At 40.5% G+C, this 144,179-nt stretch overlaps 4 protein-coding genes and 2 long non-coding RNA genes across 13 annotated transcripts in view; 5 read left to right on the top strand and 1 right to left on the bottom strand.

Moving 5' to 3' along the window:
- Window positions 1-37,435: 37,435 nt before the first annotated feature.
- On the bottom strand, window positions 37,436-40,209 carry LOC121759649 (rust resistance kinase Lr10-like). The gene is made up of 3 exons (XM_042155308.1): window positions 39,323-40,209; window positions 38,823-38,846; window positions 37,436-38,737 (listed from the first exon to the last, which is right to left on the bottom strand). Exons 1-3 carry the CDS (start codon window positions 40,026-40,028, stop codon window positions 37,605-37,607), a joined length of 1,863 nt encoding a protein of 620 aa, XP_042011242.1. The 5' UTR covers window positions 40,029-40,209; the 3' UTR covers window positions 37,436-37,604.
- A 21,504-nt stretch (window positions 40,210-61,713) lies between these two features.
- Window positions 61,714-71,947, top strand: LOC121759114. Of its 2 annotated transcripts, XR_006041598.1 has the most exons (6): window positions 61,714-62,303; window positions 62,511-62,571; window positions 69,962-70,001; window positions 70,357-70,452; window positions 70,554-70,638; window positions 71,358-71,947. It is a non-coding gene; the product is annotated as an uncharacterized LOC121759114 (long non-coding RNA). The 2 variants fall into 2 exon arrangements; XR_006041597.1 differs by having other exon boundaries at window positions 70,554-71,947.
- Window positions 71,948-94,050: 22,103 nt separating this feature from the next.
- On the top strand, window positions 94,051-97,290 carry LOC121759364 (probable aminotransferase ACS10). Its single transcript, XM_042154920.1, has 4 exons — window positions 94,051-94,620; window positions 95,406-95,531; window positions 95,807-95,967; window positions 96,055-97,290. Exons 1-4 carry the CDS (start codon window positions 94,213-94,215, stop codon window positions 96,905-96,907), a joined length of 1,548 nt encoding a protein of 515 aa, XP_042010854.1. The 5' UTR covers window positions 94,051-94,212; the 3' UTR covers window positions 96,908-97,290.
- A 1,018-nt stretch (window positions 97,291-98,308) lies between these two features.
- LOC121759697 (transmembrane protein 64-like) lies at window positions 98,309-101,252 on the top strand. Its single transcript, XM_042155369.1, has 4 exons — window positions 98,309-99,066; window positions 99,720-99,956; window positions 100,061-100,278; window positions 100,709-101,252. Exons 1-4 carry the CDS (start codon window positions 98,830-98,832, stop codon window positions 100,935-100,937), a joined length of 921 nt encoding a protein of 306 aa, XP_042011303.1. The 5' UTR covers window positions 98,309-98,829; the 3' UTR covers window positions 100,938-101,252.
- Window positions 101,253-114,983: 13,731 nt separating this feature from the next.
- LOC121759477 (ycf49-like protein) lies at window positions 114,984-128,295 on the top strand. Of its 7 annotated transcripts, none has more exons than XM_042155068.1 (4): window positions 114,984-115,424; window positions 115,530-115,634; window positions 115,885-115,953; window positions 127,887-127,955. In XM_042155068.1, exons 1-4 carry the CDS (start codon window positions 115,174-115,176, stop codon window positions 127,912-127,914), a joined length of 453 nt encoding a protein of 150 aa, XP_042011002.1. In that variant the 5' UTR covers window positions 114,984-115,173; the 3' UTR covers window positions 127,915-127,955. The 7 variants fall into 7 exon arrangements, with proteins under 7 accessions (XP_042011002.1, XP_042011001.1, XP_042011007.1 ...); XM_042155067.1 differs by lacking the exon at window positions 127,887-127,955 and adding an exon at window positions 118,826-118,888; XM_042155073.1 differs by lacking the exon at window positions 127,887-127,955 and adding an exon at window positions 116,856-116,874 and having other exon boundaries at window positions 114,986-115,424.
- Window positions 128,296-144,090: 15,795 nt separating this feature from the next.
- The window catches only part of LOC121758438, a 2,429-nt gene continuing 2,340 nt past the window's right edge, over window positions 144,091-144,179 (top strand). Inside the window, exon 1 of the long non-coding RNA XR_006041458.1 lies at window positions 144,091-144,179. This exon is cut by the window's right edge and continues 1 nt beyond it. This is a non-coding gene — a long non-coding RNA (uncharacterized LOC121758438).

Here is a 144,179-nt window from a genome sequence, read left to right as displayed (position 1 = left end):
CGAACTCCCATCCCTTCAACGTGGCACTCGAACGGTTTTACCGCCAAAGCCTTTGTAAAAGGATCTGCCAGGTTGTTCTCTGACGCAATCTCGACCACTTTTATGTCTCCTCTCTGCACTATATCAATAATGATACGATACTTCCGCTCTATGAGTTTGCTCGCTTTGTGAGCTCTTGGTTCTTTCGAGTTTGCCACAACACCAGAATTGTCACAATAAATGGTGATGCTCTTGGGCAGATTCGAAACCACACCTAAATCCATAAGGAAGTTCTTGAACCACACAGCCTCTTTTGCAGCCTCCGAAGTGGCCACATACTCGGCTTCCATGGTCGAGTCCGCGATGCATTTCTGCTTCACACTCTTCCAAATTACGGCTCCACCTCCTAAGGTGAACACATATCCTAAAGTAGATTTTCTCGAGTCCTGATCAGCTTGAAAGTCTGAGTCAGTATATCCCAAAGGACAGAGCTCGGCTGCATTGTAAACTAGAGCATAGTCCTTAGTCCGTTTAAGGTACTTGAGTATGTTCTTTACGGCAGTCCAATGTCCTTGGCCCGGATTCGACTCATATCTTGCCACCAGCCAACAGCAAAGCAAATATCTGGTCTAGTACAAAGCATAGCATACATGAGACTTCCAACTGCCGAAGCATATGGAATCCTTTTCATTGCTTGTATCTCAGACGGCGTTTTAGGGCACATCTCTTGAGATAAATGGATGCCATGTCTAAAAGGTAAGAAACCTTTCTTGGCGTCCTGCATGCTAAAACGACTAAGTATTGTTTCGATGTAAGATTCTTGAGATAAGCACAACATCTTCTTCTCTTGATTCCGAAGAACCTTGATCCCGAGGATGTGTCCCGCGTCTCCTATATCCTTCATCTCGAACTGGTTTGATAACCATGTTCGAACTGATGACAACATCTTTTTATTGTTTCCAATTAGAAGAATGTCATCTACATATAAAACTAAGAACACCACATTCCCCTTATCAACTTTCTTATACACGCAGCTTTCACTTGGGCACTTTTCGAATCCAAACTTGCAAACAGTTTGATCGAAACATTGGTTCCACGATCTGGATGCTTTTATTGTTTCCAATTAGAAGAATGTCATCTACATATAAAACTAAGAACACCACATTCCCCTTATCAACTTTCTTATAAACGCAGCTTTCACTTGGGCACTTTTCGAATCCAAACTTGCAAACAGTTTGATCGAAACATTGGTTCCACGATCTGGATGCTTGCGTGAGGCCATAAATGGCCTTCTTAAGCTTCCAAACCATGTGTTCTTTCCCCTTTATGGCATATCCTTCGGGTTGTTCCATGTAGATGGTCTCCTCAAGACTGCCGTTTAGAAACGCAGTCTTAACGTCCATCTGCCATACATCCCAATCCATATAAGCTACAATAGACAACAGTATCCGGATCGATTTGAGCATGGCCACTGGGGAGAAGGTCTCATCATAATCGATGCATTCCTTTTGGGTATACCCCTTGGCCACTAGTCTTGCTTTGAAGACTTTAACTCGTCCATCGGGTCCACGTTTACGTTTATATATCCACTTGCTCCCAATGGCAGTACAACCTTCGGGTAGGACGGACAAATCGTAGACGTCTTTGTCAATCATAGATTGTAGTTCCGAATCCATTGCTTTTACCCATTCGCAATGATCGACATCTGTCTGTGCCTCCGCAAAGTTCCAGGGATCTAATACATTGCTGTCCGAGGAGTGATCCATAGATTCTCCCAAACCAATGTATCTGTCGGGCTCATGTGAGACCCTCCCACTGCGGCGCGGCACTACAATATTTTGAGTAGAAGTTGAAGATTCGGGAATTGTTTGTACACTTGGTACTTGTTCTTGGTTAATGGAACTTGTGACAGAAGTTAGCTCATCAAGAGCCACTTCACTGCTGGGTTTATGATTCATTACATAGTCTTCCTCTAAGAATGTCGCGTGAGTGCTCACAATGACTTTTTTATCTCGGAGACTAAAGAATTCATAACCTTTCGTTCCTTTGGGGTATCCTATAAACAAACATACCTCCGTCCTAGATCCTAGCTTAGTTGGATCCTTTTCCAATACATGAGCCGGGCAACCCCAAACCTTGAGATGTGCTAGATTGGGCTTACGCCCAGTCCACAACTCATATGGAGTTTTAGGTACGGATTTTGATGGTAAATTGTCTAAAATGTGACTTGCGGAAAGCAAGGCATGTCCCCAAAATGAAATAGGCAGACGTGCATAACTCATCATTGATCGAACCATGTTTAATAAGGTCATGTTCCTTCTTTCAGCCACGCCGTTCTGCTGGGGCGTGCCCGGCGCAGTCAGTTGGGATTGAATTCCCACTTCCGATAAGTAGTCCAAAAATTCGGCACTGAGGTATTCGCCTCCACGATCAGATCGTAGGCATTTGATATTCTTCCCATGATACTTTTCCACAAGAGTCTTAAAGTCTTTAAACTTGTCAAAAGACTCTGACTTGTGACGCATCAAATAGACATATCTAATTTTCGAGAAGTCATCACTAAATATGATGAAGTATCGAAAACCACCTCTTGCGTCCGTAGACATTGGTCCACGTACATCAGAATGAACGAGCTCAAGTACTTCCTTGGCCCTATTGCCCTTAGCCTTAAAAGGCCTCTTGGTCATCTTGCCTTCTAAGCATAACTCACACTTATGAAAAGGTTCCTCCTCTAGACCTTTAATAAGATCTTGTTGAACAAGAGAATGGATCCTCCTTTCATTTGCATGACCAAGTCTAAGGTGCCATAAGTACGTTTTGTTCATTAAACTTGAAGGTTCCTTTCGTTTCTTTGAAATTTTCGATGTTGTATTGAGTTCTGATTTGCGATTATTAAATTGTGTAGAAGTGATTGTGTACAGATTGTTTTCCATGATACCACGACAGATATAAGAACTATCTTTCTTAATAACGCTGTTGTCATTAAAAGAAATCGAATATCCATCAAAAACCAATTTAGAAACTGAAATTAAATTTCTTCTAAAAGAAGGTATCAACAAAACATTCTTCAAAATCTAAAATCTATCACTACTAAAATGCAAATAAATGTCTCCCACTGCAATGGCTGCCACTTTGGTGGCTCCGCCCAGCTGCACTTCGATCTCACGATCATGTAGCCGTCTTGTCACCTGCATTAAATCAGGATCAAAACAAATATGATCAGTGGCTCCTGTATCAATAACCCAAGTGCAAATTGATGTCGAAGTCAAACAAGACTCGACAACTAGAGCCTGGTGCATGCCTGTAGCCTTGCCCCATTTAGGACAGTCTGGCTTCCAATGCCCCTTCTCTCCACACTTGAAACACTTCCCCGTGGGCTTCTTGTTATCCCTCTTCTTCTTCTTTCCCGTAGCTATCTTGGCCGGTCCTGAGTTCGGTGCCTGCCTTTTTCCTTTGCTAGGCTTTAAGCCAGAGGAACGAGGCGTCGAAATCATCATGGCCGTCTTAGCCTGGACCATAAGGTCCTCTGCCGACTGAAGTTCAGTCAACAGCTCTGCCAAGGTGTAATTCCTTTTGTTCATCTCGAAGTTGAGCTTGAACTGTTGGAAGCTAGGGGGAAGACTTTGAAGGATGATAGTGACCTGGGACTCGGGATCGATCGTCCCTCCCAAGACCTCAATTTGGTTGAGGTGGCCCATCATCTCGAGGACGTGGTCCCTCACAGACAAGCCTTCCTTCATTGTCTTCGACATGATACTCCGAAAGGCTTGAGACTTAGCCGTTCGATTCTGAGTACCAAAAAGATTCTTGAGATTCTGCATAATCTCGGCGGCAGTTTCCATAGCAGAATGCTGATGCTTGAGTACTGATGACATAGATGCCAACATGTAGCACTTAGCCATCTCATTCGTTTTATGCAACCGTCTATGTGCATCTCTGACTCCTGCCGCAGCGTTAGCCGCCGGTACTGGAGGTCGCGGGGTGGTGAGCACAAAGATGTACTCATCTGTTGTGAGAACGATGTCCAAATTTTGTTTCCATTCTATGTAATTTTGGCCCTCGAGTTTATTTTCTTTGAGAATTGCAGAAAGAGGATTGAACGACATATTGACGATATTGATTGCACTGCAAAACAGAGTATTTTACTATTGTCATAAACTTATGTAAGAAGTTTGATTAGATTAACCATAAAACTTTTCAAATTCTTACAACTGTAAAATTAAAATTTTGTACCCTCCAGAGGAAGTCAATACGCATTAAAATCTTACAGTTTTACTGGTCACAACACCGACGAATAGTCCAGAGACCACAGAGTGGCATGGCCGCCAAATGTTGCCTAAGCAAGACCATCTCTTAAGCATTACAGAGTCTTGTTTCTACAACACACTCCCATAACAATGCTTATGTGCTGCTAACAAGATCAAGCTATCTCATAAATTCTGTGTGAACTTCTGAATCTCGTAGTTTCTTAGGATTATTGTCCCCACAGAGCAGGTGGCGATAATATTGGAAACTACATTCAAGTTCATACTATTTATATTTGAGAAGTCCGCCCTCATGAACTTGCTATTTACTTAGGATTATTGTCCCCACAGAGCAGGTGGCGATAATATTAGAAAAAGGCTTCATAAATTGCAGACCAATTGATGGAGACTATATACAAACGTTGAGTTCGTAATTATAGCTTAGATATTTCAGTTATGGTTTTTGTTTAAGTATCCTTAGTCTTAGGGCAGAGAAAGACTTGGTTAAATTCTGTTGGTATTTAATCTACTGGATAATTAAATCTTTTATTAATTGGTATCTTCCTTTAGGGAATAATTATTCTAGAATATAATTCTTGTTCATGTCTACTATAAGATTTGACTAAAATAAATGAATTATTTAATTCGTAATAAGACATGAAAAATTAAATTCAAATTAATTCCATGTTCAAGATTAGGAAGAGATATTTCATTATTTAATGTATTCATACATATCTATCATTTTTAGGATCTTAGATATATAAATATTAGGAAACTATTAAATTATTCCTATCCATATCATCTAGGAATCAAAATATTATTATTTATTTCCATAGATATAGAAAATAATAAAAATATTCCTTAAATCTATATAAATATTAGGAAACTATTAAATTATTCTCATCTATATCATCTAGGAATAAAATAATATTATTTATTTCCATAGATATAGATAATAATAAAAATATTCCTAAAATCTAGGTAAATCTTCCAAAAGATTTTATTTCCATTAAATAATAATATTTTAATGATATCTTTTAATAAAATAATTAAATAATCATTAAAATAATCTTTCATCGTTATCTCATCGTACGAGGTTTGCACGAACGATGAACGACGAAAATCCAACGAGTTCTTCGTCGGACCACGACGCACGAAGCGTCTCGGCCACCAGCGCGCCAGCGTCTCGGCCAGCGGCTCGTCGGGTGTCGCCAGCGTCTCGGCCAAGAGCGTGCGCGGGTGCCGACGCTTCTCGGCCAGGCGCGCACGCGGCGGCGTGCGCCTCTCGGCCAGCGTCTCGGCGCCCGTCTCGGACATCCGAGCCGTCGGGTGGCGCGAGCTCTCGGCCTGCGGCGCGCACAGTGGCGCGCCCGCTCTCGGCCAGCTCCAACCTTCCGCCTAGGGTTCGGCCTGGCGTCTCGGCACCTCGGCACGTTCTCGGTTGAACTGCCAGGCCACTCCATCAGCCGCGTCGACCACGACCCGGGTTCCGTCTGGTGCGTGTGGTCTAGACCGGCGGCGCGAACGAGCCCTACTCGTCTCCGCGTTGCCCCGTGATCACGGCTCCCTGCTCCCACTGTCTCGACATCCCTACCTCGATCGCACGTGGTGCGTTCGAGCAATTCAAGTTCTTTGATTCGATAGTTCTTGAGTTCATCATGCATAAAATTAAACAAAAACACCAAGAACATGCTTCGCAATCAAATAACACATGCATACATGAATTTCGCGAAATTTAAATCCAAATAATCTGAGCCAAAGACTGGCTTTGATACCAACTGAAGGGGCTGGCAGCGGAAGCGTGCGTTCAAAACGGATCACATGAATTTGATCTATTTAGCAGATTATTTAGACAAAATCTATTCGCGTAATTATCACATGTATCATGCTCATAACTTGAATTAAAACATGCTTTAGCACATAAAATCCCTAAAACATGCTTACTACGGAATTAGCCAATTTACCTTGTTGATTCAATCAAGAATCGATGATGGTTTGCTCCGTCTCCACGTGAAGATCTTCAATACAAGACCTCGGATCTTCTGACTGGTGTCCCGGACTATACGCTGATATTTGTGTGGGCAAATCTCACCAACGTACTAGGACTCGAATAATGGAAGACAGAACTCAGCTCACGGAGGAGGCACAAATTTCGAGCTCTCTCTTTAGAGGGGGACGAAAATATAAATAATAAATTGTTATGTTTTCTGTCTCCTTTATTCTCCTATTTATATAAGTCACATATTGGGCCCAATCAGGGATCTAAGGAAGAATTTGGAACAGGCCTCACCCAATTAGCTTTTTACTAATTAAATTGAACCCACAATTTAATATAAGCTTATATTGGAATATTACGAGCAGCCACTACAGAAGTAATATTGCACTGCCTTCCAAATCCGAAATTACAAGTATTTCGGGTTTCCTTTAATTGCATTTGATTCATTTCCCGCGCTTAAGATGGAAACATCCATTAATTAATTAATGTCTGCTATAGACTTAATTAATTAACATATTTCAAATTCCAAGAGTGTACTTAGCAAGAAACTCTTATTTATTATTCATAGAGTAATCAAACTCCAACTAGCTAGGTTCCGAATAATAAAACTTCGTTTTGAGCTCCTCTTGTGGATGTTATCAAACGAGACTCTCCTCGTGCACGTTTCAACATAATAGCAGTCCTAGCACCTCTAGATAATGATCACCACTACCCAATATACCTGGATCGTTGGGTTACGAAAAACCCGCACCTTTGGTAAGTCAAAGTAGTGGATCCTCAATATCGTATGCTCAATGCTAATGTACATTGATTAAGAAATTAATTTTCAAGACCTCGTCTTTCAGTAGATAGCATAAAGACTCGTCTTGCTGTTAGATCCATTCAGTGCTATACCACACCAACGTCATCTTATTTCAATAAGGTTTAGAAATAATCGGACTGACATTGCAACCTTTCGCGATAGGTAGTCTAGGCCTATCTAGGTTGTGTAATTCTTATTTTTCTTTGTTTAGAACTGACCGTGTTACCTTAAATTGGACGACGCCTACAACCGGTCTACTAAAATAAAGACTTAGACTTTGTTACGTTTGCTCATACATTTAAATATGTAATAAACAACCATTAAATGTAAAACATAACAACATTATGACAAAAATAATCTGTTGCATTTATTGAAAAATAACCATTAGAGTTTTACAGTATCCAATCACTCGAAAGGTGATTTCTAGTATACAAAACCCTAACATCTTATGACGTGGTTATGTGTTATACCTTGAGGTATACTATGGTGTGTTTCCTTATGTTGGTGAACGTTTGGGATGGGTAATTTAAGAAAACGATGAAAGGAACGATAGGACATGCATGATAAATTGTATTGATGGAAGGCTGATTGTGTTGTGGTTTTGACAAGGGTTGTTGTGCATACGTGAGCACAAGGAACGAGGGGTGCTTTTGAGTTGTGTATTGTGTTGTCTAAGCAAGCGAGGTGGACTTTCTTTAACTAAACTCTTTTATTTTTCCAAAGTATGATTGCGGAGCTATAAGGGTGGTTTAATGTGTTATGTCATGCCATGGATTGTTTTGATTGAGATTGTGTGCATGATGCCTAGTTCGTCTGAGTTTACTCCATTAGGCTATATGGCTATGTGTGAAACGAATTCGGGTCTGAGTAGGGCCGCAAACCCTATCAGGCTGTGTACACTGGTGGGATCGGGTGTCGTCCTTGCTAGTCGGCCGGTCTCGTGGGAGAATAGTGTGGCCACACTTTCGTCGCACCGTGGAAAGATGATATGATTGTTGGATTGTTGAGAAAGTGGGGAGATTGATTGTCTGGCCAGACTATGAAAATGTTTTTGTGTTCTCGATGATATTTCTTAACTACATGTAAAACTCGAGTTCACTAGTATGGATGACATAACTGTTATAAAATGTTTTTGGCATGAGCCCATTGAGTACAATAAGTACTCAGCCCTGCATATGTTTTCCCTATGTGCAGGTTGAGCGGGATATTGCAGCGGATGTTGAGTGAGCTTTAGGAATTTCCGGATGCGTCGTGTCTTCATACATGGGCGTCGTCCTATGACTCTCTTTTGATACTTGTTTTTCCGCTGCCGTGTTTGAAATTATTTCCTAGAAGTCTTCTGCACTATTTAATACTGTTTTATGACATTGAGTATCTTGAGACTAAAATCCATTGCTTAACTTTTTAATAAGCTAAAATATTTCTTTTGAAGTTAATTGGGTTTTCATATTAAATGTCGTCCTTTATTGTTGTCTGTCATTGCGCCCCCTTTCTTCCGCACTTCTTAGTCCCTCCCCTCGTCACGTTTTCCCCGTCTTCACTATCCTTAGATGAGATCCTTGAGACTAGGCAACAAGATCATCAACATTGTTTTTTCAGCATCAGTGTACTCCACCTTTGATGCGGACGGTGGTTGAAATTTCGAGCAGCCAAATGGCTGGGAAGGTGGTTGACTTTCGAAGTCGTCAAAGGGGTGGTACGGTGGTTGAGTTTCAGAGTCGTCAAAGGGCTGGGACGGTGCCTGAGTTTCAGAGTCTTCAAAGTCCTCGCACGTGGAACACATTCAGATCCGTCAAAGCCCTCGGACGGTGGTTGAATGATAGGGCTCGTTTCAAGCATGGTTTAATGGTGATTATTATACTAATCGGGGCATTAATGTTAGAAAAAAAGTGGATGTTTAAGTGTGCAGGAACTGAAAAGCAATGAAGTGTAGTGTGCAGTGATCGAGTGGCACAAGAAGCAAAATTGGTCAAGAATTGAGGCTAATGGATCAAGAGATCAAGATGACCATATCGAGTAGCTGTATAAACTGATCAAGAGAGCGATTGGACCATGCCGGGTAGCGGTACAAACTGATCAAGAGAGTCCGATACACAATGGAAGTTGCGAAAGGATGAGTCAGATGAGAGAGAAAGGAGGAGTGCCCTTTTCAGCAACGGAATTAATGCCAAATCATGAGGGTCTTGCCCTAGGAATTTGTGCTCCAAGCTGTCCTATAAATAGAGGAAGAAAATGGGAAGAAGGGATCTCACCTACACATTTACACACACACCACAGAGTTAACATGGAGCAAGGAGGTCAGACAGCAACTGGAGTCGGAGTTCTACCACAACAACACTCTTTTCTTCCTCATCTTGGGAGGAGAGAGCCTAGTTTAGAAAGAAACTTTTGTTCATTCATGTTTTCCTAAGTCCCGAGGGGTTGATACAATTGATTGCTTTGTTTTCGTTTGTTTTATGATGCTCTTTTGAATCTGCTATCACTTTTTAAGTTTTTCTCGGTTTAATCGTAGTTTTCAAGTTTATTGACGTCCGATCTTTGAATCTGAAGTTTTCGATTGTTATTTTGAGTTGGAATTGTTGGAGATTTGTTCATGAAATGAAGTTTATGATGGAAGTTTGTTTGGATCTGGAGTTTTCGGAGTTGGCGTTTGTCCTGTTTATGATTGGTCATGTTTGATTGTCGTTGATTGCTTAGATCTAGAGTCGTAATGTTCTGGTCGTTGTTTGCAGTTTTAGGTTCTGTTCTTTCTAATTAGATTTACGTCGATCTAAGTTTTACATATGTCAACTTGCATGAGATTAGAATAGGTATTGTTGATCTGTTTTCTTTCGTTTGAATTGCATGGATCTAGTTCTGATTTTGTGGATTTCTTGTTTTACGTTATATGCTCTGTTCAGACCTGTCGGATTTTCTTAGCTAGTCTATTTTGGTTGTTTTGGAGAAGAAGAAGATCGAAGTTCGTTAGTGTAGCAGTCTCTGTCAACTTTTTACCTGTTTCAGCTTTATTTTGCAGCACTTTTCCTAAGTCAGTGGTCTCGTTTTACTTTACACAGTGTACCTTCCGACATTGAGTTAATTGATCAGTTGGAAATAGGAATGGATTAGTCAGCTAAGCGCAGTCTAGTTTAGTTGATCAGTTAGATAGATGTCCATCTTAGTCGTTCAGTACAGTAGAGTAAACTTAACCAACTTTCAAAGTGTGACACCTTAATCTATGTGGGATTTGACCCTTACTTCCCTTTACTAATTAATAGTATTGTAGATTAAGGTCTTGAAAGCAGCTTAAGTTCTGGGTAGCGCACCCAACGACGAGTAGGCTGTCTAGGAGTTGTCTTGATCAATTGGTCAGTGTCTTCTTGATCAATTTGTGTAATTTTCTATTATGAATTGAGTAAACATAGTAGCGACAAAGAGCCAGCTTTCATTGAGTTTCAGATCCGTCGAAGCCATCGGACAGTGGAAGAGTTTCAGACCCCTCAACGCCCCCATATAGTCGTGGATTTTCCGATCCGTTAAACCAATCGGCTGCTCATTCGATTTCCCAGCTGTCAATGACCTCCGGTGGTGTCCATAGATTACAACGAATCAAAATTCGACGTTGCATCCCATGAAAAGCATGATTCGTCGTCCATGAGAATCGAACGATGATGGATGTAGGCGGAGATAGAGATGTGAGAATAGGCGGCGCTGATTACGGTTTTGATTCAAAAGTGAGGAGGCGAGAGTGAGGAGAGATGGGAGGAGGCAAGAGTGAGAAGTCAGATCATTTGACAAATGAGGGGTGGGCGTTGGGGGGTATGTTAGGTTTAGTTTTTTTGTTTTGTTTTATATTTATGAAAATAATGGCATTTGAGTGTAAATTTCATCAACAATGAGGTTAAATTTTATGTCCATATATGGTAAATTCCAAATATAACTCTTAAGTTGGGACGGACGGAAATGGTAAAACAGGACTCTTAAATTGGGACGGAGGAAGTATGAAAGAAAGTGGTGGAAAAAGTTACGTTAATTTAGTTATCACTTTTATATATTATTTTTATAATACTCCATCAATCTAGCATTTATAAAGTCATTTTGACTCGGCACGAGTTTTAAGAAATAGCTTGACTTTGTGAAAAAAAGTAAAGGGAGAAAGTAAGTGGAATTTCGGACTCATTTTTAATATTAGTTTTATAATAGATTGTAACTTGTAAGTGTATCACGTTAGTTGAATGTGGGGTCCGTATACCAAAAGTGTAAAAAAGTATGAAACGGTTATTTAAATCGTGTATAACCCAAAATGACGAAATGATTCTTTAAATGGTGGACAGAGGGAGTGGTAGTGAGTGTAAGAATTTTGTGGAGTGTGGGGTCCACTACCTAATTTTGAAAAAAACTAAGTGGGACTTAAATTGTGGATGGCACAAAATAGCAAATTAAGACACTATTTCGTTGACGAATATAGTATTGGTTTTATAATTAAAATTGAGTGGGAATGAATTAATGGAATGTGAGATCCACTACCATAAATAATAAAAATGAAATATTATAAACTTTGTGGGGCATACAAAATGAAAATAAGTGACAAACTTTCTAGGACGAAGGTAGTAAAAAATATGTTTCGGTTACATATAAAAAATACATAGTACGTATTTCTATGTTTCTAGGAAAATATTTCTATATAATATGTATCACCGAAACATAAGTGATTGAAATCACTCAAAGAGAGGTTAAAATTGATGGAAAACTTTTACAATTTGATCAAAGTCTGCTTAAATCATAGATAGGTTTCGATCCTAGGACCTGCGGGTTATGGGCTGACCAGGCTTACGTTGTGCCACTCTGATTTGGTATATGCAAAATGTGTTATCAATAATAGGAACCATTCATTTTTTAAATTGAATGCAAAAAAAATAATAAAAATATTAAATTTGAGTTGAGAAAATAGAATACTAAATATTTTTATTAAATAAAAAATTTTGTCAAAAAATTATTGATAGTTAATTAAACTCAAAATTTCCTTGACTTGGAGAAATATATCTTCAAAAAATTAAACCCAAGATTTCCAACATTTGGAGAAATAAACTGCTTCACAAATAAAAAATTATTAAATCTATTATTAAAAGCTCTCCATCAGAGATAGGTTTCGATCCTGGGACCTTGGGTTATGGGCCCACCAGGCTTACGCTGCGCCATTTTGATTTGGTATATGCAAAATGTGTTATCAATAATAGGAACCATTCATTTTTAAAATTGAATGCAAAAAAATTAATAAAAATATTAAATTTGAGCTGAGAAAATAGAATACTAAATATTTTTATTAAATAAAAAATTGTGTCAAAAAATTATAGATATGGAAGCAACTCTATTAGAGCCAGGTTTCAATCCTGGGACCTATGGGTTATGAGCCCACCATGCTTCCGCTGCGCCACTCTGATTTGATATTTATAGAATGTGTTATCAATAATGGGAACTATTACTCCCTCAGTCCAATAGAAATAAGTTGAATTTCCTCTTTTGTTTGTCCCATAAAAATAGTTCATATCTATTTATGGAAACATTATTTCCTTTTATTTTACATCATCATATGTGGGCCCCACCATCCACTACATTATTTCAACTGTTTTTTTTCTAACTCTTTTACTTTAAAATGCATATTAAAAATCGTATCATCCCAAATTAGTGTAATTCTATAGGACGGAGGAAGTATATTCTTTTAATTGAATATAAAAAAGATGAAACTTTTAAATTTGTGTTGAGAAAATGGAAAACAAAAATATATTTTAAAACAAAATTAGTGTTATGAAAGCTACTTTATCAAAGCCAGGTTATGATCCTAGGACCTTTGGATTATGGGTCCACCACACTTCCACTGCACACAGGGACGGAACCAGAACTTGAAATGTGTCGGTACTGAAATTTAACGACAAATACGGTAGGATGCACTATGCTCCTACAATCTTCTGTAGCGGCTTGCCATCTCTAGTGGTCAACGACGCCAAAAACTTGACTCAACTTATTTTCACACAAGTAATACCAACAAGTGTACGGAGCTAGTACAACAATTAGTAAGCAAGAGTATCGTATCCCACATAGACAAATTTGTACCAACTTAACTACAACGAATAAAAATTAACTACTATCTAGACAATCGGAAAAGGTTTTGGTTGTTCTTACACTAATAAAAGCATATAATAAACAAGTATACAAAAGAAAACAAGTAAACAATATGTGAAAAGATGATATGGAGAAAATGTAGAACTCAAGGATCCGATGCACAATTCCAAGCTCTTATCCAATCTATTTTTCTTACCCTGTAGTGTCCCAAGAGTTATTAAGTGGATCACAATTATAGATTAAACCCCCCTCCCAAGGTGAGAAACTTGTAGATTAGGTTCTAGGATTGAAGTCCCCTTCTAACCCTTAACGCCCAACTCCCAAAAGCACGATAAGATCAAAGACCTCACTCAACACCTCAACTCTCCAGAGTTCTATTGTAATAAAGGATTAATTATTCTTATTTCCAGATTAACTATTTCATCTCCCGATTAATCTAATTAATCCTACACAACCAAGTGTAGATAAAGCAATTGAAAGGAATAAACTCAAGAATAATCAAACAACTATAAGAGCAAGGTAAGAACGAAATTGATTAAATAAAAACTATGAAATTAGTGCATCATCACCAAGAATTCTGCAAAAAAGGTTTAGATACTCATGTTCATGGAGAAAACCAAGTTAAACACAAAAAATTCCAACAAAAACATGAGAGATAGATACTAAGAACTCCTATGGAACGAATCTATGGAGTAAAGCTTCAATCTTCTAACATAGAGTCTTCAATCTTCAATAATTTCTCTCAAAGGTGTTCTTGGGGGTGTTTGTGAGTGTAGAAGGCGGCTGGTCTCGAATGTAGAAACCTAGATCTCCCTCTTCTTATTTTTCTGTTTTCACGAAATTAGCGTCAACACGTGTGTTTTCACCCGACCGGGCGAAATAGGCCATAAAACGCCCGGTCGGGCGAAATGCCTCTATAACTTCTCTTCACAAAGTTCAGCGCCCGGTCGGGTGGCATAAGACCAAATTCACCCGCCCGGGTGCAATTTTCTGGACAGCGCAGTGTTCGTATAACGATCATAACTTCTTCTACCGAACTCCGATTGAGGCATACAAGATACCCACGTGAAGCTCTTTCAAAAATGAAGAGAATGATATGAACTAGGGGCTGATTAAACTTCAAAATCACCAGCAGAATTACCACGAACTAAGGTTGTTGCACATCCACATATTTTGTACTTTTTTCTAATTTTTTTTTATCATATTTCAACAAACATGACATAATACCAAAATATAGAAATGTAGCCATAATCATGTAAAAAATAAAAAATATAATTAAAATCATCCAAGATGATTCTCTAAAACCATGCAAAATCCAAGTATGTCATTGGTGCATCTAGGATTTTCGATTTGCGAATTCAAAGAAAATATTACTCCATACAAGTATACTAAAATCTTGATACTCATATCCTAAGAGTTCACAAATTGAGTTGTTAAAAATATTAATTTGACATAAATATGGTACTCCAACCATCCGCGATTACTTGCCCTACTTTCACTCAGATTCAAATATTGCCAATGTAAATATTAATGGGTAAAAAGAGTTAGTAGAATGTAAATATTAATTTTATACTCCCTCCGTCCCAGAAAAATTGACATATTCCATTTTATGCACTTGTTTTGGAAAATTGATAATAAATAGTTAAAGTTGAGAGAAAGAAAAGTATGAGAGAGAATAATATAGACAAGAGACTTCTCTACATTATTCTCTCTCGCTCCACTTTAACTATTTATTATTTTACTAAGAGTTCACAAAATTGAGTTGTTAAAAATATTAATTTGAGCCTTCAAGGATTTTCTTTGGAAAGTAAATAACGAGAGTAGGATATCCACATACTCTTGGCATAAAATAACAAATATTGTAAAAAAATTGGAGATATAACGTGTTGAAAAGAGCAAAAGAAAAAAAAGTAATTACTATAAGAAAATGAAAAATACATAGAAAAGAGTTGAAATTGTGAAATTAGAAATGCACTAAAGACATGAAAAAGAATGTACTAAAGAGAAAAAAAGAAAAATAGACGGGTTATAAATACCCCATTCGTGACCAAAGTCGAACATCAGATATCAAATATCATAGATCAAAGTCAAGGAAATTCAGGGAACGAAGAAGAAGACTGAATATTTCAAGACTGAATCGATTGGTTTTGTCTATTACTCCCTACGTCCCACCGAAGATAATCCACTTTCCTTTTTAGTTTGTCTAAACTAAGATGACTCATTACTAAAAATGAAACACTTTTTATCACTATTATATTTTCTCTCTTACATTACTCTCTCCTAGGGCTGGGTAAAAATACCGAAATACCGCACTTACCGTATCGAAAAAATACCGAAAATACCGGATTTTCGGTATACCGCAATTTTCGGTAAGGTATCATACCTTGCCGATTTATTTCGGTACGGTAACGGTATGAATTTTCATATACCGAGGTATACCAGGGTATACCGAAAATACGGTATATACCGTAATTTTAGGTATATACCGAAAATACGGTATATACCATAATTTTCGGTATATACCAATATCAATATATGCCAAATTATATCAAGTAAATTCATACTTTTACCAAACAAATAAATATTTACATGTAGAAATCAAAGCTTGCCTCATTATAGTTGTCGGGTAATCATGTAAATATAAAATCAAATAAACTCAATTAGGAAAACTTGATATCGTTGAATCAATTAGTTTCAAACAAATATAAGATTTTAGTTAAATTAGTTCCAAACAAATATCGTTGAACGTTATGTGATTGCGAGGAGTTTAATTGTTGTAGTTTTTTTATTGAATATGTTTGAGTTTGATTAATTTTCATGTTTTCTAAGTATTTTTGAAATTTTATTTTCATTTGTGTTTGTATTTAGAATTATTTACAAAATAATGATATTTTGGTATGTCGTATTGTAGTCCGATATACCGTAAAACTCTGGTATACCGCAAAAGTACGGTATACCGAATTTAGATATGACATACTGAAAATAAGGTATGGTACCGATATTGAAATTTGTCATACCGAAAATAAGGTATACCGAAGTTCGGTATACCGAAAATTTTGGTAAAATAAAGGTATGATTTTTTCTCATATCGAATTTTCGGTAAGGTATACGGTATGATAGTTTCGGTAAGGTATACCGTACCTACCCACCCCTACTCTCTCCACTTAACACATAAAATAAAATTGTATAAAATTCTGTGTCGCCCAAGGAATGGGTCATCTTACTTGGGACAGAGAGAGTGGTTTATTAATGTTTATGTTATTAACTATGGTTTTGGTTCACTAGTAGTCTTGCACATGAGTAACTAAACTCTAAAATTATAGGATGTAATAGTAGCCGCTCTTATGTTCTTTTACTTATCTATTTCTGATGTGAAGAGTTTATTTTATTTTATCTATTTTTAATAAAAATTTTATGCTATGGAAATGAGAGATTCATAGTAGTGAAGTAATTTGTTATTTTGGTACTTTACATAATAGTAGAGTCATTTATCTTTTTAGTAAAAGTCGACACATTTCTTCTTATCTACTTTACTCTATCTTATTTTATTCTTTTTTAATCTCTATACCATTTTCATATTTTACTTTATTCTTCTTTTACTTAACTCACTTAACACGATTTTTCTTAAATCTCATGTCGAAAATAAACGCCTCCACTACCGCGGAACGGAGGGAATAGTATACTAGACATAACTAGTATTAACACTTGTGCTATGCACGGGACATAAGAGTTTCAAATAATAAATACAAAATATAATGAATATATATAAAATAAGAATTCAAAGCAACGTGAAGATTTACAAAAACGTAATTGTATTTAGCTTGTCACGTTCTAAATGAAGAATTTACTACTCCCTAATAAATGAAATATTTCAAATTCGACAAGCGATTTTATACAATTTTGATTTATGATCTAAGTGGAGTAAAAATAATAAAATTAATAATAAAGATAATATGTGTGATTATTGATCAAATAGTATAACTTAATTAGAATAAGATATATAAATAAAGAAAATATGCGTGAAAATATGCATGAGGAGCACAATTTTGTTATATCAAGTGTGAATTGTAATCCATCATCAAATAGATTTTCTTTTTCTCTCTTTAGTACATTCTTTTTCATTTCTTCAGTACATTTCTAATTTCACAATTTCAACTCTTTTCTATGTATTTTTGATTTTCTCATAGTAATTACTTTTTTTCTTTTGCTCTTTTCAACACGTTATAACTCCAATTTTTACAATATTTGTTATTTTATGCCAAGAGTATGTGGATATCCTACTCTCGTTATTTAGTTTCCAAAGAAAATCCTTAAAGGCTCAAAATAACCCACTAGGAAATTTTTGAGAAAATGATAAAATTGTGTGTACAAAGAATGATGATCTTCTATTCTTAGAGCTTCCACGATAGAGTTCAAGAGTCGCATCGCAAATATCACTATAACATTTTCAATCAACAGTCATCCTGCATCTTTGGTAGGTAGCAACAGCATTAAGACATTCTACTATAAGCAAAATTTCTATATGGATAAGTAAAAGTAAATTTTTCCTAATCATCAGTACTATCAAGATTTAATTTTTAGCTAGAATAATCATCTAGAGAGCAATAATACTCATATTTCCCTAATATATCAAACATTTGGTTAATAAAAGATAAATAGCAGTGATATTTTCTAGTGGCAGCATATACAACATGGTAATTAATACTCTCTCCGTCCCACAAGAATATGCACTAGTTCTTTTTTAGTCCGTCCCACAAGAATATCCACTTTTTAATTTTGGAACTATTTTCTCTCTAATGAGGTGGGACCCATTCTCCACTAACAATACCTTAATTATTTTTTATCTCTACCTCTCTCTTACTTTACCAATTTTGCGTTAAAACCCGAGTCGAACCCAAAATGCATATTCTTTGGGGACGGAGGGAGTACACATTAGTGGCATTCATCTCTCTTCTTTCCGGGCACTACTATCCCAAATTACCATAAATTGTTTATTTTGATGGAATGAAGTTTTGAGATATCTAAGAGTATTAACATAAGGGGCCGTCCAGCCGCCGCCGTACGGCGGGCGGTCGCTCGGCGTCTATGGCGCGCCATGCGACCACCAAGCGGTTTTATTTTTTATTTTTTTATTTTGTGTGCATCATTTTGTGTTTTTGAGGATTTTGTGGAAGAAGAAGACGATAGCTTGACTTTATAGGTGTGGCATCATACAAACACTTACATTTGAATATAGATCCACAAAAGAGTAGTTGTTTCAGCTCAAAGTGAGTAATTATCCATTTTCACTGAAGGAGTAGACCTGCACAAACCGAACTGGACTGCCGCCGATTCGCAAATCGGAACACATGGGACGGTTCCGAACCGCCTGACGATTTGGCGATTCATACGGTTCGGTTCAGGTTCCAGATTTTGAGAAACCATAACCGCCGGTTCAAACGATTCAAAGTAGGACTCCGCCTAGGGGTATAGGTTTTCAGGAAATGCAGGTGTAGATGTGCAGGGTGATTTTCTGACAGAAACCTCCAGTTCATACCGGTTTCCGACGGTTCCAACAGTTAGGTGGCAGGCATAGGGGCGTAGGCATAAGCCTGAAAACCGGTCAGAAACTGCAGGTTTTGTTCAGAAATCATGGACTGAACCGCTGGTTTCGGTGGTGAACCGACTGAATTTTAAATTTGATTTTTTTAAAATCTAATTTCTCTCAATTTTTCTCCTATAAATACCCTCTTCCTCATCATTTGTACTCACCTCATTCTAGTGTTGACAAAGATTTCTCTTCCCAATCTCAATTTCTCTATTCTCTATCCTCATTTTCTCTAATTTGCTCAAGTTATTTACTTACCATTCAATACTCCATATTCCATAATCCATACTAATACTAATTTCACTTTGCAATATGTCTTCTTCTCGTGTTGGTGATCGGGGCAAAGGAATTACCCAAGATCAAAGTAGTCGTACTCAAAGATCAAGACGGCCTAGTCGTCCAGAAGTTATGGAAGAGGTTTCCCGAGGGGTGGCTGAACGCATGCAAGTAAGTTCTAATTTTATAAAATTATTTGTAGAATTCATAATTTCATAAAATTGGGTTCTTGATTATTTTTTTTGTGTGTTCCTAATTCATATCTTGTACTTATATAATATTTGTATATTGAAGAAGATCATAGGACTGTCATACTACTCACTCGATTGCAACAAGGTGGGGGATGGTGGTATTTACCGGCAACAAGATGACGAGTACAACGTGGCTATATTGTCGGACTTGGACAATAACAATGATGATGGATCTCGTTCTCGTATTCCGTCGAGCACCGGCTGAAATGAGCCCATGCCTCCCCCCTCCACCCGGTAAAAAGCATTGAAATCTGATATTTTTGTTAAACATTAGGGTTTAGGAACATCGGAGTTCCAAGAAGGTCCATGTGGTAGTTCCAAGTCCAGATGGTCCACCCGTTCGAATGCCACGTTGAAGGGATGGGAGTTCGACTCATTCAAGACCTCAACTCGCTTTCAGTATAAGTGGGAGAAATTTAGACGTGTGCACTATTTTTTTGTGTACTCGAAAGCTGTTTTGAGTATAAGTGGGAGATTGTTAGGGTTTTGTATACTAGAAATCACCTTTCGAGTGATTGGATACTGTAAAACTCTACTTGTTATTTTCCAATGAATAAAACAGATTATTTTTGTCATAATGTTGTTATGTTTTACATATAATGGTTGTTTATTCCATATTTAAATGTATAAGAACTTAACAAAGTCTAAGTCTTTGTTCTAGTAGACCGGTTGTGGACGTCGTCCACTTTAAGGTAACACGGTCAGTTCTGAATAAAGAAAAAGAAAATTTTCACAACCCAGATAGGCCTAGACTACCTATCGTGAAAGGTTGCAATGTCAGTCCGATTATTTCTAAGCCTTATTGAACTAAGATGACGTTGGTGTGGTATAGCACTGAATGGATCTAACAGCAAGACGAGTCTTTATACTATCTACTGAAAGACGAGGTCTTGATAATAATTTCTTAATCAATGTACGTTAGCATTGAGCATACGATATTGAGTATCTACTACTTTGACTTACCAAAGGTGTGAGTTTTTCGTAACCCAACGATCCAGGTATATTGGGTAGTGGTGATCATTATCTAGCGGTGCTAGGATTACTATTACGTTGAATCGTGCGGGAGGAGAGTCTCGTTTGATAACATCCACAAGAGAAGCTCGAAACAAGGTTTTATTATTCGGAACCTGGCTAGTTGGAGTTTGATTACTCTATGAATAATAAATAAGAGTTTCTTGCTAATTCCACTCTTGGAGATTAAATATGTTGATTAATTAAGTTCATAGCAGACATTAATTAATTAATGGATGTTTCTATGTTAAGCGCGAGAAATGAATTGAACGCAAATAAAGGAAACCCGGAATACTTGTAATTTCGGATTTGGAAAGGCAGTGCAATATTACTTCTGTAGTGGTTGCTTGTAATATTCCAATATAAGCTTATATTAAATTGTGGGTTCAATTTAATTAGTAAAAAGCTAATTGGGTGAGGCCTGATCCAATTCTTCCTTAGATCCCTGACTGGGCCTAATTTGTGACTTAATATAAATAGGAGAATAAAGGAGATAGAAAACACTTTTTTCTACATAAAAATTTCGTCCCCCTCTAGAGAGAAAGAGTTCAAAATTTGTGCCTCCTCTGTGAGCAGTTTCTGTCTTCCATTATTCGAGTCCTAGTACGTTGGTGAGATTTGCCCACACAAATATCAGCGTATAGTCCGGGACACCAGTCAGAAGATCTGAGGTCTTGTATTGAAGATCTTCACATGGAGACGGAGCAAGCCATCATCGATTCTTGATTGAATCAACGAGGTAAATTGGCTAATTCCGTAGTAAGCATGTTTTAGAGATTTTATATGCTAAAGCATGTTTTAATTCAAGTTATGAGCATGATACATGTGATAATTGCGCGAATAGAATTTGTCTGAATAATCTGCTAAATAGATCAAATTCATGTGATCGGATATTTACGCACGCTTCCGCTGCCAACCCCTTCAATTGGTATCAGAGCCAGTCTTTGGCTCTGATTATTTGGATTTAAAATTCGCGAAATTCATGTATGCATGTCTAATTTGATTGCGAAGAATGTTCTTGTGTTTTTGTTTAAATTTTTATGCATGTTGAACTCAAGAACTGTCGAATCAATGAACTTGAATTGCTCGAATGTACGAGACGTGCGATCCGTCTGCGCTCGCACCGAGACGGATCGCACCACGCGCGATCGAGGTAGGATTGTCGATTTAGTGGGAGCCGAGGGATCGCGGTCATAAGGCGACGCGTAGACAAGCGTTGGCTCGTGCACGTCGCCGGCCAAGGCCGCAAACCCAGGCGGAACCCGCGTCGAGATCGAAACGGCGGATGGAGTGGCACGACAAGTCGACCGAGAACGTGCCGAGACGCCAGGCCGAACCCTAGGCGGAAGGTCCGGCGCCACCCGACGGAACACCTGGCCGAGAGCGTCGCGCCTGTTGGCGTGTCACTGGTTGGGGCAATGGGAAGAGCTTGAGTGAGATGGATCGAGATGGGCGGTTCGAGCTGGCCGAGAGCAGCCGCGCTACCGTGCGCACTGCTGGCCGAGAGCTCGAGCCACTCGCGCCACCAAGACGGGCGCTCGCCGCTGGCCGAGAGGAGTCGCTCCTCCGAGCGCGCTCCTGGCCGAGACGGAGGCGACACCCGACGAGCCGCTGGCCGAGATGCTGGCGCGCCACCTGCGTGCCGGTGGCCGAGACGCTCATGCATCGTAGTCTGACGAAGAACTCGTCGGATTTTCGTCGTTCATCATTCGTGCGAACCTTGTACGATGAGATAACGATGAAGGATTATTTTAATGATTATTTAATTATTTTATTAAAAGATATCATTAAAATATTATTATTTAATGGAAATAAAATCTTCTTGTGAGTACTCACGCGACATTCTTAGAGGAAGACTATGTAATGAATCATAAGCCCAGCAGTGAAGTGGCTCTCGATGAGCTGACTTCTGTCACAAGTTCTATTAACCAAGAATAAGTACCAAGTGTACAAATAATTCCTGAAACTTCAACTTCTACTCAAAATATTGTAGTGCCGCGCGGCAGTGGGAGGGTCTCGCATGAGCCCGACGTATACATTGGTTTGGGGAAATCTATGGATCATTCTTCGGACAGCAATGTATTAGATCCCTGGAACTTTGCGGAGGCAATGGCTGATGTCGATCATTGCGAATGGGTGAAAGCAATGGATTCGGAACTTCAATCTATGATAGACAAAGACGTCTATGATTTGTCCCTGCTACCCGAAGGCTGTACTACTATTGGGAGCAAGTGGATATATAAACGTAAACATGGACCCGATGGACGAGTTAAAGTCTCTAAGGCAAGACTAGTGGCCAAGGGGTATACCCAAAAGGAAGGCGTCGATTATGACGAGACCTTCCTCCTAGTGGCCATGCTCAAATCGATCGGGATACTATTGTCTATTGCAGCTTATATGGATTGAGAAGTATGGAAGATGGACGTTAAGACTGCGTTTCTAAACAGCAGTCTTGAGGAGACCATTTACATGGAACAACCCGAAGGATATGCCATAAAGGGCAAAGAACACATGGTTTGGAAGCTTAAGAAGGCCATTTATGGCCTCAAGCAAGTACCTAGATCGTGGAACCAATGTTTCGATCAAACTGTTCGCAAGTTTGGATTCGAAAAGTGCCCAAGTGAAAGCTGTGTGTATAAGAAAGTTGATAAGGGGAATGTGGTGTTCTTAGTTTTATATGTAGATGGCATTCTTCTAATTGGAAACAACAAAAAGATGTTGTCATCAGTACGAACTTGGTTGTCGAACCAGTTCGAGATGAAGGATATGGGAGACGCGGGACACATCCTCGGGATCAAGATTCTTCGGAATCGAGAAAAGAAGATGTTGTGCTTATCTTAAGAACCTTACATCGACACAGTACTTAGTCGTTTTAGCATGCAGGACGCCAAGAAAGGTTTCTTACCTTTTAGACATGGCATCCATTTATCTCAAGAGATGTGCCCTAAAACGCCATCTGAGATACAGGAAATGAGAAGGATTCCATATGCTTCGGCAGTTGGAAGTCTCATGTATGCTATGCTTTGTACTAGACCTGATATTTGTTTTGTTGTTGGCCTGGTGGCAAGATATCAGTCGAATTCGGGCCAAGGACATTGGACTGCTGTAAAGAACATACTCAAGTACCTTAAACGGACTAAGGACTATGCTCTAGTTTACAATGCAGTCGAGCTCTGTCCTTTGGGATATACTGACTCAGACTTTCAAGCTGATCAGGACTCGAGAAAATCTACTTCAGGATATGTGTTCACCTTAGGAGGTGGAGCCGTAATTTGGAAGAGTGTGAAGCAGAAATGCATCGCAGACTCGACCATGGAAGCCGAGTATGTGGCCGCTTCGGAGGCTGCAAAAGAGGCAGTATGGTTCAAGAACTTCGTTATGGATTTAGGTGTGGTTTCGAATCTGCCCAAGAGCATCACCATTTATTGTGACAATTCTGGTGTTGTGGCAAACTCGAAGATTCAAAAGGGAAGAACTTGCATCAGTATCTCAATTCAAACATGGGTTTGATTCACACTCCATGTTCTGAGTTACCATCCGAAAAGAGGAAAAAACGGAGTCCCGGGAGACAAAGTCAAAGCGCTTGATCCTTTGCCCCATACTTTGAGATGCTCCTCCCTCGTCGATCAAGGATTTTGATTCTCGTTTTAATTCATCATGGGTAGAGACACTATTGCTGAGATAATAACCTCTATACGAAATGCTGAACCCAATTCCTACAGTGATGAATATGAGCGTAATTGAAATTCCCGGGTCGCGAGATGGCTAGATCTTAGAAATGAGGAAGCGGTTTCATTTTATATGCCTGTCACTTTCTCTTTGTTCCTGCTATCTGTAATGATAGATGAATCAAAAATTTTCAATTGAACTTATTCTTTCAATTGGTATTTTTGTATATCTTCCAAGCAGGGATCCGACATGCCCATACACGCCAAGCACCACTCACGCGCCGCCACGTACGCTATGCTTACGAAAAACCCACACCTTTGGTAAGTCAAAGTAGTAGATACTCAATATCGTATGCTCAATGCTAACGTACATTGATTAAGAAATTATTATCAAGACCTCGCCTTTCAGTAGATAGCATAAAGACTCGTCTTGCTGTTAGATCCATTCAGTGCTATACCACACCAACGTCATCTTATTCAATAAGGCTTAGAAATAATCGGTCTGACATTGCAACCTTTCACGATAGGTAGTCTAGGCCTATCTGGGTTGTGAAATTCTTCTTTTTCTTTGTTCAGAACTGACCGTGTTACCTTAAAGTGGACGACGCCCACAACCGGTCTACAAGAACAAAGACTTAGACTTTGTTACGTTCTTATACATTTAAATATGTAATAAACAACCATTAAATGTAAAACATAACAACATTATGACAAAAATAATCTGTTTTATTCATTGGAAAATAACAAGTAGAGTTTTACAGTATTCAATCACTCGAAAGGTGATTTCTAGTATACAAAACCCTGACAATCTCCCACTTATACTCAAAACAGCTTTCGAGTATACAAAAAAATAGTGCACACGTCTAAATTTCTCCCACTTATACTGAAAGCGAGTTGAGGTCTTGAATTAGTCGAACTCCCATCCCTTCAACGTGGCATTCGAACGGTTTCGCCGCCAAAGCCTTTGTAAAAGGATCTGCCAGGTTGTTCTCTAACGCAATCTTGACCACTTGTATGTCTCCTCTCTGCACTATATCTCTAATGATATGATACTTCGGCTCTATGTGTTTGCTCGCTTTGTGAGCTATTGGTTCTTTCGAGTTTGCCACAACACCAGAATTGTCACAATAAATGGTGATGCTCTTGGGCAGATTCGAAACCACACCTAAATCCATAAGGAAGTTCTTCAACCATACTGCCTCTTTTGCAGCCTCCGAAGCGGCCACATACTCGACTTCCATGGTCGAGTCCGCGATGCATTTCTGCTTCATACTCTTCCAAATTACGGCTCCACCTCCTAAGATGAACACATATCCTGAAGTAGATTTTCTCGAGTCCTGATCAGCTTGAAAGTCTGAGTCAGTATATCCATAAGGACAGAGTTCGACTGCATTGTAAACTAGAGCATAGTCCTTAGTCCGTTTAAGGTACTTGAGTATGTTCTTTACGGCAGTCCAATGTCCTTGGCCCGGATTCGACTGATATCTTGCCACCATGCCAACAGCAAAGCAAATATCAGGTCTAGTACAAAGCATAGCATACATGAGACTTCCAACTACCGAAGCATATGGAATCCTTCTCATTTCCTGTATCTCAGATGGCGTTTTAGGGCACATCTCTTGAGATAAATCGATGCCATGTCTAAAAGGTAAGAAACCTTTCTTGGCGTCATGCATGCTAAAATGACTAAGTACTGTGTCGATGTAAGGTTCTTGAGATAAGAACAACATCTTCTTTTCTTGATTCCGAAGAACCTTGATCCCGAGGATGTGTCCCGCGTCTCCCATATCCTTCATCTCGAACTGGTTCGACAACCAAGTTCGTACTGATGACAACATCTTTTTATTGTTTCCAATTAGAAGAATGTCATCTACATATAAAACTAAGAACACCACATTCCCCTTATCAACTTTCTTATACACACAGCTTTCACTTGGGCACTTTTTGAATCCAAACTTGCGAACAGTTTGATCGAAACATTGGTTCCACGATCTAGATGCTTGCTTGACGCCATAAATGGACTTCTTAAGCTTCCAAACCATGTGTTCTTTGCCCTTTATGGCATACCCTTCGGGTTGTTCCATGTAGATGGTCTTCTCAAGACCGCCGTTTAGAAACGCAGTCTTAACGTCCATCTGCCATACATCCCAATCCATATAAGCTGCAATAGACAATAGTATCCGGATCGATTTGAGCATGGCCACTGGAGAGAAGGTCTAGTCATAATCGACGCCTTTTTTTTGGGTATACCCCTTGGCCACTACTAGTCTTGCCTTAAAGACTTTAACTCGTCCATCGGGTCCACGTTTACGTTTATATATCCACTTGCTCCCAATAGTAGTACAGCCTTTGGGTAGGATGGACAAATCGTAGACGTCTTTGTCTATCATAGATTGTAGTTCTGAATCCATTGCTTTCACCCATTTGCAATGATCGACATCTGCCAGCGCCTCCGCAAAGTTCCAGGGATCTAATACATTGCTGTCTGAGGAGTGATCCATAGATTCCCCCAAACCAATGTATACGTCGGGCTCATGCGAGACCCTCCCACTGCGGCGCGGCACTACAATATTTTGAGTAGAAGTTGAAGTTTCAGGAATTGTTTGTACACTTGGTACTTGTTCTTGGTTAATGGAACTTGTGACAGAAGTCAGCTCATCGAGAGCCACTTCACTGATGGGCTTATGATTCATTACATAGTCTTCCTCAAGAATGTCGCGTGAGTACTCACAATGACTTTATTGTCTCGGAGACTAAAGAATTCATAACCTTTCGTGCCTTTGGGGTATCCTATAAACAAACATACCTCCGTCCTTGATCCTAGCTTAGTTGGATCCTTTTCCAATACATGAGCCGGGCAACCCCAAATCTTGAGATGTGCTAGATTGGGCTTACGCCCAGTCCACAACTCATAAGGAGTAGTAGGTACGGATTTCGATGGTAAATTGTCTAAAATATGGCTTGCAGAAAGCAAGGCATGTCCCCAAAATGAAATAGGCAGACGTGCATAACTCATCATCGATCGAACCATGTTTAACAAGGTCTTGTTCCTTCTTTCAGCCACGCCGTTCTGCTGGGGCGTGCCCGGCGCAGTCAGTTGGGATTCAATTCCCGACTCCGATAAGTAGTACGAAAATTTGGCACTGAGGTATTCGCCTCCATGATCAGATCGTAGGCATTTGATATTCTTTCCATGATACTTCTCCACAAGAGTCTTAAAGTCTTTAAACTTGTCAAAAGACTCTGACTTGTGACGCATCAAATAGACATATCTAATTTTTGAGAAGTCATCACTAAATGTGATGAAGTATCGAAAACCACCTCTTGCCTCTGTAGACATTGGTCCACGTACATCGGAATGAACGAGCTTAAGTACTTCCTTGGCCCTATTGCCCTTAGCCTTAAAAGGTCTCTTGGTCATCTTGCCTTCTAAGCATGACTCACACTTATGAAAAGGTTTCTCCTCTAGACCTTTAATAAGATCTTGTTGAACAAGAGAATGGATCCTCCTTTCATTTGCATGACCAAGTCTAAGGTGCCATAAGCACGTTTCGTTCATTGAACTTGAAGGTTCCTTTCGTTTCTTTAAAATTTTCGATGTTGTATTGAGTTCTGATTTGCGATTATTAAATTGTGTAGAAGTGATTGTGTACAGATTGTTTTCCATGATACCACGACAGATATAAAAACCATCTTTCTTAATAACGCGCTTGTCATTAAAAGAAATCGAATATCCATCAAAAACCAATTTAGAAACTGAAATTAAATTTCTTCTAAAAGAAGGTATCAACAAAACATTCTTCAAAATCAAAAATCTATCACTACTAAAATGTAAATAAATGTCTCCCACTGCAACAGCCGCCACTTTGGTAGCGTCGCCCAGCTGGACTTCGATCTCACGATCATGTATCCGTCTTGTCACCTGCATTAAGTCAGGATCAAAACAAATATGATCAGTGGCTCCTGTGTCAATAACCCAAGTGCAAGTAGATGTCAAAGTCAAACATGACTCAACTACTAAAGCTTGGTGCATACCCGTAGCCTTGCCCCTTTTAGGACAGTCTGGCTTCCAATGCCCCTTTTCTCCGCACTTGAAACACTTCCCCGAGGGCTTCTTATTAGCCTTTTTCTTCTTCTTTCCCTTAGCCACTTTGCCCGATTCTGAGTTCGGTGCCTTCCTTTTTCCTTTGCTAGGCTTGAAGCCAGAGGAACGAGGTGCCGAAGTCATCATGGCAGCCTTAGCCTGGACCTAAGGTCCTCTGCTGACTGAAGTTCAGTCAATAGTTCTGCCAAGGTGTAATTCCTTTTGTTCATCTCGAAGTTGAGCTTGAACTGCTGGAAGCTAGGGGGAAGACTTTGAAGGATGATTGTTACATGGGACTCGGGATCGATCGTCTCTCCCAACACCTCAATCTGGTTGAGGTGGCCCATCATCTCGAGGACATGGTCCCTCACAAACGAGCCTTCCTTCATTGTCTTCGACATGATACTCCGAAAGGCTTGAGACTTAGCCGTTCGATTCTGAGTACCAAAAAGATTCTTGAGATTTTGCATAATCTCGGCAGCAGTTTCCATAGCAGAATGCTGATGCTTGAGTACTGATGACATAGATGCCACACTTAGCCATCTCATTCGCCTTATGCCACCGTCTTTGTGCATCTCTGACTCCTGCCGCAGCGGTAGCCGCTGGCACTGGAGGTCGCGGGGTTGTGAGTACAAAGTTGTACTCTTCAGCCGTAAGAACGATGTCCAAATTTTGTTTCCATTCAATGTAATTTTGGCCCTCGAGTTTGTTTTCTTTGAGTATTGCAAAAAGAGGATTGAACGACAGATTGATGTTTTGATTTGCACTACAAAACAGAGTATTCTACTATTGTCATAAACTTATGTAAGAAGTTTTATTAGATTAACCATAAAACTTTCAAAATCTTACAACTGTAAAATTAAAATTTTGTACCCTCCAGAGGAAGTCAATACGCATTAAAATCTTACAATTTTACTGGTCACAATACCGACGAATAGTCCAGAGACCACAGAGTAGCATGGCCGCCTAATGTTGCCTAAGCAAGACCATCTCTTTAGCATTACAGAGTCTCATTTCTACAACACACTCCCATAACAATGTTCATGTGCTGCTAACAAGATCAAGCTATCTCATAAATCCTGTGTGAACTTCTGAATCTCGTAGTTTCTTAGGATTATTGTCCCCACGGAGCAGGTGGCGATAATATTGGAAACTACATTCTAGTTCATACAATTTATATTTGAGAAGTCCTCCCTCATGAACTTGCTATTTTCTTAGGATTATTGTCCCCACAGAGCAGATGGCGATAATATTAGAAAAAAGGCTTCATAAATTGCAGACCAATTGATGGAGACCATATACAAACGTTGAGTTCGTAATTATAGCTTAGATATTTGTGTTATGGTTTTTCTTTAATTATCCTTAGCCTTAGGGCAGAGAAAGGCTTGATTAAATTCTGTTGGTATTTAATTTGCTGGATAATTAAATCTTTAGATTAATGTTGTTATCTTTCTTTAGGAAATTGTTGTTTTAGAATTTAATTCTTATTCATGTCTATTATAAGGTATATCTAAAATAAACAAATTATTTAATCTTTAATAAGACATGAAAAATAAATTCAAATTATTTCCTTGTTCAAGATTAGGAAGAGATATTTTACTATTTAATGTATTCATACATATCTATCCTTATTAGGATCTTAGATATATAAATATTATGAAACTATTAAATTATTCTTATCCATATTATCTAGGAATCAAAATAATATTATTTATTTCCATAGATATAGAAAATAATAAAAATATTCCTTAAATCTAGATTAATATTAGGAAACTATTAAATTATTCTCATCCATATCATCTAGGATTCAAAATAATATTATTTATTTCCATAGATATAGATAATAATAAAAATATTCCTAAAATCTAGGCAAATCTTCCATGAAGATTTTATTTCCATTAAATAATAATATTTTAATGATATCTTTTAATAAAATAATTAAATAATCATTAAAATAATCATTTATCGTTATCTCATCGTATGAGGTTCGCACGAACGATGAACGACGAAAATCCGACGAGTTCTTCGTCGGACCACGACGCATGCAGCGTCTCGGCCACCGGCACGCAGGTGGCGCGCCAGCATCTCTGCCACCGGCTTGTCGGGTGTCGCCTCCGTCTCGGCCAGGAGCGCGCTCGGAGGCGCGACTCTTCTCGGCCAGTGGCGAGCGCCCGTCTTGGCTCCGGGTTCCGTCGGGTGGCTCGAGCTCTCGGCCAGTAGTGCGCACGGTGGCACGGCTGCTCTCGGCCAGCTCGGACCGCCCATCTCGGTCCATCTCACTCCAGCTCTTCCCACTGCCCCAACCAGCGACACGCCAACAGGCGCGACGCTCTAGGCCAGGTGTTCCGTCGGGTGGCGCCGGACCTTCCGCCTAGGGTTCGGCCTGGCGTCTCGGTACCTCGGCACGTTCTCGGTCGAACTGCCGTGCCACTCCATCCGCCGTTTCGATCTCGATGCGGGTTCCGCCTAGGTTTGCGGCCTCAGCCGGCGACGTGCACGAGCCCACGCTCGTCTGCGCGTCGCCTTATGACCGTGATCCCTCGGTTCCCACTAAATCGACAACCCTACCTCGATCGCTCGTGGTGCGATCCATCTCGGTGCGAGCGATGACGGATCGCACGTCTCGTACAGTCGAGCAATTCAAGTTCATTGATTCGACAGTTCTTGAGTTCAACATGCATAAAAATTTAAACAAAAACACAAGAACATTCTTCGCAATCAATTTGGACATGCATACATGAATTTCGCGAAATTTAAATCCAAATAATCAGAGCCAAAGACTGGCTCTGATACCAATTGAAGGGGTTGGCAGCGGAAGCGTGCGTAAATATCCGATCACATGAATTTGATCTATTTAGCAAATTATTCAGACAAATTCTATTCGCGCAATTATCACATGTATCATGCTCATAACTTGAATTACAACATGCTTTAGCATATAAAATCCCTAAAACATGCTTACTACGGAATTAGCCAATTTACCCCGTTGATTCAATCAAGATTCGATGATGGCTTGCTCCGTTCCACATGAAGATCTTCAATACAAGACCTCGGATCTTCTGACTGGTGTCCTGAACTATACGCTGATATTTGTGTGGGCAAATCTCACCAATGTACTAGGACTCGAATAATGGAAGACAGAAACTGCTCACGAAGGAGGCACAAATTTCGAACTCTCTCTCTCTAAAGGGGGACGAAATTTTTATGTAGAAAAAAGTTTTTTCTGTCTCCTTTATTCTCCTATTTATATTAAGTCACAAATTGGGCCCAGTCAGGGATCTAAGGAAGAATTGGATCAAGCCTCACCCAATTAGCTTTTTACTAATTAAATTGAACCCACAATTTAATATAAGCTTATATTGGAATATTACAAGCAGCCACTACAGAAGTAATATTGCACTGCCTTTCCAAATCCGAAATTACAAGTATTCCGGGTTTCCTTTATTTGCTTTCAATTCATTTCCCGCGCTTAAGATAGAAACATCCATTAATTAATTAATGTCTGCTATGGACTTAATTAATCAACATATTTAATCTCCAAGAGTGGACTTAGCAAGAAACTCTTATTTATTGTTCATAGAGTAATCAAACTCCAACTAGCTAGGTTCCGAATAATAAAACCTTGTTTCGAGCTCCTCTTGTGGATGTTATCAAACGAGACTCTCCTCGCGCACGATTCAACGTAATAGCAATCCTAGCACCGCTAGATAATGATCACCACTACCCAATATACCTGGATCGTTGGGTTACGAAAAACCCACACCTTTGGTAAGTCATTGTAGTAGATACTCAATATCGTATGCTCAATGCTAACGTACATTGATTAAGAAATTATTATCAAGACCTCGTCTTTCAGTAGATAGCATAAAGACTCGTCTTGCTGTTAGATCCATTCAGTGCTATACCACACCAACGTCATCTTATTTCAATAAGGCTTAGAAATAATCGGACTGACATTGCAACCTTTCACGATAGGTAGTCTAGGCCTATCTGGGTTGTGAAATTCTCTTTTTTCTTTGTTCAGAACTGACCGTGTTACCTTAAAGTGGACGACGCTCACAACCGGTCTACTAGAACAAAGACTTAGACTTTGTTACGTTCTTATTCGTTTAAATATGCAATAAATAACCATCAAATGTAAAACATAACAACATTATGACAAAAATAATCTGTTTTATTCATTGGAAAATAACAAGTAGAGTTTTACAGCATCCAATCACTCGAAAGGTGATTTCTAGTATACAAACCCTAACAGTTAGGCCATCCGCAACGCTGTCACTTATCCGTCCCTTAACCGTCCCTTAAATTACTATTCATTCAATTTTATTTTTTATTTTTATTTCCAACCAAATTCAATTAATAAAAACACACTTCATTAAATAAAATAAACTTACAACATTAAAATTTTTAAAAAACATAATTTAATAATTTCCTAAAAAATTAAAACTACATAATTTAATAATCTCCTCCGCCAAATTTTGCCCAAATGTGCTCCATTAGATCATCTTGGAGTTGGGCGTGGGCGGAAGAGTCACGTGTCCTTCCCCGAATAGACAACAGTTCTTGTATAGACGGACGCACTCCACTGCGTGGCGGACTACTTGCGGTAAAGATTGCGGGGGATTCAGGGTCGAACCAATTTTCCGCCTCGGGTCCTTCGTCTTAGACAATCATGTTGTGCAAGATTTTGCATGTATACATGATGTCGACCATGCTCTCCATGAACCACGTACGAGACGGGGCTTTGATAATGTTGAAGCGCGCTTGGAGAACCCCGAACGCGCGCTTGGAGAACCCCGAGCAGCCTCCTGCTTCTGCGCAAAAAGTGCCTGCTTTGCGTTCACAGGCCTGGTGCACGTCTTCACGAAGGTTGGCCACTTCGGGTAGATGCCGTCGGCAAGATAGTACCTCACTTTATAGCGCCGGTTGTTAGCGGTGAAGTTGCTGGCCGGCGCTTTACCATCCAAAACTTAGGCGAAGAGGTCGGATTGGTGGAGGACGTTTATATCGTAGTTTGAGCCGGGGACCCCGAAGTACGCATGCCAGATCCATAGCTGGTAGTCGGCAACGGCCTCGAGTATAACGGTGGGGTGAGTGCCTTTGTGGCCGCTCATGTACGACCCCCTCCACGCCACCGGGCAATTCTTCCATTGCCAGTGCATGCAATCGACGCTGCCAAGCATCCCGGAGAATCTGTGCACTTCTTCGTGAAGGCGGAGAAGGAACTGGCAATCTGTCGTGCTTGGCTTCTGGAGAAATTCGTCGGTGAAGGCTGCTCGGACGCCTTTGCAGAATTAGAGCAAGCACATTCTCCCAGTGCTTTCTCCAATGTGGAGGTATTCGTCGAACACATCCGCCGTTTGTCCAGTCGCAAGCTGACGGATTGCTGCAGTATATTTCTGCAACGTCGTGTGGCAGGGACAGCCGACGGCGTCGAACCTTTCTTGGAAGAACTCTTCCCGGGCCGCTAATGTATTTGCGATGTGGAGAAATAGCGGTCGCCGCATGTGGAAACGGCGACCGAAGTAGGTATCTCCCCACACCGGGTTATCGCAGAAGTAGTCGCGGACTAACCTTGCGGCTACTGCCTCCCGGTTACGATAGATGTAAGTCCGGGAGCGTCTTTGGGGCGGCGCGGCTTCCTCCGCCTCCTGGCGTCGATCTTCTTCAAATGATTCTTCCATTATTCGACACATTTGCTCATATGGATCCATTAGATCGATTAAATTTGGGGAAGAATAAAAGAGATGATTTGAGATGAAATTGGAGAGGAAAGAGAGAGGATTTGAGAGGTTTAGATGTGTGTTTGTGTGTGATATGATGATGAAATAGGAGTATTTATAGTGTAAAAAAATAAAAAATAAATTAAAAAAAGGAAAACGGTCGAAAACGGTAATATTACCATTTTTTTAATTTTTAATTTTTAATTTTTTTTATTAAATTCGAATTTTTTTAAAAAAAATGAATTGTTACGTCAGCGTGACGAAACCCACTCGCGGGCCAGCGAGTGGGCGTCACGCATGGCCTGGGAGCACACCACGTCGCGGGAGCGCGTGGCGAGCCGTCTCGCGCCGCGTCTCGGCGTGACGAGCGATCCGACGGGATGGTGATTGGACGAGACGCTGCAACGCGTCCCGCCACCGTTCCGTCATGGAGGAACAAAATTCAGGCCACCTGCGTAACGCGTTGCGGGTGGCCTTATATTATATGATTGACAAATGGCTTAAGTATTTCAATGAGATTCCAGCGGTGTTTTTTATTGTAAAGGTCTTGGATCCGAAATGGAAATTAGTCGGATTTTGGCTTCGGATTTCATTATGATACCCCGACGCCCAATCCTAATTAGTTGATCTATACAGCTACAGCACTGGCGGAAGGAGCTCGGTAGGTACGGTAAGTGAGTTAGATTTATATTACGATTCATGCTTTTCCTTTAATGATGAAGGTCCTACTCCCGCCCAAATTAACGTCCTCGATTGGTGGGGAACACACGAGAAAGATTTTCCATAATTGCGTTAATGGCCAATGAGTTTTTTTCTGTTTCGGCTTCCACTGTCGCCGTCGAATCCGCTTTCAGTGTTGGACCATGTGTCTTGGACGAAAAAAGAAGTAGCCTCTCCGCCAGAAATATGGATAATGTGATGTTACTTGATGATTGGGCCAAAGCTGACATGAGAAAACAAGAACCAAATTGGGACGCTCGTGTAAAGGAAGAAGGCGAAGAATACACCAAGGATGAAGCATAGGCCAACCGTCAACCGTCGGTCAAGCCAAATAGGTAAGTAAGGTAAGAGAACTACGTGGGCTTTGATTCCCCGATGCAATTGAGCATTGATGATACGTACTCAACTCAACATAAATTTTAAATTTAAGTTGAGCTCAAGTCCTTTTTTCCTTTATTTTTTTTTCATTTGTTTCACTTTAAAAATATGCAAAAATAATTAAATAACTTTATTTGTGTGTACTCTAGTCGGTGAATGATACTTCTCTATAAGACTAATTCCGGAAAACTTTTGACAATTCTACCATAATTGTTGATTGTTAGACTAAACTCAACATTTAAGGTTAAATTGATAAAGGTGTCCTCAATTTATGTAGAAACATCTCCTTCGCCAACCAAGAATATATACTTCTAGACTTTGTAAATTGTAATCGTTTATAAATGTAACTTGTAGTCTCGTTGAAATTTATATCAATAAAATTGCAACTTTCATCTTAATTGTTTGAATTTTATTTATGCTCCTTTTGTAGATAAATAAAAACCAAAAAGAAAAAAAAATTGAACCGCCGAACCGGACCGGAACCGTGGGTTTCGGCCCAAAAACGGCAGTTTTGAACGTCTTGCTGAACCTGCGGTTTTTTTAACCGGAACCGCCGAACACCTTGCCGGGCCGTTTCAAGTTCAAGGATTTTCTAAACCGTGAACTACCGATTCCGAACCGGAACTGCCAGTTTTTGAATCATGTGCAGGTCTACTGATGGAGTAATCAATTACCATAATTTAATGATCATTTTGAAACAAATCAAATTTTAGTAAATAATTTGAAACAAGCACCATAGTTAGAAATTAACTTTTAAATTAATTTTACTTAGATTTATATTACTGACTTGAAGATGTCCTAAACTCCTAATAATTGAGATAATATTATTAATTTGGATATCTTGTCAGTTATGACAAGTAAACGCTCACCTAAGTTGACGAGGGCCCATTTGCCGACCATTTCTTAATTTGACTAAACATATTTTCAAAGTTTTAAAAGCTAGTCTAATTATTGTTTATATTTAACACAAATATTAGAACAATGATATAATCCATGCCAATAGTGTATTCACAAAGAAGAGTTCTGTCCATAAAGTTTGCTGCTGATTTGATTCCCTTCAAGCCTCAAGATCTTTCGTTTACATTATACATCATCCACTAAGAATTACTGCATGCAATGAATCTACAGTCTCCAGCTGATAAAATGTTATTTTGTTTCACATCTTCAGCTGAAAAGGTTTAATATGCTAGACCCTCCGTTCCAGATTAATAGATTCATTTTATTATTTTAGAAAATTCTAAGTTAATTGAGTTATTTTTATTTTTAGTAAAAAATTATCGTCTCTCTTACTTTATTCTCTTTTTATCTCTTTTATCCTATTCATCATCCACTTAACACACTATTCTTAATTTCCATGAAAAAAAATGTTTCAATTAAGGAGGAACAAATAGAGTATTTTATGAAGTTTCTCTATTTGAAATGTAATGTTCTCACCGTAAATGAAAGCATGATAAAAAAAATAACTAAAAAATAGTTGAGATAGTAACCATGAGAATAATATTTATTAACACATACGTATATTCATCCGTTTCTGAAAATTTGTCACTTAATTTCATTTTCGTCATCACTAAAAAACATTCACCTTACATTTTCACTATTTTTGGAGCGGTACCTATATTCCACTAACTCATTATCAATCACATTTTATTATAAAACTAATACAATATATATAAAATTAGAACTTACATATCACTTACTTTTAAATTCAATTTCTATTACATTTCTTAAAACTCATATCAGCAGTGGCGGATCAAAGAGGAGACAGGAGAGCCCAGTCGCCCCTTCCCGGCGGCCAAGAGCGTCGAATTTTCCTAAGGGATGACCGGAAAAAGCCATAGTCACACCCTCCTTAAAAAAAACTGAGGAAGAAGAAAACCTATGATGAAGTAAGTGACGGTGGTGAACCTTCGAAGATGTGAAGGTGACTTGAGGTGAGAAGGTGATTTTAATAGATGATGCCGGCGGAAATGGAGATTGGGGTTGGTTCACTAAATTGGGGAAGGAGGCGTTGGGAAGAAGATGACCATATTGGGCTTATTTGGGGGAAAATAGATTGGGGTTTAATAAATTAATCATTTGTTGGGCTAATACTTTTTTATTGAAATCTGTAGAAGGGAAATATTTTACATTTTTTACTTATTTTACTTATTAAATATAGTAAAGTATAACATGGAATGCACATTTTTTTTTCTAAGTATACTTTACTTAGACATTTATATGTACTATATTTTGGAAAATTCTATTGAATTGTACTATAAGTTTTATTTAGAAAAGAATAGTGATACCTCAAATTATATATTCAACCCAATTGTACTAAATATATTATGTAGTCATATCTTTTATAAATATCTTTATTATATCTTTTTAACTATTTTTTAAATGTAATTTGACATTTGATATTCATGTAATTTCGTGATTTTCTTCAATTTCCATTTTAGAAAACTTTTCATTTTTAATGGGATAAATAAAAAAACATTTCATTTTTAATGGAACGGAAAATTATTATTTTCTTATTAAAAAATATTAAAATATTATATTTAATTTTTATATACTACTTGTAAATTTCGCCCCCTCCTTTTCGAGGCGCTAAACCTGCCACTGTCGGGTCAAATTGTGATAAATTATAATAGATGGAGGGATTATATACATGTTCACTTCACTAAAACACAGAAATGTTCTCTAACTAGTCAATCTACATAACATTTCATCAGTTCGATACAAAGACAAACAACAGAAAGAAAAACTAAAGTGAAAAGTAGGGGAAAAAACCTTGGAATAAAGGTAGTTTAGGCAATGGCACCGTTCTCACTCTCACTTTCCAATATGAGTGGCAACTCTATTTGGAAAGGTGCTTGAGGTATCCCTGCAACCAAATGAGTGGCATTTGTAGTAGGGAACGGGTTTGGCGGCATCACGAGATCCGTTCCGTCTCCCTCGAGCATCTGAACCACCACTTTCATCGACGGTCGATCGGCCGGATACCACTGAATACAATGCAGCCCAACAATAGTTAACTTCCTTGCTATATTCCCCTTCTCACCTTCCTCAACATGCACCCAAAACTCATCACCAAGATTCAAATGATTATATATCCACTGTGGAAAATAAACCTTGCTATTATTTATATCAAGATCCACATTCTTCCTTCCCCCAACCATCTCAAGCAACAGCATCCCAAAGCTATAAACATCCGACTTATACGACACCCTCCCAAACGTCCTCGACAGCAGCTCAGGGGCGATGTACCCCATCGTGCCCCGAGCAGCTGTCATAGTCACAGCACTCTGCTCCTTGGAGCAGAGCTTAGCTAGACCAAAATCAGACACCTTGGGGCTGAAATTTTGGTCTAGCAAGATATTATGAGGCTTGATGTCGAAATGGAGAATCTGTTGATCACACCCTTGGTGCAGATACTCCACGCCTTTGGCTATCCCTAGCGCGATTTCAAGAAGCTTCTCCCAGCTCAGCGAAGCTCTCTTCGACTCAGACTGAAAGATGAACTTCTCAAGTGATTCGTTTGGTAGGAACTCGTAGACAAGGACCCTTCTGAATCCCTCTGCGCAGAATCCTACCAAACGAACCACATTAACGTGGTGGATCCGACCGATAGTCTTGACCTCATTCACGAACTCCTCTCCATTTTCTTTGGAGTTGTTGAGGACTTTGACCGCGACGCTTATCTCCGTCGAGAGCTTGCCCTTGTAGACGACTCCATAGCCGCCTTCCCCTAGCTTTTCGCTGAATTGGTTGGTGATCTTTCTTATGTCGGAGTAGCAGAATCTGGTGGGCTTGAGGGCTCTGTAGTCTTCGAGAAAGCCCTCTACCTTCTTCCGATTCTCGCGGTCCTTGATGATTTTGTAGATCACAAAGATGAGAATTGTGATTGCTGTCAACAGGAAAAAAGATCCTATTGCCGCTCCTGCATATTCATGTTAATTGTAACTTTAGGTATCATAATTTACAGCCATAGCTTCCAAAAATGGTAGTAAGAATAGAATAAATACCTGCAATGTGCATCTTCTTTTTTTCTACAAAAAAAAGACCAGAAAAACATTAAAAAGATAGACATAAAGGCTTATTGAGTTTGCAAGATTATATTTCGGATTAAATATGTATTATGTTTGATTCATTAAATTGAATCTTACTAAAATTGATTCATTTTAGTATATTCCATAGTAATTGAGTCATTTTCCATTTTAGTTAAAATCAACATATTTCTTCTTACTTATTTTATTTTGTCTAACTTTATTCTCTTTTCATCTTTTTACCTTGTTCGTTTTGCTACTTTATTCCTCACTCAGTTAACACAATTTTTTTAAAATTGCGTGACGAAAAAAATGTCTCTGCTATTATTTTGAAATAGGAGTACAACGTAATTCTAGATAGATAATAATGTGATAATTAGTCATAGTCACTGTTCGAGCTAAATTAATCTCATAACTCAATTAATAATAAATTATGACAACCTAACAGCAACTTGAACATGGAATGGGAAAAAAGCTACCTTTATCACTCGGACGTCTGTTAACGCAGATAACCTTGGTGGTGGATACATTGGAGGCCGCGCAAAACTTTCCCAAAGCTTCACAATTAGCGCCGCAAGCCGGTTCAGACCAGGTCATCCCAACATCGTTTTTCGCGAAGACATACGATGGGACATATGGGACATCATGGTAACTGGTGCAGTTTGTGAGAGAAACCGAATCCATATAAAAGCTTTTCGGAACGGCATAGAATTGATATGTGGAACCGCTGCTAAGGCAAGGAACATGGTATTGAAGATCTCTTTTGGAATTGGAGCAATTGAAGATGATGTAACCGTCGCCGTTGTTGTTGTTGTTGTTGCTGTTGTCGGTGCCGAATTGGAAAGGAGAAGATGACAAATTGAGGTCTTGGAACTTCCTGGCAAGGCAATTTTGTGGATCGGAGAGGTAAATTTGCTGGGAAGTGTAGTCGATTGTTTTTACTTTGAGGTTGATTGAATTGGGCAAATCAAGCATAGTGTCGCCGTTGCTGCAGTAGACGTCGAAGCCGGGGTAGCTGCTGCAGTTTCGCTGTTGATTGTGTTTGAATCCGAAAGGGAATCGGATTGGTTGGCCGCGGTGGCCGCAGAGTGGCTGGTAATTGCAATCATCGGCTTCTGCGCTGTGGAGTGCGGAAAGCAGATGCAAAACGAGGAGAATATAGAAGAAATTGGAGAAGACAGACATTTTGTTGCTGGAATTGTGATAAAGAATCAAGGGAGTGGATTTATGTTTGGGAATGCCTTTAGCTGGGGGAGTTGACTCGCACTGCGTAGTTTACAAGTCATCGATTGAATCGTTCAAACTTGTTGCAATCCATTACTTCTTTGTTTTGAAATAGGGATCTGTTTGCTTGGAGTGATATGAGTTTGTACCAGATCTAGGATTATTATTGGTCTCAATAACTTTGGCCAAGAGCATCTCTAACCGTGCTCTTAGCTAAGAGCATGCTTGTGGGCGTGGTCTATTTTTATTTTGTCCTCTTAGCTAAGACACAACACATTCAATCATGTTCTTCCCAAAGAGTATGCTCTTCAAATATTTTATTATTTAATTTTAATATTATAATTATGAAAAACATTTCTTAATAATAAAGTTTCATTAACAATATCTGAAATATCATTACAAATTCCTAAAAATTAAAAAGTACATAATTAAAATCCTAATAATTTAAAATTGCATAATTTAAATTCTAAAAATTAAAATTACATATTTCGGGATCAGATAGATGAAAACTACTCCTCCGGCGGCAGCAGGAGGCGTATACTCAATTGCACTTCAAGTGCTTCAATCATCAATCACGCGCAACTTGTTGTAATTGATTCGTTCAGGACGTGTCAGCATGGACAACGGTCTGCAAACACCCGAATAGCGTGTTCACGTTGGGAGGGATAGATCCCACTAGGACATCCACTAGGACATCCCAAAAACACCTCCTGCCACGTCACTAGGACTTCCCATCCCACTGCCACGTCACTAGGACATCCCCTCCTATGTCCGCCCTTCCCATCGCCTTTCCCACTAGGACATCCCGCAATAAAAAAAAAGCATACATTTACAAATAAAACAATTTACATTTACGGAAATAAAATTTGACGTCAACCCCTCCGAGTCCAAACCTCATACATTATTCGAAAAAATTACGGGAAAAATTAACAACTTCATCGGAAAAATTAACAACTTCATCGGAAAAAACATACATGATTCGAAAAAAAAATTACATACTAATAAAAAAAAACTTCATACATTATCACGTCAACCCCTCCGAGTCCAAACCTCTTCGATGATATCCTGCTGAAGTCGAACATAGGCATCTGTTTGCCGCATGTCGGCAAATGCACGCAGCCGCGCGACCTCTCCATGAGGTACCCCCATATTCACATTCGCGGTGGCCACGCCGTGACTTGGACCTGCACCCGTATCATCTTCGTTGGTCCACTGAGTCAGTTCTGCAGCTTCATTTTCGACAATCATGTTGTGCATTATGATACATGCGTACATGATATCGCCGATGTTGGGAATATACCACTGCCGTGCAGGACCCTTCACAACCGCCCACCGACTCTGGAGCACATCAAATGCCCGCTCCACATCCTTGCGCGCTGCTTCCTGACGGCTCGCAAAGTATGTCTTCTTTTGTCCGAGCGAATGCTTGATTGACTTCACAAAGGCGGGCCAGTTTGGGTATATCCCATCCGCCAAATAGTACCCCATATTATGCTGGTTGCCGTTGGCGACGAAACTGATGGCGGGACCAACGCCATTGCACTGAGCGTTGAACAGGGGCGACGACTGGAGAACGTTGATGTCGTTGTTGGACCCGGCGACTCCAAAATAAGCATGCCATATCCACAACCGGTAGTCAGCTACAGCTTCAAGGATCATCGTGGGATGCTTGGCTTTGAAGCCTGTAGTGTACATCCCCTTCCAGGCGGCGGGGCAGTTCTTCCACTCCCAATGCATACAATCTATGCTGCCCAACATCCCAGGGAACCCGTGCACCGACCCATGCATATCTATCAGCATCTGGCAGTCTTCGGGGCTCGGACTCCGAAGATACCGCTCCCCGAATATCGCTCTCACGCCCGCGCAAAAATTCTGCAGACACTCGACGGCTGTCGACTCGCCAATGTGGAGGTACTCGTCAAACATGTCGGCTGCGCCTCCATACGCCAGTTGTCTGATTGCGACAGTGCACTTCTGCAAGGGCGTGAGTCCGGGTTTGCCAGCTGCATCCTCTCTGATCCTAAAATACAGGTATCTTCTCTCTAAAGCACCCACGATGTGCAGAAACAGCGGACGATGCATCCTAAAGCGTCGCCGGAATAAGGCTTCCCCAAAACGCGGTTGCGGAGCGAAGTAGTCCGCATACAACCGAATATGTGCAGCAATGTGGTCACGGGGTACTTGAGTTCGACGATGGATCGGCCGAGGTACCGCCGCCTGCTGCCGCCGCTGCAATCTCTGTTGTAGCAGCCTCTCTATCGCACCTTCAACAGCGACCTCCAACTCATTCTCGCTATCACTTTCACTAGACATTCTAGATATACTTGAAATTAGAGATGTAGAGAGAGTAACTTGTTAACACAAGTGGTGCGAATGAAATAAAATTCAACGAGCCGTATATATAGAGTTTTAAAAAAAATTTTAAAACGGGACGTCCGACCGGACGTCCGCCCGCCCGTCGCGCCGACGTCTGAGGACACCCGACGTCCTCACGGGACGTCCGTATCCGACCCTAAACGCCACAATGGCGGACGTCCAGGTCGCCCGTCGCGACGTTCGACCGGATGTCCGACCGGACGTCCGCCATTGGAGATGCTCTTAGCTGGGGGAGTTGACTCGCACTGCGTAGTTTACAAGTCATCGATTGAATCGTTCAAACTTGTTGCAATCCATTACTTCTTTGTTTTGAAATAGGGATCTGTTTGCTTGGAGTGATATGAGTTTGTACCAGATCTAGGATTATTATTGGTCTCAATAACTTTGGCCAAGAGCATCTCTAACCGTGCTCTTAGCTAAGAGCATGCTTGTGGGCGTGGTCTATTTTTATTTTGTCCTCTTAGCTAAGACACAACACCTTCAATCATGTTCTTCCCAAAGAGTATGCTCTTCAAATATTTTATTATTTAATTTTAATATTATAATTATGAAAAACATTTCTTAATAATAAAGTTTCATTAACAATATCTGAAATATCATTACAAATTCCTAAAAATTAAAAAGTACATAATTAAAATCCTAATAATTTAAAATTGCATAATTTAAATTCTAAAAATTAAAATTACATATTTCGGGATCAGATAGATGAAAACTACTCCTCCGGCGGCAGCAGGAGGCGTATACTCAATTGCACTTCAAGTGCTTCGATCATCAATCACGCGCAACTTGTTGTAATTGATTCGTTCAGGACGTGTCAGCATGGACAACGGTCTGCAAACACCCGAATAGCGTGTTCACGTTGGGAGGGATAGATCCCACTAGGACATCCACTAGGACATCCCAAAAACACCTCCTGCCACGTCACTAGGACTTCCCATCCCACTGCCACGTCACTAGGACATCCCCTCCTATGTCCGCCCTTCCCATCGCCTTTCCCACTAGGACATCCCGCAATAAAAAAAAAGCATACATTTACAAATAAAACAATTTACATTTACGGAAATAAAATTTGACGTCAACCCCTCCGAGTCCAAACCTCATACATTATTCGAAAAAATTACGGGAAAAATTAACAACTTCATCGGAAAAATTAACAACTTCATCGGAAAAAACATACATGATTCGAAAAAAAAATTACATACTAATAAAAAAAAACTTCATACATTATCACGTCAACCCCTCCGAGTCCAAACCTCTTCGATGATATCCTGCTGAAGTCGAACATGGGCATCTGTTTGCCGCATGTCGGCAAATGCACGCAGCCGCGCGACCTCTCCATGAGGTACCCCCATATTCACATTCGCGGTGGCCACGCCGTGACTTGGACCTGCACCCGTATCATCTTCGTTGGTCCACTGAGTCAGTTCTGCAGCTTCATTTTCGACAATCATGTTGTGCATTATGATACATGCGTACATGATATCGCCGATGTTGGGAATATACCACTGCCGTGCAGGACCCTTCACAACCGCCCACCGACTCTGGAGCACATCAAATGCCCGCTCCACATCCTTGCGCGCTGCTTCCTGACGGCTCGCAAAGTATGTCTTCTTTTGTCCGAGCGAATGCTTGATTGACTTCACAAAGGCGGGCCAGTTTGGGTATATCCCATCCGCCAAATAGTACCCCATATTATGCTGGTTGCCGTTGGCGACGAAACTGATGGCGGGACCAACGCCATTGCACTGAGCGTTGAACAGGGGCGACGACTGGAGAACGTTGATGTCGTTGTTGGACCCGGCGACTCCAAAATAAGCATGCCATATCCACAACCGGTAGTCAGCTACAGCTTCAAGGATCATCGTGGGATGCTTGGCTTTGAAGCCGGTAGTGTACATCCCCTTCCAGGCGGCGGGGCAGTTCTTCCACTCCCAATGCATACATTCTATGCTGCCCAACATCCCAGGGAACCCGTGCACCGACCCATGCATATCTATCAGCATCTGGCAGTCTTCGGGGCTCGGACTCCGAAGATACCGCTCCCCGAATATCGCTCTCACGCCCGCGCAAAAATTCTGCAGACACTCGACGACTGTCGACTCGCCAATGTGGAGGTACTCGTCAAACATGTCGGCTGCGCCTCCATACGCCAGTTGTCTGATTGCGACAGTGCACTTCTGCAAGGGCGTGAGTCCGGGTTTGCCAGCTGCATCCTCTCTGATCCTAAAATACAGGTATCTTCTCTCTAAAGCACCCACGATGTGCAGAAACAGCGGACGATGCATCCTAAAGCGTCGCCGGAATAAGGCTTCCCCAAAACGCGGTTGCGGAGCGAAGTAGTCCGCATACAACCGAATATGTGCAGCAATGTGGTCACGGGGTACTTGAGTTCGACGATGGATCGGCCGAGGTACCGCCGCCTGCTGCCGCCGCTGCAATCTCTGTTGTAGCAGCCTCTCTATCGCACCTTCAACAGCGACCTCCAACTCATTCTCGCTATCACTTTCACTAGACATTCTAGATATACTTGAAATTAGAGATGTAGAGAGAGTAACTTGTTAACACAAGTGGTGCGAATGAAATAAAATTCAACGAGCCGTATATATAGAGTTTTAAAAAAAATTTTAAAACGGGACGTCCGACCGGACGTCCGCCCGCCCGTCGCGCCGACGTCTGAGGACACCCGACGTCCTCACGGGACGTCCGTATCCGACCCTAAACGCCACAATGGCGGACGTCCAGGTCGCCCGTCGCGACGTTCGACCGGATGTCCGACCGGACGTCCGCCATTGGAGATGCTCTTAGCTGGGGGAGTTGACTCGCACTGCGTAGTTTACAAGTCATCGATTGAATCGTTCAAACTTGTTGCAATCCATTACTTCTTTGTTTTGAAATAGGGATCTGTTTGCTTGGAGTGATATGAGTTTGTACCAGATCTAGGATTATTATTGGTCTCAATAACTTTGGCCAAGAGCATCTCTAACCGTGCTCTTAGCTAAGAGCATGCTTGTGGGCGTGGTCTATTTTTATTTTGTCCTCTTAGCTAAGACACAACACCTTCAATCATGTTCTTCCCAAAGAGTATGCTCTTCAAATATTTTATTATTTAATTTTAATATTATAATTATGAAAAACATTTCTTAATAATAAAGTTTCATTAACAATATCTGAAATATCATTACAAATTCCTAAAAATTAAAAAGTACATAATTAAAATCCTAATAATTTAAAATTGCATAATTTAAATTCTAAAAATTAAAATTACATATTTCGGGATCAGATAGATGAAAACTACTCCTCCGGCGGCAGCAGGAGGCGTATACTCAATTGCACTTCAAGTGCTTCGATCATCAATCACGCGCAACTTGTTGTAATTGATTCGTTCAGGACGTGTCAGCATGGACAACGGTCTGCAAACACCCGAATAGCGTGTTCACGTTGGGAGGGATAGATCCCACTAGGACATCCACTAGGACATCCCAAAAACACCTCCTGCCACGTCACTAGGACTTCCCATCCCACTGCCACGTCACTAGGACATCCCCTCCTATGTCCGCCCTTCCCATCGCCTTTCCCACTAGGACATCCCGCAATAAAAAAAAAGCATACATTTACAAATAAAACAATTTACATTTACGGAAATAAAATTTGACGTCAACCCCTCCGAGTCCAAACCTCATACATTATTCGAAAAAATTACGGGAAAAATTAACAACTTCATCGGAAAAATTAACAACTTCATCGGAAAAAACATACATGATTCGAAAAAAAAAATTGCATACTAATAAAAAAAAACTTCATACATTATCACGTCAACCCCTCCGAGTCCAAACCTCTTCGATGATATCCTGCTGAAGTCGAACATGGGCATCTGTTTGCCGCATGTCGGCAAATGCACGCAGCCGCGCGACCTTTCCATGAGGTACCCCCATATTCACATTCGCGGTGGCCACGCCGTGACTTGGACCTGCACCCGTATCATCTTCGTTGGTCCACTGAGTCAGTTCTGCAGCTTCATTTTCGACAATCATGTTGTGCATTATGATACATGCGTACATGATATCGCCGATGTTGGGAATATACCACTGCCGTGCAGGACCCTTCACAACCGCCCACCGACTCTGGAGCACATCAAATGCCCGCTCCACATCCTTGCGCGCTGCTTCCTGACGGCTCGCAAAGTATGTCTTCTTTTGTCCGAGCGGATGCTTGATTGACTTCACAAAGGCGGGCCAGTTTGGGTATATCCCATCCGCCAAATAGTACCCCATATTATGCTGGTTGCCGTTGGCGACGAAACTGATGGCGGGACCAACGCCATTGCACTGAGCGTTGAACAGGGGCGACGACTGGAGAACGTTGATGTCGTTGTTGGACCCGGCGACTCCAAAATAAGCATGCCATATCCACAACCGGTAGTCAGCTACAGCTTCAAGGATCATCGTGGGATGCTTGGCTTTGAAGCCGGTAGTGTACATCCCCTTCCAGGCGGCGGGGCAGTTCTTCCACTCCCAATGCATACAATCTATGCTGCCCAACATCCCAGGGAACCCGTGCACCGACCCATGCATATCTATCAGCATCTGGCAGTCTTCGGGGCTCGGACTCCGAAGATACCGCTCCCCGAATATCGCTCTCACGCCCGCGCAAAAATTCTGCAGACACTCGACGGCTGTCGACTCGCCAATGTGGAGGTACTCGTCAAACATGTCGGCTGCGCCTCCATACGCCAGTTGTCTGATTGCGACAGTGCACTTCTGCAAGGGCGTGAGTCCGGGTTTGCCAGCTGCATCCTCTCTGATCCTAAAATACAGGTATCTTCTCTCTAAAGCACCCACGATGTGCAGAAACAGCGGACGATGCATCCTAAAGCGTCGCCGGAATAAGGCTTCCCCAAAACGCGGTTGCGGAGCGAAGTAGTCCGCATACAACCGAATATGTGCAGCAATGTGGTCACGGGGTACTTGAGTTCGACGATGGATCGGCCGAGGTACCGCCGCCTGCTGCCGCCGCTGCAATCTCTGTTGTAGCAGCCTCTCTATCGCACCTTCAACAGCGACCTCCAACTCATTCTCGCTATCACTTTCACTAGACATTCTAGATATACTTGAAATTAGAGATGTAGAGAGAGTAACTTGTTAACACAAGTGGTGCGAATGAAATAAAATTCAACGAGCCGTATATATAGAGTTTTAAAAAAAATTTTAAAACGGGACGTCCGACCGGACGTCCGCCCGCCCGTCGCGCCGACGTCTGAGGACACCCGACGTCCTCACGGGACGTCCGTATCCGACCCTAAACGCCACAATGGCGGACGTCCAGGTCGCCCGTCGCGACGTTCGACCGGATGTCCGACCGGACGTCCGCCATTGGAGATGCTCTTAGCTGGGGGAGTTGACTCGCACTGCGTAGTTTACAAGTCATCGATTGAATCGTTCAAACTTGTTGCAATCCATTACTTCTTTGTTTTGAAATAGGGATCTGTTTGCTTGGAGTGATATGAGTTTGTACCAGATCTAGGATTATTATTGGTCTCAATAACTTTGGCCAAGAGCATCTCTAACCGTGCTCTTAGCTAAGAGCATGCTTGTGGGCGTGGTCTATTTTTATTTTGTCCTCTTAGCTAAGACACAACACCTTCAATCATGTTCTTCCCAAAGAGTATGCTCTTCAAATATTTTATTATTTAATTTTAATATTATAATTATGAAAAACATTTCTTAATAATAAAGTTTCATTAACAATATCTGAAATACCATTACAAATTCCTAAAAATTAAAAAGTACATAATTAAAATCCTAATAATTTAAAATTGCATAATTTAAATTCTAAAAATTAAAATTACATATTTCGGGATCAGATAGATGAAAACTACTCCTCCGGCGGCGGCAGGAGGCGTATACTCAATTGCACTTCAAGTGCTTCAATCATCAGTCACGCGCAACTTGTTGTAATTGATTCGTTCAGGACGTGTCAGCATGGACAACGGTCTGCAAACACCCGAATAGCGTGTTCACGTTGGGAGGGATAGGTTAGGGTAGAGGTATGGGGGCCAGTTGGGCTTGGCTCTATGGGCGACGGTGGCTAGACTTCGTCGTAGAGAGCGCGCGCGCACCTGCAAGAGGTTGTCCCTGCCGACGGCACGAGTCCAACGGCGAGGGCGCGTACCGTGCCGACGGCACGAACTGCTCTCCCCCGCGAGCTGCCGTTGTGTATCCTCTAAAACTAGTCTAAAATATTACAAACATAACATTTTTTGTATTACTTCCTCCGTCCCGTAAGAGTATGCACTCTTTCCTTTTTAGTCCGTCCCACAAAAGTATATATTCTCTAATTTTGGAAACTTTTTTCTCTCTTATGAGATATGACTCATTTTCCACTACCAATTATGGATTAAAAATAGTGTCCATCCAGAATTGCATATTCTTGTGGGACGGAGAGAGTATTTACCAACTCAACTTACGTAATACTATATCTTTAGCGAAAAATATATTCTACGTGAGCAACCATGAAATGTTTATACTAATATTTTAGACCACATTTTAAGTTCGTATCAAGTAGAAGAATAAAGTCACGTAGAAAATCACGTTGATTTAGCAGTGTCAAGTCGAATAAAAAATGCACGTAAGTTAGTCGAATATGGTGATTGACAAGTCATGAAAAACAATAAACAAAATATAAAGTTGTGATATTTTAGACCAATTTTAAAGTTCGTGGGAAATATCAAAATTTGAGCAAAATTTGATTATTTTAGAGACAATTATCATTTTATCTTACGTATAAAGTAAGATATAGAATAATGTATAAAAGACTCTTCTATATATTATTCTTTTTCTTACTTTACTTTTTCTCCACTCTAACTATTTATTATTCTTTTTCTAAAACAAATGTAGAAAATGAAACAGCTCTATCAACGCGAAACGAAGGGAGTATCTTTTATAAATATATTTACTATATATATTGATGAATTTTCTAAATATAATTTGACATTCAATATGGAGTACTTCTTCCATACCTGAAAATTTGTCACTTATTTCCGTTTTCGTCCGTCCATAATAATTTGTCACCTTTCACCTTTACCATTTTTGGTAGTTGACTCATATTCCACTAACTCATTTTCACTCATATTTTATTATAAAACTAATATATAAAAGTAGGACCTAAATGCCACTAACTTTTTCAACCAACCTTTTATTATATTTCTTAAAATTCGTGCCGGGTCAAATGGTGATAAATTATAAAAAACAGAAGGAGTATCACTTAATTTTGTGACATGCAATAAGAGTTCCTTCTTCAACTTTTTATAATTAAAGAATTTTAAAATACTTTTGAGATATGGATACTCGTAAAAAATTAATGTCACAATCAATAAACACTAGTGATACTTGAATATTGATGTATTCTTCTACTATTAAAAAATATATTAAAATATTTTATTTAATTTTTAAATACTACTAGTATTTCCGTCCAGAAAAAACTTGGAAATAGTAAAAATGTACTTCGAATGATACTAACTCGTAGTTGACGGCCCTTATTTTCAAAGTTTACGGACCAAAAATGATAGTTTGATAGACTTCGCGAACCATAAAATGCTCCCTCTTTATAATAAAGAGTTCACTTCAAAAATAATACTCCCTCCGTCCCAACTAAGCTGAGTCGTATTCCTTTTTGGGACATCCCAACAAAGTTGAGTTATTTCCCTTTTTGACAAAAAACAAAACATCCAATCACTCTTACTTTTTTTCATCATCTACTTTCCTCTCTCCTTATCTATCTTACTTTTTTTCATCATCTACTTTCCTCTCTCCTTATCTATCTTACTTTTTTCTCTTTCCTATTTTATATTACTTTCATTTAATCTATGTAATACAAAAATTTTGTACCAACTTAGTTAGGACGGATGGAGTACCTGAATTTTGCATTTTGAACAACAATAACTTTTGCTCTAAAAGCCCTCCAAATAACATATTTTCACATTTTTGCCATGGAGGGCTTTTTTAAGCATACACAAAAATGACCAAAATTTATATTACAAAAATCTTTTTTGTTTTCTTTGTTATGTTTTTTCAATTGTTCTATTTTTTAAAATAAAATCTTTTTCTCTTTTTATTTTATCAAAAAACTTCATATTAGTATCACGTAAATTATACATTTGAAATATAAGTATCTATATTTTATTCCAATATATTATATTGATATGAATATAACGAGGAAGTTAGTTTTATAAACATTACTTTAGTATTATAAATATTACTTTATGTTACTTATTTCAGTTTAGGTTTTTTTTGTAAATTATTACAAAAATTTGTACTTTATATTAGTTTATTTAGTCATATAAGTATCTATTTAAAAAATATAAAAATTAAATATGAAAGAACATAAATTAAATTAAAAAGGAGCAATTTAGTGGTTAAACTAATAAGTATTTGTTAAAAACAAATAATTAAAAATAAAAGAAAGAATAAAAAGCATAAACTGAAGAAGAAAAAAGAAAAAAGAAAGGAAAAAAAAGAAATCACATGTTTGGTATGTAATTAATGTTTTAAAAAAATACCCTTCATGGTCCGAAAATCTTATGCTTTGTACATAGGGTTATTTTCGTCACGAGTTACCTAAAATGATATACTCCCTCCGTCTCATTAAATATGCAACATTTATTTTTCGGCACGGGATTTTATGTAGTGTTGTTTTGTGAGTTAATGAAGAGAGAGTAAAGTAAGAGGGAAGAAAAAGTAGAGAGAGTATTGTTTCTATTTTTAGAAACGTTTCATTTTTAATGAGACATACCAAAAAGGAAAACGTTTCATTTCTAATGGGACAGAGGGAGTATAAAACAAAGACCATGTACTAATTTTGTTAAAATGCAAAGATCGAATATTATTTTAGAAGTTCACTCAATAATAGAAAAATATGAGTGAGAATAAATTAATAAAATATAAATTTAATATATAAAAAAAAGAATAGCAAATTTGATTAAAAAATAATACTCCCTCGATTTGACTTTGAAAGATATTCCCTCCGTCCCACATAATTTGACCCAGTTTTCTATTTTGGGTCGTCCCACATAATTTGACTCATTTCACTTTTACCATTTTTGGTAGTGGACCTCATATTCCACTAACCCATTCTTACTCACATTTAATTATAAAACTAATATATAAAATTATGATTCACATTCCACTAACTTTTTCAACTCACTTTTGATTATATTTCTTAAAATCCGTGTCCGGTCAAAGTGTCTCAAATTATGTGGGACGGAAGGAGTAAGTAACAAGTTAGACGGCCCGAGGGACTATAATTAAGTACGACAAGTCAGACGGCCTATGGGAGTAATAGATACACCGTACACGACAAAAATTTGATGTAAGCAATTAAGTACTCCATACGCTTAGGGTTATTGTTTTTTTCATTTTTTGTGATATCTATTGGTTGGAACTCGGAAGTTCTACGGAAATTTCTCATATCAAAGTTTAAATAACAAATTCAATTATGGTCCTTAATACTCTGCATAATAACGCGTCATAATAATAGTACTTCGGTGTCGTTTCCACTAGGAAGTGAAAAAGACTATGTAATTGAAGATTAGGTCATTAATAACTTTGTCTCTTAAGTACTATTCTCTTCATAGAAGTCTAATTTCTTGGTAATACAGGTTTTTTAAAAAGTTAGGAAAAAGGTGAAAAAAGTTACTGAAATAAGAGTTCAAACTTGTATATATTAGTTTAAATGAAATGTGAGTGTAATGAATTAGTGGAAGGTGAGACCCTCTTACTCCCTCCGTCCCTCTGTAGTAGAGACATTTCTTTTCGGCACGAGATTTAAGAAATTGTGTTAAAAGTAAGTTAAGTGAAAGAAGTATAAAGTAGGAAATGAAAAAGGTGGAGAGATGAAGAGAGAATAAAGTAAGAGAGAGTAAAGTAAATGAGAAGAAAAGTTGGTGCTTTTTACCAAAATAGGAAATGACTCAGCTACAGTGGGATAACCAAAAAAGGAATACGACTCAGCTACAAAGGGACGGAGGGAGTACCATTTATGTTAAAAGTGAACCAGGACTCTTATTCGCGGACAGACTAAAATAGAAAAATGGGACTACTATTCGCGAACGGAGGGAGTATGTTTTTTTCTTCATTATTTATAGGTATCGCATCGCATACAATCCTACATCTCTAAATCATCTATTCTCTTAATTACTTTCTAATCATCTATATATATATAGTCCCATTATTCACAAATCCACTCTTAAAGACCGAACCACCGAACCACACCAAATTAGGGTTTTTAGATCTAGTTTTTTATGGATGAGAGGCACAAATTTATCAATTATTTTCGCCTTCATCACGAGCCTATTTTAATTCATCCGAAGGTAAATAAGTCATACTAACATGTTACGAAGATTTAACTTCATTCCAGTAGGTTTTTACTTCATTCCAGTAGGATTATTACTTCATTCCAGTACGTAAATGCGGTTTCACCGTCGCGTGCCATTCTTTCTCTCTACAATATCTATCACTACCGCCACAACGCTGATATGGTGTAATAAACACATGGAATGATGTAATAAATTATTGGAATGAAGTATGTATAGAAGCATTTGAAGTCCTACTGGAATGAAGTAAAAACCTTATCCAATGAAGTAGTAACGTTTCTGAATGAAGTAATAAACGCACTTGAATAAATTGCATTTTTTAATGTAAATAAAGTAAAAACTCAGGTCAATGAATTCAAATGAAACATATGTTGAATCATTTCAAAACCTACTGGAAGAAAGTAAAAACATGTTGTAGTTTCAGGTATTACGTACGGAATGAAGTAATAAACCTATACAATGAAGTAAAATGGGCTTGTAATGAAGACCGAAAAATTTACACAGCAGCACATCTCATCAAAAAAACTAGATCTAATCGCCCAGATTTGGTCTCTAGTTCGGTCTTTAAATTGGTTCGACATTGATCACAACTATATATATATATATATATAGGGTTGTTTTATATACCAAACTAATTTTAAACGCTAAACACCACACACATCATTATAAAACAACGCGGAGTTCATTACAATTTTATTTGTAGTTCATTATAGGGAATTAAAAGATATAAAAACAATGACATCATCTAGCATAATATAAAGATCTGAAGTTCATTATAAGTTTGTTATTAGTTCATTATAATGAACTCCATGTTGTCTTATAATGATGTGGTTTGGCGTTTAAGGTTTAAGACTGGTTTGGTATTGATCACAGTCCTATATATATATATATGGAGAGAGAGAGTGAACCTATTAAATGTCCAAAATCTTTCCAGCAAAGCAATAGCAATAAATTAGTAATCTGTTCCAATGCAATATTTACATTATCAATAAAGTAGCATGGGTGAAATGTGAAATCCAGGGAGAGGGAGAGGGAGAGGGAGAGAGAGAGAATAGTCACAATTTCAGAACATGAAAAAATAAGAGAAAGAAAAAGAGAATAAAATCACAATTTCAGAACATGAAAAATAATAAACACAGAGAGAGAGACAGAGAGACAGAGAAATAGAGATAGAGAGAATGGGACAGAATATTATCATCGGATATTTTTTGTAAATAGAAAATAGTTGTTGTGTGGAAGGTCTCTCATGATTCTGTTTTTTTAACATGCACAATTTTCGAACAAGCATGCTAAAGAGGTGAGCACTATAAATACCTCTACCCACTTACTCCAACAATCACTCACTAAACTCTCTCAACCAAAATCATTCAGAATAATCATCAACTGAAATAGTTCAGTTTCTTTCTTCTTAATTCATCTATTTTCATTTAAATCACATTCCATTTATTATTTATCTATTCTTATATAAATCTGCAGTTACTGTTATTTCTGCTATATCACTAATTTTTTTCTTGTTATTTGTTTAATATTAATATAGGAGTACTTTTTTATACTCCCTCCGTTCAATGGTACTCGCACTTTTTCATTTTAGGCCGTAAATTTGGGATTGATTTCTTAATGTAATTAAATAAGAATTTGAAGTGTAATGAGACATGATGGACTTGCGGTTTCGCGTTCGAGTGGATCAAGTTATATGGAAGATAACTGAACCGGATGGATCAGTTAGCAAATGTCGTTGCCACTTGATCAAGGCGTTCACGATCTCGCTAGCCACCAATGTAATTTATAACTCTCAATTTTGCACTACTTTAACAGTAAAGCGGCAAGTTCGGGGTCGATCCCACCAAGAAACCAGTGTATCAAGTGTGTGAGAAGTGAACAGGGGGTCGGCTGCTACCACGCTTTAATTTTGGGAGTTTTTAACTAATGATTTTACCTTAGGCAGATAGTAAACTATCTACTGGATCAAGGTACTGCTAACTACTGGATCAAGTAAGTGACATGCTGGAATAAAACTGACTACCTAGGCATGCGGCGAAAACATAAACACTTTGCTATTCGACATAATTAAACACTGGATCAAAGTCTAAAGCGAAATTAAACTAGAACAGTGAATACGAAGGCGAAAACTAAACAACTCCAATTTTATATCCAAAACTCATAACAGTGTTGCAAGCATACAGAATACAGAAAGATTGATTCTTTAACTACAGAAAAACTTGAAATCAAACTAAGCTAACAACTTCAGGATATAAGAAAGCAAGTAGAGTCGAGAAAATTCTCGGATGAAAATTCGAGACAACGCCGAACAGATATCGAATACTCTGTCGCGCTCCCTCTCTCTAGCTAACCATTTCTCTCACTATCTTTAGAACTGGGAAACTAAACTAAAACGTAAACTAAACGTAAAAAGAGATCTTTTGATTATGGTGGCACATCCTCTATTTATAGGCACTTCACACAATCTCCAGCTGGATAACGATCTTGGCAGAGGATATTCGCTCACGCTGTGAGTGAGCGACTCATCGATTGCTACGTGCCTTCCTTCTAGAATGACGTCGCTTTTCAATAACAGATTCATGACTCAGCTCCGTCCTTGCGTCTCATGTATCAGCACGTGTCCCTCTTCTAGAACGTCGTCCTTGCTAACAGAATGATGCCCACCATCCAGCTCATTAGCCTCACGTGTCCTCCTTCTAGAATCCAGTGGTCCCCGCCCAACTGTTTGATCACCCCCTTTGATCAGTTCACCCGATTTTTGGCCTTTTTCGCCTTTTGTACCAACTTGATCAACTTGTCCTTGTTGCCTTGGTCAAGCCGTATTCCTGCACATTTAACACTTATTTTGCGCGATAACTGACCAAGTATAGTAAATTTTACCCCCTAAACCGATGCATGAAATAGGCCTTATCAAACTGCTCACACTTAAAACATACTTGTCCCCAAGTATAAAGAAAAAGAAAAAGAAAAAGAAAAAGATAAGACAAATTTCAGGCATGGTTTACTCATTTCAAGAAAGTAAAAGAAGACGAAGAGGAAAAATAGACTTAAAACAAAAACACATATTCACATAGATGCATTAGACCGAATAAACTTCCAAAAATCATATCCGAGGTCGAGGTCAATCCATTTGCCAGCAGCTTATGTTTCTCCCCTTTTGCGTATATTTGATCAAGGTGTCAGTTTGTCAATATTGCTCAATTTAAAACAACTGTTGGATTCACTCAGTCACTCATTTCTCACCAGAGATGTTAGGACTGTTCACTCGGTATTGCCACAAGTCTAATACCTCGAATCGGACTGCACAAGATAGTTCCTTAAGGTCTTTGTTTCGGGCGTAATGGGGCTTAAGGGAGTAATGTATTAAGGTAGGGTCCTAGGGGTTCTAAGTTATAAACTGTAAAAAAAAACACATGAGTCAAGAGACCAAAGATTTGAACAAATTTTGATGGGTCAGACGAAATTATTAATTCTGCCTCTAGACATTTCACTGGGTCAAGTCGCGACCTCTTTTAATTCTTGGCTTATTCTCTAACTTTCAACTTACTGGGTCAGGTTACAACTTTTTTTCCTGCCCTCTTTTTCTCAAATTTTTCTCAACTCTTTTTCCCGACATATATTTTCCAATATATTTATTTATTTATATATTATTTTTCTGACTTGATGTCTGACTTAATCAACCTGATTGACTAACCTGCTCAACCCGGCTACCCCTTTATTTCAACTTCCTGCCGTCATCCCCCCTTTCTTGTGAAATGATTCATCTCTCGACCCCTTTTGTCACGTGTTTGTAAAAAAAAAGTATAAGACATGGGTTTTCAAAAGAACGGGTAAGAGTGTATATGGCTCAACTTGGTTAACTAGGAGGTGCCTTGTTTGATGAGGCGGGTTCATGAAACGAAAGAAGAAAGGGCTCAAATGGTTAAGTTCTAATGCCTTTAGTCCTTACTACTTGTGCAATTTTCATCTAAATATTAAAAAGTAGCCTCTCGTAAAATTTTCTTTTGTAAAAAAAATAGTAGAAAGTGTTCTACTTTGGCTTATAACTCACATATAGAGAGGCTTTACAGATGATTTTAAAATTGAGCATTTCCATCATACTTGCGTCGTTCAAACTGATCAAGTTTTTGCAATCAAGTTTCTACATGTAAACATACTGAGTCCTTTTTCTAACTCTTCCCAAAGCAATCAAGTCTTTCATTCATCCAATTTTCATGCATGCTGCCCTAATTACTACTAACTGCTATTTTGTTTTTTTCAAAACTTGACATGTATGATTTTACTGGAACTAACCCTCCCCCTCCCACTGCATATGAACTCGTCCTCGAGGGACTGGATGTAGTGGAAAAAGGGTTAGGCACAGGCAAACAAACCAAGGAAAACTTCTCACACTTAGACCAGACACTGGGCTAAGTGGGAGATAGTGCCAACAATCAAAACATGCCGATAAACACAGAAAACAATAACCAAAACACAAAGGCAGATAGAACAAACAAAACATGCATAACCTTCTCACACTTAGACCCAACAAAGGTCAAGTGTAAGTTTAAACAAAAATAACAAATTTTTACAGACATAAAAAGAGATTGTTTGAAATTGAAATGAGTTTAGGGGAGGAAATACTAATGCTGCCTGGAGGTTTGACCGGGGGATGCCGAAGGATGCCTGGAGGATGATGGGCGCCGAGTTGGAGGAGAGCTTGTAGAGGGAGGTAGTGGTTGCCTGGTAGGAGTCTGATTATGGGTGGTTCCCAGTAACCTGGCCAGCAGGACCAGTTGAGAGTTCGAATTGTCCACCAGCTGCGTCAACATTTGCTCCACTCGGAGCTTCCATGCGTCGTCGGTACGTGCAGCCTCCTCTCGCTCCATCCTTAGAGTGGGTACCCAATGTGTGCCTTCCTCTTCTCCTTCAGCAGGGGTCGCTGAGGTTTCCTCAGGCCATGTTCTTCTCTTGGGTTGGCTCCTCTGTTGCTCCTGCTGACTGGCTGTATAAAATTGAAACCTTCCTCCTTGCGTCTTCTCGAGTACCTGAATTCTAACAAGGAAATCGAGGTCAAATAATTCGAGACTGGGGCAAAGGATGAGTCGTCCGGCACACTTCACAATCCAGTTTCTCCTCAAATAGGCCCCGAGGAGGTGGTAGACGTTTAGATGGCGGGCAGCGCGGGTAGCAATTTGATTTATGGAGTAGGCCAACCAGAAGCCGAGATGGACCTTCCTCTGCTCTCTCATGCTCCAAGTAGAGCTCGGCCAGCTTAATGATTGCCAGCGTATTGGCTTGTCCAATGAGATTACATGCTAGGTAGACCTGGGCTAGGCTGAGGGCAGGATCAGCAATGTGATGACCTCTGGATTCAGAGGCTTTAAAAGTAGGGCCGCATCCATTGCATAGGGCCTTCCAGACGGCCCGCTGATCGAAATCGGGTTTCCTTTGAGGGAGGCCGATATCGCGCCCAAACCAGTCATTGTTAGCTACCTGGCTTTCTGTGTAGAGGCCCATCCGGATGGAGAATTCATTTAGGCTCATCCAATGTTGGCAATATATTCGGTAAACCTCTCCTTCATCATGATCTTTTCTAGGGATGGCTGGTGTAGCATCTTCCCCGCCTTCAACCTCTTCTGGGGTGTCACCCTTTGGTGGAACTCCTCCTGCCACATGGGATTATCAAATTCCAGCTTCTGTTGGAGAAGAGTTGGGGTTAAAACCACATGCTGGTGAGAGTAGGTGGCGGCAGGAGATGTTGCAGGCCTTCCTTGTTGCCTGCTAGATGTTCGGGTCCAACGCAACTCGTGTTCCTCCGTATCACTGCCCTCATCTGTATCTCTCGGCAGTGGAGAGGCGGGCTCGTAAGCATATGTAATAACGATCCCCACATTGGCTGGGCGGCTTCTCTTAGGAGGAGGAAGAACAACCTCCTTCCCCTTTCTCTTCCTCTCTTTCTCTTCCTTAATCAAGCTGTCTTCAGCAACCTCTCTCTCATCTACGGCCTCATCGACCTCTTGATTCATTAGCTCATCTTCATCCACCAGTCGTCGTACCACGAGGAGCCTCGTTTCATTATCTCCCCCTCTTCCCTGGTCTTCAGAGTTTCAGCTTCCTCCAGGATTCGGTTCATCGTCATTCGGCGCGTCTGACGTTGTAGCGGCTCCTCCTCCTTTTCCGGTTCATCCCCCTTGGAGTGAAGGACGTTCCACTCAGCCTTCTTATCGACAGACAACGGGTGGAAGTCCTCCACCTCTTCGTCATTGATTTCGCCGACCTCAGTCAAATGCGGCTCATGGACTGAAGTAGAGCCGCCACCGCTTGCTGGCGACGGAATAGCAAACGGCTGCTCATAGGTCTCCCTCCATCCTTCCTCGTCAGAGGTGTCCCCGCTGTGTTGCACCAGCTGGATGGGGGTAACTGTTGGGGAAGGAGGTGAAGGTTGGGCGGGAGAGTTGGTTTTTGGAAGAGATGGTAGAGAATTTCGGGGTGTAGGATTTGGGGTATGCGATGTAGGAAAAGCAGATGGGGTTTCTGTTCTGGGGGAAGAGGATCTTCGGTCACCATTGTCGGCCCCGGCACTGGAAGATGAGGATGAAGTTGGAAGTTGTTCAATCAACATTTTTACTGGTAATGGTGGTGGGTTTTGGTAGAGAAGATGATAACTTGGGCAAAGGTTTTGAATCTTTGGAGAAAATCGGCTGAGAGCAAATGAAATATTCTGTAGACGATTTGGATAAAAGTGATATACGGATCTTAAAGCTGCCTTTTATACTGGTACAACGGCTATTGAGATCCCTACTGTTGAGATCCATGCGACTCTTTACGTACATGCGCACCTTTTCAGAGTGCCAGCTGACTTAGCTTCTTCGATACGCCTCTTCTCTCCAGTACTATTTTGTCCACTGCAGCAGTTAGCTCTTCCTGACACCTTTTCCATGACTGCACCCGTCCTATCATCACATGCCCTGATTAATGCAAACACAGTACCACCAATTAAATTCAAATTTCACTAATCAAGTGGTCAATTAATTTCAGATGAAAACTCAAATATTACCACTTGATCAGTTTCTTCCTCATTTTCAACTTTTATTTTCCTTAAAAAAAACTAACTTACGAAAATTATTTACACTAATTACTAAGGACTTGACTGGGTTCCCCTAGGACGTCACTTGATCAGTTTAATAGATTAAGAAACCGTCGCTTGATCAAGTAGACTACCTATGAGTACCCAGTCACTTCTTTTACCTGCTCACTGGTGAGAGTTAGGCATGAGTAGTGGAATTTCATCCACCACAAATGCCTCCATTCCTTCTCTGTACGACTTTACCCTGTGACCATTCACCATAAAGGTGGGCGAGTCTGGATCGCTCCCCTGGAGTTCGACTGCTCCATTTGCTTTGATGGCGACAATGGTAAAAGGGCCGATCCACCTCGACCGCAGCTTCCCGGGCATCAATTTGAGTCTGGACTGGAAGAGAAGCACTCTCTGGCCCACCTTGAGTTCCTTCTTACGAAGGTTCTTATCATGCCACATCTTCGTTTTCTCTTTGTACCACATGACCGAATCATAGGCATCAAGGTGGAGCTCTTCAAGCTCCTGCAGCTGCAACTTCCTCTCCTCAGCGCCATCTTTGGCATTTAAATTCACTAGTGTTAACACCCGCACTATGCACGGGACAAACGATTTTCAAATAATGAAGAAAAATTATGCGATAAATAAATTAAAAAATAGGATAATAAGAATATAATGACGTTTATAATTAAGAAGTAATATTAATTATAATAAGTATACATAACATTATAAACAATAACAAATCATCCTAAATGAAACATTTCATATTCGGCAAATAATTTTATATTGTACAATTTTAATGTCTCATATGAGCGGCATAAAATAAAATAAAATAAATGACAAGTAGGAGATGTGTGACTATGGATCAAATAGTATGAGTTAGTTAGAATAGTGTTACCACCCATGTTATGCGCGTAAGATATTCAAATAAAAAATATAAATTCCAATGAATTTATAGGAAATAAGTAATCGTAAAATCATGAACACTTCTAGAATGAGAAATATACTTATCTAATACATTTATACCGCCTTAAGTTATAATAATGTGATTGCAGTAAAATAAAATAAAAATTACAATAAAGAGAAGATAATGATATTTATATTTAAGAATATGTCTTAATTAGAATAAGATATATTACAAATAAAGGAAAATGTGTGATGAAGGATCAATGAGGAAAAAATCAAATAATTTGAATAAATAAAATAATTAAATGATATTTATAAAATTAATTATATTTAAAACAAAAAGACAAAACAAATACGATTTAAAGTCGACAAATGGATATTACTCTTACTCACAATACATGAATTATCTTTCCATCATGAACAACATAACTTATAATTATGGAACTTTTAATAGATCTATCAACATTACCTCACAAAAAAAATTATTATGAGTATGATCAATGTAAATGAAATAAAAAATAATAATATTTTTTTAATATTTCACACAATTTATATAATTTACTACAATAATTATTAACAATTAACATAATTTTTGGCACATACTACCAAAAAAACATACTCGGCACACAATTCAATATATTTTTAATTTATCAAATCAATAGAGAAAAACACATTTGTTAATTAGAATTAAGATAAAAAAAAACTAAAAAAGAGATATAAATGATGAGTGAGATTTGAGAGCAAAGTATATACAACCACTAAATCATATATATACATATAAAAACTTGTTTCAAGTATCTACAAATAAAAAAAAAGATATATATCAATTGTTTTAAATAAAATAAAATAAAAAAACCAATATGTAAGAAACATAAGAAATAGTCAAATTAAATTAATAAGAAATGCCAAAATAAAATGAGAGCCCAATAGTTTGAATTATGTGAAATGACCTAAATAAAGAGTCTGCTAAAATTCGAAAAGCTCAAAAAACAAATTAAACGAAGCCCAAAACAAACTTATATAAGAGACCAACCCAAACTCTAGTACTTAATATCCCCCACTTACATTACACTAATTACAATTAATCAGCCTAATAAATATACATTACAAACTAGTAAAGTACAACATATTATACAGGAAAATATAAAAGGGATTTTCTCCCCATTTCTTCCGCCGCCTCAGCCAAACCCTAGCGCAAAATCGCGCCGCTCCAGCACCTCCGCCAACAAAACTTCGCCGCCGACGGCGAAGCTGACCACACCGCACCACAAATCAGCGACAACTTCATCTACTCACTGGTAGTTTATACTCCATGTAAACTCATGGCTGTTTAACACCACCCGACAAACGAAAACCCTAAATCTCCCCCAAACACCGACGAAATTGGTGAGCATCATCGACGACGGTGTATTTACCCTAACCCAGTCCAAAACCACGGAAGGTAGCCCTAGATCTCGACACCTCCACCAAGTAAAACAGAGAAAAAAGCACCATCTACGTCGGACGATATTTCTTCCATCACCAGAGAAAGGTAAAAGCTACAAACTTAAACCCAATTTTTTTTTTCAAAATTGTATGTTTAGATTTCAAATGATTAGCTTAAAAAAATTATTTAGGGAACAGAACTAAAAAAAATTAGGGAAAATAGCGACTAAAAAAACATGCGACCAAATTAGTGTTTACCCTAACATATTTGCGAGAACTTAATTATCAATTGTTGTAATCCTTTGTTACACAGCTTCAAAATTGTGAAAGAGATGAACAAAGCTTCCAAATTCGTTCCAACACAGTCCAAGCAGGTAATAAACTCTCCTATTTAGCATATTCAAAAGCTTACTATGTGACTCAACTTATTTTAACACAAGAAAATCCCGCAAGTGTACGGGGCTAGTGTAGCACAAAGCAAGCAAGAGTATCGTATCCACAGAGACAAAATGTATAAACTCAAGTACCACGGACCGATTTTAACTACTATCTAGACGATTCAAAGGTTTGGTTGATTCTTGGAAAAACAATTAAATATAAACAAGTTAAAAGCACGCAACAAATGATAGGTTTCAAATAAGAGAACGAGGTAGAGCTTTGGATCCGACTACAATACCCACAATGTAAACAACTCAACAACTTTGACTACCCGTTAAAGTCTCTAGGATTAGAAGGACAATCGCTATTCTAGGCTAAGCCCCCTCTCGAGTGCACTCAACCCGTTGATTAACTATTAATATTGAAGTCTCCTTCTATACTTCACAATTAACTCCTATACTCAAAAGATTCAAGTCCTCACTCTAGAATTCCTTCTCTCGAATGCAAATTATCTAGGTGTTGTTCATTCTTTTATCAATCCTAATTAGGTATCTCTCGATTACTCAAAACTAGGTCAATATATCCAATTGGTAGCTAGGCAATTGAATTGAAAGGCACAAGAATGAAACAAAATAATCACAAGAGCATAGGTAATCAAAAGCTATTGAATCAATCACAAGTATTCATTGTAGTCTTCACCAAAACTCTACAAATGATTTAGCTACTCATATTCAACTCAAAAACATAAGAATAAACCATAGTCATTGAATAAAACATGAAAACCAATGAAAATACTCCCAAGGGTGGATTGAACAGAAATTCGTCTTCGTCTTCAATCTTGTTGAGGATTGGGACGCCTTTCCTCTCAATTCCACTCTCCAAACCTTCAAAAGCTGCTATGGGGCGTGTATCGTCTCCTGAGGTTGAAAACCTAGGTCTCCTTTTATACCCGGGGCGGAAATATTGAATCTCGCAGAACACATCGCCCGGCCGGGCGATTTTAAGTCGCCAAAACGCCCGATCGGGCGAAGTTTCTGGAGTTCGCGACCAAAACGCCCGGTCGGGCGTTTTCCCCTTAACAATCGCCCGGTCGGGCGTTTTCTCTAGAATCCTCCGAAAGCATTGTCTTCGTCTTCGAAATGGCTTCGCGTGAGTATCTTGCACGCCCCCATCGGAGTCCGGATGAGAGAGTTATGGCTATTATACGAAGGTCGCGCATTGAAGCGCGGTCGGTCAGACGATTCTTCCTTCAAGCTCGTTTTCAAGTCATTTTCACCTGTTTTAGCTCCAAACACTCGACAAACTCGTCAAAACACTTATGTAGTGGATAATGGATGTAAACTCAAGTAGTATGCTACAAAAACACTGAAATGTTCACGTTAAACATCCAAAATACTTGCTAAACCACGAGTTTATCAACTCCCCCAAACTTAAACACTTATTTGTCCTCAAATAAGAAGTAGAAAACATAGAATGCGAACTCGTGTAAGTATGTTGGATTGTCATCACTGCCTCAGTAAAAGAAAACAGAATTATCATGCATCAATAACTTCGCATACTAGTACACCAAAATGAACATTGCTTCATGCTACTAGCACGTATTCCACTTTGTCAATTTGCCCTCACAGGATATATAGTGTGATAAATTTTTTTTTTCTCTCTCACTCTCAAAGTGTATATGTATAAAATGGACCTCTCAAATCAATCAAAAATGTATAGCTTACCATAAGCTTGCTCGAAGTCTAGACTCTCATCTGCTATGTTGTGACTACAGATTTAGGATCCGAAAGGTTTTTTCTAAAGGTTGTAATGTAAGGCTCTTTGGTAAGGTGAGGAAATATTTGGCTAAAAAGTGACTAAACCCAATTATAGCAAAAGTGATCAATTTCACTACATCAAACTTAGTACCCCACCAACCATTCGAATCTCAGTAAATTCTAGACTTTGTCAAGATTTCTTCTCACTTCCCAATTCCTTTAATTTTTTTTCTTTTCAAGATCTTTTTTTTTGTACATCCTTTCCTTTTTTTTATGCACAACCAATTCTTTCATTCAAACAAAGATGTCTATGCACTTTTCACAAGTAGACGCGCTACTTTTCTTTCTACCTTATCTCTCCAACTCTTTTCACAAAATATAAACTAAAATTCACCCAGAGTGTACGGATATTCCCTTTTATTTAGATTCCAAAGAAAAAGGCTTTAAAGGCTCAAAGTGGCTAGTTAGGGAAAAATATTATGAATAAGGTCATAAATTTGGATATCAAAAGTAGCTAAGAAGGATGGCGTAACGTCCTCTCCTATTCCTATAATCACTATGTAGACTCAAGAAGACCGCGAGCAAGTTCTAGAAACATATAACATAGTTGATGAAAAATCACACATTTTTGGAAAAAGATATTGGCTCAATTCTCACATGGTATTTTTCAGCAAATGACAAAGCAACGAGCAATTCACTTTAGGCAAATCACAAGAAGGAAATACGAGTTACTTAGCTAAATCAACAAGTTTTCACAAACATTTTACGCAAGTTCTCATCATAGGCAATTCATCCAACAAACCTACTTAATTCATCTCCAAATGTCTCCAACTTCCCATTCAATTTCACCCAAGGGAGTACACAAAAAGAAACAACACAAACTAACAAAGCACACACAAGGAAAACTTCACTCATCATCATATCAAATACGGTACCATCAAATAAAGAGAGAGAGAGGTAAAAGAATGAATCCACTAGACACCCCCCAAACTTATTCCAAGCAAAGCTGGGATAAGTTTGAAAGATAGTGGATCTCCCATGTACCTTCACTGCGGAGGAAGAGGCGCCACTGGCCACGGGCATTGATGTCGTTTTTCACCCATCAAAGCCTATTTCCCTGTTCCACTCAAAACACAAAGAAAACACAAAAACACACCAAAACGAGAACAAACAAAAACACACAAAAATAAAAAATTTACCTACTAGGGGTTGCCTCCCCCATAGCGCAACTGTTTAACGTCGTTTGCCCGACGGTCTTCAAGCTTTCACTTAATGATCCAATCTCACTCGGATAATGTCATCGGGACCCTTTTTCGCTTTAGCGGCCAAGTAGAGCTTGTGTAGACGCTTCTTCCACCAAGTGGGCTTCACATCGGCCCCAACAACACCTTCTTTAGGTATTCCAATTTCCACTTTGGCAACCTTCATCTTTTTACCCCCCAATCCATGTTCATCTTCAAACATCCATTCAGGCATAAATATTTCCTCCAACGGATTCTCAACCTCATCATCCCTAGCCATCACATGTGCCGCTTGTATCATCTTGCACTCTTCAACTTTTAAGTGCACCTCTTCCGCTCTCTTGGACTCTTCCACTTCATGACGTTTCATCTTGTCCAACAAGGAGAGAATGAGCGTCTTGTTTCCATGCCTAAGGGTGAGTTCTCCCTTAGTGACGTCAATTAGAGCTTTTCCAGTTGCTAGGAATGGTCTTCCAAGGATGAGAGGGACATTTGGATCCTCCTTCATGTCCAAAACAACAAAATCCACGGGGAAGATAAAATCATTTACCCTTACTAAAACATTCTCAAGGAGTCCATTCGGGTATTTGACGGATTTATCCGCCATTTGAAGGGTAAATGTAGTTGGCTTCAAGACACCAAACTTCAACTTCCGGAAGAAGCTTAAAGGCATGAGATTTATGCTTGCCCCCAAGTCACATAGGGCCTTAGTTTGCCTATCATTCCCGATCACACAGGAAATGTTGAAGCTCCCCGGAACTTTCATCTTTGTCGGCATCTTTTGTTGGATGATTGCACTACAATTCTCGGTCAAATTCACGGTTTCATAATCAACCAACCTCTTCTTCTTGGATACAATTTCTTTCAAAAACTTGAGGTAGCCGGGCATTTGTTGGAGAGCCTCAATAAGAGGAATATTGAGGTGCACTCTCTTGAAGATTTCAAGGAACTTAACAAGCTTCTCGTCCAACTTCTTCTTTTGCACCACTTGAGGAAAAGAAATTTTAACCTCAGATTGTATAAGAGGCGATTCCACTTCAATCTCCTCTTCTTCCTTCTTGTCGGGTACTTCCTTAGCTTCCATTTCGGGCATAAGAGGACTCTCATAGCTTGTCCCACTCCTTAAGTAGATTGCCTTGCAATCCTTGGGGTTCACATTTGGCTGTCCTGGAAACTGCCCTGGCTTATGCTGACTGCTCACAGCTTGAGCAATCTGACTCATCTGCGTCTCTATACCCTTCATATGTACTGCCATGCTGTGGACATCATTCTCAACCTTCTCCAGCCTTTGATTGATATGCTCCATGTTCTTGTGTGACTGTAACATGAATGCACTCAGTATATCTTCTGTACTTTTCTTCTGCGGCTCAGTGATCATCCCTTGGGAAACTGTGAACCCCGGTGGTGGCTGGAGGGAATTGTTGGGGTTCCCATACGACAGATTAGGATGCGCCTTGTTCCCAAAATGATTGTAACCCCCACCCACTAGAGTGGGGCGGGAGTTGTTATAGTAGTTGTTGCCCCCTTGGTGTATGTAGTTAACATCCTCTACACCCTATTGCCGCTCCTGCACCACCGGTCCCATCCCCATGAGATCTAACTTCTTGTGGAGGAGCTCCATATGTTTGTACATATTGTCCATCTGGCTACTCTCTGTGGCAGAGGCTACCCTGTGCACTCTACTCCTCTCATTGTTCCAGCCTTCATCATTAGAGGTCACCTTCTCAATCACCTTCATGGCCTCTGCTTCTCCCTTCTTTAGCAGTGATCCCCCTGCGCTCAAATTTAGTTCCCGCTTTGCTTCAGGCAGGCACCCCCTATAGAATGCTAGGACTTGATGCGTCGGATTCAATCCATGGTTGGGGCACCTCTTCATCAGTCCCTTAAATCTTTCCCAAGCTCCTCGAATACTCTCTTGGGGAATCATCTCAAAAGAAATGATTTCTGACTGCCTCTTCAACGCCTCACTCGGTGGGTAGTATTTTTCTAAGAACTTTTCCACCATTGCCTCCCACGTACGAATGGAGTTGGGCTCCATACTATCCAGCCAATCCTTGGCATCATCCTCCAGAGAGAAAGGAAACACCCTTAGTCTGATCTGCTCATCTGTGACTCCATTTATCTTCGTCGTGTTACAGATCTGGATGAATTTAGTGAGATGCTTGTTAGGATCCTCGGTGGGTCGGCCTCTGAAAGCATTGTTCTCAGCCATCTGAAGTAGTCCTCTTCTGAGTTCAAATGTGTTGGCATTGACATTGTTGCCAACAGTTGGGTTTGCCACCCCATGATAGGCATACATGTTTTGAACAGGTACCACATTCTGTCTTTGATTTAACTGCCTCTGCAAGTCTTCGAGCCGTTGTTGAAGTTGAGCATTCGTTGGAGGAGGCGGTGGTGGAACATTATTCTCGTCTCCGTTCTCCATCAGAATAGGAGATTGTGGCTCAAACTGAATAGGGGAGTGAACTGGTGACGGAGTAGGTGACGGTGATTCTTGAACCGGTGAAGGTGATCGTCTATGGACCGGAGAAGAGACTCGGATCCTTTGATTTAGCCTTCTCAAAGCGTTTCTCCTTTTGTTGGATGCTTCGATCTCAAGATCGATAGGCTCTAAAGGTAGACCTCTAGAGCGTGTGTGCATACAACCTGAAACAAGAAAACACAATATGAGAGCTCAAAAATAAAATAAAAATTAAAGCAATAAAGTCTAAACTAGTAATCTCTATCTTCACCACGATATTGAGCTAAATTAACACAAATTGTCCCCGGCAACGGCGCCAAAAACTTGACTCAACTTATTTTAACACAAGAAAATCCCGCAAGTGTACGGGGCTAGTGTAGCACAAAGCAAGCAAGAGTATCGTATCCCATAGAGACAAAATGTATAAACTCAAGTACCACGGACCGATTTTAACTACTATCTAGACGATTCAAAGGTTTGGTTGATTCTTGGAAAAACAATTAAACATAAACAAGTTAAAAGCACGCAACAAAGGATAGGTTTCAAATAAGAGAACGAGGTAGAGCTTTGGATCCGACTACAATACCCACAATGTAAACAACTCAACAACTTTGACTACCCGTTAAAGTCTCTAGGATTAGAAGGACAATCGCTATTCTAGGCTAAGCCCCCTCTCGAGTGCACTCAACCCGTTGATTAACTATTAATATTGAAGTCTCCTTCTATACTTCACAATTAACTCCTATACTCAAAAGATTCAAGTCCTCACTCTAGAATTCCTTCTCTCGAATGCAAATTATCTAGGTGTTGTTCATTCTTTTATCAATCCTAATTAGGTATCTCTCGATTACTCAAAACTAGGTCAATATATCCAATTGGTAGCTAGGCAATTGAATTGAAAGGCACAAGAATGAAACAAAATAATCACAAAAGCATAGGTAATCAAAAGCTATTGAATCAATCACAAGTATTCATTGTAGTCTTCACCAAAACTCTACAAATGATTTAGTTACTCATATTCAACTCAAAAACATAAGAATAAACCATAGTCATTGAATAAAACATGAAAACCAATGAAAATACTCCCAAGGGTGGATTGAACGGAAATTCGTCTTCGTCTTCAATCTTGTTGAGGATTGGGACGCCTTTCCTCTCAATTCCACTCTCCAAACCTTCAAAAGCTGCTATGGGGCGTGTATCGTCTCCTGAGGTTGAAAACCTAGGTCTCCTTTTATACCCGGGGCGGAAATATTGAATCTCGCAGAACACATCGCCCGGCCGGGCGATTTTAAGTCGCCAAAACGCCCGATCGGGCGAAGTTTCTGGAGTTCGCGACCAAAACGCCCGGTCGGGCGTTTTCCCCTTAAAAATCGCCCGGTCGGGCGTTTTCTCTAGAATCCTCCGAAAGCATTGTCTTCGTCTTCGAAATGGCTTCGCGTGAGTATCTTGCACGCCCCCATCGGAGTCCGGATGAGAGAGTTATGGCTATTATACGAAGGTCGCGCATTGAAGCGCGGCCGGTCAGACGATTCTTCCTTCAAGCTCGTTTTCAAGTAATTTTCACCTGTTTTAGCTCTAAACACTCGACAAACTTGTCAAAACACTTATGTAGTGGATAATGGATGTAAACTCAAGTAGTATGCTACAAAAACACTGAAATGTTCACGTTAAACATCCAAAATACTTGCTAAACCACGAGTTTATCACTATGTCTGTAGTTTAAAAATATGTCACTCTAAGGCAGATTACCATGTTGCACACACGTTTAAAAACCAATATTTGTCAAAAATTGTAGAACTCAATCCTCTCCAATGAAATGCATAAATACATATTTCAGAAACATTAATTAACAATAAAAATATCTGTCTTGCAGGCATCATTTTAAAAAAATGAGTATAAAACAAATTAATTTTTTGATGATTTGCAGGAACAGAACATGGGCTCGTCCGAGTAAAGCTCGGGCTCCGGTATGTCAGTTGACCTTTTCAAACTAATGAAATATGTACTACTGTACACCATCTAATCATGTTTCAAGAAAAACAACCATTGTTTGTTCCCCATTTTATAACTATTCTCGCCAAAAGTGCACGTAGTGGCATTCTTTTGCCACTATCATTTCTGTGTCCTTTAATTCATTAAAAAACCCGAACACATCGCACCTTGATGATAGAATCTGCATATCTAGGATGAAGATTGTCAATTGAAGTAATGAAAGATGCCATTACTTCACTTGGTGCCTCTAATATGAAAAAGAAACACTATACAATGTGTCATTTATTTAAACAAAATGCAGTAAATAATGAAATTATCTTCTGTGTGCAGGGAATGATATCAATTTACGAAAAGTATTGCAGCATATGATCTACACGTATGGCAAGTCAAAATTTGAAGAGAAAGAACCAAGATAGCATAGCAAAGGTAAATGCATATTTTATAGAACCTAAATCAGCTATTTAAAATTTCTTATTAAAAGCAAAATTAAAGAACCAAAAAAAATCTAATTTACATTCTATTTGCAGGAGATGATCTAAAAAATAGAAATCATGAAGGAGCAAAGACAGGAACAAAAATGAGATAGCAATAGAAGCAATACACATATTAAAGGTATGAAAATTGCATTCATTATATATGAGCTAACATAGATAATATAAAACTAATACAGAAATAGGAACATCAGATATTTACAGGAGGTAAATGAGTTTATATAACATTTACAAATAGCGAAAGTCAGAAAAATATGCATATAGAAGAACAGTGAGTGAAGAAGAATGGAGTGGAGAATGTATGAAGAAACTGAAGTAGATCTTTGTTGCTAATAATGTTTGAGTGATTTCTGTTGCAAAGAGCTTGCTTAGTGATTAAGAAGGGGGGTTAGCGCCGGGGTATTTATAGGACACAAATGCAGTGTAAGCTGGTTAAAAAAAAGTGCAAGTTCCCAAAAAAAACACAGTCATGAGAAAGGCATTCCATATAATAAATCAAAATATTGTACTATCAGTTAATAATCTTCACTTAATGGGCTTTAAAAATAGTCTGTAAAATATTAATAGGATTTAACAGACAATATTAATAGGATTCAGGTTCAATATTTCGATTGTATTTAAACTGTCATATACTAATAACTCCATTCTTTATGGGGAATATTACCGTATTTAATAGTGTTTCTCTTTTTGTTTACAGAAAAAACATTTCAGAAAATATTAGTATATTTAATAAGGTCTCTCACTATTTGCATACAGAAATTAATCTCTCATTATTTCGAGATTATGTATTCCAAAAGTTTTATATTTATGACTCCTAATATGCTGATTAATTTATTACAGCATCTCATTGGAAACAGACAAATGGATCTGTGACAGTTTTCCCTCTCCTTTTCATAAATAATTTTCGGATTTATATATAAGAAATGTTTAAAATATGAATACTACTAACATACTCCCTCCGTCCCAGACTACTTGCACTTATTTCCTTTCTGGACGTCCCAAGTTATTTGCACTCTTTCCATTTTTAGTAAAAATTATCACCTTCAGCCGCAATTGTTGACTTTGCTATACACTCATTCCTTAATCTCTGTGCCAAAAATAAAATGTGCGAGTAGTCCGAGACGGATGGAGTATTAAATATTTTTTCAGGGACAGTGCATTGGAAATAGAAAGTGAGCTGTCACAGCATGGAAGAACGGAACATATATATGTAATAGAATAGTGTTTCATGCATGCACTCTACATCTCTAACTCAAATAGGCTTGCAGCCTACTTATAATTTGGATACGCAACAAACAAATTAGGCCATAAACATTACTTTGAACCATTTGAATTTAAAATAATAGTAATGCAGGATTTTCAACATTTGTAAAAGAAAAAAAAATTAATTACACACTCATCTCTCATTTTCCCGCCCAAAAAGGTGTTACACTAATTTCAACCAACTACCTGACAGGCTTGTGAGCTCCTTGCCTCTTTTTTTTTAATGGTTGCCATTTTTCAAAATGATTAAAAGGGTAGATAAAATAGTTTCACATTTTCCCTCTAAAAAGGGCAAATAAGTCTTTTCATTAAACTGGCACTTCAGATTATGATAGATTTCTTTTACTGCGCAAAAAGCTTGGTGCTTCACTCCCACCGGCAGATGACACATTTTCCCAAATACCAGCCGGTATGGGGACATTGCGATAGGAGTTTTAAAGACGGTCTTGTAAACCCTGAGTGCGTCCTCCAGACAATGACTACAGTCTTTCCTCGTGGGATTGACCGTCTTCTCTAAAATTGCCTTAATCTCTCTGTTTGATACTTCGGCTTGGCCATTGGACTGCGGATGGTACGGTGTGGATAAGCGGTGGTGGACTCCATACTTTCGCATCAAGGCTTTGATGGTTCTATTTACGAAGTGAGTTCAATGGTCAGAGATTATAGCCCGTGGCACCCCATATCGGGTAAAGATGTTTGACTTTAATAATTTCGCCACTTCTCTGGACTCACACGTCCTCGTCGCCTTTGCCTCAATCCACTTGGACACATAGTCCACCGCCACTAGGATGTAGAGATTACCCTCAGAAGATGGGAAGGGTCCCATGAAATCCATCCCCCACACATCAAATATTTCACATACAATTATGGGGACCTGAGGCATCTCGTCTCTTGTAGAAATTCCCCCAGTAAGCTGGCATCGAGGGCACCTTTTGCAGAACTCGTAAGCGTCTCTGTGGATGGATGGCCAGTAGAAGCCTTTGTCAAGTACTTTCCTTGTTGTTTTCTTTGGCCCGAAGTGACCGCCACAAGCTAGTGAGTGGCAGTAGACCAGTACATCCTCTGGTTCCCATTCAGGTATACAGCGTCGGATTGCTTGATCCGCCCCCATCTTCCATAGGTAAGGGTCATCCCAATAGAAGTATCGGGAGTCGCTTGATCAACCCTCTCTACCCGGTTGATCCACTTACATTCAGATGTCGACTTTATCAGATAGAGATGCTCTTGAGGGAAAGCATCAGAGATGGCTTCCCCGTCGTCTTCTTGCAAGATTCGGCTCAAATGATCTGCTACTCTATTCTCGCTCCCCTTTTTATCGACCGTCTCCTAGTCGAATTCTTGTAAGAGGAGGACCCATCTAATAAGTCGCGGCTTCGATTCCTTCTTTGCCAGTAGGTATTTAATGGTCGCATGGTTAGTATACACAATCACCTTCGAGGCATAGACCACCGATAAGGCCTAGAAGATTATGTAACTCTTTCCTTCAATCTTCTGACCTAACACTGCCCCCACAGCATAGTCACTGGCGTCGCACATCACCTCAAAGGGGTGACTCCAGTCGGGGGCGCGTATAATTGGAGAGCTTATCAATCTATCCTTCAGCAGCTGGAACGCGGCCTTGCACTCATCGGAGAATTCAAACTCCACCTCATTCTGGAGCAGCCTCGTCAGGGGCTGGACTATCTTTGCGAAAATCTTTGATAAATCTTCTATAAAACCCAGCATGGCCTAAAAAGTCTCTGATCTCCTTCTGGTTAGTGGGATACGAGAGTTTTGCAATGACAGCTATCTTCGCTTGGTCGACCTCTATTCCCCTGCTCGGCACCACACGTCCTAGGACAATTCCTTCGGTAACCATAAAATGGCATTTCTCAAAGTTTAAGACCAAGTCCTTTTGGCGGCATCTTTCCAATACTCTGCTCAGGCTATGCAGCCCTTGATCGAATGTGTCCCCATAGACAGTAAAGTCGTCCATGAAAATCTCTATGCAATCTTCCAATAGATCAGAGAAAATACTCATCATGCATCTCTGGAAAGTGTCTGGGGTGTTACAGAGGCCAAATGGCATCCTCCTGTAAGCGTATGTGCCGAAAGGGCAGGTGAACGTCGTCTTCTCTTGGTCTTCCGGATTCACCGCGATCTGGAAGTAACTACTATAACCATCTAAGAAGCTGAAGTACTGCTTCCCTGCCAACTTCTCTAACATCTGGTCAATAAAGGGTAGAGAAAAGTGATCCTTCTTCGTAGCTGCGTTCAGCTTCCTATAGTCAATGCACATTCTCCACCCCGTGACTGGTCTTGTCGGAATCAATTCGTTTTTCTCATTTTTTACGACCTGGATTCCTCCCTTTTTTGGTACCATGTGCATTGGGCTGACCCAGTTGCTGTCCGGGATGGAGTAGATAATTCCGATCGAGACCAACTTGACAATTTCCTTAAGCACCTCTTCCCTCATGTTGGGGTTGAGCTTTCGTTGTTGGTCGCGATGTGGTTTGGCTCCTTCCTCCAGTCGGATATGATGCATGCACAAGACTGGGCTGATGCCCACCAAGTCTGTCAGCTTCCAACCGATAGCCTTCTGATTTCTTCTCAATACTTCCAGCAATCTTTTTTCCTGCCCCTGGGTCAAGTGACTGTTGATGATGACAGGCTTTGTTTCTTCTTCCCCCAGGTAAGCGTACTTTAGATGTGTTGGAAGGGGCTTCAACTCCTTCGCTGGTGTTGGTGTTTCTTCAGGCAGAGGATTTTCTGTCGCTTCTCTTTCCAATGGCTTGCCTTGATCAAGCCGCTTCTCTAGGCTGGATACCTGAGTTTCCCCACTTGACCCAGCTGGTCTTGGGCGCTCACAAAAATCCATCATCGCTTTCATGATGGCTTGGTCGTCCATATCTCTGATTTTCATGGTCTCATACCACTCTGCAACTTCTCTTTCGAATTCTTCATCAGCAGCGGAGTTAGTGAACTTCCTCTGTAGGAATTCTTCCTCCAAAAATTCTTGTACTAAGGGCTCAGTCACATCTACTGAGTACACATTCTCACTGTCTGCTGGCTGTTTCATGGCTTCATCAACATTGAACGTGAACTGCTCTCCATTGAAGTCTAAGCTGATCGCCCTATTACGGACGTCTATTATGGTGCTGGCCGTGGAAAGGAACGACCTTCCTAGTAGGACTCCACTCGACTCTCTTATTGCCAGCTCTGTCATCTTGATTACGAAAAAAATCGGTTGGGTATAGAAAGTTATTCACCTTCACGATCACGTATTCCAAGATTCCTTCTGGGTGAATACGCGATATGTCGGCCAGCTGTATTATTATATCAGTATCAACTAGCTTGGTCTTCCCCAACTTCTTGTAAATCGAGTATGGCAGAACATTAATCGACGCCCTGAGTTCGCACATCGCGTTCTCTACCTGGATATCTCCGATAGAAATAGGGAGCGTGAACATTCCCGGGTCGGTCTTCTTTGAAGGGAGATCACTCCCCTGGATCACTACGGATACATTCTCATCTGTAATCATCCTACCCTCCTCATTGACCTTCCCCGCCAAGTAATTCTTGATGAATTTGCAAATCGGGGGCATCTTCAAGGCCGTCAAGAGTGGCACCTTAACCTCCACATCTTTGAACATACTCGCCACGTCAATTGTGGCATCTCTTTTCCTGGTCACCATTCCACGGTATGGATATAGTTTGACCTTCTCTGCTTCCGCTTCTTGGCTTTCATCCGAGGATTCACCTCCCACTTTCGTTTTTCCCTTGTCTTTCCCTTTTGCTTGATCAGGGGAACTAGACTTTCCTTCTTCATTCTGGTTTTGTCCGGGTATACCCATCGGAGGTACTGCAGGTGGGCTAGGGTTTTGGTAAACCTTCCCTGACCTTAGGAATACTTCACTGATGTTTTCACGACCAGGTGGCTGCACAGTGGCAGGGATTTTTCCTTCATTGCCCCTTAGCTCTCCTAGTGACATTGCAACTTGAGACAGTTGCTTCGTGAGCATATCCAACGTTGCCCTTTGCTACTTCTGAGCCTCTTGAATTTCCCGCATCGCATCATTTGGCTGGTGCGGGACCATCATATCTCCTGGTCCGTCGTTGGGGTGCCGATTATAACGTTGATTCAGCGGCCCCCCAGCGTGGTTGGGCTGTGACTAGTCGGATTGTCCGTAATGCTCTTGTTGGCCGACGACATTCACCTGGGGTTGCGGCTCCGCCGCAGGGGGAAACTCGCAATAGTAATAGTGGTGCTCCTCGGGCGGCGGCAGTGGCGGCGCATATTGTTTTTCCTTCGGTGCAGGTGGTGGAGGCGCTCTAGACTTCTCGACTGCCTCCAGCAGCTTCTTCTCCATTTGCTCGAATCGAGCCTCCAACTTTTCATCACTGCGCGCCTCTGTTGCGTGCGCTGCACCCCTTCTGTACTGGCCATGGGATGTCTCATACGACCGCTTGGCTTCGATCAATCTCTCTAGTATACTCTTTGCTTGGCTGAATGGGGTTTTAGAGAAACCTCTCTGAGCTGCTAGGTTAAGATCGTTCTTGCTGTCTATTGTGAGTCCGCCATAGAAAATTGACTAGATCTCCCGCTCTCTCAGCTTGTGGTTGGGGCATGCTTGGAGCAACCCTTGGAATCTATCACAATATTGACCGAGGGGCTCATCATACTCATGTCTGGCCTCGGTAATCTCCCACTTAAGGGCACTCGTCTTCGACGCTGGGAAGAAGCGATCTAAGAATATCATTCGGAACTCGGTCTAGGTCCTGATTGATCCCTCTGGCAACCTCGATAGCCAGACTCCCACATCGCCTTTCAAGACGAAGGGAATAGCCTTCAGCCTATAATATTCGGACGTGGATCCCTCCGGCACGGGCTGAATATCACAGTACCTGCAGAATTCCTCTAGAAAGGCGTAAGGGCACTCTTTTGAAAGGCCATAGAAATGGGACAAAACGGCTAGTACTCCTGATTTGATTGCAATGGTCCGCATTCCAGGAGTGATGGCGATGGCATGGGTGGGCTCCTTTTTGTCATGCGCGTGCAGAGAGTCAATTCCTAAGTCGTTATCGACGAGGGTCATCTCTACTTTTGCTTGTTCAAGTGGTGGTTGTTGGGGTAGTGCATTCTGTTCTCCTTCTTCGTCGCTGGTCAGTTGATCAGCGGCCGCTGCTGCTGCTAATGCAGCTCTGTATCGCGTGGTAACAACACCGGCTTCGTGGATTCTCCAATGAGCGTTAGTGTCTTTGCATATTTGAGGATGATTCCAATGCCCACCGCGTTGGTACCTTCTCATAAAAGGAAAGAAAAACGAATGAGAAAAGAAAGAAACAAAAACTATTTACACCTATGCACTACACACAAATATACAATAACACCATGCTTCCCCGGCAACGGCGCCATTTTGGTGGACTTGCGGTTTCGTGTTCGAGTGGATCAAGTTATATGGAAGATAACTGAACTGGATGGATCAGTTAGCAAATGTCGTTGCCACTTGATCAAGGCGTTCACGATCTCGCTAGCCACCAATGTAATTTATAACTCCCAATTTTGCACTACTTTAACAGTAAAGCGGCAAGTTCGGGGTCGATCCCATAGAAAAACCAGTGTATCAAGTGTGTGAATAGTGAACAGGGGGTCGGCTGCTGCCACACTTTAATTTTGAGAGTTTTTAACTACTGATTTTACCTTAGGCAGAAAGTAAACTATCTACTGGATCAAGGTACTGCTAACTACTGGATCAAGTAAGTGACATGCTGGAATAAAACGGACTACCTAGGCATGCGGCGAAAACCTAAACACTTTGCTATTCGACATGATTAAACATTGGATCAAAGTATAAAGCGAAATTAAACTAGAACAGTGAATACGAAGGCGAAAACTAAACAACTCCAATTTTATACCCAAAACTCAGAACAGTGTTGCAAGCATACGGAATACAGAAAGATTGATTCTTTAACTACAGAAAAACTCGAAATCAAACTAAGCTAACAACTTCGGGAAATAAGAAAGCAAGTAGAGTCGAGTAAATTCTCGGATGAAAATTCGAGACAACACCGAACAGATATCGAATACTCTGTCGCGCTCCCTCTCTCTAGCTAACCATTTCTCTCACTATCTTTAGAACTGGGAAACTAAACTAAAACGTAAACTAAACGTAAAAAGAGATCTTTTGATTATGGTGGCACATCCTCTATTTATAGGCACTTCACATAATCTCCAGCTGGATAACGATCTTGGCAGAGGATATTCGTTCACGCTGTGAGTGAGCGACTCATCGATTGCTACGTGTCTTCCTTCTAGAATGACGTCGCTTTTCAATAATAGATTCATGACTCAGCTCCGTCCTTGCGTCTCATGTATCAGCACGTGTCCCTCTTCTAGAACGTCGTCCTTGCTAACAGAATGATGCCCACCATCCAGCTCATTAGCCTCATGTGTCCTCCTTCTAGAATCCAGTGGTCCCCGCCCAACTTCTTGATCACCCCATTTGATCAGTTCACCTTATTTTTGGCCTTTTTGGCCTTTTGTACCAACTTGATCAACTTGTCCTTCTTGCCTTGGTCAAGCCGTATTCCTGCACATTTAACACTTATTTTGCGCGATAACTGACCTAGTATAGTACATTTTACCCCCTAAACCGATGCATGAAATAGGCCTTATTAAGACATCACTTAATAAAGGAGCTCTTAACTTAAATTAATATATTAATTAAATGCATTAATTCTAACTTAAATTATAAATAGTGTAAGGAGTTTGTGACGAGCCGAAAAGCAACAGTGCAAGTAACATAAGACGGAGGGAGTATAATTTTATATAACTACTCAGCACAACACTACGAATGTAGTTTTCTAACCTATATTTGCCATTGTTGTGATGCACCTCATTTGTGAAATCTTGAGTGCTCTAACCTGTTATTCCTGTTTTAGTTTCATATAAATGTTACTTCTGTTTTACTATAAGATTTATAACTACTCAGCATAACAATATGAATGTAGTTTTCTAACATGTATTTTCCATTGCTGTGATGCACCTCATCTGTCAAATCTTGAGTGCTACCTTTCATTCATATGTTGGTTCTTGAAGTTCCTACAACTAATGAAGGAAAGATGTCATACCTTTTTTCTTCTTTTCTCTCTTTAATCCTACTCCTTTATGTTATAATCATAGTGTAGGTTCCAAGCTCCCATGCGTGCTATGTAATCTACGTTCATATGTAATCATTTTGTAGATTATGCAGTTTCATCTTTCTAGGCTTTTTTTTCCTCCCATTTTCTGCACATATAGGAGGCTGATACATTATATTCGTCTAGGGTTTGGTTTTGTTTTATTTTCAGCAAATAAGTAGTAACATTTACACATTATATGAATATAGGTTAATAATATGACAAGTTATGTGGACTTTAAATGAAGGTTGGTAGTTATAAACTAAAGTAATTAAACGGGTCTTCTTTGACCAACTATATTCCCTAATTTTAATAATAGAACTGTATATACTAAAAAGTTGGCCGATTTATGTGGTACATACTGTTTTATTGTATCCCGGAAACTAAATTGTTTTTAGTGATATATTTTTATTTTGTTATATAGAAGGTCAGATTAATGATTGTGTTTTTTTGGGGAACATGCAATGGTTTCTTTATTATTTTTTAAAATGGCACCCTGACACTTTTTTATCCTATAAATACCCTCTCTAAATTAGTCCATAATCATTCATCTACTTTTACTACTTCAAATATCTTAGCAGTATCCTCAACTGTAACTAATCATCTCACAATTTAAGTAGTTCTTTTTCTATCTAAACTATTCCACTACACTTTTTAACATAAACAGACTGTTGTTTAATATTTTACTAATGTTTTCTCAGCAAGCTGACTTCTATTTGTAGTAATGAGATTGTTGTTTACCTTCTTAGACAGTTTATATTGCAGTGAAGTCCTTTCTTGCTACTTTATTTTTTAAATTTTGGACGTGGATACCTGCATAACAGATGGTAATGAGTAAATTTTGCGTGGAAATATATTCTAATAAGAAAATTTTGTAACATAGTAGTATTTAAGTCAGAGGTTGAGTTTTTTTTATCAATTTGTTTCCTATATATAAATGATCAGCTTAATAGGACTCATAATTTAGAAAAATCAATCCAGTAGAATCCAACACAATATTACACTAATATCTATTAGTTAATATCTCATGTCACTATCTGATTCTATTAGAAGCTTAATGTAGTGTTCTAAGCATGAATAATGAAATTGTTGTCTACCTTCTGTGACATTTTGTTTTGAACTTGAAAGAATCTTTGAGTTCCTTTCTTGTTGATTTACAATTTTTGTTCCTGAATCACTGCAAAAAACAATTCTTAATTAGTAAATGTTAAGTTGAATTACAAATTGACATTGAGATGTTTATTATTCAGAAGTAACTGAATTAATGGCACCTTTTATCACCTTGGTTGATAATCTTCACCCCAGGATCTGTAATTATGAATAAACCATTTTTTGCATTTCTGTGGTATAATATCAGTAAGAAACATTGTTAGTTATAATTTCAAGGCAAAATGAGCAAATTTTAATTCAGCAGGCAGTATCTCAACAATTAACATCTAGATGTGTTTTCAAACAATTTTAAGATCTATTAAACCCCTATGCTGGACCCTAATTTTAAAATTAGGCTATATGAAAGGTATTTTTGGGTTTTGTGACACTTTTTAGGTTAACTGCTACTTAAGTGAAGACAATGTTGGACTGGCATTCTATAAACTGTCTGATTGCAAACATTTGATTTTCATATTCTATACTTTAACAATATAAATAACAAAAAGGTCTGCAAATTTGAAGAGTTGTTCATACCAAAGTTTGACACCAAATGTTTCAGGTCAGTGGCTAGCTTACAATGGTGTGAGAAAGAGAACAGAAGGAAATCATGTAGTTTTCATTTTATTCCTCACTTAAGCAATCTGTAAAGTATGAAATATAGTGTTAGGATTGAGTTTTTATAACAGTTAAAGTGCAGATATCCTAAAAATTTGTCAACAATTTTCTAAACCTTTTGAATAAATATTTTGCAAATATAAATACATGAAGTTTGGTCACTGAATCCTTTTTTTTTAACATTCATGCGGTTATTAGGTAAGTAAACTTGTGCAGAAAAGAAATTATACCTTTTAGAACTAGGTCAGACCGATACCATTTACGTTTATCCATTTTTGTACTAGTTTTTAACTGGGGTTTGAGCTTTTTCCTTTTTGGAGACTGTGGTTGACAGGAATAATGGATTTGGTTCTGAATTTAGGGGCAAAAACCATTGTTAACTGAAATCGAAAACTTTAATTTCATAAAATGAAGAATCTATCTGGAACTCATGAATTTTTGCCGGTTAATTAAACCAAGGTGAAGATTTGTTACCTTTCTCGACCAATTTCGGAGAATGAGGTAGTTTCTTCCGATTTACCGTAGGGTTTGATGAAATCGAAGTCGCCCACATCGCCGCCTTATACACCGTGTCACCGCTTCATCCACCGCGTTGCGGATTTCGTCGACGGTGTGTGGGAGTGTGATGGGGTCCTGGTGTCGCCGTTAGTGTTCGTTGTGTGGGAAGAGTTAGGGTTTGGTGTTGGTGGCGGCGGCGGATGAAATGAGAGAAAAAGTCTATTTATATGGTCTATCTTAAATGTTAATTATTCCTAATGATTTAATAATTATCAGAGTATAAGTTAAATAGTTTAATCATAAGTTAGTCATATTAATTTGAAATCATTTTATGAGGCCAATTCGAATTTATCAGGTATTGGTCTTACTTTTATATTTTCTTTGAGCATTTTCATTGAACAGTTTTAGAAAAATAATTTATTTTCTTGGGCTTACTTTTTATATGAGGCCAATTCTAATTATTAGTTTTGGGCTTACATTTATTTTATGTTGGACCATTTTAATTTAGAAAAAATATTTTCAGGCATGTAGTAATATTGGAGTATGAATTCAACCAAGATTTTCAGTTTATTTTAGGCCCATTATTGTTTGTAGCACCCCGAAAATTTTGACTTTTGTTTCCTTTAATATTGTTGTCGATTTCGAATTTCATTCATGGAATTTAATTTCTATGTGTTTGAGTTAACGATGTGAGTTTTAATTGTTGTGAGTTATGTGGAATAATGTACTATATTTTCCAATGTGGGAAATTAATTAAATGGGATCATGCATTTTGTTCTAGCCATTTTATTTGGAATTTTCAGCCCCTTCAAATTATTGGAATTAATATTTTCTTTTTTGGATTTAATTAATTATTTTGGGATATTTATCCAAATTAAATCCAAACCAAATTATCCCTAATTTATTCTACATGATTTTCGACCCTTAGCCTATTCCTTGGAGATTTTTGAAAATCCCCTATTAATTAGGAGGACGAATTATTTTTGTAGATTTAATTGGTACCTTGTTAAATTTCCTTCTTGAATTTAAAATCCAATTAAATCTAACCATATTTTGTCAAATCCCTCCATATCCTATTTTAATTAGGATTTGACTCTTTCCTTCTTTAAGACCTATAATTTTCGCCCCATATACCTATAAATTTCCTTGGGGAATTAATTTATTTGTTACCTATTTTGTGGGAGTCTTTTTCTATAAAAATTTACCAAATTTAAATCCTATTCCTATTTTATTGGAGGATTTAAATAATTTCCTTGGTACTCCCTAAAGTACACGCCCCTTTTTTCTACACGCCTATTTTCTTTTAAATTGTGGGATTTATTCATTGACCTCTATTTTATTCCTCCACAATTATAATTATTTTATTTAAGTGTGAGATTATTCCTGGAATATAAAAAGGGAGGAACCCTAACCCTAGCCCCCATCCACACATTTTTCCTCCCTCTCCCTCTCTCCCACACACCTCCCTCCCTCTCTTCACCCTCTCCACAAATCCTTCACCAATTCCTTGTTCTTGCATCATTTTGGAGTTGGAAACTCAAGATTCATCGAAGAATCGCATCATTCGTCATTCCTACCGATTGTTTTTGCAAGAGAAAGGTATACTTAAATCATCTTTCTCATTCTTACCATTGAATCCATGTGTCTTGATCCCCTCATGCATATAGTGAGTGTAGAAATCGTAGACCTAAAAATTAATCGGTTGGGAAAGATGTTTGCATGAGAAAGTATGTGTATGTGCGTGTATGTATGTGTGTGTGAGAGTTTGTGGAAGATTCATTGGTGAATGCTATGTGTAAATATGAGGTCATGGTTGTGAGGTCATTTTTGAAGCATGAATATGTGTTGAAAGTATGAATAGGTATGTGTGGGTGAATGATAGACAAACCCTAGTTTGTAAATGTTGAGCATGAAAACCGTGGTGTTCGGACAGTAGGTTCCGACGAGTGTTTGACCGATCAAACGATCTTATTTCGACACAAACCTTTGACTAAGTGAAGTTTTAGGTGTCTTCTGTGTTTTGTCAAAATTTCAGCCTCAATTGATGAAAGATGAATTTTTAACGAATTTTTCAATTGAACTGCGCAGTCCTACCAGAATTTGTGTTCTCGTCCAGTGAGTTTTCGTTTTTGATTTGACCGACCTAAAGATGTGATTTTGGTGTGAAATTTTAACTGGATAAACCTTGATGTGTATACTGTTTGGTGACCAAATTTTAGAGTCATATGAGGTCGGATGGATTTTTAATGATATTTATAAAAAGACTGCGCTGTTCTGCTAGATTCTGGTTTTGTTGAAATGAACTTTGTTGACAAGTTTTAGTGAATTACATGATACATATGTGAATAAGGAACGTATCTTATGATGTGGTTATGTGTTGCACGTTGAGGTATGCTTGACTGTTCGTTTCATTTAAATTAATGAACGTTGGGATGGTCAATATAAGAAAATGATGGAAGGAACGATAGGGCATGCATGACAAACGTATTGATGGAAAGACTGATTGTGTTATGGTGTTGACAAGGATTGTGGTGCGTACGTGGGTACAAAGAGCAAGGGTTGAAATAAAGTTGTGAATTGCGTATAAGCAAGCGAGGTGGACTTTCTTTTACTAAACTCCTTTTACGTTTCAAAATTGTGATATTGGAGTTATAAGGGTGGTTTAAAGTGTTATGTCATGCCATGTTTGTTTTGATGTTGAGATTGTTGCCTGATGCCTAGTTCGTTTGAGCTTGCTCTGTTAGGCTATAGGGCTATGTGTGAAACGAATTCAGGTCTGAGAAGGGCCGCAAACCCTATCAGGCTGTGTACACTGGTGGGATAGGGAGCCATCCTTGCTAGTCGGCCGGTCTCGTGGGCGAATAGTGTGGCCACACTTTCGTCGCACTGTGGAAAGATGATGTAATTGTTGGATTATTGAGAAAGTGGGGAGATTGATTGTCTGGCCAGACTATGAAACTGTTTTTGTGATACTCGATGATATTTCTTATTTAAATGTAAAACTCGAGTTCACTGTGGTATGGATGACATAACTGTTATAAAAAGTTTTCGGCATGAGCCCACTGAGTATACCAAGTACTCAGCCCTGCATATGTTTTCTCTATGTGCAGGTTGAGCGGGATGTTGCGGCGGATGTTGAGTCGAGCTTTAGGAATTCTCGGATGCGTCGTGTCTTCATACATGGGCGTCATCCTATGACTCTCCTTTGATACTTGTTTTCCGCTGCCTTATTTGAAACTATTTTTTTTCCAGCCTTCTGCATTACTCTATATAGTTTTATGCCACTAAGTACTTTGAGACTTTTATCCGCTGCTTAACCATTTTGTAGACTAAAACACTTTCTCTTGAAGTTAATTGAGTTTTCATATTAAATGTTGTTCTTTATCGTTTCCCCATAGTCACGAGTTCTCCGTCTTTACTATCCTTAGTAAGGGCGGTCGTGACATTGTTATATCTGAATATTTTTGGCTATTGTAATTTTGTCTAATATAATTTCTTTGTAATTTTTATAATTTACCCCTATTTTATTTGTAATTATTTTTAACTTTTTTCTATTCTATAATATTTAATTTTATTTTGTGTAGCTAATGTGGATGGATCAATTGAGAGTCTCATAGTTATAGTTGGAGATGTCGTTGAGCAACATATTCGTGTAATTTGAGTGAGAGTAATGGATTGTGCAATGACACTCAATTGATAATTAAAAGATTATATGACTATATTTTGGAAGCAGAAGTTTTAGGTGGTCATAATATTGGTCACAAAGTGTTTATTCCTCGAATGTCTTTGATACCATCTGATCCAAGGTTGTCAATCAGATTCAACAACGGCGATTTCACTTGCCTGCGTTATATGCAATGACGATTATTAAAAGTCAAGATCAATCTTTCACATGTTGGATTATTTTTACGAAAAACAGTCTTCTGTCATGGACAACTGTATATTGCTATAACTAGAGGTACGAGTTGTTGAGATCTGATGATTTTAGTTTGTAAAGATGATAATGATAGTAGTGGTGATTCCACTGTTTATGTTGTTTACAAAGAAGTGTTTCAAAACTTAGGAACTATTGGGTTGTTGTTGTTTTTCTATGTTTTGGTTCCTATATTTGAATATTTATATTTTGTTGATTGCATTTGATTTGTTGAGCTCTTTGTTTATTCCAATTATATGACTTTTACTTTTTAATCTTTTCTCACACATATTTTCTTTATTTGTATATCTTATTCTATTTAACTCATACTCTATGATCATTAGTCACACATCTTCTTTTTATCATTTATTTTATTTTTTTACTCCACTTACACCATAAATTAAAATTGTATAAATTATCAGCATAATTTGAAATGTTTCATTCATTAGGCAGCAGTAATTCTTTTTTTCAGAATAGGACAATATAAGTACATTTCTGTTTTTTTAAAATCTTCACATTGCTTCAAGTTCTTATATTGTACTAATTCATTCATTGTATTCATTTTTTGAAACTCTTATGTCTCGTGCATAACACGGGTATTAATACTAGGGCTTGTGTTGGCGGCGCAAATGGTGTGACAAAAGGATTATATATTTTTGAGTTAATAATGTTTTAGAACTAAGTTTGATTAATTATTCTTAATAATTGAAATCAGTGTAATGTTAAGTGGAGCTTTTGTTTAAAAATCATTTGGGCTTTTATTTGGGTTGATTGTAATATATCTAAGATTGGGCTTGACATTTTATTTTTTGTGGACTTTTCTTTATAATTGAATTGGATTGTGAGTTAAATTTAATAAAAAAAATCAGCCAATTTGTCAATTTATGTCTTAATTTTGAAAATTTTGGCTTTTGTAAATTGTAAATGTGTTAATTTCTCTCTAATATTCTAAAATTTGTAAATAATTATTGATTTGTAATTTTATTATAGTTAATTTACTTTTATTCTTCTAATAATAAACTTTATTTTGGAGTAGTTAATATTGGTGGATCCATTGATGTTGAAAAATGGATCGAAGATGTACATGATTCTGTATTTGACGCAGGTGTTAGAATTATTTTAGATTTGTTCCTAACAAACATTTTTAAAGCGAATTTAGTTTAATATCTGAACTTGCAATGAAAAACCAAAACTTATAATTCTAGATTGAACATTTTTTACCTTATTTTGGTTTCGTTGAGGAATTTTGTTGTCGATTTGGTATGTTTCGAAGCTAGCGATTTTCATAGGGTTTCGATGAAATCAACCCCTCTGCCTCACTGTTTAGAAGCCACGGATTTCGATAATGGAGTTGTACGCACCGTCAAACTCCTTTATTTCTCCGTTTTCGACGGTGGATACGGGTAGAAGGTAAAGGAATTATGGTTTTTGTCGCTAAGGCGGCGATTAGGGTTTCATCGCCGTCACCGACCGGCGTGGAGGTTGAGGCGTCGGCGATTTGTGGAGATGTGGATTTCTTTCCGCCGTCCTCCACCTGAGAACAACCGATTTGGAGTTATCGTGGCGTGGGGAAGGATAGAACTAGGGTTTTTGTTGGCGACGCAAATGGTTTGACAAAAGCATTATATATATTTGAGCTAATATAGTTTTAGAACTAAGTATGATTAATTGTGCTTAATAATTTCAATCAGTGTAAGGTAAAGTGGTGCTTTTGTTTAAAAATCGCTTGGGCGTTTATTTTTGGCTGATTGGAATGTATATGAGATTGGGCTTGACATTTTATTTTTTGTGGACTTTTCTTTATAATTGAATTGGATTGTGAGTTAAATTTAATAAAAAAAAAATCAGCCCCTCTGTCAATTTATGTCTTAATTTCGAAAATTTTGGCTTTTGTAAATTGGATTTTTGTAATGAAATCGTGCTTTTATGTAGAAATTATTTTGTAAATGTGTTAATTATCTCTAATTTTCTAAAATTTGTAAATAATTATTGATTTGTGATTTTATTATAGTTGATTTACTTTTATTCTTCTAATAATAATTTTTTTTTGGAGTAGTTGATATTGGTGGATCCATTGATATTCCCATTATATATAGTTAATTTACACATTTGTTTGTCTTTTCTATATTAATTTCCAACTTATTTAGTTTTATATGTTTATATGTTTAATAAGATGTTACTATTATTTACTACTCTTTCTGTCCTTCTATAAGTGAGACGTTTCTTTTCGGGCTTCGGCCGTTCTTTTGCCAAGATAATAATAAATAGTTAAAATGGAAGTGAAAGTAAAGTAAGAGAGAGAATAATATAGAAGAGAGTCATATCTACATTATTGTCTTACTTACATTACTTTATTTTCACTCTAACTATTTATCATTATTTTTGCAAAACAAGGGCCGAAAAGAAACGCTTCACTTATAGTGAGACAGAAAGAGTACATTTTTTTCGTTTAACATCCACATAGTTGCACTACATTTCTAATTTTTAAAGTTGAACAAGGATTTTAATTTGTTCATCAAATGATTTTACTTTTAACACATGAATTTAATTACTTTATAATACGATTCTAAATTCTTTAATCCTTAGTCGCACACCTCCTCTTTGTCATTTGTTATATTTTATTTTATTTCTCTCATATCAAAAATTTAAACTGTATAAAATCGTTTTGCTGAATATGAAATGTTTCAAAAGACTGGGTTGAGAGAAGTATATTTCTCTTTTTATTATTGTTTATAATTTTATGAATACTTATTTTCTTACTTAGTTTAATTAGCACATATATAAACATAATTATATTCTCTTTATCCTTTTTGTATATTTTAATCTACTTACCTTAGAATTTATCTTCATTATTTGAAAATCTTATGGCCCGTGCATAGCACGGGTGATAACACTAGTGTTCATTATAAGGGGCAGTTAAAATGTTCACTATGTGCTTAAATTGTTCATTGTTTGTAGTTCTGTAAGTATTTTAATGCACCCTCTCTCAATTTCACAATTGTTATTAAAACTCATGCCCAACTAAAAGTGCATAATTTTATGGGACGAAGAGAGTATTATTTAATTTCTTCAATTTAAAAATATAACTATTAAAACACATTTCATGTAAAATAAAAATTACAAATTAATACAATTAAAAATTGGATAGTTAAAAAAATATTCCATTTGTCCTAAAAAATGAACTAGTTTTACCATTTTGGGTCATTCCCCAAATTTAGACCAAGTCTGAAGATGGAATGTTTTTAACCAATTACACACCACTATTAATGTGGACATCACAATCCACTAACACTACTTTCACTACATTTTTCCTACATGTTTCTTACTTTACCAATTGCACATTAAAACTCATGTCGTTTACAAGTTTGTCTATTTTTTAGGACGGAGGAAGTATATAATTAAAATTCTAAAAATTAAAAAATAATTACCTATTTAAAATCCTATAATAATAAAAATTACATAATAAAAATTCTAAAAAATTACTCTATCGTCGGTTGTGGAGGGGGCTGTTGCGGCGCAAACGGCAAGTCGGCATCGGAAGGAGTCCCATTTAAGTAATGAGAAGCTTAATTTTTTTTGGCAATGTGTTCGAATTTGGAATGGCGTCATACATGGAACGCCGTCTAGCGTGGTTCACCTCGTCCCCTACCTATAGCTCTAGTCGTCTTTGCCGCCTCACACCTATCAGACGACATTGCCCATCGGAGCTCGAGCCCCCTGCATCGTTTCCCGCAAACTGGCTTGCGACCTCCTCGTCGCTGGGCTCGGATCGGCCATCCACCATGTTCTTTGTCCGTTTCGAGCTAGAGCCCATGCTTGACTCGATGTCACCCGTCCACTTATCGATATTCCGAATCTCCACCTAAGTATTGCCATACTTGAAGGCCCACCCGCTGTCTTGCTAGAAGACCACAATAGCCGCCTTCAAAATGTCAGTTATACTTGTTCCGCTTTGGTACTACATTCATCATTCCTATAGATGCTGCAAAAATTTTTGAGGTCCTTGTCGACTCGATTAAAATGACAGCGAAACATCTTCATTGTGGGGGTGTTCCTTTCAGGCGCATGTTGTTGTAGGTTTCACTCACTCTCGCCCAAAAAACTTTCTGTTTTTGGGATGTACCAACTATGTTGAGTTATTTTCTATTTTGATAAAAACAAAAAACAAAACATCAATCACTCTTACTTTATTCAATCACATACTTTACTTCTCTCTTTATCTTTTCTACTTTATTCTTCTTTCACATTTTTCAACATATTTCTTAATCTGTATGTCCAAAAGTTCCATCCACATCCATGTATCAATACCGTCTCATCACTTAACTATTCATGGGCCCCACTGCACTTTTGACCTCATCTCTTAACTAAGAGACATCACCTGCAACCCTCCATATCTTAATCATCTCATCCTTAACTATTCATTCAATTTCATTTTTTATTTTTATTTCCAACATATTCAATTAATACATCATTGAAATATTAAATCAATACTAATAATTCATAAAATCATTAAAAACCACGAAAATTACAACATACGAAAATACGAAAAATACATAATTGAAATCCTAATATTACAATTTATTCGACGCATTTTCTCAAATGGATCCATGAATGGATTAAATTTGGGAGAAGAATAATGTTTTGAGATGAAGAATGTAGAATGTTTGAGTGAGAATATAGAGTTTTTTTATGGCCGATAATTTGTGGGAATGATTTGATATTTATATAAGTGATTAGGGGCTTAAAAAATAGAAAAAAATTAAAATATTGGAAAAACGGCTAGTATTTTTGGGGGATTTTTTTTTGATTTTTTTCAGAGTTTAAAAAAAAATTAAAAAAATATTTTTTCAATGGATATAAACGACGCTCACTCACAGGCCGGAGACTGGGCGTCACGGCCGCACGGGAGCTCACCAACATGCTCTCGGCGGAGGGATACGGGACGAGACGGAGTGGCCGCATCGCTGGCTCGATGCTGTCTCGTCTCGCCGAGATGAGACCGAGCTGGCAACGAGCCAGCGCTGCGAATGCCCTTAGTCACTTTAATTGAGACTAAGAGATATATTTAAGCCTCTTACGAATAGGATCAGTGCTGCTAATTTATTGCTCTCCTTTAAGAGCATCCATAGAGGCGAGCAGGACGGCGTCCGTCCATCCGTGCTAGCGGCACGGAGACCTCGTCCACCGCTGCGGTCGCGCCACTGGCACGGTGCTGCTCGATGCATCGAGCACGCCCGTGCCAGCGAGCAGGTGACGTGGCAGGCGCTGATTGGCCAACGACATAGCCGTTGCCAATTTGATTTTTTTTAAATCTGTTTTTAATTAAAAAACTGATTAAAAATAAAAAAAATATTTTCCCACTTCCCAAAAAAATTATATCCGTTTTCTACCCACTTTTATTTTTTTTCATTTTTCCCCCAAAAATACACATTTTCATCTATAAATACCCCTCACTTTCACACCCAAAAATTCACACCACGCTACACAATTCTCATCTACATTCTCTCATTTCCATTCTCATCTACATTCTCTCATTTTCATTCTCAATCTTTCTTCCACTCTTACAACATAACAATGTCCGGCCACGACGATCACCCCCCAGGCTCCCACGGTTGGAACCCCGATTGGTTCAGTTCACAACCGTTTCCTAGTCCAAAAACGGAATATTCGGCCCCTCATCAAACCCAAAGTTCGGGAGTTCCGGGTGGCTACCGGCCTTACCCGATCGACGACCAAGATGCCCCCCGAAGGGCTATACGGGTGGACACCCGAGCCTAGAGCGAGGTCGAGCGGCCCCTCCCAAACTCCGACTCCTCCTACTCGCGGTGTCCGCACACCGTACACTCCGGCGGAGATGGAGCAATTGTTCAAGGCGTTCTTGTCAATCTCCGAAGATCTGGAGGTTCGCACGAACCAATCCGGCGATCATTATTGGTGGCGCATCTGTCGCCGGTATAATGAAAACCGGCCGGCGGGAACAATCGAGCGAAACGAGAGTATGGTGCGCAATGCCATATACAGAGCCAACGAAGAAATCCAAAAGTTCCAGGGGTATTACCTCCAGGAAGAGCGGTCGGTGGGGAGCGGCCGGAGCGAGGTCGACATCATCAGTTCCGCCTTGTCTACCTACCAATCCATGAACTACAAGCCGTTCAAGTACCTCAACATTTGGCAGGAGCGCAGTCGCATCCGAAGTATAGGGGAGGCATAACATCCTCCTCTAGCGACTCCTCCAAACGGTCAAGGTCGGTATCCCTATCCGACGCCAGCTCTGAAGACGTGGCTAGCCAACTTGCCGGAGCTAACTTGGGTAGCCCCGACGCTGGCCTGAGCGGTTCCCAACGCCGACCGCAAGGAAGGAAGAAGGAGGAGGCCAACCGCCGTCGCGCCGCGACTCCATCCGGCAATGCTCCCGAACCCGCTCCCGTTCCCGTTCCCTATGCGCCACCTCCACCCCCACCAACTCGTTGTGGGCGATTTTGGCCAACTCAATATGGCCGATAGGTCAACTATGACCCCGCGCAACTTCGATCGCAAGAGGCCATGATATTGGGTCTCCAAAAATAATTGGGGGTAGTGCCGCCGGATGAATAGTTTTCCACGGGGGTATTTTTATCCTTTAATTATGTAATTTTTAATTTTTAGGAGTTTAATTATGTAATTTTTAATTTGTAGGAGTTTAATTATGTAATTTTTAATTTGTAGGATTTTAATTATGTAATTTTTATTTTTTAGGATTTTAATTATGTAAATTTTATTTTATTTGTAATTTGTAATATTATTTCGATTTTTTTAATGAATTTTAATATTATGGAAATGTTTTTATTTAAATTGAATAATAGAATGGTGGGACCCTTGTGCTCGTCCTTGCGGAATAGCACGGCTGTGGGTGTTGTGCTCTTGCCTAAGAGCAAACAGAAAAAGTGGGGTCGATCCCACAACCGTGCTCGTTGACAAGAGTACGGTTGTGGATGCTCTAAGCATACAGCAAGAAAAGGAGGACAGCTTTTAAAAAAATGAAATTGGAAATTCAACCGCGCAAAACAAAACCAAACAAAAATGAAAAACCTAAGACCATCCACAACGCGTCTCGCGCCGGGCTCGCGTCTCGTCTCGGAGAGACGAGACCCCCGCGAGACGCATTGCAGCGGCCATCTCGTCTACAGCTCGCGACCGTCTCGTCGCGTAGCTCGTCTCGGAGAGACACGAGACGAGCTGTCTCGCCACGCCCGAGACACGTGGCACGTCCCCATGCGTGTGTGACGCCCACTCGCTGGCCCGCGAGTGGGCGTCGTCACTGATGACGCAATAATTCATTTTTTTTTAAAAAAAAGATCGATTTTTAATAAAAAAATTTTTTTTTTTTTTCAAACGGTAATATTACCGTTAAATATTTATTTTCATTTTTTAAATTTTAAATTTTTTTACTCTATAAATAATTCTATTCCATACTCATTTCAAACACAAACACACATCTATTCCTCTCAAATCCTCTCTATCACTCCAATTTCCATCTTCAATCAACTCAAACAAATGGATCCTTTTGAGCAAATGCGCCAATTAATGGAACAATCACTCGAAGAAGATCGACGACGAGAGGCGGAGGAAGCCGCACCACCCCCACGACGCTCCCGGAAGTACATCAATCGGAACCGGGAGGAAGCCGCCGCACGGTTAGTACGCGACTACTTCTGCGATAACCCGATTTGGGGAGATACCTATTTCCGTCGCCGTTTCCGCATGCGGAAACCGCTATTTCTCCGGAGGCCAACCACGGAGGATTGTCAGTTCCTCCTCAACCTGCACGAACAAGTGCACGGATTCCCCGGGATGCTTGGCAGTGTCGATTGCATGCACTGGCAATGGAAGAATTACCCGGTGGCTTGGAGGGGTTCCTACACGAGCGGCCACAAAGGCACCCACCCAACCGTTGTACTCGAGGCCGTTGCCGACTACCGACTTTGGATCTGGCACGCGTACTTCGGGGTCCCTGGCTCGAACAACGACGTAAACGTGCTCCAACAGTCCGACCTCTTTACCGAAGTTTTGGATGGTAAAGCGCCGGCCATCAACTTCGTCGCCAACAACCGACGGTATAAAATGGGGTACTATCTCGCCGACGGCATCTACCCGAAGTGGCCGACCTTCGTGAAGACGTGCGGCAGGCCAGCGAACCCAAAGCAGGCTCTTTTTGCGCAGAAGCAGGAGGCTGCGGGCAAGGATGTGGAGAGGGCGTTCGGGGTTCTCCAAGCGCGCTTCAACATCATCAAAGCCCCGGCTCGTTCGTGGTTCATGGAGAGCATGGTCGACATCATGTATACGTGCATAATCTTGCACAACATGATTGTCCGAGACGAAGGACCCGATGCCGGAAATTGGTTCGACCCCGAATCCCCCGGAAGCTCAACTGCAAGTAGTCCGCCGCGAAGTGGAGCGCATCCATCTATACAAGAACGGTTGGCTATTCGGGCAAGGACACGCGACTCTAGCGCCCACACCCAACTCCAAGAGGATCTAATTGAGCACATTTGGGAAAACTTTGGCGGAGAATATTAAATTATGTCATTTTTATTTTTTTAGAATTTTAATTATGTCTTCGCTTTTTTAATGTTAAGTTGTAATATTGTTTTAATTTTAATAAAGTGTGTTTGTTTAAATTGAATTGGGTTTTAAAAAAAATTATAAATTAAATTGAATGAATAGTAATTAAGAGACGGTATAGAGACGGTTAAGAGACGGAGCGTTGCAGCCTCCGTCTCTTAGTTAAGAGATGGAGGAAAAAAGGACAGTGGGGCCCTCAAATAGTGCTCAAATAGTAGTTAAGAGACGGTTTAAGAGACGGTATAGAGACAGCGTTGTGGATGACCTAAAAATCATTCGATTCGACTATGAATTTAAAGCGCCACACGAAATAGAAACAAAACAAGTCATAAAAATCTCAGCCACCATTCATCTCCTTCACTCACTCTCTCATCAATTTCCACACACTTCTTCTTCTTCTTTCTTCAGAGAGAGTTAGAAAAAAGATAAAAATCCAATCTTTATAGTCTTGCATAGTACACTCCGTCGCTGGTTGGTGGGGTTCGGCGCAATGTCGCCATGAGAAAGGCCCGAAACCCCTCCTCCACCACAAGCGGCGGCGGGGCTGCGGCGGGGATGCGGGTGATTGTGCCCTTGCAAGGCTTGGTGCAGGGGAGCGGCGGCCTTGTCTTGGGCTCCGTCATCCCCTGCGCCCTCTTCTACTTTCTCCAGATGTACCTCAAGACCCGCGGAGCTCCGCCGCCGCCGCCGCCTCCGCCTGAGCCATCCGCGGGGCTGCATAGGGTGCATTCGAGGCTATCGCTCTCGCCTCGTGGTGGAGCCGGCGGGCCGGCCACGGTGTCGTTTAGAGCTAATGCTATCGTTAGACAGCGTGAATTTGAGGGGCTGAAGCGAGCAGAGGAAGACTTTTTTGATGAGGTGGAGAATCCCAATGGTGTAATTCACCTTTGCTCCACTGAAAATAGGGTGGGTCCACTTCAAAATTTGATCTTTTTTATGCTCCGTGTATTTGTTTAAACATGTGTTTTGCTGGCATGTTTTAGTATGTGTTTGTGTTTCTGTTCTTAATTGAATTCTGTCTGCTTAAGTGTATGCACACATATCTGCTTTCATGAGATTTTCATTATGTTAAGACAAGTGATACAGTTGTGTATGAAGATGCAAACGTGGCTGAAACTCATGGAGATAAAATTGCAAAGGGGAAAGGTGCAGTTATGAACATTACCAACGTGGGAGATAAAGATGCAGTTATGGGCCACTACCAAAGTGCCAAAGTGGATGATACGTGAAAAGATTCAGATAACTGATTTAGTTAGTTTCTAATTCTAGGAGCTTCTAAAGCTCAATATAAATATTTCCCTTATTGTATTGTTTTTTTCATCATCCGAAAGAGATACTCCATGAAACATTAACTCCATTCCATTGAATTTCTGCTGTCTCTTTGGTCTTATGTTCATTTTCGTTTACATTAAGGTCAAATGGATTGTGGTTTTTAAAGCTGTATTTGTGTTTAGGGGAGTTTGGTTTGGTTTGGTGATTAATGGATTTGGAAAAGTGCTTTTCAAATATGACAATTTGTTGGAGATGCAAATTAAAGCTTTGAAAGTATGTACTATTAATGTTGCTGCAGTTACATGCTTGAGCGATGAAGGGGGTTTATGAGAGATCTTGTTGTTTGGTCATGTTTTCAGCGTTATTGACACTGATTTGTAGAGCCAAAACTGATCAATTTTTCCTTTGTTCTTGTGTAGCTCTTGTGGGACATGGTTCAATGCTGGTTTACGGATCATGTGACACAATCGGTAACTGGTGGAGAACTGAGCATAAGTGGGATCACCTCATACCAACCATTCGATGGTTTAAAGGACCTGAAAAAAGTGAGTATTTCCTTTCTTTGCTCGGGGTTCTTGTTCATTTATAGGGACATCTATTGAATCAAATTGTTAGATTGCTGCTTTCGGGACTAATTTTGACTATTTCTACATCTTAACAAATTGTGTGATTTGTATCAAACCGATGCCTGTGCCTATGTGTGCATCTTGCTATTGGGAAATCTTCGTTTTCTGATCTATGGTTCGGGAATAGTGATTATTTACATGCTCTGTACATATTATTTTCGATAAGCTTTGTATACTAATTATTCAATGTCAAGGCTGTGGCAGGGTTCATGTGTCAAGTGGTGGGCAGACCCCTATTTTCTAATCCCAAACAACTAGTACCCACAGCTGGTGCAGCCCCGGCAATTGAGATGCTCGTCTTCTCCCTTGCTGATCCAGGAAATGCATTTCTCGTGCCAGCCCCATACTCTCCCGAGTAAGTTTTACTTGATTTTTTGAGGTATGATGCATCATTGTTCATTCTTTTGTGTAACAGAGACAGTAAAGTGAACTATATATGCAGCCTCGATGGGGATATCAAATGGCGTACCGGGGTGGAAATCATACCAGTTCTTTGCCGCAGTGCTGATAGCTTCAGTTTAAGCATCACTGCTCTCGACAGAGCATTCAACCAAGCCAAGAAACGCGGTCTCCGAGTTCGTGGGATAATTCTATCCAACCCTTCTAACCCCGTTGGCGTTCTGTACAGCCGTGAAACACTGTACAGCCTTCTGGACTTTGCCACAGAGAAAGGCATCCATATCATTTCCAACGAGCTACTAGTCGGATCCACTCATGGAAGCGAAGAGTTTGTAAGCATGGCAGAGATCATCGACACAGAAGATCACGACAAAGACCGAGTTCACATAGTCTATGGTCTGTCCGAGGACATTTCTCTAGTTGGGTTCAGGATGGGCGTCATCTACACCTCCAACACGAATGTCCTGTCCGCTGCCAAGAAACTAGCAAGATTCTCATCTGTATCTGTCCCTACACAGCATTTACTGATATCTATGCTCTCGGATTCAGAATTCATTCACCAAGCTGTCAAGCTAGGCAGGGAGAGGCTTCAGCAGGTGCATCACGAGCTTGTCAACGGGTTGAAGCAGCTGGGGGTTGAGTCCATGAAGAGCTCTGGAGGGTTCTACTGCTGGGCCGATATGAGCACGCTAATCCGGCCCTACAGTGAGAAAGGAGAAATTGATCTATGGAACAAACTGTTGAGCGTCGCCAAGATCAATGCAATTCCGGGATCTACTTGCCATTGTGTGGAACCCGGATGGTTCGGCTTGTGTTTTAGCACGTTGAGTGAGAGCGAGATCCCGATAGTCGTTGGACGGATTAAGGAAGTTACAGATACATGTACATCTCTCTGAAAAGTCGTTGGTGATTCGTCAAGAGAGGTTCATTTTATAAGTATAGATGCAGTTGAGGGTGAAGTCGCCAAAGTTAAAAGAGCCATCTGCTGATGAGAATTGGAGATGGACATCGTAGTTTATTCATTCTTTTTCTTGTGCATAATATCCCGACAAATTTGTTTTCTTGCATCTGATGAGAATTAGAGATACATGTTAGTGGACTTGAAGTTGAGGTGAAGAACTGGGGGCTTGCAGTCATGGTGAAGGTAGGCTAGGACCTTCTAGACAAGCTTAATTCCGGATTGCATCATACAGATTTCCTCTTGATACGAATTCCGACAGAATTAGTTCCCCTTTAACACATTTGTTAACCAGATTGGCCTGATGAAGGTTTCCAAGCCGGCCCATTTCCTGCTCGAACTCATCCTGGCTCCTGATTCACATCAGAACACATCCATATAAAAATACTCCCACCTCCCATTAAATCTCATAGCCTAAAATGAGAACAACATCATCTCTACTTCTTTTACTTTACTTTCTCTTCATTAACACACAAAACAACATTACATAAAATCACGTTCCAAAAAGCAAATGTTTCATATTTATCAAGACAGAGGGAGTCCCATGAAATAATGTTTTAGTTTGCTATTTTGGTCGTCCATAATCTAAGATTTTATTCCCTTCGTCTCTCGCTAAGTAAGACATTTTTTTTGGCACAGAATTTAAGAAAATAAGATTTTGTTAGTTAACTGAAGGAGAATAAAGTACTCCTAAGAGATAGAATAAAGTAGAGAGAAAAAATAACAAGAATGATATGCATCACTTAGGACAAAGGGAGTACTCCCTCCGTCCCAAGTTATTTGAGTCGTATTCTTTTTTTGGTTGTCCCAAGTTACTTGAGTCATTTCTCTTTTTGGCTAAAAACAAAATATCTAATCACACCTATTTTATTCTCTCTTTTACTTTATTCTCTCTCCTTTCTCTTACTTTATTCCCTCCTCTACTTTATTTAACTCACTAAACACAACTTTCTTAAATCACGTGACGAAAAGAAATCTCTTACTTTATTCCCTCCTTTACTTTATTTAACTCACTAAACACAACTTTCTTAAATCACGTGACGAAAAGAAATGCCTCAAGTAACGTGAGACGAAGGGAGTACATTTTTCCACTTTAGATAATGGATCTTACCCTGCACTAAATTATTACATGTACATTCTACTACTACTATTATAATTAACATTTTCCCACCGTTTTTATTTACATGTATCGTCGAGGTAGCACATTAAAAAAATTTAGTGAAAAAAGGATAATATTTATTTTATCTCCTGATTAAATTAACAAAAATGTCCCTTGAGATTTGTGTGGAAAATCAAATTGTTTCTTTGAAAAAGGAGAATGAGCTGGCGTATCATCATACTCGACTCCCCTGCCTTACAACTCTATTGCATCCCAAAACTGAGCAGATTCATGAACTTCAAATTATGATTTCCCCATTTATAATTCGGTAGACTTTACCTCGGCACAACCATCATTATCATTCCTGGGCAACAAAGTGAAATAAATCCGAAATGCGGAGGGAAAAAATAACAAAGTGGAGAGGAGAGTGAAAGTTTCACTTGTTCTGGTGTACTGTAACGATCACTTGTCTTAAAGGAAAGCTTGCCACGTATTCTCCGATTTTCCCTCTCCTTCTCTTCCTCCATTGCCTCAGAATACGTTGATCTTTATTTCTCTATTTATAATAACAAAAAATTGGGAAAAAAGCACAGAAACGGCTGTATTTTGACTATTGTTGCGAAACCCTGAATCGGAATGCCCCCCTCAATTGGTGGGGCCCCCCAAAACTGTCATCTTTTTCGTTACTGAGACACTTTAGGTTCAATCCAAACTATCCAATTGATCATAATCACAAGGGGGTTTTTTTATTCGGGTTTGTGATGACTCACAATGCCGGCCATGGCGATCTCAAGCTGGTGGGAGATTACGTGAAATTGGAGGTTGGCGTGGGCGGTGGTGGGGCCCAGTGCCTCAAGGCGGTCTCGCCTTCTTGCGGTGGAGGAGGCGAATGGCGGTGGCTGTTGTGGTGGTGGGCCAAGCTGCTACTGGTGGCGTTGTTTATTGCGGTGTTGCTTGCTGTTTTCTTGAAATGGATCGGACCCTTCGTCATGGACAAGGTTAGATTTCTCCTAATTTGGGTGTCATGTATTTGCAAATGAATGCACACTTTTGTTTCTTTCTGTTAATTTTGTTTGTGGATCAAGAAATTGCAAGAATTTACACCGAATTTATGTTTAGTGTATTAGTGAGCTCTTTGTCCCAACTTAGGGCACCTCATTTTGGAAACATATTGTCTAAGAATTGCTCCTTAAATCTTTAATCAATGGAGAAGTTACTTTGTATATCCAACTATTTAAGTGTAGTTATTCCAGTCTATGGTTTAGGAGAAAACTGTACATGCCATCGTGTTTGTATTTGGTGTAATCGATCTGGTCTCTTCATTAGTTTTATTTATCTCCCGTATCAGTTAATGCTGATGCATTGTTGTGTCACATTCCATTAACGAGTTCACTAACTCGGGATGGTGTTTCTCGGTTTTTGCTTACAATCGAATTCACAAGTAGAGTAGATGAGGTTAAGCTGGGGATAGTTCTTTTACTGTAGTCTCTATCAGATAATCTTCGAATATGCAATTCAAATTGCCATTATACCTGTAATGCCTGTGCCTAAGAGGCTATGATAGTATAACTCGACTAGCATATGTTCATCATTCCATTCTAGAGTACTCCTTAGTTCCAATGTTAACTAAGTGAGATGTTTACTTTTGCAGGAGATCATCCCCTTAATTAATTGGGAGAGAGAATCGTTCAGCAACAAGCACCTAGCACTTTTGATCTTTGGTTCTCTGACAATATTCCCGTCCATCCTTTTGCCTTCTTCACCGTCTATGTGGCTTGCTGGGATGACTTTCGGATATGGTTATGGTTTTCTTCTGGTCGTTGGAGGAGTCATATTTGGTGTCTCTCTCCCATATTTCATTGGCTCGCTATTTTACCATAAAATCCAAGTACTGATAATATATGGTTTCTTATATTGTTTATCATTTTCTCTTTTAATGTTTGTTGCTCAAATACACGTTATAAACCTAAAGTTCCTCTTTCTCACTTGTAGCTGTGGTTAGAGAGATATCCTAAACGAGCTTATGTGATAAGATTGGCTGGCGAGGGAAGTCTGTTTAATCAGTTCAGAGCTGTAGCACTTATTAGGATTTCTCCTTTCCCCTACATCATATATAATTACTGTGCCGTAGCCACAGATGTCAAGTTTGGACCTTACGTGTTAGGAACGCTTGTCGGGATGGTGCCAGAAATATTTCTTACACTTTACACGTCAGTTCTCTCCCTCCCTCCCTCCCTCCCCTTTGTAGATGAACAAACAAACAAGATGTTGATAGATTTGTTTTCCTTGTGCACGTAGACACATCATTCAATTTTGTTACATTAATGTTTCAAATATTCTTGCTGGAGATGTTTTATCTTCAATGTGCTGTTAATAGTATTTCTGATGTATCCTCTCGCTTGCAACGATGCAGTTTTGATATCTTTTACTTGCACCGTTGGTAATTTGCTATCCACCTTTTAGGGAAATACAATACAGTCTAATCCACCATCTTTACAATATCCAGTTTCTCAATTTGATGCCAAAGATAGTGAATTCAGATCATTATCAAACTATGGATGCTTTCCTTTGTGCCGTGTATATTTTTGCCTCTAGGATTGGCATGCTGCTCGGACTAATGTGTTATTACTTCAAATGCAGTGGAATTATCATACAAACTCTAGCCGATGCTACGGATTATCGGAAGACCATGTCAGGTTCTCAGATTCTGTTCAACATTGGGGGATTCTGCATCACCGCGGCAGCAACAGTGCTCGTCACATTGTACGCGAAAAGGCGACTGAAGGAACTGCAGATGGAAGAGGTGCTAGTCAGTAATACCTCATATGTCATGTGGCTAGATTATTGCTTTCTATTGCACCACCCGTAGCGTATACATGAACTGATTCATCGTCTGGTGAGTTTATATAAGTTGGCTCCTCATTTTTTCGAGACTCCTCTTCCCAGAGGGGAAATGGGAGTTAGGCATCACATCCAATGATATCGATTCTGGCTTCCTTCCTTACCCTCATTATGATCTGTACATAGTCCCCGATCTCGGCCTTTTAAGGCTTGCATTACTACTTTGGCTATATGTTATATTGAAGAAGCCAGCCGGGATATTAATTTCGAATAAAAGGATATATATGGCTGAGCTAATGTAAATCTATGCCTTAATTATGTTGTTTAGAATGTTTGCAGTGAAGAGTAGGTGTATTATGTGTATGTGTTTTTATTTCTGAGAAGGGGATGTGATATGCTGTGCAAGGTATCACTGTCGCTGAGAAACGAGAACCTCCAGCTAACGTAGGTGCTTACCGGCCTCAGGCGTCTATCTCTCTACCCCCGAAGCTTAAAGCCTGACTTTTTCAAAAAAGGAAAATAAAAAAGAAAAAAAGGAAGATAGAAATTAAAAGGAAAAAGAGAAATGGTCTCTTTTTAAAAAGGGGTGATTTTGGTTTCTTTCTGTGTAATCCTGTGCAATGCATGTTGTAACACTAAGATTGAAGTGTAGAGAAGAGAAGTAATTGTTGTAATAGTAGAATGTCAAAACAATGATAGTGTGGGAATGGGATGATGGAGATGGTTCAAAATATGAACATAAATTTGATACATCTCTTGCTTTGGGTTTGCCTTCTCCTCCCTTTACATTCGATGGCATTACCAATGCCTTAGGCCATCCGCAATGCTGTCTCTTATTCGTTTCTTAACCGTCTCATCTCTCCACTATTCATGGTTACGACCGTCGCATGCGGAAACGGCGACGGAATTAGGTCTCTCCCCATACCGGGTTGTCATAAAAGTAGTCGCGTACCAACCTTGCGGCGGCTTCCTCCCGGTTACGATGGATGTAAGTCCAGGATCGCCTTTGAGGCGCCGCGGCTTCCTCCTCCTCCCGACGTCGATCTTCTGCTAGCGATTCTTCCATTATTCGGCGCATTTGCTCAAATGGATCCATGAACGGATTAAATTTGAGAGAAGAATAATGTTTTGAGATGAAGAATGTAGAGTGTTTGAGAGTGTTTAAGTGAGAATAAAGAGTTTTTTTTTGTGGATTAATTTGTGGGAATGATTTGGTATTTATAGAAGTGATTGGAGGCTTAAAAAAATTCAAAAAAAAAATAAAAACTTTGTAAAAAACGGCTAGTATAATTTTGAGATTTTTTTTTCAAATTTTTTCTGAATTTAAAAAAAACATAAAAAATACATTTTCAACGGAAATAAACGACGTCCACTCGCGGCCGGCGAGTGGGCGTCACGGACGAACCGCAGCTCGCCACGTCGCCAACGCGCGTGGCGAGACAGCTCGCCGAGAGTCTCTCCGCGACGAGTTACAGGACGGGATGGGGACAGACTGGGGACGAGACGGAGCCCGCAACGCTGTCTCGCTGCCTTCTCGTCTCTCCGAGACGGGATATGGACCGCAACAAGACGCGTTGCGGATGCCCTTATGTCTCCTCCCTTTTCTCACATAAAAAGTCTATTTTACTTGTGAAATATGATTACATTATTAAAAAAATAATGTACTATTCATAATTGTTTAAACAATTATCAATACAAGTCATGGGAGAATCTCGCAGAAATGATGTGATTAAACAATTTGGGATATACTTGCACAAATGAGTAAGAACTTATCTTAAAATATGATCACAAGTTAGAAGAAAATCACCAAAGAACTCGTCAATCCCGCTCAATGTGATGTTGTGAGTTGTGTTTCTGTGTGAAAAGGGGAACAATGTTTGTTATAAAAGTCTAGTGAAACACCCATTCGGCCTATGTTTGTTTTCCGAATCATGTACTACGCGTTTCAAACACTCATTCAGAATATTTGTGTTTCTTAAAGATGCATATGTTGACCAACATGTTATAGCTCAGTTGGCAGCACGAAGCTGTGGTGACCTTAAAGTCACGGGTTCAAACCCCATCACCTGCTTATGTGGTCAAACAAAAAAAAACATATGCTGAATATTTGTGTTTCTTAAAGATGCATATATTGACCAACATGTTATAGCTCAGTTGGCAGCACGAAGCTGTGGTGACCTTAAAGTCACGGGTTCAAACCTCATCACCTGCTTATGTGGTCAAACAAAAAAAAACATATGCTGAATGCGGTTTCACTATTTTGCATATACGAAAAAAAAAGTTCTCATATACATTGACGAAACCACATTTGGGCCGGGGGAGGTGCATGGCCCCCATGGCCTGTCAAACAAAAAAAAACATATGCTGAATGCGGTTTCACTATTTTGCATATACGAAAAAAAGTTCTCGTATACATTGACGAAGCCACATTTGGGCCGGGGGAGGGGCATGGGCCCCATGGCCTCCGAGTTTCTATTGCATTTTATTTTGAATTTAATTATGTCATTGTTTTAGTTACTCTATCACTTTTATTTTTCCATTTACGTACTAGTCCATATAATAATTTGTGTACTGTTTTAACGTTTATTTCTATTTTTCTTCCACTTTATTTTATTTATATAAATATCTCTTACTCTTATTTTTCAATTTACTTCCACTTAATTTTACAATCGTTTACACTCATAATTTTTATTTTTCGTTAATTTTTCTATTTTCTTCTACTATTGATTTTTTATGTACACAATTTTTACTCTTATTATTTTCATTTATGTACACAGATTTTTTTTTTGTGTCTTATTTTCACTTTTATTTTTTGTGTTTTATTTGTACATTTGTTTTTCTATTTTTCTTCCACTTATTTATGTCTCTAACTCTTATTTTCCAGATTCACTTCCACTTATTTTTTCAATTATTTACACACCTGATTTTATTTTTTTATTGATTTTTCTAGTTACTTGCACTTTTGATTTCTTATATACACAATTTTTACTCTTATTTTTTAATTATTCTCATTTTTTTATTTACTTATACAACTAATGTTTATTTTTCATATACACTTGTTTTTCATTTTGTGTTTTAATTTTTAAACAAACTTATAATACTCTTTTGTTTTTTTATAAATACATGATTTGAAGAACAACCACCATATATATTTCTAGTTTCTATCATAAGGATTGAAAGTTCATCAAGCGAGGTGTGTAGTGTGTGCGTTCTAATGTTCTAGGTTGAGCTACTAACTCCAATGAATCCACCAGATCACTAGGTCTAGGAACTCAAGGGAATATAGAAGACTCAGTCGTTGGACACACAAAGCTCGTGTTTCAAAGATCCCTCAACCCGTTATACTATAGACTAGTATAGATAAGCAGGGGCCGATCCCACGAAGATGGACTCGTAAGAAAGCATCTAAAGACTTTGGTTTAGAAAGCGGCTGCTGCCACGCAAATTGGGTTGAGGTTAACTACTATTAGACCTAGGCACAAAATCAAACACTAGACCTAGGAACTGTAAACATCAAGCTGGCAACGAACATCCAACTAACTTCCTAGACTGAGCAAACAACTTCCTAATATAACCAAACAGAAAGCGAGTAGCAGTGGGGACCATATTCCAGAAATAACAAGTAGTGAAGAAAAAAACTACAACTAACTAACTACGGATTTAACTAACAGCGACATGCATCTCATCGATTGAATCAAATACGAATATGAAGAAAACAGAGCACATACCCAGATTTGAACAGAATATAGAAGTTCGGACGTCGGAAACTTGCGACTAGCCGGAAATTAAATAGATCTACATATACTAGACGGAATGAAATGAACACACGAAAACTAGGCATAAATCACGATCACTCTATTTCAGCTTCAGCGTCGGATGCTTAATCCACTCCGGATCCAAGCAATCCGATCCCAACAACAACCAAAATCAACTCCATAATTCCAGATTCAACAAATATGTTCCGATCAACACTAGATTCCAGTGAGTCTACTCAAACTCAGCGACCAACACGAAAATCAAACATCCAATTCAGCAATCACGACTAGCTCAAGATAAAAGACATCCATAATCGAAATTAACAGCAGCTCAAATTTGGAAAACAAAAATTTCATAAACAACGGAAATTCAAAAGCAAACAGGGCCGAGCTTCGAACGGCGAAGCTCAGTGAAATTCATGACAGTAAACTTAAAATGAAAGCGATTAAATTGTTTCTTCGCCCTCTGCAAGGACGGTGTTACCCAACTACTAACTAGCAAAATAAACCCGAGAATACCCCACAATTTCCCGATGAAACCCAAAAGTATGTAGAAGTTAGTGAGCTAGAGCTACAATCTGGTCATAAGGCCTCCACCGAGAAGGTCCCCTCTGATTGCATGCTTTCTTCTTTATATAGGTGCGGACATAATCTTCTAGAAGCCTTCGTAGAAATCTCTATTCTACCCTTCAGCTCCTTGATTTCCTCCGTCTTGTAATTTTTCTTCAAATTGCTCACTTATTCGCCAGTTTCCTTGGACCATGCAATTGTCCTTTTCTTTTCCTGGATCTGGCAAAAATCTTCTACACACCTGGCTTAAAACATGTGTTAGACCCCGCAAATACAAGAATTTTACCCTATAACCTATGCATGAAATTAGCCTTATCAGACTGCACACACTTAAACCATACTTGTCCTCAAGTATGAAAGACAAGAAAAAGAAATAAGGCAAGTTTCAATGCATGGTTATCAAATGACCGACTCTAAAACGGGAAACAAAAGACTTCTAGACCTAGACGTACTACAGACTCACAAAAGAAAATAAACTCTTAATGAAAACAACACACAAATGCATGAACTAGTTTAAACTTTTAGGCAGCTGTCCCCACAAGCTTAAGGTCTATCCGATCGTCTACAGTCTCCAAATCCCCCCTTCCCTTCTTCTACCTAATCGGTCTATCGGTTCGTCAAGATAGCCTATTGACTTCCCACTTGTTGGATTCACTCGGTCACTCATTCCTCACCAGGGATGTTAGGATCGAATCACTCTTAAGTCAAAGTTATACCACTGATGCGTCGGGTTATGAGAGTTTCTCCTTTCTATAATCTCCTCCTATTTTAACTCCTGGGTCAGGTTACTATTGCTTCCTGCCCTTAGGTATTATTTTCTCTTTTATTCCCCTTTTTATATTTTTCCCTAGACTTCGTCCAGCTTATGCCTCCGAATATTATTATTCATTTTTTTCTTTTTTCTTTTTTTTATTCTTCCCCTGAACTTCGTCCAGCTTATACCTCCGAAACCCATTTTTTCTTTTTCTCCTTAATACTCTACTCCCTAAGCATCAAGTGGCAGCCCCCCCATTTTTTACAAGTCAGCTCTCAATGTATAGGCTTATAACTCACTCTTAAAGTATTCACAACTAGGTTATCTAAGGCATCTTCTATCGTCCTTACTTCATTCAGACCGCATTCAACTTATTAAGGGGAAAATGCATCAAAGTTGACATGCATCCTATCTTCAATTGCTCTTTCTAAAGGGATCTTGCCTTATTATATCCACTTGCTCATGCGGTACACAAAAACACTAGACCTAGAGACTCCTAAACACAAAAACACATACTGCACTGACTTCCTCCCCCTCCCACTTCACTCAAGCTTGTCCCCAAGCTATCCTAGTGAAGGGGGGAAACAGGGAAGTATGAACAGCACACAACAGACAAACAAACACAAAACAAAACAAACAACACTCATAAACAACACAAACTTCTCACACTTAGACCGAACATCGTGCTAAGTGGGAGAAATTCCAATCAGAACAAAAACCAAAACATGCTTGAGAAGAACACAAACTTCTCACACTTAGACCAAAGATAGGGCTAAGTGGGAGAAGACAATTATAAACACAAGCAAATATGTACAGAGCATGCCGGAAAAAAAACACACAACACAAAACAACAAATAAACACATATAAGAAAGAAAATAAAAGGAAAAGAAAAAAAACTGAAAGTAAAGTTACTTGGTCAAGGAGGGTTTATTTCGGGGTTTGGCTCCCACGGGAGCCAAACTGTGGTGGAACGTAAGGGCGGGTTACTTTTGCCTTCTTCCTCGCCGGCGACCCCGACTTATCTATCTCCGTCTCACTTGGTCTGATTCTGAAAATTTCACAAAGATCTTGGAAGAAAATTTTCTGGTTAGGGTTAGAGAAAAAAATGGTGGAATCGCAAGAGAGAAGTTTGGGGTTTTTAGTGAGAGAGAGAATTCTATTTTAGGAAATAAAGAATAAGGAGGGAAAAGAGATATTTAGGTAGGAATGGGAACGGTTTGCAGGCATGATGTAAGCAACCGTACCCCTTCCCATAAAGTGAATTTTGAATTTCGAAACCTTATCTCTTCCCTCCCAAACTAACATCTCTCTGCCCCATGTAAACGCTTCCTTCTTGCAATACCACACTTAGGCAAAAACAACAAAAATGAAACGCCAGACTCCTAGGTCAAGGATTCAAAATATGCCAAAATAATTTCCCTAAGGATCCTGGTGATTCGAAAATCTTTTTGGAAAATTAGAATTTTTTCTTTGTTTGGAATTTTCATTTTAAGAAAGCGATTAAACTATTTACACATTCAATTGAGTGCTCTTCGAGATCCCCTGGTTCAGTGTATTGGTTGAAAATGCATTTCCATTTACCTGACCCAGGAATTCATCGAAAGCACTTACTCATCAGACCGATTAGGCGATAACAGAGAGTGCTCATAGTGGCACTTCCTCCACTACGCACAACTCAGAATTATCCCTAAAAACGTTTACCCTATGACCATTCATAAGGAAAGGAGTAGAGTTTGAAGTACTACCCTGAAGATGTTGGCCCTAAAGAACTTGGCCACCTCTTTGGCTTCACATGAAGTGGTAGCCTTTTCTTCTATCCATTTCGAAACGTAATCTACAGCCACAAGAATATAAGTGTTCCCATATGAAGATGGAAATGGTCCCATGAAATCCATTCCCCAAACGTTGAAAATCTCGCAGACAATCACTGGGAATTGCGGCATTTCATCTCTCTTCGAAATTCCTCCCGTCTGCTGGCATCTTTCACAGTTTTGGCAGAATTCGAAGGCATCCTTGTGTAACGTAGGCCAATAGAAGCCACTATCTAACACCTTCCTCGCAGTTTTCCTTGGTCCAAAGTGACCTCCACAAGCTAGGGCATGGCAATGATTCAGCACATCCCTCTGTTCCCAATCTGGAATACACCTCCTTATTACTTGGTCGGCTCCCATTCTCCATAAATATGGGTCGTCCCAAAAATAGTATTTGGCTTCGCTTTTCAGTTTCATCTTCTGGGCCCGGGTGATTTATTGAGAACTAGGTACTTCTCCAGTGACCAAATAGTTGGCTAGGTCTGCGAACCAAGGTTCGGCGTTCAGTTGACACTTCCCTTTTTCAGAATCCCGTGGACCTGTTACTGCCATTATCTCTTCCCATCTGTTGGGTCTAGCAAAATTTTCCTTGTAATACAGATGCTCCTCCGGGAATGCATCAGGTATTGCTTCGTCTGTCTCTCCCTGGAAAATCCGACTCAGGTGGTCTGCTACCTTATTCTCCTTTCCTTTCTTGTCTCTTACTTCCCAATCAAATTCTTGCAAGAGTAGCACCTAACGGATTAATCTTGGCTTGGATTCTTTCTTCGCCAGTAAGTACTTAATAGCTGCGTGATCAGTGAACACTATCACCCTCGACCCCAGTAAGTATGGTCGGAACTTTTCAAAGGAATACAAGACCGCCAGCATTTCCTTCTCCGTGGTGTCATAGTTTTTCTGAGCTTGATTGAGTGTTTTCGATGCATAAAAAATCACATAGCTTTCCCCATCAATTCTTTGACCTAGCACTGCCCCTACTGCGTAATCACTTGCGTCACACATTATTTCAAACGGTAGACTCCAGTCGGGATGCTCTAATGATAGGAGCAGAGACTAGTTTATCTTTCAATAGCTGAAAAGCTTCCATGCACTCCTCATTGAAAATGAAATCAACATCATTATGCAACAGATGGGTGAGCGGCTGAGCAATCTTCGCGAAATCCTTTATGAATCTTCTGTAAAACCCTGCATGCCCTAGGAATCCCCTAACTTCTTTATGATTCGTAGGGTAAGGCAATTTCGAAATCACATCGACCTTTGCTGGGTCCACCTGTATGCCCTTCTCTGAGACTACATGCCCTAGGATGATTCCCTTGGGTACCATGAAGTGACATTTTTCAAAATTGAGGACTAAATTCTTCTCTCGACATCTCCTCAACACTGTATCCAAACTTGCTAAACAAGAATCGAAAGAGTTCCCATATACGGTGAAATCATCCATGAAAATCTCGATACAATCCTCCAGCAGATCCGAGAAAATGCTCATCATGCAGCGTTGAAAAGTGCCTGGCGCATTGCACAGCCCAAACGACATCCTTCTATAAGCATACGTGCCAAAATAGAAAATAAATGTAGTCTTCTCTTGATCTTCGGGATCTACATAGATCCGGAAGTATCCACTGTACCCGTCAAAGAAACAGAAATATTGCTTACCTGCCAACCTTTCCAGTATCAGATCAATGAAAGGTAGGGGAAAATGGTCCTTCCTGGTCGCTTCATTCAACTTCCTATAATCGATGCACATCCTCCACCCAGTAACTAGTCGAGTGGGCACCAATTCGTTCTTGTCATTCTTAACTACCTGTATCCCTGACTTTTTAGGTACCATATGGACCGGACTAACCCATTCACTGTCTGGTATAGAGTAGATGATTCCCAGCGAAAACAGCTTCAAAACTTCCTTCAGAACTTCCTCTCTCATGTTCGGATTTAGCTTGCGTTGGGGATCTCTACATGCCTTCGCACCTTCCTCCAGCCTAATGTGGTGCATGCAAAGATCAGGAATGATCTCCACTAGGTCTGAGAGAGTCCATCCTATTGCCTTCTTATTCCTTCTAATTACTTCCAGTAACTCATTTTCCTGTTCCTTGGTCAAGCTGCTGTTGATGATTACTGGAAATGTCTCATTTGCTTCTAGATAAGCATACTTGAGTTCCGGTGGAGGCGTTTTCAATTCCTTCTTGGGAGTGCTTGTTTCCTGGGGCAAGGGATCATTTTCTTCATCAGTTTTCACTCCCTTCCTAGACCTGGGAGTAGTTTCCATACTTGCCACATGAGCTGATCCTCTTGACCTCGCTGACTCCGGATTTGTGCATAACTCTGAAATAGCTTCGGCCAGCTCCTCATCTGTCAAATCCCTTGTGTTCATTGCCTCGCACCATCCAGCTACCTCTCTGTCAATAGAGTGACTTAATTCTGAATTACCCACTTGCTCCTGCATCAACTCAGTCTCAAGATATTCCCGGACCAGGGGGTTAATAACATCGATAGCATGCGAATTTTCAACATCTAATGGTTTCTTCATTGCTTCATCGATGCTAAATGTATATTTCTCCCCATTATAATCCAGGCATATGGTCCCATCAAAAACATCAATTATGGTCTTAGCGGTACGGAGAAAAGGTCTTCCTAGGAGAACACCGCTAGACTCAGCAGATTCATTATCACTCATTTTGATAACATGGAAGTCGGCCGGATACAGAAAATCATGCACTTTGACAATAACATTTTCTAAAACTCCTTCTGGACAAATGCACGACCTATCCGCCAATTGGATTACCACCTTTGTATCTACCAACTCTACTCCTACCAGCTTCTTGTAAATGGAAAGCGACAAAATATTTATCGATGCCCCTAGATCACACATGGCATGCTCGATGTTTACAGCACCGATGGAAATAGGTAAGGTGAACATACCTGGATCAGTGCATTTCGAGGGCATCATTCGCTTCTGAATTACTGCTGATACATTTTCTCCAATCAGAATCTTCCCACTGGGTCTGGTCTTCCCAGCTATGAACTCCTTAATGAACTTACTGAATACCGACAACTTCAGAGCCTGCAAGAAAGGTAAGTTGATCTCCAACCTTCCAAAGATATCCATAAAATCCACCGGTTCATCTTTCTTCTTATTAGCCTCTCCTCGGTGTGGGAACGGTTTCACTTGTTTCGCTGCACCAGTAGAATCTTCAGCTGAAAATTTACCCGGATCCCTCCTTATTACTTCATTTTCTACTTCCTGCTCTGGGTCTAGGAGAAATGGTTCAGCCACACTTGGTAAAGGTCTCCCCAAATCACCTTCCTGAAGGTCATCTCTATTCCTAGAACCCCCTGCTTCCAAATTCTCGGACACAGGAATCAGATCCTTACTCTCATTGCCCTTCACGGAAGGCGTTTCTTCCTCCTTCCGCATCGCTGGACCTTCATAACCTCGCCCAGATCGTAAAGTGATTTGACTGATGTTAGCTCTGTCTGGCTGCCTTACTGAGGCAGGAATCTTCCCTTCGTTTCCTCGCATCTCGCTCAAAGATGTAGCGATCTGGGACATTTGCTTTGCCAACATATCCATTGCTGCCTTCTGTTCCAATTGAGCATCCTGGAGCTTATGTACTACGTCATTGTGCGATTGCAAGTTGTTCTACATATGCTGCTGAGAACTGACGAGGTCATGCACCATTTCATCCGTATTCCTTGGTGTCTTTGAATTAGGCTGGCCAGAACTTGGTCCTGGACCCAGATGTGGACCACTTCCTTGACTCTGGCGAATGCTTCCTTGACCTCCTGAATTATTGTTGTACTGATTTCCCTGCCCTTGGTAAGTGGTTTGGAAATTCCTTTTGTGCGGTGGTACATAGGAGTTCCCTTGATGGTTTTGGTTCTTGTTCCTCCAATTCGAATGATCTCCCTGGTTCCGATTGTTCCAGTTTCCCTGCCCTTCGTGATTCCTTCCAGACCAGTTACCCTGCATCTCGGGATGAGGTGCAAACTGGATATTCTGTTGTGGTGCTGGCTGGCTCTGTTCGTTGTCAGACCATCTAAAATTGGGATGGTTTCTCCAGGGTGCGTCTATCTGTCTTCCTGGGTTCCAACTCCCATCGGGATTCCAACTTCCCATCGCATTAACCTTGGCCTGGTACTCTTCCTCCCGGGGACCGTAACATTGCTGAAGTTGGGTATCTCCTAGACCTGGAGGCTTATCTCTCACCTGTGCAGCTGGCGGAGTGGTTTTCTCTATTGCATTCAACAATGCTTTCTCGAGCCTATCTATTCTTGCCTCAACTCTCTCGTCATCCTGCTCCCTCAGGGCATTTGCTGATCCTCTCCTCATAGCATTCCTCGGGCTGTCATATGCCTTTTTAGCCTCTATCAACTTTCCCAGAATCTCTCTTGCCTCGCTACCCCTCTTCTTCGTAAAATTTCCCCCGCTCGAGGAGTTCATCAAATCCTTCGACTCGGGGTTTGCTCCTTCATAGAACAAATAATAAATCTCTGCCTCGATCATTCTGTGATTCGGGCAGGCGTCCAGCAACCCCTTGAATCATGACCAATATTGGCTCAACGACTCGTCGTAGTCCTGCCTGCACTCCACAATCTCCTTCTTCAGAGCATTTGTCTTGTTGGAGGGGAAAAAGTAATCTAGGAACTCCAATTTAAAGTCCCTCCATGTGCGGATAGAATCTGGGGGTAACCTTAATAACCACGTGTTGGCTTCCCCCTTCAAGGCAAAAGGAACCGCGCGCAGGCGATAATCCTCCTCCGTTGCATCATTTGGCCTCTTCTGAATGCTACACAATTTGCTGAATTCATTTAAGAACTCATACGGGCACTCATTCCTACGCCCAGAGAATGTTGGTAAGATGCCGAGTACGTTCGTCTTGATCTCAATGGACCTTTGTCGTGGAATCATCACTATGGCTTGAGCTGGCTCCCGATCTAGATGGGCCGTGAGCGAACCGATCTCCGGATCTTGATCGACTACCTGTGCCATGTCCCCTATTTCCGCCTCCTCTGTACTTGTTTCTGAAGACGATTTAGGATCCTCCCTTCCTGAGGAACTCCAACTCTCGTCGCTTTCAGAACCAAACGGAAATGGATCTCCCTTAGATAATCCCGATCTGGTGGTAACTGTAGATGCTGTGTCCTTGACTTGCCAAATAAACTGATCGTTCCTCCACTCAGATGAGTCACCCTAATGTTCAAACCGTGAGCCTCTACTCATAAACTGAAAATAAAGAAAAAGAAAGAGAAATTAAAAACTATGTATGCCAAAATCTCTAAACACAATCACAAATTATGCCATCCATCCCCGGCAACGGCGCCATTTGAAAGTTCATCGAGCGAGGTGTGTAGTGTGTGCGTTCTAATGTTCTAGGTCGAGCTACTAACTCCAATGAATCCACCAGATCACTAGGTCTAGGAACTCAAGGGAATATAGAAGACTCAGTCGTTGGACACACAAAGCTCGTGTTTCAAAGATCCCTCGACCCATTATACTATAGACTAGTATAGAGAAGAAGGGGTCGATCCCACGAAGATGGATTCGTAAGAAAGCATCAAAAGACTTTGGTTTAGAAAGCGGCTGCTGCCACGCAAATTGGGTTGAGGTTAACTACTATTAAACCTAGGCACAAAATCAAACACTAGACCTAGGAACTGTAAACATCACGCTGGCAACGAACATCCAACTAACTTCCTAGACTGAGCAAACAACTTCCTAATATAACCAAACAGAAAGCGAGTAACAGTGGGGACCATATTCCAGAAATAACAAGTACGGAAGAAAAAAACTGCAACTAACTAACTACGGATTTAACTAACAGCGACATGCATCTCATCGATTGAATCAAATATGAATATGAAGAAAACAGAGCACATACCCAGATTCGAACAGAATATAGAAGTTCGGACGTCGGAAACTTGCGACTAGCCGGAAATTAAACAGATCTACATATACTAAACGGAATGAAATGAACACACGAAAACTAGGCATAAATCACGATCACTCTGTTTCAGCTTCAACGGCGGATGCTTAATCCACTCCGGATCCAAGCAATCCGATCCCAACAACAACCAAAACTAACTCCATAATTCCCGATTCAACAAATCTGCTCCGATCAACACTAGATTCCAGTGAGTCTACTCAAACTCAGCGACCAACACGAAAATCAAACATCCAATTCAGCAATCACGACTAGCTCAAGATAAAAGACATCCATAATCGAAATTAACAGCAACTCAAATATGGAAAACAAATATTTCATAAACAGCGGAAATTCAGCAACAAACAGGGTCGAGCTTCGAACGGCGAAGCTCGGTGAAATTCACGACAGTAAAGTAAAATGAAAGCGATTAAATTTTTTCTTCGCCCTCTGCAAGGACGGTGTTACCCAACTACTAACTAGCAAAATAAACCCGAAATACCCCACAATTTCCCGATGAAACCCAAAAGTATGTAGAAGTTAGTGAGCTAGAGCTACAATCTGGTCATAAGGCCTCCACCGAAAAGGTCCCCTCTGATTGCATGCTTTCTTCTTTATATAGGTGCGGACATAATCTTCTAGAAGCCTTCGTAGAAATCTCCATACTACTCTTCATCTCCTTGATTTCCTCCGTCTTGTAATTTTTCTTCAAATTGCTCACTTATTCGCCAGTTTCCTTGGACCATGCAATTGTCCTTTTCTTTTCCTGGATCTGGCAAAAATCTTCTACACACCAGGCTTAAAACATGTGTTAGACCCCGTAAATACAAGAATTTTACCCTTTAACCTATGCATGAAATTAGCCTTATCAAGGATCATAGTTTCTATCACAAGGAAGGAGATGATCCAAACAAGAATGCATCTAAATCCAGAAATACACACAAAATCTTGGCTAGGATTAGGTGATCTAATGGTCAATAATTGACTGAAAACACGGAAGGTCATTATTAACCAGTTTCATTTTACAAACTATGAGTTTGATGTAATTTTTAGTTTATTTTAGGTCATCCATTATTTTAATGAACTAAAAATATACTAACAATGACCTAAACACGCTCTCCGCATGATTTTATTCTGCGTTTTGCATACATCAAAACCTTATAGTATCTTTATCTTTGGAGTCAATCATTTATCGTTCATGCCTTAACTAGTTTCAGTGATGTTGGTACCAGAAAATATTTACATTCTCAATAATGAATTGGTGAATTGGACCTCCATTGTTGAAATCCTGGCTTCACTGCCCTATAGTATACTCTAATTTCGAACCATTTGATAATTTTTCCGTAATTTAACTTATTCCCTATATTTTTGTGCTATAGATATTTAGCATGTGAGGCTTAATATATGATTGTTAAACTTGCGTTATCATCTTCTTTTCTCTCCAATTCTTGAAAAATGGTACCGATAAACTGTCTCTCCCTTCCAAAACAATTCTCTCTCCCAAAATTGGATTCACCTCTTCCTCCATCCAAACTCGAGGCTAAAAAGGTCATGTTTTGCCGGGGCGTCTTAATCGGAGCTGCTGGAATTACCATAATGTCCCTAACCGGACCCTCCTCCGCTGCTGAGTTTCCGATTCTCACTGAGCCATCCAACGCTCTCTCTCTCCCCACCTGGGCTGTTCACGTTTCCAGCGTCGTTGAGTGGTAAATTTAATTGTATGAATCCATTGAAATTTAAGACTGTATTCTGATTCAATTGAAATGCTGATTCTTTTTATTTGTAATTGGATTCATACGTGCTTGGAAAAGGGCTACTGCAATGGCTTTGGTGTGGCAGTACGGCGAGAAATCTGGCTATCAATCTTGGAAGGGTCTCTCTTGGGGAATGGTTAATTCTTCTTCTCCCCAATTTCAGTATTATTCTATACTTGCTTAAGCCCCAATTGTTAAATGTGTTAGGGTTAATTATAGAGAATTTCACTTTATGGTCTTAGCTTCAATTTATATTTTATAGTTTCAATATATAACAAAATTAGTTCATCAATGCACGAGCTTTGTTGGACATGAAAATGGTTGATATTGATTACATACTAATGCTGTAATGTGGGTGACAAGTTTGATTTTCAGAATAGATAATTGCTTGAACCTCTATCAATTTGTGTAGGTACCCTTGTTCGGTGGAGCACTCTGTGCTTGTACATGGCATTTCTTCTATAACGCAGACTCGCTTGAGGTATGAACTTTGCATATTTCACAAGTTTTATCGTTCTATAGCTCGTATGGAGTTTTCCCATCTCTCTAACTAAGAAACAAGAGTTTTGAGCCCAATGTAAAAACTAAATAGAAGTTCTGAATATCGCGTATGATCTCCTCAATAAGATAACATCTTCAGTGGTTATTACGTTAACTAGGAAACAACTCTTTCGTCAAAACTTGGCCAAAATATATTTAAATTTTGTTGAAGTCGTGGAAGTTAAAGTGTGTTGATCAGAGTTTCTTATGTCAACCGATATTTCAAGTTGGAAGAGAATGCCGCTCATATTGCTTCCTTAGTTGCTGATGCTAAGAGTATGTGTGCCTAAGCTTATTTTTGAGAACTTATAAAGATACATAATGTCTTCAAACCGTATGAGTTGTGAAAGTGCTTGAATATTTGAGATGCTCAGCCAAACACCCTCCTCTAAATCCAGCCTACTTCTGTAATACCCGAAAATTTGTGGAATTTTATTCTTTTAATTAAGGATGAAATTCTTTTCTATGTTTTTGTGTTTAAAATTTGGTGTGGAAAATATTTTGTGTTTATTTGATTGTTGTGGATGTGGTATGTTTCTACCTAGGCAAATTAAATGTAATTAAATAATTAATTAAGCCATGTTTTTAAAAATCCTAATTAAAATTAAATCTCTCTCCCTCTCTCTCTCTCTCGGTTTCTCACCCCCTCCCCACTAATTTCTCAACCTCCCCCACTCCCTCTTAACCGATACATCTTTCCCTTTCCAATCTCTCCCCACATCGTTTTCTCTCCTTTCTCTCTTGCAATTGCTCTCAACACCGGTAAGCTCCCTCTCTCCTTCTCCCTCTCGGTTCTCATCTTTTTCATTCACTCCCTCTCATCATCGTCTTGAATTCCTCAAGGTGATACCCTCCTTCGTCGTGAATCGGAGTCGGAAAAGGAAGTAAAGCTTTTGCGTTTCGTTTGAACCATCCGGGGAAGGTAACCCCTAACCCTTGTTTAATTCGAAAACTCATGCATATAGGACGTTTTTGGATGGGTTAGATGTTGAGTAGGATTTGTGGCTATGTGCTTGTGTTGAACATGTTTTTGATAGTAACTGGCAGTGGGTTCCGACCCCTTTTTAACTAAGCAAACGATCTCCGTTGGGTACGAATTTTGAACTGTGTAAAGGTTAATGTGTCTTTTGTGTGGTGTGTAAATTTCAGCTTCATTGGATGTCGTATGATTTTATTATGATTTTTGCAAGTAAACTGCGCAGTTCTGCGTGTGGTGTGTTCTGGGTGATGTTTTCATGTGCAATGGTTGGGTTTCTGAGTGTTATGTTTTTGTGTTGAATGTGGGTGTGTTTGGCCAAGAGATGGCTCGGAGAAATCTGTGTTTGGCTCAAGGGTTTTGTGTGGGTTGGCCGAGAGATCTAGGGTCCGGCCTAGGGCAGGCTGGTGGGAAGTTTTGAAGGGATGATCCCAGGTGTTTGGGTGTGTTTTGGGACGTAGAATGCGTGGTGGGAATGTCGTATAGGGTTTGAGAATCGGAAGTTGAAGGAAAGTGAGTGTACACGGAACCAGCGGCCGAGGTGCCGAACAGATGGCCGAGGTGCCGAACAGACGGCCGAGGTGCCGAGCATAAGATGCCGAGGTGCCGAGCAGGCGGCCGAGACGGTCGGTCGAGGTGCCGAGCCGGACGGCCGAGATGGTCGGCCGAGGTGCCGAACAGGCGGCCGAGACGGTCGGCCGAGGTGCCGAGCCGGACGGCCGAGATGGTCGGCCGAGGTGCCGAGCTGTGCCGAGACAGGTGCCGAGCTGAGCCGAGACAGGTGCCGAGCTATGCCGAGACAAGTGCCGAGCTGTGCCGAGACAGGCGGCCGAGGTGCCGAGCCAGGCGGCCGAGACGGTCGGCCGAGGTGCCGAGCCAGGCGGCCGAGGTGCCGAGCCAGGCGGCCGAGATGGTCGGCCGAGGTGCCGAGCCAGGCGGCCGAGACGGTCGGCCGAGGTGCCGAGCCAGGCGGCCGAGACACCGAGCCAGGCCGAGACGCCGATCCTTTTTCCGAGCTTTTTCCGAACCTTTTCCGAGCCAAGTGAGCCGTTGCACAGTAAGGGTATGCCAGGACTTGGAGTGCTGTGTTCGTGTGTCGTGTGCGCGTTTTGGGTACGTCGTTTGCGTGCGGGGTGTGTTTCGAACGTGTGGCTTTGTGTGTTTGTTTTGTAATATGTTGTTAAGTGTGCGTTCGTGTAACGTGCTAGATGTTGAAGTCGTCCACGTAGGAATCATGCATTGTCGTTTAAACCTCGTTTACCCTGACTCTAATCATGATTTATTTATCTTTCAAAAGGGTGATCTTTTTCGAGGAAAGTGTGGTTGAAGGGAACTGTTTTAAAAGCTAAGCAATCGAGGTGGGCTTTTCTACCCTACTTTTATGTGGGTTATCTTTAAATACGGACTTTGTTCCGGAAATGTTTATGGAGGTGAACTGTTTGTCTTGCCAATTATTTTGTTTTGAAACCTATCTGAAGTGGTTTACCACATATGTTTAATCGAATTCGGGTCTGTTGGGCTGCGAACCCTCAGGCTAGTGTACACGAGACTGGGTGCCATCTGAGAGCAAGTTGGCCGGTCTAGATGACCTGGGGTGTGGCCACGCCCCTTGTCATGGTTTGGATCAGATAGTGTATGATTGAGGGAATAAGGGTGGCAATATCGGAAAATGACTGCGCAGTCGAATTTATGAAATGTGTTTTGTGTACTTGAGTTATTTTCATTATACTCAAAACCCCAATGTTACACTGTTATGGCATGACAAACTTTGTTTTTGGCGTGTGTCCACTGAGTGCATTAAGTACTCAGCCCTGCATGTTGTTTTCTTAATGTGCAGGTTGAGCGGCGATGGGGAGGACGGATGTTGAGCAGTTAAAGCCAAAGTGTGTTTTTATCTTTTGGATGATGTCGTGTCGTCATACCCGGCATCATCTGTCTTTGGGTCTTTTCCGCTGCTTGTAAACCGTCACGATGTTTTCATTTAAAACTCTGAATACTTTAACTCAAGAATGTCGTCACAGTACTTTGTTTTGAATTGAATTTCCTTTTATTAAATGTTTTGGGTCAAATATTCTTGTTACCCCCCCCCTTTCTTCCCCGCTTCTTTATCCCCCCCCTAGTCGCGGTCCACCGTACTTCCTATCCTTAGGAAATGCGGGCGTGACAGAGTGGTATCAGAGCCTAGGTTTTCTCTTTCTGCTCTGGACCCAAAAAAAAAAAAAAAAATCTTTTTCTGACTGGGGTAAGTTTTCAAAAGTGTCATTGGCTCAACATCCGACTCATCGCACTCAACCAGAAATGAGGTAATGAAAATTTCGAAATTTTGGAAAGTATATGGAAGTGGAGGAAATTGTGATTTTGGTGTTGAAAATGTTTTATGTAAAGTTTAAGTAAATGTTGAGACATGTGGAAGGGTACAACGTGATGTGGAAAAGTTGGAAATTATTTGAGTTATGAACTGTTATGGTGTTATGAACTGTTGATGTATGATGAACTTATATGGAAGCATGTGGCTGATGTGTGATGTTATGATGACGTGAATGTTGATGTGAGCTTTTATGTGAGTATGTGTTGGCCTTTTGAATGTTTGAACTTAGACGTGATAGATTTTCACTAGTGCTTCTTGGACCTATGATAGATAAGAGCTTTTGGCCTTTGAACACCAGCGGGTTTGGGTTAGAACAGCGATACGTGCATACACTCTCCCTCTCTCTTCTTCGGTTATGTACTCTGTTTTTATACGCGAGGCGGGTGTTTCTGTTTTTTTTTCTATAGATGGCGCGTATGTTCCGAACCCCGCGACGGAGTGATCGCGATAGACTTAGGGCACAGAGGGTGCTCAGAGATTATAGAGTGTACCGAAAGAAGGATCATGTACCGTTGATCGAGTTCGTGGCACACTTCGACACCCTCTGGAGGGCAGCTCAGGAGTTCGGAGTGACAGAGCATGACGGCATTGAGAAGCTAGTAGATTTGCTTCCCGATAGCTGGAAGGAGTGGGCCGAAAGAACGGCGAGGAGGTACACGTGGCATGAGCCCGCTACCGATGACATGGTGGGTGACATGGCTGGCTTTCGGAAAGCCGTGTATTGTGCACTGGTGGACTCTCGAGAGGAGCAGCCCCCACAGGAGGTGGAAGAGAGGGTCGTGTATCAGGATAAGTATGTGAGCATGTACGAGGGTGAACAAGGGTATGAAGATGATTATGAGGAGGCTCTGCCAGGGAACTCCGAGGAGGACGACGACGAAGACCCGGAGGAAGGGCCTATGGATGAGGATGATAGAGTCGTAGTCTAGAATTAGAATAGTTCGTTGTCTTTTCAGTTTTTGCTTTCTGTACGATCTACTCTTGGGAACAATGTTGGCCTTCTTTCTTTTAATGAGAATTTTGATTTTGATTTATATCCTATGTGTTGCATCTTATACTACATGAAGGTTTTATAAGAAAATTTTGAGAAAGTGGTAATTTTGGATGAGAATTGTAGTAACACTTTTTGGATATTGAATCAGAATGCCGCCAAGACGTGCACGCCAACCACGACAAGAACCCCACGTGGAGGCACCACCTCCACCACCACCACCTCCACCCCCGCCTCAACAAGAAAGGTTCATAGTTACGTTCTCAAGGCAGAATCCCCCAAAATTTGACGGACAAGGAGACCCATCCAAAGCGGAAGAGTGGATACGCGGCCTCGAGCGTATCTTCAGGGTCATGGAGTGCACAGATAGGGAGCGCATTGCTGGTGCTACCTTTCAACTGTTAGGTGCTGCCGATTACTGGTGGGAGACTCGGCAGAGAACTATGGATCCTGCACGCCTGGAGGCGCTAACATGGGAGGAGTTTAAGGTGGAGATTGACAACAAGTATGTTCCAAAGACGTACAGACGGGCCAAGGTGGTAGAGTTCCACACACTAAGCCAAGGCCGAATGACTGTAACCGAGTATGACCGAGCCCTCGCGCAGATGGCACGATATGCGCCCGAGTTGATGGACACCGATGAGAAATGGGCGGTGAAGTTCCGGGCCGGGCTCAGAGACGAGATAAAGGCCGCATTGGCCTGTCGAGGAGAACTCTCCTACTCGGAGATCTTGACTTGTGCACTGGACGTGGAAGATGCACTCCCTAAGCCAAGAGTTGTGGCAACAACAAACGCGACACCTCTACAAGCTCAGCCGGGCCACCAAGAGAAGAGGAGGTGGGATGGTGACCAGGCTCAGTATGGTGGTAAGAGGCCACAACACATGAGGAACCCACCCTACAATGGCGGGAGACAGAATACTTTCCAACCGAGGGCAAACTTTCCGCCGAGGAACCCTCAATGTGGGAGGTGCTTCAAGTATCACGCCGGGGAGTGTCGAGACCCTAGGTGCTTCAACTGTGGTGGGAGTGGCCACTACATCCGAAATTGCCCAAACAAGCACATGGGAACGGGAACGAGACAGAACCAGCTAGGTTTCCGTCCACAATCCCAGGCACTACCTGCACCTCCACCGCAACAACGCCGCCAAGGATTACCATCGCAAGCAAGGGCCTACGCCTTGAAGGGGAAACAGCCGGCAAACGGGAAAGAAACCTTTGAGCAAGGAAACTTGGCAGGTATGGGCACACTTCTAAATATGCCTATAGTTGTCTTGTTTGATACGGGTGCGTCGCATTCCTTTATATCAACGTCTTGTGTGGATACTTTGGAATTACCTACTGTTAAGACCGAACCCACTATGAGTGTGACCTCACCGGTAGGCGGGGCTATAGATATATCCCGATCTTGTGCATGTGTGAACTTTGGAATAGGTGAACTCAGTTTAGTGGCTTATAATTTGCAAGTAATGACGATGGGTAGCGTAGACATAATCTTGGGTATGGATTGGTTAGCGGAGAACCACGTTACCCTTCATTGTAGAGAAAGGAAAATTTCGTTTGAAACCCCCGGAAAAGAGCCGATGAGGTTTCACGGAGTCCCAATGAGCCGACGCAAGTCCATTATCTCTGCGCTGCAAGCCACTACAATGATGAGGAAGGGATGTCCAGCGTACCTTGTTTATTTGAATGGGGAGGAGAAGAAAGACAGGAAGATAGAAGATGTGGCGATAGTGAGTGAATATCCCGACGTCTTCCCCGATGCGTTGCCAGGACCCCCACCCGACAGACAGGTAGAATTCACGATCGATCTGGAGCCCGGATCGGCACCAATATCCAAAGCACCTTATAGAATGGCGCCAAAAGAGTTGGAGGAGCTTAAGGTGCAACTGCAAGAGCTACTGGAATTGGGATTCATTAGACCTAGCGTGTCACCATGGGGAGCACCAGTGTTGTTCGTAAAGAAGAAGGATGGAACGATGAGGATGTGCATTGACTACCGGGAGCTAAACAAACTAACGCTGAAGAACAAGTATCCACTACCAAGGATAGACGACTTGTTTGACCAACTTCGAGGGGCAGGAGTCTTCTCTAAGATGGATTTGAGGTCTGGGTACCATCAGCTGAGGGTTCGGCGGGAAGATGTACCCAAGACAGCTTTTCGAACAAGATATGGTCATTATGAGTTCGTTGTAATGCCTTTTGGACTGACGAACGCCCCGGCAGTGTTCATGGACCTTATGAACCGCGTGTTCCATCCATTTCTGGATCGGTTTGTCCTGGTTTTCATCGATGACGTGCTTGTTTACTCAAAGAACGAGGAGGAGCACAAAGAGCACTTGAGAACCGTCCTAGCAACTCTAAGGGACGAGAAACTATATGCCAAGTTCAGTAAATGCGAGTTTTGGCTCAAGGAAGTAAATTTTCTTGGACATGTAGTAACTTCAGATGGAATTCGTGTAGATCCGGCCAAGGTAGAAGCGGTGCAGGAGTGGAAGTCACCTTCTACACAAAACGAAATCCGAAGCTTTTTAGGACTGGCGGGCTATTATCGAAGATTCATCGAGGGATTCTCGAAGATAGCAAGGCCAATGACGCAACAACTGAAAAAGGGAGTCAAGATGATTTGGACGCCAGAATGTGAGGCGAGCTTTCAGTTGTTGAAGGAGAAATTGACCACCGCACCAATCCTAGCTGTGCCGGAGCCAGAGACTGACTATGCGGTATATACGGATGCGTCGAAGGTGGGACTGGGATGTGTGCTTATGCAGAAGGGGAAAGTGATTGCATATGCATCGAGACAATTGAAGCCCCATGAACTGAACTATCCGACGCATGACTTGGAACTGGCAGCTGTGGTACATGCTTTGAAGATCTGGAGACATCATCTTTATGGAGTCCGTTGTGAGATATACACGGACCATAAGAGTCTAAAGTACTTCTTTGAGCAAAAGGAGTTGAACATGCGCCAACGTAGGTGGCTCGAGTTGGTGAAGGACTACGATTGTGGTATAAATTACCATCCGGGAAAAGCAAACGTAGTGGCCGATGCTCTTAGTAGGAAGTCTCAATCTCAGCTGGCCACCTTTCTTACTATCGAGGAGAGTTTAATCCAAGAGTTCAGTAAGATGCGGTTGGAAGTAGTGAGAATGCCCGAGACTGTGGAAGGGATAGTAGCCACGTTGGTGATGGAACCCGACTTAAGAGCCAGAATTGTGGAAGCTCAACGGCGAGATACGTTACTAGAAAAGTTTCGCTCAGAAGTGAGGACGGGTGAACCCGGAAGTTTCCGTGAGGCAGCGGATAACGGTCTCACCTACAAGGGAAGGTTGTGTGTGCCTAAGGATGAAGGCCTGAGGATGGAAATTATGAGAGAAGCACATGAAACCCCATACGCTGCTCATCCAGGGAGCACCAAAATGTATCAAGATTTGAAAAGACAGTTTTGGTGGAACGGTATGAAAAAGCATGTTGCGGTATTTGTGGAGAGATGCCTAGCATGTCAACAAGTAAAGGCGCTACACCAACGGCCCTATGGGAAATTGCAACCCCTCGAGATTCCGGAATGGAAGTGGGAACATATTGCAATGGACTTTGTGGTAGGACTGCCAAAATCCCAGCGAGGGAACACGGTGATTTGGGTGATTATAGATCGCCTCACCAAATCTGCCCATTTTGTGCCGGTTCGTGCCACTTATGGATCCGATCAGTTGGCTAAGGTATATGTACGGGAAATTATACGCTTGCATGGAGTTCCAGCGACAATCACATCTGATCGTGATGCTAAATTCACTTCTAGATTTTGGACAAGCCTGCAGCACGAGTTGGGGACTAAGTTGAATTTCAGTACAGCTTTCCACCCACAAACCGACGGGCAGTCGGAGAGAACAATTCAAGCCTTAGAGGATATGCTGCGAGCCGTGGTGCTAGATCGAGGCGTAGGTTGGGAAGAAGTGTTGCCCCTGGTAGAGTTCACTTACAATAATAGTTACCAGGCGACTATCAAGATGGCCCCATATGAGGCTTTGTATGGAAAGAAGTGTAGGTCGCCACTTTATTGGGATGAAGTGGGTGAGAGAAGAATTCTCGGACCAGACTCTGTAGAAGAGATGATAGAGATTGTCCGACAAATCCGTGGGAGGATCAAGGAGGCACAAGATCGACAGAAATCTTATGCGGATGTTCGAAGGACCGACTTACAGTTCGAGGTCGGGGAAAAGGTCTTTTTGAAAGTTTCCCCTTCTAAGGGAATAACTCGTTTTGGAGTGAAAGGAAAACTGAGACCCCGATTTATCGGTCCATACGAGATTTTGGATAGAGTCGGCGTGGTAGCATACAGATTGGCCCTACCACCAAGCTTCGGAAATGTGCACAACGTCTTCCATGTGTCACAATTGAGGAAGTATGTGTACGACCCCACACACATCGTTCACCAAGAAGAAATGATGGTCCTAAATCCCGATCTAAGCTATGAGGAGAAGCCCGAGGCCATTGTGGATCGAAGAGTGCAAGAATTGAGGAATAAGTCAGTTGTTTCGGTGAAGGTACGGTGGAGGAATCATGGAGTCGAGGAGGCAACATGGGAATTAGAAGATAAGATGAGAGAGAGGTTTCCAGAGCTGTTTGAGTGATCTAACAAATTTCGGGACGAAATTTTTGTTAAGGTGGGAGGAATGTAATACCCGAAAATTTGTGGAATTTTATTCTTTTAATTAAGGATGAAATTCTTTTCTATGTTTTTGTGTTTAAAATTTGGTGTGGAAAATATTTTGTGTTTATTTGATTGTTGTGGATGTGGTATGTTTCTACCTAGGCAAATTAAATGTAATTAAATAATTAATTAAGCCATGTTTTTAAAAATCCTAATTAAAATTAAATCTCTCTCCCTCTCTCTCTCTCTCGGTTTCTCACCCCCTCCCCACTAATTTCTCAACCTCCCCCACTCCCTCTTAACCGATACATCTTTCCCTTTCCAATCTCTCCCCACATCGTTTTCTCTCCTTTCTCTCTTGCAATTGCTCTCAACACCGGTAAGCTCCCTCTCTCCTTCTCCCTCTCGGTTCTCATCTTTTTCATTCACTCCCTCTCATCATCGTCTTGAATTCCTCAAGGTGATACCCTCCTTCGTCGTGAATCGGAGTCGGAAAAGGAAGTAAAGCTTTTGCGTTTCGTTTGAACCATCCGGGGAAGGTAACCCCTAACCCTTGTTTAATTCGAAAACTCATGCATATAGGACGTTTTTGGATGGGTTAGATGTTGAGTAGGATTTGTGGCTATGTGCTTGTGTTGAACATGTTTTTGATAGTAACTGGCAGTGGGTTCCGACCCCTTTTTAACTAAGCAAACGATCTCCGTTGGGTACGAATTTTGAACTGTGTAAAGGTTAATGTGTCTTTTGTGTGGTGTGTAAATTTCAGCTTCATTGGATGTCGTATGATTTTATTATGATTTTTGCAAGTAAACTGCGCAGTTCTGCGTGTGGTGTGTTCTGGGTGATGTTTTCATGTGCAATGGTTGGGTTTCTGAGTGTTATGTTTTTGTGTTGAATGTGGGTGTGTTTGGCCAAGAGATGGCTCGGAGAAATCTGTGTTTGGCTCAAGGGTTTTGTGTGGGTTGGCCGAGAGATCTAGGGTCCGGCCTAGGGCAGGCTGGTGGGAAGTTTTGAAGGGATGATCCCAGGTGTTTGGGTGTGTTTTGGGACGTAGAATGCGTGGTGGGAATGTCGTATAGGGTTTGAGAATCGGAAGTTGAAGGAAAGTGAGTGTACACGGAACCAGCGGCCGAGGTGCCGAACAGATGGCCGAGGTGCCGAACAGACGGCCGAGGTGCCGAGCATAAGATGCCGAGGTGCCGAGCAGGCGGCCGAGACGGTCGGTCGAGGTGCCGAGCCGGACGGCCGAGATGGTCGGCCGAGGTGCCGAACAGGCGGCCGAGACGGTCGGCCGAGGTGCCGAGCCGGACGGCCGAGATGGTCGGCCGAGGTGCCGAGCTGTGCCGAGACAGGTGCCGAGCTGAGCCGAGACAGGTGCCGAGCTATGCCGAGACAAGTGCCGAGCTGTGCCGAGACAGGCGGCCGAGGTGCCGAGCCAGGCGGCCGAGACGGTCGGCCGAGGTGCCGAGCCAGGCGGCCGAGACGGTCGGCCGAGGTGCCGAGCCAGGCGGCCGAGGTGCCGAGCCAGGCGGCCGAGACGGTCGGCCGAGGTGCCGAGCCAGGCGGCCGAGACACCGAGCCAGGCCGAGACGCCGATCCTTTTTCCGAGCTTTTTCCGAACCTTTTCCGAGCCAAGTGAGCCGTTGCACAGTAAGGGTATGCCAGGACTTGGAGTGCTGTGTTCGTGTGTCGTGTGCGCGTTTTGGGTACGTCGTTTGCGTGCGGGGTGTGTTTCGAACGTGTGGCTTTGTGTGTTTGTTTTGTAATATGTTGTTAAGTGTGCGTTCGTGTAACGTGCTAGATGTTGAAGTCGTCCACGTAGGAATCATGCATTGTCGTTTAAACCTCGTTTACCCTGACTCTAATCATGATTTATTTATCTTTCAAAAGGGTGATCTTTTTCGAGGAAAGTGTGGTTGAAGGGAACTGTTTTAAAAGCTAAGCAATCGAGGTGGGCTTTTCTACCCTACTTTTATGTGGGTTATCTTTAAATACGGACTTTGTTCCGGAAATGTTTATGGAGGTGAACTGTTTGTCTTGCCAATTATTTTGTTTTGAAACCTATCTGAAGTGGTTTACCACATATGTTTAATCGAATTCGGGTCTGTTGGGCTGCGAACCCTCAGGCTAGTGTACACGAGACTGGGTGCCATCTGAGAGCAAGTTGGCCGGTCTAGATGACCTGGGGTGTGGCCACGCCCCTTGTCATGGTTTGGATCAGATAGTGTATGATTGAGGGAATAAGGGTGGCAATATCGGAAAATGACTGCGCAGTCGAATTTATGAAATGTGTTTTGTGTACTTGGGTTATTTTCATTATACTCAAAACCCCAATGTTACACTGTTATGGCATGACAAACTTTGTTTTTGGCGTGTGTCCACTGAGTGCATTAAGTACTCAGCCCTGCATGTTGTTTTCTTAATGTGCAGGTTGAGCGGCGATGGGGAGGACGGATGTTGAGCAGTTAAAGCCAAAGTGTGTTTTTATCTTTTGGATGATGTCGTGTCGTCATACCCGGCATCATCTGTCTTTGGGTCTTTTCCGCTGCTTGTAAACCGTCACGATGTTTTCATTTAAAACTCTGAATACTTTAACTCAAGAATGTCGTCACAGTACTTTGTTTTGAATTGAATTTCCTTTTATTAAATGTTTTGGGTCAAATATTCTTGTTACCCCCCCCCCTTTCTTCCCCGCTTCTTTATCCCCCCCCTAGTCGCGGTCCACCGTACTTCCTATCCTTAGGAAATGCGGGCGTGACAACTTCTCTACTAAAAATTGATTTGTAGTTCCATTGACCCCTCTTTTTGCACATTATTTGTTTGTCGATTTTGATACTTCGACTGGTGGAATGCCTGTCATTATAACCACATATTCTGCATAATTTTAGATCTTGGTGGCTCTTCAAGCAGCTTTGACTGTGATTGGTAATGCGACAATGTGCATAGCTGCCTACCGCATCTACGCATCATCACAGGAACGCTCCAAAAACTCTTGACTTCGATCTTTAATCCAAAATGCTTCTTCCTTCACTCTGTCTCAATGGTAACTCCTTTCCTTTTGGATCAATGGTCTCTCTTTTTGATAGGGGAAGGTGGAAATGAGTCTAATATTGCTGGCTAATTGTTTAAATCTTGCTATGCCTGCCTTTGTTTCACATTTGAGTAACATAAGACTCCAATAACAGGTAAGAGAGAGTTCTTGATGTTTGAGGGTTTATTCATTAAGATGCGAGTAGAAGTCTAGTTTGAAAAATTTGGACACTATTCTTTCAAATGATACAAGTGGATCTTCTTCTACGCCTATTTGTCTTGCTGATTCTCATGTTGTAACTTTCTTTGCATTTCTAGAGGCATATAGTTGGTATTTGATTGTGTAATATAGCCCATTTTAATTGTTTTAAGTTTAACAGCATTAATTACTGAGAATTTGTTACTGTTCTTTATAATAAATGATTTCTTAATAATAAAATAGAACAACAGCTCAGAAATAATGTTGGAAAACAACCGTGATTGTAAGCTTTTCAAAGTCCCTCCTAGAACATATAAATAGGTTTGAGTATGAAATAGAAGAACACATAAATTACAAAACGTTTCTCTCAAATGTTTTTTTTGTCAATGTGCATATAGTATTTGCGTTTGCATGTCACATAGGTGTTTGTTTGCTCGATTCTCGCAACTCCATCAGGTTTGTCGTTGGTGTGGGTTTAATGTGTTTCTACACACTAGGAAAAAATCGTTTTATCATTACAGACAATACTCTAAATGAGAGCACTACCCTAGATGTAATTTGTATTGTAGAAAAAGGGTTTTCTCAACTCAACTTGCAATTGGTTTATTGTATTTTTTTGTTGAATTTTCATTGTGCTTTTGTCGTTCTTTTACTTTTGTAATAGTCAAAGTTCCCCTTGTAAGTACCCCTTGTACACAACTTGGATTGTATCCTATATTTTTAACAATCATAAGATAAATTAGTGTACTCTTCTATATTTGGATTATGTCAATGGAAGTTGGAGGAAACGAGAAAAGGATCTACATTAGGCATGCACACGGGTCGGAACCGCTGGTTCCGGTTCATGAACCGGCGGTTCACGGTTCATCATTTCCATGAACCGGAACCGGCCCGCAAGGGTCCCGGCGGTTCCGGTGCCGGTTCAAAAAATCGCCGGTTCAAAAAACCGCCGGTTCATGAGGCGGTTCAAAACCGCTGATTTTTGGCCTGAACCGCCGGTTCGGCGATTCGTAAAATTTTTTTTGCATTTCTTCTCGTTTTAGTGTTTATTTAAACGAGACTACAAGTCACAAGTCACAAGTTATAAGTTACAATTTACACTTAATGTTGGACTTGCGCTTTTGAGTTGAAAGAGAGTGTATTGGATGATTCTCTTTTATAGCTACATGTTCTTGGATGTGTTGCTCTTTCTTTCAATGTGTGATAAAACTCCTTATTTATAATTACATGATACATCTCCACCATCTTTGTTTATATTAGTTTATATCTTAACTATCTTCTATTATTATAATTTAACAATAAATATAATTACATAAAGTATTATTCTTTAATTCTTTATCATTATCGATTTGTTTGTGTATAAGTTTATGTGTATATTAACTAATAAATACCATTATAATTTATACACATTAAGAGAATAATTATTATATAAATTGTATTAATCTAGTGATAACTATAATATGAATAATTATTTATCTATATACAAATCATATTACTCAATAATTATTTATTCTTATCTATCAAGAATATATTCACAAATAATAATTTTATTTGTATAAATTATACTACATCTATTAGAATAACAACTATTATACAAAATCATACTATTAGTCTACTACTAATATATAAACTATATTATACCACTAAACAAATCATTCTTTAGTTATCTATTTTTATCATTATTATACCAATTATATTAATTGTTATTTTTTTCACATTTTAATCAATATTTTCGTTAAAAACTTATCCCACGTGGCATGCCGGAGGCATGACTTGGCAACATTTCTGACCGGGCACAAAACGACGTCGTTTTATGCTTTTTTTATTGAATCTTCTTTACTCGTCGCCGATTTCATCCCTAAACTGCTTGTCGACGATTTCACTCTTGTCGATTACGTTTTCCGTCGATTGAATTGGGGTTGCACTTTTGAAATCAGCTAAAAAGAGGTTATATTACCTAAGTTCAGAAATTTTGCCAAGTCACGCATCTGGCATGCCACGTGGCATAAGTTTTTAACGGAAATATGTCGTCAGGTCGGGTAGTTTGGGAAACTTGCACGATCCCATAAAGTTTGTGACTTTAGGCGCAACTTTTATAGTTTGTGGGAAAAACCAAATTTTCCCCAAAGTTTGTGACTTTTTAGGCAATTTTCCCTTTTATTATTCACTAATTTTATCTTTATTTTTGTTATGATTCATTTTCTAAGACAAATTTATAGATAATAATACAATCTTCCCTCCCATCAAATTATGATCAACTTCGTGATGCGATCTTGTATGGCCGAGAGAAGATCGTGACATTCCTTGAGGTGCAGTCTGCCTTGAGATCAAAGGAGCTGCAGAATATGGAGGTGAAGTCAGGTAGCTCAATGTCTGAGAGCTTGAATGTGAAGAAATTCAAGGGGAAGAAGCCATACAAGAAGTTCAATGAGCCTTCCAAGAACGTCCCCAATGATCAAAATGAGACCCATTCTTGCCATTGGTGCAAGAAGCCAGGCCATTTAAAGAAAGATTGTTATGCCTGGAAGAGGAAACATCAAGAAAATGGCGGTAAGGTGGTGAATTCAACTGAGGAGGTTGAAGAGGATAAAGTTCTAATAGCCTTGAATGTAATGGATAAGAAGGAAAATGGGTCTTGGATTATGGACTCTGGCTGCAGTTTCCATATGAGCTACAATCTATCTTGGTTTGAAGATCTAAAAGAAGTATCTAGATCTGTTATCTTAGGAAATAATCAGATATGTTCAGTAAAAGGTGGCTCTATTAGGTTGAAAGTTGAGAATGGATGTAGCATCTTGCTCAATTATGTCAGATACATCCCAGAAGTTAAAAGAAATTTGATCTTATTGGGATCGCTTGAAAGAAAGAGGTGTAAGTTTGTATCTGAAGCTGGGGTGATGACTGTCAGCAAATCAAGGAATTTATTGATGAAGGCAGAAAGAAAGGGTAGTTTGTACTACATGACAACCACTATGTTAAAGGCAGATTCAGAGGTAGCTTGTGCTCTTGTTACAAAGAGTTTGAAAGTGTGGCATTCTAGGCTTGGTCATCTAGCCATTGGAACTGTGAAGGAGCTGATTAAAAGGGGGCTTGTGCACTGTGATGACACTGATAGTGATTCAGTAAAGTGTGAGGAATGTGTATTGGGCAAGGCAAAGAAGCTGAGTTACCCGAAGGCCATGTACACATCAACAAAGCGACTTGACTATGCACATAGTGACTTATGGGGCTTGCTGAGAAGCTGTAATCTTTCTTTCTTATTCTTTTCTTCTCTTTGTTGTATCATTGTGGATTGCTCAAGTTAAATCATCAAACTGATCCAGCCAGCCTATATATGCCTGCTACCTGCAAAATGTCGGTGAGTGGATCCAGGGGAAACTCAGGCTGATCAACTTGACTTACTCCGACTCGAGTGAGAAGAATGAAAGAATGAAAGTCTTTTATCTCGTTTGTCTCGTTTTTCGATTATTCGGCAGCCGCCCAAGATATATTTCCTTTGTTGGCTCCTCGTATTTTCCACCACGGTGTCGAATTAGTTCCCAAAATTTATTTAAGCGCATAACTTAATTATCGCAACTATTTCCCTTTTGTTAAGAAAAATTATATATTCCGGATTTGGGATAAATTATTCATACTTCAAAAATTATTCTGGAATTTAGTCAAATAATTTCCCACAATTATTTATCGGCCCAAAAATTTTATTCAAGTGGCTTACCATCATACTACCCACTTATCCCTCCATTTAAAAATTTGAGCCCAACACAAAATCAAAAATATGAAGTTAGTGGCCCATTAAGAAAAGAGTCCAAAGGAAACTAATCCCCTCTCCCTCTCGGTCAAACCGTCTCCCACCTTCTTCTCTTTCTCAAAATCCCTCAAAGATCCCCATTTTTTCCTATTTCCGTCGCCTTCCTCCGACTCACCCCTCGACGCCGGCCGCCACTCACCGTCGAAATCACGATGTCGCTGCTGCTGTCGGAAATCGTGACGCCTGATAAACTCGTGGTTTAGCAAGTATTCTGGGTGTTTAACGTGAATATTTCAGTGTTTTGTAGCATATTACTTGAGTTTGCATCCATTATCCACTACTTTAGTATTTTGATGAGTTTGTCGAGTGTTTGGAGCTAAAACAGGTGAAAATGACTTAAAAACGAGCTTGGAGGAGGATTACAGAAGAAACGCCCGACCGGGCTTTCTTGCTTAAGAGAAACGCCCGCCCGGGCGTTTGTGAAAAGGAGGGACCGAATCCAGAGAATTCGCCCGACCGGGCACTACCCCTCGGAAGAATCGCCCGACCGGGCGATGTGAAGGAAGTATAGTTATCGACTGTTCGCCCGACCGGGCGTTTTGGAGACTTAAAATCGCCCGGCCGGGCGATGTGATCGGCGAGACTTAATTGCTATTATTTCCGCCCCGGGTATAAAAGGAGACCTAGGTTTCGACACCAGACACAATAGACACGCCCCCAGGAGCAGTTTTCACATTGGAGAGCATATTAAAGCGACAAAGAGTCCGATTCATCATCAAGGTTGAAGACGAAGACGATTTGCCCACTCAATCCACCTTTGGGAGTATCTTTATTAGTTTTCTTATGTTTAGTTCACTTTCCATGGATTTATCTTGTGAATTTGCATTGAATATGAGTAGCTAAATCCCTTGTAGAGTTTTGGTGAAGACTACAATGAACGCTTTTGATTAATTTAAGGACTTTTGATTACCTATGCTCTTGTGATTTCTTTGTTTCATTCTTGTGCTCTTTCAGTTCAATTGCTTAGCTACCAATTGAGTTTGTTAACCTAGTTTTGAGTAATCGAGAGATACCTAATTAGGATTGATAAAAGAATGAACAACACCTAGATAATTTGCATTCGAGAGAAGGCATTCTAGAGTGAGGGCTTGAGCCTTTTGTTTTAAGGAGTTAATTGTGAAGTATTAGAAGGAGACTTCAATATTAATGGTTAATCAACGGGTTGGGTGCACTCGAGAGAGGGCTTAGCCTAGACTAGCGGCTTTCCTAGTAATCCTAGAGACTTCAATTGGGTAATCGAAGTTGTTGAATTGTTCACTTTGTGTTCTTTGTAGTTGGATCTAAAGCTCTACTTCTTTCTCTTATTTGAAACCTATCCTTTGTCACGTGCTTTTAACTTGTTTATGTTTAATTGTTTTTCCAAGAATCAAACCAAACCTTTGAATCATCTAGATAGTAGTTAAAATCGGTCCGTGGTACTTGAGTTTATACATTTTGTCTCTGTGGGATACAATACTCTTGCTTGCTTTGTGCTACACTAGCCCCGTACACTTGCGGGATTTTCTTGTGTTAAAATAAGTCGAGTCAAGTTTTTGGCGTCGTTGCCGGGGATAATTTGTGTTAATTTAGCTCAATATCGTGGTGAAGATAGAGATTACTAGTTTAGACTTTATTGCTTTAATTTTTATTTTATTTTTGAGCTCTCACATTGAGTTTTCTTGTTTCAGGTTGTATGCACACACGCTCTAGGGGTCTACCTTTAGAGTCTATCGATCTTGAGATCGAAGCATCCAATAGAAGGAGAAACGCTTTGAGAAGGCTAAATCAAAGGATCCGAGTCTCTTCTCCGATCCAAAGACGATCACCTTCACCAGTTCAAGAATCACCGTCACCAGTTCACTCCCCTATTCAGTTTGAGCCACATTCTCCTATTCTGATGGAGAACGTAGAGGGGAATGATGTTCCACCATCTCTTCCAACGAATGCTCAGCTTCAACAACAACTCGAAGACCTGCAAAGGCAGTTAAATCAAAGGAAAAACGTGGTACCTGTCCAGAACATGTATGCCTATCATGGGGTGGCAAACCCACCCGTTGGCAACAATGTTAATGCCAACACGTTTGAACTCAGGAGAGGACTACTTCAGATGGCGGAAAGCAATGCTTTTAGAGGCCGACCCACAGAGGATCCTAACAAGCACCTCACTAAATTCATCCAGATCTGCAACACGACGAAAATAAATGGAGTCACAGATGAGCAGATCAGATTAAGGGTATTCCCTTTTTCTCTGGAGGATGATGCCAAGGATTGGCTGGACAGTATGGAGCCTAACTCCATTCGCACGTGGGATGCCATGGTTGAGAAGTTCTTAGAAAAATACTACCCACCGAGTGAGGCGTTGAAGAGGCAGTCTGAGATTATTTCGTTTGAGATGACTCCCCAAGAGAGTATCCGAGGAGCTTGGGAAAGATTCAAGGGGCTGATGAAGAGGTGCCCCCATCATGGGCTGAATCCGACGCATCAAGTCCTAGCATTCTATAGGGGGTGTCTGCCTGAAGCAAAGCGTGAACTGAACCTGAGCGCAGGAGGATCATTGCTGAAGAAGGGAGAAGCAGAGGCCATGGAAGTGATTGAGAGAGTGACATCTAATGATGAGGGCTGGAACAACAAGAGGAGCAGAGTACATAGGGTAGCCTCCGCCGCAGAGAGCAGCCATATGGACAACATGTTTAAACAGATGGAACTCCTCCACAAGAAGATAGATCTCATAGGGATGAGACCGGCTGTGCAGGAGCAGCAAGAGGGTGTAGAGGATGTTAACTACATACACCAAGGGGGAAATAGATACTATAACAACTCCCGCCCCAATCAAGGGGGTAGAGGTTACAACCATTTTGGGAACAAGGCGCATCCTAACCTATCGTATAGGAACCCCAACAATGCCCTGCAGCCACCACCGGGGTTCACCGTGTCCCAAGGAATGATCACTGAGCCGCAAAAGAAAAGTTCAGAGGACATATTGAATGCATTCATGACACAGTCACACAAGAACATGGAGCATTCCAATCAAAGGCTAGAGAAGGTTGAGAATGATATGCACAGCATTGTAGTGCATATCAAGAGCCTAGAGACGCAAATGAGTCAGATTGCTCAAGCTGTGAGCAGTCAGCATACGCCAGGGCAGTTCCCGGGACAACCAAAAGTAAACCCCAAAGATTGCAAGGCAATTCATTTGAGGAGCGGGAAGAGTTATGAGGGTCCTTCTATGCCAGAAATTCCACCAAAGCCTACAGTTGAGCCCGAGAGTGTACTATTGGAAGAAGTAGAAGCGGAGGAAGCAGAGGAACCTAAAACATCACCGCCCGCAGTTCAACTCAAGGTGGGCACACCAGTCAAGCCATCAGAGGTTAGAGTACCATTTCCCCAAGTGTTGCAAAAGAAGAAGAACGATGAACAGTTCTCCAGATTCTGGGACATCTTCAAGAAAGTACAGATTAACATCCCACTTATTGAGGCACTTCAGCAAATGCCTGGGTATGTTAAATTTCTCAAGGATGCGGTCTCCAAGAAGAAGAAATGGGGACAACATGAGACCGTCAATTTGACGGAAAATTGTAGTGCAATTTTGCAAAGGAAGCTTCCGGCCAAGATGAAGGATCCAGGGAGTTTTACTATTGAGTGCACGATTGGAGACTGCTTTGTGGGGAATGCTCTATGTGACCTTGGAGCAAGCATCAACCTCATGCCATTGTCCTTATATAACAAGATGAAGAATGGTCCTTTGAAGCCCACCACTATCACGCTGCAGATGGCTGACAGATCTGTGTCATATCCAATGGGCATTGCGGAGGATATATTGGTGAAAGTGATAGAGTTTGTTCTCCAAGCTGATTTTGAAATATTGGACATGGAGGAGGATAGAGCTGTACCTCTCATTTTAGGAAGACCTTTCCTAGCCACGGGGAAGGCCTTGATCGATGTTGATAATGGAGAGCTCACATTTCGCTTCAATGGTGAAAGTGTGACCTTTTCTATCTATGAGGCCTTGAAGAGGCATGATACAGACACAGGGGGGAAGCTTGCAGCATTGCAATGTAGTGACCGTGGTGGATGAGTGTTTTAGGAGGATGGCCTACATCAACTCTTCACAAGATCAACTAGAAGGGAGTATTTTTAATTCAATTTATTCTTCCCATCTTCCTGAATTGTTGAATACTAACCTTGAATTAATTGAGTTTGTAGGTGCTCTAGATTCAGGCAAGGAGATCCCCAGATCACGTCGTCAACAGTTCCTACCTCTTAGGGATGAAGAAGAAGATGGCAAGAAGGAAGAGAGAGACATGAAAGAGGAGTTGACACCACTACCTCCACATTTGCAGTATGCATTTTTGGGAGAAAATGACACCCTTCCGGTAATTGTATCATCATCCCTCTCAAATTCTGAATTGGATAAATTATTGAGGGTTCTTAGGAAATACAAAGGGGCAATTGGGTGGTCAATATCGGACTTGAAGGGAATAAGTCCAACAGTTTGTATGCATAGGATCCATCTTGAGGAGGGTTATAAGCCTAAGGTCCAAAACCAAAGGAGACTTAACCCTATTATGCAGAATGTGGTGAGGAAGGATGCCGATATTATATATGCCATTTCTGATAGTGAGTGGGTTAGCCCCACTCAAGTGGTAGCCAAAAAGGGGGGTACGACTGTAGTGAAGGGAGAAAATGATGAGATGATAGCCACTAGGACGGTCACCGGGTGGAGAGTGTGTATCGACTATCGTGCTCTAAATGCTTCTACTAGGAAAGACCATTTCCCACTTCCCTTTATTGACCAAATGTTGGATAGGTTAGCTGGGCATGAGTATTACTGCTTCCTAGATGGGTATTCGGGGTACAATCAAATCCTTATAGCTCCCGAGGACCAACACAAGTCTGCCTTTGTATGCCCCTATGGTGTCTTTGCCTATAGGAGAATGTCCTTCGGTCTGTGTAATGCCCCAGCTACCTTCCAAAGATGTATGATGTCCATATTCCATGACTTGATTGAGAATATTATGGAAGTGTTTATGGATGACTTTTCTGTATTTGGCGATTCTTTTGATAACTGTCTTGACAATCTATCTCAAGTGTTGCAGCGGTGTGAGGAGACTAACCTTGTGCTCAATTGAGAAAAATGTCATTTTATGGTTAGAGATGGAATTGTACTTGGGCATAAAATTTCTGCAGGTGGTTTGGAGGTCGATAGGGCAAAGATCATTGCTATTGAGCAATTGCCCCCACCAACAAATGAGAAGGGAATAAGGAGCTTCTTGGGGCATGCCGGGTTCTACAGAAGATTTATCACGGACTTCTCGAAAATTGCTAAACCTCTTTGTAATCTTTTGGTTAAAGATGTGAAATTTAATTTCTCCCCTGATTGTTTGCAGGCTTTTGAGAAGCTGAAGGAGGCATTGGTGAGCGCCCCCATTCTCATCTCGCCGGATTGGTCTCAACCTTTTGAGATACTGTGTGATGCGAGTGACGTGGCGGTCGGCTCGGCCTTGGGACAGAAGAGAGATAAGCTATTCCGGGTGATTTATTATGCGAGTCGGACGTTGGACCCTGCTCAAGCTAACTACACCACTAATGATAAGGAAATGTTGGCAGTGGTCTACTCCTTTGACAAGTTCCGACCGTATCTCATAGTGGCCAAGAAATGGTTTTCACAGATCACACCGCAATCCGACACCTCTTTGCGAAGCAAGACGCGAAGCCAAGGCTAATTAGGTGGATCTTGCTCCTTCAGGAGTTTGATTTGGAGATCCGAGACCGAAGAGGATGTGAGAATGTGGTGGCGGACCACTTGTCAAGATTAGAGCATACAAATGAAGATGAGAAGTTGAAGTTGGCCATCAATGAAGAATTCCCGGATGAGGACTTGTTGTATGTGGCCAAGGGGCAAGTGGCATGGTATGCCAATATTGTGAACTATCTTGTTGCTAAGGTGATTCCCGAAGGACTTGAGGATTATCAAAAGAAGAAGTTCTTCCACGACGTGAAGTTCTATTTTTGGGACGAGCCTTGTCTTTTTAGAAGATGCGCCGACATGGTGATTAGAAGATGTGTCCCTCAAGAGGAGTGGGAGTCCGTTATTATGCATTGCCACACCGCACCTAGTGGGGGGGCATTTTGGAGCTAACCGGACTGCTATGAAAGTGCTCCAAAGTGGTCTATTTTGGCCAACCATCACTAAAGATTGCCAAGACTACTTGAGAAGATGTAATGAGTGCCAAAGAATGGGGGGTATTTCTAAGAAGAAGGAGATGCCAATGACGACAATTGTTGAAGTCGAGCTATTTGATGTGTGGGGCATTGACTTCATGGGGCCCTTTCCTCCATCTAGTGGGTTTCATTACATCCTACTAGCCGTTGACTATGTGTCAAGGTGGGTGGAAGCCATTCCTACCCAAACCAATGATTCAAAGGTGGTGATTAAATTCGTTCAAAAGAACATATTCACGCGATTCGGCGCACCACGGGCTATCATAAGTGATGGAGGGTCTCATTTTCGCAATAGGTGGCTAGAGGCGGTCTTATCGAGACATGGAGTGACACACCGGGTGACAACTCCTTATCACCCACAAGCCAATGGTCAAACCGAGTTGGCCAATAGAGAGATCAAACAAATATTGCAAAAGAGTGTCAACTCCAACCATAAAGATTGGGCTCTTAAGCTTGATGATGCTTTATGGGCGTATAGGACGGCCTACAAGACGCCGATCGGGATGTCACCCTACCAATTGGTATTTGGGAAATCATGTCATCTCCCGGTTGAATTGAAGCACTCATCATATTGGGCGGTGAGGCAAATGAACATGGACTTCACCAAGGCCGGCAAGGAAAGGAAGCTTCACCTCAACTTACTTGACGAATTTAGGAATGAAGCTTATGCTAATTCCTCAATATACAAGGAGAGGATGAAGGCGTAACACGACAAGATGATTGAGAGGCGCGAATTCCACCCGGGGGATGCCGTGTTGCTTTTCAACCACAAGTTGAGATTCTTCCCGGGCAAGCTAAAATCTAAGTGGTCGGGACCCTTCACTATCAACGAGGTCATGAGCAATGGTACAATGGAGCTCATAGGACCCGATGGAAGCACGTTCAAGGCTAATGGCCAAAATCTCAAGAGGTTCTTTACTAAGGAGCAACAAGACGAGGTCTTTGTGGTGGCCTTGATTGAGTTGTGAAGCTTTCTAGGCGTCGGGCAAACGACATTAAACAATTGCGCTATGGGGGAGGCAACCCCTAAGTAGGTAAAATTTATCGCTTTTGTGTGTTTTGGTGTGTTTTTGCTTAGTTCTTATTTTCGTGTGTTTTTGTTTTGTTCTCGTTTTTGGTGTGTTTTTGTGTGTTTTGAGTGGAACAGGAAAATAGGCTTCGATGGGCGAAAAGCGGACAAAAACTGAAGAAACGGCGAAATGGACACATTGTCCAGAAAGTTCGCTCGACCGGGCGTTTTGCAAAGTGCAAATCGCCCGACCGGGCGTTTGATGAAAGCGAGATTGTCCAGAAAGTTCGCCCGACCGGGCGTTTTGCAAAGTGCAAATCGCCAGACCGGGCATTTGATGAAAGCGAGATTGTCCAGAAAGTTCGCCCGACCGGGCGATTTCTTCGCGTGATTTAAAGACGCATCAGAGGTCAGTTTTTATACTTTCAAACCCTAGCCACAATTTTCTCTCGTTCAGCTCTACTCTCTCTCGCTCCTCCACCCTCAAATCTTCCACATACACTGATTTCACACACACACCATCCCCCTAATCCATCTAATTCAAGGGTTGAACCGATTAATCGGTTGATTTACTCAAGAACAAGCAAAAAAGGGATAAATCCATTTTCTATCACTCTAAGCCCGAAAGGTATGATTTTTCATTCTTCTCTTGCTTATGCTCAGTTTTTAGTTGATTATTGGTGAATCGATGGTTGGAAACTAGCATGTTTTTCGTTTATTTGGAGATATCTTGACTAATTGCTAGTTAGAAGATGAATTTGGTTTGAATGGGTGCCTTGAGCATGAATTGTGGAATTTCCTTCATGGGCTTGTGGTTATTGAGTTTGGGGAACTAACATGCTTTGATTTGTTGGTCTACATTGATGCAATGTTAGATAAGTGATGCATGTTGGTGGAATGTTTGAGTTAAGCTTGATTGAGGTTTATTGTTGTGGAAGAGACATTGTGTGACACAATGGGGGGTGATTCTCGTCTTGATAAATGTATGAATGAGAAGTTCTTTTAGTATAGAGTATGTTTGGGGAGAGTGCCTTCATTAATGCAACTTGTTGGTTTATTGTCGAATTGATCTAATACTTTCAATTTTTAGGTAGTGAACGATGGCACCCAGCCACTCTGGAGTTAATTTGAATGCCGCAGAGAAGAAGAAATGGGTCGTACTCTCACAACTACCCTACCGGGTAGCTAGATATCCATGCCTTATCACAATTCGACGGTTGGGCATTGAGTAGTGCTTCAATGAGCTATGTGAAGAGGGGCAACTAAATGAGCTCTTCATGGCACAGAGGAACCTCGCCTATCAGAGGCTTACACTGGAGTTCTTATCTACCCTTGAGGTAATCATGAACAGGAGGGAAATAGTTGCCATCAAGTTTCGTATGAGGAATGCTGAGTACACAGTGACGATGGCACAATTCAAGGAAATCTTTGGATTTTCAGGGGAGGTGTATAGAGAGCCGTTTAGCTTCAGTCACAATGCGAATGACTTTTGGAAGGCCATCACTACCGTTGATGACAACTTCGCCGCCAACAGGGCAAAGGGTTCTCTCATTAGGAGCCCAGCCTTGCGCTTACTCCAGAAGGCGTGTGTATGCTACCCCTTCGCGCGTCATGAGCATGGGAGCGTGCAGAGGGACGAGCTCTTCCTGTTATCGACTATTCTGCACAAGGAGCCTCCCTTGAATTTGGGCCACTTCATGATCAAACATCTTGAGAGGGCTTCGAAAAAGAAAACCGGCATACTCTGTGTCGGTGCGGTTGTGTCAGCTATTGCACTCCATATGGGAGTGTCGACGAGGGGCTTGGTCGCCGACATTGGTGATAACTTGATGGACTTCAGCTTTCTGAGAAGAACAAGGCTGGTCGGATTGGACCAACGAGGGCAGATATATTTGATACAGAGGGCAGCAGATCATTACCCCCTCCCGGACACCGTCAACACTTATGTGAACGGTCCTTTCCGCAAAGAAAACTGGAAGATGAAGGTTGCGGTCCACGAACAAGCCACGGCGGCGAATCCGCGGAACTTGCAATTTAGGGATGTGAGCCCAAGCTCGAGTGTTGATGAAGCGCCCCACATGGATTTTCCCGAGATTGAGATGTGGGTCGAGCAGAATGAAGAAGAAAATGAGGAGGAAGGTGAGGAACAACCGACCCACCAAGGGGGAGATGAAGCCGGGACAAGCACTCAGAGGACACGAAGCCGACAAGAGCGAGAAGAGGAGGACTACGGCTCGATCAATGAGAGGTTGACACGGATGGAGCTGCGTCAGCAGGAATATTGGGTCCAGAATGAAGGGGCAACCTGCTTTTGGTTGTTCGCGAATACCGGGTCCTCCGAAATATCCACCCAACACCTCGCCAAGACGAGGGTTTCATCCGGTTGGTAGTTCGTCCTCCCGGGGGCGTAATCTTCATTCGTTTCCGGAGGTGGCACCTTATACGCCCGATGCCGGTTCTGCTTCTTTCTGGCGGCGGCGGAGGGCGCAGCGGGAAGGGGCGGCGGGGCGAGTTGGAGACGGCTCCATGTCAGACAGACCGTACGAATCCGTACTGAATTCAGGATCGTACTGCGTGTTGGAGTTGAACGACCGATATTCGTCCGGGTTTGTACCCGGCCAACGTGCACCACCCCCAAACATCGGACTTGGGTATTCACCGGAATTCATTTTATAGTGTAATTTGAGTGTGGAAAAGTGAATGGAAAGGTTACTAATGAAGGTGGGGTAAGAGGTATTTATATAAACAAATTTTTCGAAATTAAAAAAAAAAAAAAAAAAACAAAAATGCGTTGCATCGTCCGCGTCGCCCACAATGGGCGGACGATGGCACGGACAATGCCCTATCGTCTGCGGACGATGCATCGGGCATCGTCCGCGCACAGACGATGGCGCGCCCGAAGCATCGGGCGGCCTATCGTCCGCCCCATTGCGGACGCCCTTATAATGTTAAGGAGTAAAGGCTGGTGAATTAAGGAAGAGGAATGCAGAGTATTTATTGAAGGTAATAATATGAAAGAACACTCCTGTGAAGAGGCCGACGACTGAGGTTTACACGTATATATATAGACTCCTAAGTCAGCTAATTAATTTGAATTACAAGAAAATAGGAACTTAAACAACTGCTGCATAAAAATAGGAGCTAAACAATCCTCTCCACCTGCTTCCTCACTTCCCTCCGTTGGCCAAACCACTTTTGTTTCCCCTCGCCGCCTGTATATTCTCCAACTGTTATCCGTGTTAGATAATGAGATGTTACTCCAAAGACTTTTACCTGGCACTTAAAGCCACCAACTTATGGCAAGTTTTCAGCCCAATCTCAATGTGATTTGATCGATCTTAAGCATATGCATTAGTCTCGCGAGTATAAATAAGACCTAAGGACATTGGAATAGGGACTCTTGGCACCCTAGAGAAAGAACTTAACTAAAAGAGAGACATTCAAGAGCTGCAAAAAAAGATTGAAGCTTTCATCTACCGAATATCTGTCCACATTGACATTTACATCAATTAATGTTGTGATTGTGACCACCACGAGTGGCTAGTTTGTAGTATGGTTTGCTTAATATTTTTTTCATTTATTGAATGATTTGAGTTTTTTTGTCTGAATTAGTTCCTCTCTATTGCGCTTATTTTAATATGTGTTTGTGGTATAATTGTCTATTATTGTGTAATTGTCTATGCATAATTGTCTATTATTTTATGTCTCTTTAACTCAAATTTAGGAGCATGACGTATTGGAATGTCAGAGAGATATACTGAAAAAACATGTTTCTGAGTGCTTTGTAAATGTAAAACTCTCTGTTTATTTTTATCTATTTTGTTACATTGTTCTTTGCTTATTCATTTATGTCTTACATTTATGTATTATAAGCAACAAAGTCAAGGTCTTCTACATTGTAGACCGATCATGGAACATGTAATTACAGTAGGTGTGACACAATCAGTTTCTTGTAGAAGTAAAATTGTCCACAAACTAGATAACCTAAATAGATTTTAACTACCTATAGCAAGAGATTGCAATGTTTGTCCATAAATTTTCTAACGAAAATTGGTATAGTATAACACTAAACGGATCTAATGGTAAGTCAAGTTTTTGGTGTCACATGTACAAAAACACAAGGTCTCAAAAATTTGTTTTTTTTTAATCTTTTTTGATAACATTGGGCTTACAATATTAGTTATGCATTGCTTTGATTTATCAATAGGTGTGAGTTTTTCGTAACCAAATTAATCACATGATATCCTGAGCAATGATAATTACTGATGACAATATAGCCCGAAATTCAGGGGCAGACCCGAATATCCTACTAAATTGAGGGTTAGGGTTGAAATTTGTAGCTCATAAAATTACAACTCCATTAATCTGGTGGTGCTAAGATTGTTATTGTACTGAATCGTGTTAATTTTTTTTTTTAAATATCCTAAAAAAGAGTTCATACAAGGCTTTATTATTTAGAAGTCCGGCCGACTTTTGGTATGAAATGTTAATTAATTAATGTTAGTTGCATACTTAAATTAATTAATGTATATTTAAATCTTAAACGTGGGGAATAATTGAATGAAAGAAGAAGTAATTTTGGTCTAAGGTGGGTGGTCAATATTGTTTTAGACAATGACAAAATATAGTTCCACTCTATTTAAATAAAATCGGGGTTCAATTTAGTGAGGCCTAGTCCAACCTTCATGGTTCCTTGGTCTGACCTAATACTTTAAAAATAGAAGATAAGAGGATAGGTATAAACCTTAGCATGCTACTGTGTAATTTTCATCCCCATATCCTCCACAAAGAAGAATTTTGAATTCTCCTATTACACACACATTTGGATTTTGTCTACTCTAGTATTAGAGTTCTATTGGTATCATCTAATTTTGCCTACCCAAAAGATTATATTTGGAGTTAGGGCACAAATCAATTCTTTGAAGAATAAAATC

This window comes from Salvia splendens, chromosome 12 (genome assembly GCF_004379255.2).
Source record: "Salvia splendens isolate huo1 chromosome 12, SspV2, whole genome shotgun sequence".
Lineage (NCBI taxonomy): Eukaryota > Viridiplantae > Streptophyta > Magnoliopsida > Lamiales > Lamiaceae > Salvia > Salvia splendens.
Note: the sequence above shows the minus strand (reverse complement) of the source record. Positions and strands in the feature narration are given on the sequence as shown.

What these genes read in the sequence shown, in the direction of transcription:
- LOC121759364 (XM_042154920.1), top strand. Translation starts at nt 94,213, where the DNA reads ATGAGAAAGGCCCGAAACCCCTCCTCCACCACAAGCGGCGGCGGGGCT. An exon ending in TTTGCTCCACTGAAAATAGG is followed by an intron (nt 94,621 to 95,405) that starts GTGGGTCCACTT and finishes GTTCTTGTGTAG; the next exon opens with CTCTTGTGGGACATGGTTCA. An exon ending in GTTTAAAGGACCTGAAAAAA is followed by an intron (nt 95,532 to 95,806) that starts GTGAGTATTTCC and finishes TTCAATGTCAAG; the next exon opens with GCTGTGGCAGGGTTCATGTG.
- LOC121759697 (XM_042155369.1), top strand. Translation starts at nt 98,830, where the DNA reads ATGACTCACAATGCCGGCCATGGCGATCTCAAGCTGGTGGGAGATTAC. An exon ending in GACCCTTCGTCATGGACAAG is followed by an intron (nt 99,067 to 99,719) that starts GTTAGATTTCTC and finishes TTACTTTTGCAG; the next exon opens with GAGATCATCCCCTTAATTAA. An exon ending in TATTTTACCATAAAATCCAA is followed by an intron (nt 99,957 to 100,060) that starts GTACTGATAATA and finishes TCTCACTTGTAG; the next exon opens with CTGTGGTTAGAGAGATATCC.
- LOC121759477 (XM_042155066.1), top strand. Translation starts at nt 115,174, where the DNA reads ATGGTACCGATAAACTGTCTCTCCCTTCCAAAACAATTCTCTCTCCCA. An exon ending in GTTTCCAGCGTCGTTGAGTG is followed by an intron (nt 115,425 to 115,529) that starts GTAAATTTAATT and finishes TGCTTGGAAAAG; the next exon opens with GGCTACTGCAATGGCTTTGG. An exon ending in AGGGTCTCTCTTGGGGAATG is followed by an intron (nt 115,609 to 115,884) that starts GTTAATTCTTCT and finishes CAATTTGTGTAG; the next exon opens with GTACCCTTGTTCGGTGGAGC.
- LOC121759649 (XM_042155308.1), bottom strand. Translation starts at nt 40,028, where the DNA reads ATGTCTGTCTTCTCCAATTTCTTCTATATTCTCCTCGTTTTGCATCTG. An exon ending in CAGACGTCCGAGTGATAAAG is followed by an intron (nt 38,847 to 39,322) that starts GTAGCTTTTTTC and finishes TTTTTTTTGTAG; the next exon opens with AAAAAAAGAAGATGCACATT. An exon ending in AAAGAAGATGCACATTGCAG is followed by an intron (nt 38,738 to 38,822) that starts GTATTTATTCTA and finishes ATGAATATGCAG; the next exon opens with GAGCGGCAATAGGATCTTTT.